This window comes from Cupressus sempervirens, chromosome 5 (assembly GCF_028749045.1).
Source record: "Cupressus sempervirens isolate cs-2001-9-10 chromosome 5, ASM2874904v1, whole genome shotgun sequence".
Classification (NCBI taxonomy): Eukaryota; Viridiplantae; Streptophyta; class Pinopsida; order Cupressales; family Cupressaceae; genus Cupressus; species Cupressus sempervirens.
In genome coordinates, this window is record NC_143122.1 from 863,651,114 (window position 1) to 863,795,292 (window position 144,179).

General features: G+C 36.0%; 1 protein-coding gene and 2 non-coding genes across 7 annotated transcripts; 2 read left to right on the plus strand and 1 right to left on the minus strand.

Moving 5' to 3' along the window:
- The first annotated feature begins 8,153 nt into the window (after positions 1 to 8,153).
- On the plus strand, positions 8,154 to 111,697 carry LOC149558648 (histidinol-phosphate aminotransferase, chloroplastic-like). 5 transcript variants are annotated; one of them, XR_016365052.1, is made up of 11 exons: positions 8,154 to 8,373; positions 9,359 to 9,673; positions 9,965 to 10,048; positions 48,320 to 48,474; positions 48,894 to 48,991; positions 49,228 to 49,336; positions 49,552 to 49,709; positions 95,091 to 95,233; positions 95,500 to 95,640; positions 111,037 to 111,342; positions 111,524 to 111,697. XR_016365052.1 is itself a non-coding variant. In XM_089832778.1 (10 exons), the coding sequence occupies exons 2-10, from the start codon at positions 9,365 to 9,367 to the stop codon at positions 111,166 to 111,168; spliced, it is 1,329 nt and encodes a 442-aa protein (XP_089688904.1). In that variant the 5' UTR covers positions 8,154 to 8,373; positions 9,359 to 9,364; the 3' UTR covers positions 111,169 to 111,697. The 5 variants fall into 5 exon arrangements, 4 of the variants coding, with proteins under 4 accessions (XP_089688904.1, XP_089688906.1, XP_089688905.1 ...); XM_089832778.1 differs by having other exon boundaries at positions 111,037 to 111,697; XM_089832780.1 differs by having other exon boundaries at positions 8,174 to 8,373; positions 9,387 to 9,673; positions 111,037 to 111,570.
- Positions 111,698 to 140,452: 28,755 nt separating this feature from the next.
- TRNAM-CAU (transfer RNA methionine (anticodon CAU)) lies at positions 140,453 to 140,540 on the minus strand. Its single transcript is given in 2 exon segments — positions 140,453 to 140,488; positions 140,503 to 140,540. It is a non-coding gene; the product is annotated as a tRNA-Met (tRNA).
- Positions 140,541 to 141,210: 670 nt separating this feature from the next.
- On the plus strand, positions 141,211 to 141,282 carry TRNAG-UCC (transfer RNA glycine (anticodon UCC)). Its single transcript has one exon. It is a non-coding gene; the product is annotated as a tRNA-Gly (tRNA).
- Positions 141,283 to 144,179: the final 2,897 nt, after the last annotated feature.

The following is a 144,179-nucleotide window of genomic DNA, read 5'->3' on the forward strand; positions in this document are numbered from 1 at the left end:
TTAAGGATGTTTTTAGGATTTTTATATATTTTATTAAATGATTTATTTAATAAAAAGGGGATGTGGGATTAAATTAAATAGATTTGAGAATTCATTTAATTTAATAGAGGAATAGGGATTTAATTGATAAATTGATTTTGGGTTATCATTAAATTTTATCAATTGGACTATAGCAAATTAAATAAATAAATTAACTAGGAGATGATAATTAATTAATTAAATAATAAATAATTAATCAATAATGTCCTAGGAGATGACTAAATATGATTACCTATTTGTGTAATCAGGTTTAGGTGTCTACACTTAGTAGACACTAACTTGGAAGTGATTTTCCTGTGTTAACCAAGTGAACTCGGTTAACACTGCATATTCATAGAGTTCCTTTCATAATTGAGTGAACTCGGTTAACACTGGTTCCATCCAACATTTCCTTTATTAACCGAGTGAGCTTGATTAACACTCAACTTCTGCAAACTTTCCTTTGTCACTCGAGTGAAATCGGTAGACACTATCTTCTAAACTAGGCAAAGTCTAGAATGCTTGGCAGACACAGGAAATTGTCTTCAATGCCCAAATGAGCTCAATGTACACTAATTGGCAATGATATGACATTTTGTGTAACACCAAAGACAATACACAATCAATCAATTGTTTCCAACATCCTTAAGATCACATATCTTGTTGAGAAGGATAATTAGGTCTTTGTATTCTGACTTGAAAGTAAACTTGTAAATGGTTTTTGGCCATCTTGAGAAGTTGTTTCTCTTGGAATCTAACCAATATATATTATCATACTTATGATAATTTCCCTTATTCACATTCTATATCTCCAAAGATGACTCTTTGGTGAAATCAACACACTCTACACTCTGTGACACTTTGAAAATATGCTCAATAACCTCTAGATCAAGGCCTATAATTACATTACCATCAACATCCTTGATGGTTTCTGACTTTGGAATGAAACACTTTACACATCCAAGAACAAATTTAGATGCCAGGGTAGCCATGAGAAATGTGGACACCAAATGAGTATAGCTCCTTTTGATGCATTTTATTTCATGACTAACATGAGCTTCTACCCTTCACAGGAAATCAATCATATCCACATGCTTGATCTTTGTATTTGGCACACTATCAAGAATAGATGTAACCTAAGATGGAGTTGCGTGAGCTAACTCCTTATCATATTGATATTTCATTTTGCCTTTTGATTTTGCAGATGGGGCATCTCTTGTGTTTGTGTTGCAGTATGAAAATTCCAAAATGTGAACACATCATTAGAGGATATGGCTTTCATAAAAGTGTCAATTTTTTATCAACAATAAAGCTTCAGAGAATGGATTGGATACTTCAAATATCCAATGTGATGATCTTGAAAAGAGATAACATGCATATGCAAAGGATGAAAAATGGCTTGAGAGAATGAAGATATGAGATGGAAGTGAGCATTTATGAATATGCTTTAAGACATGGAAATGAAATGCATGGGAATGCATGCAAATGAATAATTTTGACTTTTAAAAAGTGACTTTAAGTCAAAAATGGGTTTTCAAGATGTCATTGCACAAAAAGTGAATTACATGTATATGTAACATTCAATTAGGAATGAAAAGTGAGATTGCATGTAAATGTAGATGAAAAGTGAGTTTACATGTAATTGCATGCAAATGATGAGATGCAATGTGTTGTGACATAAAATGAGAAATTACATGTAATTGCTCATGAAATGTAATGATGGATATAGAATAAAATAATGCAATGTGCCTTGGCATGTAATGATGGAGATGGAATGAATAGATGCACTTACATTCGTTGATGGAAGATGGAGTGAAATGAAATGTGATCAAGCTCTTGGGGAAAGAACTTGCAACTCCTTCAAAATGAAGAAAAGTGGAAACACAAAAGAAAAATGTACCTTTGACATTATACTCAAACATGTCAACAACACAAGCTACTTCAATATGAAAAATTGAATTTGGAATTTGGGAAAAAACCAAAAACTAGAAATGACACTTTTCATCATTTTTTAAGGGAAAATGCACTTTTCATGATATCTATATCAATAAGTGTGAAGCATAAAGCTAAAACATGCATAAAATCAACAAGATAAGCATGAATTAATTAGCAAGAAGGAAAATGTCCACTTACTTGATGATTATATGCCAAAAATGAAGGAGAAAGATACTCCAACTTTTAAAATCTTCAAACAAAATTGGAATTCTTCAACTTTGCAATGATGAATTAGTAATGAGCATACAATGAGGCATTTTTGAATGAGAATACCCAAAATGTGCCTTAGAATCTCTCCCAACTCTAATGTTTTTCATGAATGCAAGGTAATGGGACGTTTTTGAAGAAAAAAAAGTGATTCAAATATGCTATTAAATGAGTCATTTTTGTAAATGGGATGCAAAAATGTGCTTCCCAATAGCAAAGATATGTATTGAAACTCCAAAATGCCTCTCCTTGGCCCCAAAACATGATAACAAATTCCTCCAAAATTGACATTTTCTTCAAAAATGTGGGTCCAAAAGGGCATGAAAAATAACATTTTTTGCAAGGAGATTCAACATTTTTGGCATGGGAAAGCTTATATTTGCAAAAACATTCCTACAAGAGAAGATTTGAAGACATTTCATGGAGAAATCTAAAAAAATGTGTTCTTGGGAAAAACATACATGGATGTTTTTGCTCTTGGAATGCAAAAATAGGTTTTTGGGATGCAATTGCATGTGTTATGAGCAAAGCACACTTTAGAGATGCATATACATGTTTTAAAAAATATGTCTTGAGATTCCTTTTAGCCAAACACATGTTTTGGATGCATTGACATGTTTTAAAAATATGCATTTTGGTCAAAAATGGGTTTCCAAGATGCATATGCATGTCTCCTAAGCAAAACACACCCTTTTGGTGCCATTGCACATTTTAAAACTTTCAAAAATAACCTCTAAGGAAAAACACACCTTTTTGTGTCATTGACGTGTTTTAAAATATGCATGCAATGAAAAACACATGTTTTTGGTGTCTTTGCATAATATGCATGTCTCGCCTTTTTTGTGTGATTGCATATTTTTGCAATATGCATTTGCACATTCTTTTATGCACTTACATGCATTTCTATTCAAAATTGCACCTTTTGGGTGCAATTGCATATTTTTGAAGAAATGTGCTTGTGGACATGTGTTGCACAACTTAAGTGATGAATTAAGCACATGCCAATTTAATTTTTGATGAAATATTACTTAAATAGGTCATAAATAACATTAACACTATCATATTTAAAATATAATTTGTAAATATCATTTAAAAAGTAATATTTATTAGAGCATTTCATTTAAAAATAAAAAATAAAATAAAACTATATAGTTAATATAATCATTTAAGTGAAAAATAAAAAAGTAACTCAACTTAAAAATATAATATAAAGTGCACTATAGTTACTTTAAGTGAAAAATAAAAAACATAAAGTAACTTAAAAATATAACATAAAGTGAATTTATGCTATATTTTTCAAAAAGTGAACGTCAACTTAAAAAATATAACATGATTATTTTAATTCATGCAGTTGCATCAAAAAGGTCCATGTTTTGGGCACTAAATTGGTCATATATTTTGATTGCCAACTCTGATCAAATCGAAGGGAAAAATGAAAACAATGACTTGAACAAAACCAAAGGACCAAAAGCCAACAAACAAACATTCAAAACTGAGAAAAATGATGTTGAAGGCTTCATAAATCAAGCATAGGCTTGAAAAATAGAGAAACTAAAAAGACTTGATGAAAGTTTTCAAAAAAAGGATTCATTATATTAATCGAAGTCAATTGGTTGATCAATACTAACCAATTACATAACGAACTAAACTCAAAGAAATGCAAAACTAAGTTGAAAAAGTTTTGTACTATTACCTACATTTTGTGGTGACAAAATGTAGGACAACAAAATGTATGCATTGCCAACAATACAACTTTGCAGTTCTCTATCTTCAATCTGGTACTTAGTCTATATCTTCAACAACAACAATTTCTCCAATATTTCCCCCCTTACTATATGATCTCTTAGTTTAGGTTTAGTCTCCAATCTCATCTTCATCTATCCTCTTTTTTCGTTATGTTCTCTCCCTCTTTTTACAATCTTTATTCTTACTCATTCTCTCCTTTTTTTAGTTAGTCTCCCCCCTTCGATATCAATGCCAAAGGTCATTATAAATTTCAACATGAAACTGATGAAACCTTGTAGTTATCCTTATACCTTGCATGTATTATTTACATTAGTTTCATCACAATCAACTTTCACAACTTCAAAAATGCTCCTCAAGTGTGAATATTTACGCATCAACTCCATAAAGATATTACAATTCAATCATGAATTCATGCAACATGCATCTTCACCTAGTGAATTTTGAATAGGGGCACGACCCCCAATTTACCTCTTAGATACCAAAAAACATCCTAAGGTAATGGCTTAGTAAACATATCAACAATTGGTTCCTTAGACTTCACATATTCAAGCCTTACTTGTTTCTCTTGTACTTTCTACCTCAAATAATGATATTTGATTGATATGTGTTTTTTATGCATGCATCACTAGATTCTCTAAGATATTTATGGAACTAGTATTATCACAATAAATAGTAATAGGCTTAGTTACGTCTTCTTGCATTCCTTCCAACTATTGCTTAATCCATACAATATTTGAACAATTAATTATAGTAGCAACATATTCAATTTCATAAATAGATTGTGAAATACAACTCTATTTCTTGCTTATCCATGTTATCAATCTTTCTCCTAAAAAGAAATCTCCACCACTTGTGCTTTTTCTATCATCAACATTACTAGCCCAATCAACATCTGTGTAGACTTTAAGATTGAGTCATCCTTTTGTCTATACCATAGACCATAATCTCTAGTTCCTTTGAGATATTTGAATATCCTTTTCACAATAGTCATATGTGTCTCCTTTGGATTAGATGAAAACCTTGCAACAATTCCAACAACTAGTGTAGTATTCAGTCTACATTGTACAACATACTATAGCTTCCCAATCATAGATCTGTATAGTGTTTTATTTACTTTACTAGTAGTGTCTTCTTTTGATAATTTTACTCTAGTCACCATAGGTGTACCGATTAGTTTCAACTCATCCATCCCAAATATCTTAAATATTTCTTTCACATACTTAGACTAAGTTACATAGATACCTTTCTTTATTTGGTAGACTTGCAATCCAATAATATTTTTTTTATCTCACCAAACATTGACATTTCAAATTCAGTACTCATTTTTTCAACAAATGTCTTACTCAACATGTCATTTCCACCAAATAATATGTTGTCAACAAATATTTAGCAATCAACACCATATCTTCATAATTATTTTTCAAATATAGATTATAGTTTTCACTTGTTCTAGCAAATCCAATCTTAATTAGATAAGAGTGTAAGCTTTCATACCATGTTCTTGGGACTTCTTTTAGTCCATATAATGCCTTGTTCAACTTGCAGACCATGTCCTTCTTTTCAAGTTATTCAATATAGACTTCCTCCTCAAGTATTCCACTCAAAAATGCAGATTTTATATCCATTTTATATACTTTGAACTTTACGTATGTATTATACACTAAAAACGTTCTCACTCCTTCCAATTTTGCCATAGGTGCAAAAGTCTGACCATAGTCTATTCCTTCTTCTTGTGTATATCCTTTGCAAACTAATTTTGCCTTATTTCTTTATCACATCTCCATTCTCATTGAACTTATTTCTGAAAATCCATTTGGTTCCAATCACATTTTTATTAGAAGGTCTTGGTACCAGTGTCTAGGATTTTGTTCTTCTCAATCTGATCAATCTCTTCATGCATAACATTAACCCAAAATTCATCATTCATTGCAAATTTTATAGTTCTTAGCTCAAAATTAGCTATCAAACATGTACTATGCCTTAACTTGCTTCTAGTTTGTACACCAACACTTCTATCTCCAATTATATGTTCGAGTGAATGATTCTTCCTCACATATTTAGCCAATATAGGTTTAGTTCTTTGGTTTTCTTCATTTCTAGCATTCAGTAGAGGTTCAACTTCCTGCTCATGTTGAATTGTCTGGTGCTCAGGTAAAGCATTCTATAACTCGTTTCTATCTATTTGGTTCTCGATAGCTCTGTGTTTTAACTTAGGTAGAGTATCAGGTGTCTCTTCATAGACATATACAAACTTGTTGTAGTCTCTAGGTTCCTTCTTGCTTTCCACATCATTCCTTTATGCAAACTCATCAAATCTTACATTTGCACTTTCAATCATCTTGTTAGTAGCCTTGTTCAAACATTTATAAGCTTTACTCTTAGATGAATAACCAATGAATATACATGTATCTTCTTTAACATCAAGTTTACCATTCCTTGTATCTTTGTGAATGTAACACCCACTTCCAAAGATTTTAAAATAAAATCAAACCCAACATCTGGTTCAAAGCGCTTATGTAGCGAACGCCAGTTCATCTACCAATAATGCACCTTGACTTAGTGTCCACTGTAAAATTGTTGATAGATTCAAAGGCATTTGAGAGGTGGAAAACCAAAAATAGGAAAGACAAAAATCATCATTCAACGAGACACAAGAAATAGCACAAAAAACCCTAGATAACCCACTTTGCCAAAGTCTCATTTCTACCCCTACAAAAAAAAGCTTATTTATCGTCGACTTTTAGTGCAAAAAGCGTGGACCAATTCATCAATCATTGGTACAAATTTATTGCAAAGAAGAGACAATTTTTTTTCCACCAAAGAGCCTAAAAAAAGAAAAAAGAAGACACAAATAAAAATCACTACCTTATAATAAATGTCCTTGCTTGTATGGGTGCAATGAACATGGAGCAGAAATGAGAATCATAGAGAAGTTTCGTCTACAAATACCCTATGACATTCCATTTCAGTCACTAATCCAACAATCGATTATATAAAATTATACAGACAAAGAATTAAGGAAAATGCGACAATTATATAACAGTATAGAGGGAAAAGATTTACTTGATACAACCACGAATCCTCACAGAATTAGGTAATGCAACCAAGATGTACAAGACTATACTCAAGAAGAAGACGAGGATGAAGAATATGACAACTACATTACACCTAATTAATTTAACGCTTCCATAATTTTCACATTTGATGTCCTTAATTACACAGGACAAACACTCTAGAAATTATTATTTTTAATTTTTTATTATTATTGTAAGTGCTTACTTGCCAATTGTAGTTTTTATGTTTATTTATTTATTATGCGACCTTAATTTTCCTAATAAGAAAGGCAAAGTTTTTTTTAGCAATTTAAAGTATTAGAAATTCTTTTTTTTTGCCTTACCTAAATTTCTAACAACCAATTGGAACATGGATAAATAATATTATTATGAAATAATAAATGTATCATAATTATCTAACTTTAGAATAAATTAATTGTCTTGAGAAATACTTTAGATCAAAATTACTAATTGCATCTAATAGATGCAATATTATTGTGCTATGCATGACATGAATTAATTAAATTTATCATTCTCTCATTGTAGTTAAAGCTTTAAAAAAAAGTTATCATTCTTAGAAGCAACTTCAATTAGAGTTTTCTGTGATCTGCTCTTCTTACCTTTGTAATTTGCATTATTTCAATAAAAATAAAAAATAAAAATTTGATTAGGGTTAGAATGTAGGTAAATAGTTGGTCAATTCATAATACGGAAAATTATATAAAATTTTGTTTTCTCAGCTATTGTGAGACACATTATTTTCTTAACATTCTAAATCCTAACCCTAGAATCTAATTCTAAAAGTTAATTTAATTCCTAACAATGTACTTTATATGTTCTTATAACTTGACTATAATTTACTATCGACTTAACTTTTGCACCTCCTTTTGATACAAATGCTAGTATAATTAATATTATTATTTTCTAGTAAAATAGGCTTTTCAGTCCCTGCCTTACCATTAATTTAATTCCTAACAATGTACTTTATATTTTCTTATAATTTACTATCGACTTAACTTTTGCACCTAGTTTTGATACATATGCTAGTATAATTAGTATAATTATTTTGTAGTAAAATAGGCTTTTTAATTAGAATTGTAACTTGCAAAATGTGATGTCTACTCATAAAAATGAATCATTATGAGATTTCTCGTAGTGATAGTCCATCCCAATGTTTCGAAGCCCCCGTCAAATTTGATGAGCACGTCGCCCAGTCGAAACATTCCATAAAAAGTGCGAAAAACTCGACAGTGCTCTGGACCCTGTTAACACTGAATATAACTGCAGTGTTAACATAACTGCAGCTGTAAGTGGTACAGCTAGTTGACGTTTGGTGTTCGTCAAGAAACTTCTGGTAAACATTGCTTTCCTTTTTTTGTTTTGAATGTTTGTACGGCTTCAAGTATTCCAATAGGTTTGAGCCTGGCTGCTTTGTGGAAGAAATATTCTAGGCAGCTGAAACATAAAACTAAAACCAAATTCACGAATGTCGTTCAATGTTGGAGAAAATTTGTTGGGTTGCTTCTTTTTAGGTGGTCCTTTAATTAAGCTACCTTACCTTTTATATTTTCTTTTGGCTCCTGTATTTTTGTGATTTAACTAAGATGCAGCTATTTGAACAGCTTCTTATATTAGGGCTGTCTGTCTCTGTCATGAATTCCGTGTACCCAATACCACTTTGTACCCCAAATGATGACGGGATGTTTTATTATTGCACTGTTACACTGTTTATTCAGTTCTGTATAACTTTTTAGAGCAACTTAGCTGCAGCGGCATACACTCAATGGCAGTTGAATTCCTACTTCAAATAGGCATTGTGAATAACGTTCCTATGGTCTCTACACACGATGTTTGCAGACACCCATTATTTTGTTCTGTCGTAACACTGTGATGCTTATAGTCACCATTACGCCGTTTCTTGTAATACCGTTCATCTGGGGTATCTTTTTGGCTTTCATTGGCTGCATTGTAAGCGGGGAAGCTAATCCAGTGGGATTTGAATTTGAATCATCGTCAGAGCAATCGGTCCTTCTTCACCACTAGTCTACCTAAGTTCATTGGATGATTATTATTATCAATCAGATGAACAGTGCATGAACTGTGGAACTGTGAGCAATTTAGTTGCCCAATTCTATCTTTTGTAACGTGTGTAGGTTTTAATTTTTCTAGCCTTTATAGGTTGCAATTTCTCACAAAATCTTGCCATTCAGCTGGTGTCATGTGTTTATGTTCTTTGGTGTAATATGAGATAATTTCCTTCAAATACAAAAATAAAAAAGCATACGCAAGATTCTTTGTTGTCCGCATGTTTAATTTCCATTTGTGTTGTCAATATGCAGTCCTTGATGGCTATTCTTCGAGGTGCAGGGTGCCCTTCAGCTATTGCTTTGGAGCAGACCAAACCGGAATTCGGTTTCACAGCCCAAAACTCTAGTAGTTTTCAAACATCTCCAACAAACATTAGCAGGCTTTTTTGGGTCTCAAGGAAGCCCAAAGTTTTGGGGAACAAGTCGACTAGCATGTCCTCCATAAATTGCACGGCACCAATCTCACCTGTAACCCCTGCAACAGATGCGAAGCCGCTGACCGGTGATTCATTTATCCGCCCTCACTTGAGGGTACTGGCTCCTTATCAACCTATACTTCCATTTGAGGTATAATATATTATTTTTTCCTCATCCCAGTAGGCTTTGGTAGAATTTAGTACCTACTTATGTTTAAAGAATGGAGCGAACCATATTATGTTCTTAAGAGCATCAGAAGAGTAGGACTTATTCTGATTTATTTTTTTCCTTTTTGGGGTGGGGAAGGTGCTGATAATGCCAGAGGAAACGACACTCTAGTGCACAATATGTTGTTATTCTTGGGATATGCTTTAGTTTTGACTTATTGTAGTGTACCGTGGCAGTTCATCTTATGGTGCTTAATTCTTATGTGTGTTACAGGTCTTGTCAGCAAGGCTCGGAAGAAAACCTCAAGATATAATCAAGCTTGATGCAAATGAAAATCCTTATGGCCCCCCGCCAGAGGCAAGTAGTCTTCTCATTCTAGAATACTATTGTGAGGTGGAATAAATTGGTCTTGCTAAATATATTTAATCATTGTAGATAATGATTTTCATCCATGTCTAAAAATGCAAACAATTAAAGCATGTTTAAATGACAGAAACAAGCTAGCTGCATTCCATGGTGAATCTTGATGTAGAGACATTTTTCTTTTGTTAATGGAAATACCTGAAAACTGCAAACCTTTTTACATGCATGAGTGAGCATCACATGTGTGATTACCTAAGTCACGTATGAACATAGGCTCCATTTGCAAATTTATTCACAGCTGGTAATACGTTAATATTGAGAGAGAATCCAAACACATTAGCCAAGATGTAGGCAAAAGGAGACATGTTACAGAAGTAGCAAGCAAATAGACAGATGATGTAGAATACCAATAACAGCTATTCCAACATTAAGGACGGAAAGGCACAGTGACAAAGAATTGCTTACAAATATATTGACCTCTTGGATGCATGACTCAAAAAGATGACATTTCCAAAAGTTCACAAGTTTAATAATGTAATTCACAATCACTTTCAATCGAGTGGCGAATTAATTTAGTTTAACCAAGATGTTAAGAGTTTAGTTGTCAACTAATGGATCGGTTAACTAACATGACATAGACAGGTGGCAGTTGTTAATGTGAGGTTTGTTGCACTACAACATACAAAATCGAGTACTTGGTATTCTAGGATGAAACACCAAATCTCCAAGTCTCTCTTGAATAAGGATCCTCATATGCTAAACAATATTGATGAATTGTGTGATCAAATGAGACAACCTCAAGGTTTCTTCTTTCTTGTGGACTTCACTTAGTTTTATAACGTGATATGCTTGTTATCACAAAGAGACTTACGCTGTTCATTCAATGGACATCAACTTGATTTTAACTTCTTCAATTACTTCCAACCAAATAACTTGCGAAGGAAACAAAAGCTATCTAATTCCAGGAATGTAGGATAATGCTGATGATGGGGTGAGCTTCTAACCAATCCTTGATTTGTCAAACCAATTAGGCATAGGAGGGCGTTATCTTCTATCGATGTAGGCATGATTTTCACACTAGTAATGCGCATCCAAATACCCTATAAAGGTGCAATCTAAATGAACATCTCCAATAGAAGTTAAACACTTGCACTTTAGGCCCAAACTAACCTTACACCTTTACTTACAAGTTACAACCAACAACAAAAGATATGGACACTAATTTCACCATTAATCACCATTCAACAATATCTTCCATCCATCTATTTCTACTTCTAATTAACATAAAATAAATCCTAAATGAGGAATTTGAAGAAACCATGCAACACTTCAAAGGAACATTAAGTAATCCACTATGAAAACTAACAATGGATCATCAATCGCTTTATAGCAACAATTTGATCAAGTTTCCTCCTACTCTACTTTTACCACTAGCTTCTCTCTAATCTTCTTTAATCTTCTACCATCTTTCAAGTGAGAAGAGCTTGGCCTTTTATAGTTGTTCAATTACAATGAAGGGACAAGATCGATGCAAGATCAAGGGCTAGGGTTAATCCCTGCTAATCCTAATTAAGGTTTCCACCCTATCAACCAGCTACATGAAGGCATTACCCTGTGGGCCAATAAAAAATTACAATACTTTGAGAGCCAATGAGAAAATTGTACACTTAACTCAATATGATTGAAACATGTGCTTGTAACTTGAATCTTTTGATTGGTAGAAGACAAGTGGGCACCACCTTAGCATCTATATCTTGTAGACTTGAGCAATCCTTTTGGCGATGAGAAAATATCTCTTGATACTCAACAATATCTGATTGTGATGGCATATTCCCAAATCGTTTCATCTTCCAGTTTTTCTCCATTTTTTTTCCGAATTTTTCTATTTAACATGACTTGAACTTGCAAACTTGAATCTTGAACTTCTTGAAGTGATGAATTCTTTGTGTGGTTGGATTCCCTCAAAGAAAACTTGGATTTCTGAAGGAAATTCAAGCTTGTATAATTTCTCACTTGTAGATTTTGACTTCTTGAATCCCATCTTGATCTTGATCTTGATTTTGGATTCGCCTTTCGACAATCTGATTTTTAACTTCCTTCTTGTTTGAAGTCCTCAAGCATCCTCTTGCTTGAAGGCTTGAGTTTGAGCTTGTAGTGTCATATCCATCTTTCACCCTCCAAGTCTCTTGTTGCTCCATTCTTACCTTGCAAAACCAAGAGAGAAATTACATTAAGCTCACAAAATTAACGAGAAAACATGAAGATATCTTAAATTTTTTGTGAAATTGGATTGCATCAACATCAAAACAAGGGAGCTATTTTGAGCATAGAATTTGTTTGTTCAAGACCCAACTTGTTTTGAATGATTTTCTCCAAGTTTTGAACTAATAAGACTTGGTGTTGATTGGAATATTCCACACTTTCTCACAGATACAAGAATAATCCAATTGATACATATGAAGTGAAACTTAGAACATAACATTCATACCATAATACCTAAATACTTGTAGGCAAGGAAATGATTTCTTCATTAATACCAAAAACCAACTTCTGTACAACGCCAATGTTCCAAACATTTATAGAAGGGTCGGTTGGTTGGAAACCAATCGACACATTTCCTTACCACCTAACTACCCAACTTGACTAGCTTAAACAAGTGCTAACATAATAGTTACTTTATTCCGACTACATCTATCACCCTCAAAATAAAGAAGTCGTCTTCCATACGACTGTAGAACATGAAACCAACAAAAACAACTTTGACTTCAAGAGAAAGGATGGGAGGACATCCTTGTGCTTGGAGTTCCCCTTAGCCGTTGTAGGTCTCACTTAGCTGTCTTCTGCTTTGTCTAAACGTCTTGCAATACCCGTAGAATGTCCATCTTTTTAGCTTTTGCCATGGCAACCTTGTTCTCCAATTCAGCTTTTTCTTTGTTCCAGGTGTCATGCATAGCAACTTTCTCCGTTGCCCACTGCTGTTGAAGACTCTTTCTTTCTAGCCCCCAGACTTTAGATAGGTTTTTCTCCTTTTGAAGTTTCAAAAAGGTTCCCTGAAAGGCAACCTCCATTGCTGTTAGCGCCTCTAGGAGAGGTGATTGTTCCTGTCCCATGGAAATGAGAGAGCTGCCCGTCCATGTTATAGCCATGTTCTCCTTTGAATAGCCACCCTGTTCTAGTAGTCCCCAATCTGTTTGGCACTCAATCTGCATAAAGGCGGCCAACGGCTCTACTGCAGTGATGATGGTTTCTAGTTTCTAAGCCCTGGCCTACTCCATGATCTTCCTAGTAGAATGCTTCATGGCTTGAAGCTCAGTGAGGAACAATTCATCATTGGCTGCAAAAGAGGTTGTGTTTGGTGGTTGCTCGCAGTCACTTTGTATCTCTACCTGTTCCTCAACAACTGTCTCTATGCGTAAAGACACCATGCCTTCTTCCTCGAGTAACCTGTTCGCTTCCTCCAGGACGGTATCTGTCTTGGCCACATCCGTACTAGCTATTGTCGTCATGCTACCTTGGGTAAGAAATTTTCCCAGTTTTCTCCTCTCCTCCTATTGCGTGTACCACAAGAGCAATCGGATGGACTATTTCTGGTCCAAGAGGTGTTTGTAACCTCACTTTATGGGCACACTTTGTTTGGCACCTCAAATCGATGACTTTAGTATGGGATGACTGTTTTGGAAAGAGAAGTGGCGCCATCTTCGGAATTGATATTCGGGAAGCCCCCCATGTTGGAATTTATTGCTGACCACTTGTTCCTTCCTTGACTCCTGCTTGATTTGGATTGGAAGTATTTGCTGCCTCAATTCTGTCGGGATCACTAGGCGGTTTCTGGTAAAGTTCAGGAGGTTCTGCTACCCGTGCTGGAAGTGGCCCCTCTGTAGGTGGTAAAAACGTCACCGCTTGTGGAGTCCCCTATAGATGACTCAAGCGGATCTCCGCCTCCTGTGAGTTCGAGGATGAATCCATATCGTTGCCTTCTTCTGAACTTTCATCATCCTCCTCCTCTTCCACTTCTTCGATCACTACAGTTTGTTTCAGTTTCTTTTTCTTAGGTTCTCTTTCATTTGAGATCTCATGGTATCCATATGCAGCCAATATGTCATAGCCATCTTGTAGGGCTCCACCCGACTAGTCGGTACCAAGATGCCTCGGTGCTCACTGCTCGCCTGAGTGCGTACTGCTTCTAAGAACAAGGCCACCGTATGATGAGGCATATAAAAGGTTTTATGTTTCAGCTCCATGAATTCTCCCAGTCTATCAGAAAGAAATTTAGCCCAATTATATACCTATCCTTTATACAATTCCTCTACTACAGGTAACATCCATAGGGCAATGTTAGAAGTGCAGCTGCCCACAGTGAGCTTGCTTTTAACCAAATCTACCACACAACGTCATTCATCATTTGTTATGAAAATTTTCTTTAGACCTCGACTATTCTTCAAGATTCCTTCCCATTCCAGACTTGTAAGATTTTTCCAACACAGTAATTTCAACCATTTTTTTCTTGCCTTCTACTGTCATAGAATTATTTTCTATTTCTTGCCCTCTATTAGGAATTTTGAAAACCCTACTTATTTCTTCTGCTGCATAAGAAACTGTCGGTAGTTGCTGGAAACACTGTACTACAGATTTATGACCTGATTTCTCATACCCTGTGATTACATTCCGCAGTATAGACTTAAACTCTTTTAATTCAAAAATCGGCATGAAAATGATTTTATCTACCTCTGCTGTACATAACGCTTTCTTCAGGGGATGGTCTACCTCTACTTTTTCCCACCAAGTCCTACACTCACTTCCCATCACACTTTTGAATGTAATATTCTCGGCAGTGATGGTGATTTTTTGTACCATTTTCCCTTTACTTTTTGTCATCTTCCTTACCTCCTTTGCTTGCAATACGACATATTTCTTCTTTTTGGAATCAATAATGTTTCCCTTGCTTGGATTCCCAATATTGAGTTTCACCATTATGTGTCCCTGTGTTAGTTCCAAGAGCATTGAACTAATTGTATATGCCACCTGTACCAACCGTCCTTCCAAAGTGATTGCTTGTAACCAACTTTCATATGATGTACGGATACTAGGAATGCCTGTTTTTATTGTACCTTTGTCTGTCGTATCCTTGTAGATTGCTTCCTTACCTCTGTTTGCCGTACTGCAGACTGTTTCCGTACGGGTATCTCTACATGCCGTATGGAATTACTTCTTATGCCCCCTTGCTGTATGGTTGCTAGTACGGATGATAATCTTTGTCTTTGATGCCATACGAATGTGAATACTGGATGCCGTACGGACGTGGATGGAAGTTGTATGAAGTTTACTTGTTGCCGTATGCTGCCATGTTCAGAGGAAATTTGGAAATGCCATACGTCTGCGATTTGGAAATGCTGTACTTTGCCTTGTTCCTATACAGATGTGTATGTTTGCCATATGAATGGACTTTCTTGCTGTACGGATGCTGGTGCAAACGTTGATCTTTGCTTTCGTACGGATGTAGTTGGCTGCTGTACGAATGGAATTATTTGCCATACGAATGAGAATGTCTGCCATACTAATGGAATTACCAAATGTACGAGTGGATGTGGCTATCGTACGGATGAGAATGTCTTTTTTCCGTACCTTATTCCTTTGTACCTTGCTTTTTCGTACGTTGTTCCCTATGGTTTGACCTAGTACAGCCAATCTTCTCCCTCGTATGGATATTTTTTGAACCGCTCCTTCCACCCTTCCTTCGTGTATAGATATCCGTACGGTTGGCTGAGCTGCTTTTCCCTGTCCTCTTTCTTTGCCAATTATCGTGATGTTTTGTGACTCTCTATAAGGACTCGGTTTCTTTTCTCCTTCTTGGTTACTTCCATTTTTTGCTTTTCGTATTTTTCCCTCTTTTGTGTTTATAAAATAGCTACTTGCCAAATTATTTGTTTTCTCATACGCTTTTAGCTTAGACCCATTTACTAGGTCTTTGATAGGTTTGTTATTCAAAGTAGATAACTTTACTACCCCATTCTCTTTATGCTCTGTGTACTCCTCTGGGTACCTTCCTTCCGATTGAGAATCTTGTATTTGTAACATATTATATTCTACGTGGAAAACTTCACAGTCTCCCATTTGCCAGTGGAATAATCCATTCAGGGAATTTGTGTTGTCGTTTGAGCATTCCCCTAGTCTGAGCACCCCTTCCTCATCGGGTTCCATCCCTTCATAGTTTTCTCCTTCAGAATCTGATGCCAAGTCTTGACTTACTGACTGATTCTTGAGATCTATGATGTACTTTCTTCCTTCAGTCTCAATATATAGCATGTTTTGTTTCCAGTTATGGGTAGCTTTTGCTGCGACCGACCATCCCCTGCCTAATAAAGAATTGTACCCTTTCTTTTCTAAAGGGATAACCATAAAATCAATAAAAAATTGTTGCGTACCAACGATGACTTTTTGTCCCATCAGCATTCCTATACTCTTGATTCCATGTTGGTCCGCTCCTGCTAGTTGAAATGTCGGGCGCTAAAGTGTAGTTGTCCCTAATTCTTTCCATGTTTCTTTGGATAAGACATTTACACTAGAACCTTCATCCACAATAGTATTTGAAAGCTTACACCCTAATATCTCCATCTCTACTACCGCTGGTGTTCTCCCCATTCCTATGGTGAATAGGGTATTGTCTTCTGCGTGTACTTCTCCTTCTTCCCTTCTCCTTCCTTCTCTTTCTTTGAGGTTGTCCCTTTCAGGTTTGTCCCCTGTGTTAGTGCTACCTGCAATTGGGGTAATGTTTCTAATAAATCACTTAATTTTACTGGAATAGTAGTTTCCAGTACTTGTCTCACAATATTCGTTACACCTCTACTGGAAGTAGGTTTTTCCGACATTGTCTTTCCTCCTTCCCTCATGCTATCTTGAATGTCTTTCTTTGCTTCCTGAAATCTTTTCGTCTTCATACTAGCATTTGGGTAGGTTAATTTTCTAGCTTGCATCCTGGTGACTGCGTGAATTTCCTCTTCTACATCTTCAATGTCTAGCATATTTACTCCCTTCTGTCTCGAGCAATTTGCATCTTCATGATTGCCTGGCCCACACTATTTACAGAGCATCCCTCCATTTTGTTATACATGTTTTACAATGGCGAGTAGGGTCCTCCAAGTCGTACCTTGTGAACCTTGGTAATTTTTGTTTGTCTATTGCCATTATGTGAACACCTCCCGATGGAACACCTCTTGATGGAACACCCCTCGATGGAACACTTCCCAATGGAAGACTTTCGGATAGAACACTTCCTCCCGATTGGAAGTTCGTTCTCGATGAGGAACTCCTGAAAGTATCCTTTTCTTGACTTTGCTCTTGTCGGAAGTCTCTTCCTATCGGTGTCTCTGGTTTTTGTATCCCAACTTCCTTGTTGGTGTCTCAGAGATGACCAAATTTGCTATACCTTCAATTGTGTTCTCGATCAACCCTTCCTGGATTCTTGTGGAATCCCCTTGTCATCCTCTCTAGTTATGACGTCTCTCTTCTTGTTGTTGGAGACGTAGTATCCTCAAGGCGACTTCTTCCTCAGTTTCTTCTCCCTGTGCCTGCTTGGGATATATATTAGGAATTAGGGGCATGAATCGTTTCTATCGTCTTTCTCTTTTACTCATAACAAATTGCTTGCTAATAGGCAAGGAAACTCTCACAGGAGATTGTACACCGCTAGTGGCACTGGAAGTTCGTCACGTACTGTACCTTTAGTTCTCTCACTGGCTTCCCTTCATACGTACTGACTACAACTTCCCACGCCGCCACTAGATCACGTGTCAACTAATCCTCGCTGGTTATTTCCTCCTCTTCCTGTCACTATTTGTTGCTTGATAAGTGGTACAAATGCTCTTCCCCTTACTCCATCCTGTCGACCTCTAGGTTCGGACTTAGGCAACGACGCCAAAAATGTAGATTGGAATATCCCACACTTTCTCATAGATACAAGAATAATCCAATTGATACATATGAAGTGAAACTTAGAACATACCATTCATACCATAATACCTAAATACTAGTAGGCAAGGAAATGATTTGTTTATTAATACCAAAAACCAATGTCAGTACAATACCAATGTTCTAGACATTTATAGAAGGGTTGGTTAGTTGGAAACCAACCGACACATTTCTTTACCACCTAACTACCCAACCTGACTAGCTTAAACAAGTGCTAACATAATAGTTACTTTATTCCGACTACACTTGGAATGAATTCACTCTCAAATCTGGAAAAGAAATAATTTTCAATGAATGTTGTGCCCAGATTTCCCTTTTCTGATCACTCCCATACTCTGATTTTGCAAGAAATCTGCCATACTTGCCTAAAATTTCAAGAGATTCTAGTCTCTCCTAATGTTGATCTACCAATTGCTATGTCACTCCAGCATTTTGGAAATAATTTGGTGCCCTTTAGAGATGAAATTTGTTGCCTTCTAAAAGACAATTGCTGCAGAGGCAAAGTTGTTTTCGTTTTGTTGTTAAAATGAATTTGTTTTGCCTCTCCATATATACCCGATTTTCATTTTGAAGAGGCACACCTCCCGACATGGGCTGACTTGGCCTCAATTAGCCAATGAAATCATCTCAAACAATTTTCTTTTCAGCCCCTCTGACTGACTTTATTAAGGAAAGAAGTTGATTTTTAAAAATGTTTAACATTCCTTGACAAAATTGCTGCCCTTATATCTGTTTGTCGAAGCCTCAGTCTTGGGGCAGAAATTCACCATGAGCGAGGATTTTGTCCTTTGGTGATGGCGGAATCCACCATCCCTCAAGGAATTCTTCTTTGTCCAGACTTCAACTTCATCTTTTAGCTGTCTACCGCTCCCTTTCATGATCTCATGCCATTGTTTTAGAAACAGATTTTAGCATCCAGCCTAAAGCAATAATTGGAAGGGTCTACGGATTCTCATTCATGCTAGGTAGAGATTTAGGTGCCTTAGAGGATTGCTCCCTCTTTTGTGGAATTCATAAGCACTCAAGGATTTTTGATTGCTTCCTCAATCCTTCACCTCATGTTTGCATTATTTCTGAATCGATTTCACATCATTTCGACTTCCTTGTCTATTGTTTGGCATCTTGAAAGGCTAAGTTGGTGTTTTACTATCACCATGGCAAGGCGGAAATCTTACTAGGGAGAAGATTTTATCCTTGGGGGATGGCGTAATGTGCCGTCCCTCAAGAAATCTACAACTTTGACTGCAACCTTCCAATGTTGATCATTTCTTCATAGTTTCACTAAGACTTGATTATATCCTTATGCTTGTGATGTTCATTTAGTTGCAATTGCGCAAAGAGGAGCCTCTCAACTCAAGGCGGAATTTATGACAGCTTGAAGATTCCAATCCTATGAGGGTGGCAGAATCCACCACTCCTCAAGGATTCTTTTGTTTTGCTCTTAAAACTTGTCCCCCTCTACTCATCTAACTTTGCATCATACCCCTCGTGCCAAATAGTCTATGTTTGAAGGGGCGGCAATTGGGGATGTTGAACACTTGATATATGCCTGATATACTGAGAGGGGAGGGTTGAATCAATATATCCTTGAAAAATTTAAAGCAGCTAAATAATTTACCATATAACATATTTCACTTTCAAAGGAGGAAATAATAAAAAGCAAAAAACCACAACAAACAACACCAGAATTTTTTTCATGGAAACCCAAGATGTGAAAAACCATGCGAGAGGGTTAGCTCTCAAGTATTGTGTAACCGGTTAAATAATACAGTTGGTGGCTCATTGTCGAAATACAAAATTAGCATTGATTGCTAGATATACAAAGGTTGAACCGTTGAGCATGCATCAACATAGGCATAGGTCACAGTATGTAGTGTATTACAATCTGCCTACCTTTAACCAATACAATATCTCATGTACATAGCTTACAGTAGTTTGCAAACACACCACATCATCATAATAATACAAAGATTGCATGTGTCTAAGTATGTACATTTACTTCTGCATATATACCATATTAGAATATTGTAATGTTTCTTTAATGGTCATCTTAGTCTTCACAATCGTTTCTTTCAGAACATCATCTTTGTAAATCTATATAAGGAGCTTTCATCTCCTTTTTTAATATAACCACAACAACATCGATTTACCATAACATGCTTTAGAGTAGGTTGATGGGATTTCATAAAATTTGGTGGATTTTTTAAGAAAAATTCGAGCCTCGTTTGATCTAGAATTTTTTTTCAAAAATTTGCTTTTTGATTTTTAGAGGCATTTTATGAAACTTTTGTGGTTCGTCTTTGATGATTTTTGCTTGAAATTGCAAACCTGGTTAAGGAATATGATCTTGTGATTTCTTGGTTGCAACAAAAGTTTTTGTTTTTTGAGGTTGTGCTGGTTTACCCTGCGAAATATCGTGTTTTGCTACCCTTCAAAAATTTCTTATGGGTTTTCATAAATTTTTCCCTTAAAAATGTTCTTATGGGTTTCTATAATTTTTCCCTTAAAATTTTTTGACTCTGTCTTTCGCACAATTGTGTGGGATTCCTTTGGGGTTTATAATGTTTTCCTCAAAAATTATCTGGTGGGTATAACCATTTATCCTAAAAAAACGAAGCTTTGTGTACTCTTATCCATGTCTCAGATTTTGTTTGGTTTTGATTGATTTTTCACCTCAAAACTCATGCTAGGTTTTGATCAAATTTTCCCCTCAAAATTTGTGTTGGGTTTTCGTCGATTTTTCTCTTAAAAAATCATGGGTTTTTGTAGTTTGTTTTGGGGTATTGCGCTCACTTGCAAAGTTTGGAGGATTTGCCAATTTTTCCGCAAAATCATGCTAGTTCTCAGTTCTTGCCTCTATCTCTAGGGAAGAGCAGCTTCGTGATCCAACATTAGGTTGGATGTTTTTGTGATAATTTCTAGTCAGATGTTTTGCTGATTCTGGGAGAGTTAGTGACAGACTTATCTTTGTGGTAGAGTCAGTGGTAGGCTCTTATCTCTTGTTGTAGAGTATTCCAAAGAAAAGGGCAACCTTTTCTGTCTCAATTTTTTAGATGGAGTTTGGCTTCTTGGCCAATCAACATTTTGCAGATCCAGGGAGGGTCTCAACAACAACAAAATGTTTTGTAGAATTTGTGACCAAAAGACAACTCTTAGACAATGACCATTAAGGGAGGGAATTAGAATATCATAATGTTTATTTAATGGTCATCTTAGTTAGTTTTTAGTTATTAAGTAGTTTCTATTTTTGTCTATAGTTCACGATTGTTTCTTTTAGAAACATCATCTTTGTAAATCTATATAAGGAGCTTTCATCTCCTTTGTTTAATGCAACTACAATAACATTGATTTTCCATAACCATAGTTTAAAAATTCGGTATCGGCAATATCTCGGCTGACCCAAAATTTTTGAAAATATCCGAATCGGCAAAAACTCGGCAATAAATTGACACTTTTATCGAACATTTGAAAATATATAATTTCTTAAAATATTCTTAAAAATGCATACATATACACTAAATTTGTAGAACATATAATGATTTGAGATATCTACCATATATGAAGCAAAGTTTTGAGTTAAACGACAATTCATAATTTCATAGCAATTAAAACTTAGTAGATTAACATAGTAATAGAAATTAGAATCATTAATTGAAAAACAAGTATAACATCAAAATATAAATAAGTTCAATACATATAGCAATCAAACTCCATGAAAGTTTGAAACTACAACTTCTAAATACATATTAAGTTCAAGTTTCAGTATCAATGAAAACTAAAAGTAGCAACCGGTAATTGCGTCTACGAGTAAAACTCAAAAAAGATCGCTGCTGCTGGGTGAGTGGTGTTGAAGTGCTTGCCGTAGCAACATCCTCAACAGGTGCCTTAGTAGGTGCCTCACGCTCCACAGAAGCCTCTGATGGATGACCAAGCTTAGGTTCCACCTCACGTGCTGCCACATCTGCATCCCAGTCATCTGCCTCCATCTCAAACTTAGCTAGCTGCTCATCTGTCAATAAAGGTTCGCCCACATTCTCATCTGCACTCTCACCATCAAGAGTAGCAATTCAATCTGCTGAATATGGATCAATGTCATCCAAGTCTAGTGCTGCGTATGAAGCTTGCCCTTTCACCTTCTTCTTGTGCAAGAGAAGGTTGTACTTCACATAGACCAAGTCATTTAGGCATTTTTCAGTCAACCTATTACGTTTCTTTGTGTGTATGTTTTGAAAAGTACTCCAATCTCTTGCAGCCAGAAGCACTACAAGGCTGCGATAAAATTCGGATGGCAAGCTGTCGAAGATTATGCGTTGTGGCACCATAATCTTCCCACCACAGATCTGCAAGGCTTAAAAAAATTATTTATGATGTGGTAAAAATTCCAATAAACTTCACAAGCAAAATAAATGGTATGATAAAAGTAAACGCAAGTTCTTTTTTACCTGGCTGCAAAGTGTATCTCCTACGCTTGCAATCAGGAGAAGAAAATAATGGCCCCTCTTCCCTCTTGTAGCTCTGCAACTCATCAAGTATGACATCTCGGAGGTCCGTATCAGCAACCAATCTTCGGATACATGTGTCGAAGCCAATTTGAACCTCTGCATTTGCTTTAAAAGTGTTGGAGAAATAGTACTTGGGGTTCAAGAAGTAGGCAGCTGCATGAATGTGTTGGTGTAGTTGTCGGTTCCACCTACGATCAATGATGTTCCATATGGGTCTATGGTCTCATTTGACCTATACAAGTGCTGAATGGCCTCTTTTGTGCTATCCATATCCTTATATAGAAACCCCATGGGGTTTTTATCCCCATCCACAATTCGTAGAACCTTCACCAACGACTTGCTCTGATACCTGGACATAATAAAACATACAAAATCAGCCAATGAAGATATTTCAAAATTAAATTCTAAATCATCAATTAAGATTTGAAAACTTACTTTTAAGGTCTCCTCCATTAGCTTTTTAAAGCTACCATCAAACACAATCCTCACAATCTTCTCTGCTTCAGGCTTCTTGGCATAAGGACTCTCTAACCATTTCTTATCAAGAAACATGTGCCTGAGGTCTAACAATGTTTTTGATATGCTTTGCAAATTTAGAAAATTAGTAGCAAAGCGTGTGACTCCTGCTCGTACAAGATCCTTATCCTTACCACTAGTGTGCTGTCTCATAAGACTCAAGACCCATGTATGATTGTAGATGTACTCCGCAATATTCCTTCCATCTTCAACCACCTCCACCTAGCTCAGTTTCCCTAGATCCTCAAGAAGCAAGTCGAGACAATGGGCAGCACAAGGGCTCCAAAACAATGTGGGATGTCTCTCCATCAGAAGTCTACCAGCTGCCACATACGCAGTTGCATTATCAGTCACAATCTGGATGACATTAGCTACTCCCACTTCTATTACCACCTCATCCAACATGTTACACAAATTTTCTGCATTTTTCACTTGATTAGAGGCATCAACTGATTTTAGGAATACCAACTGCCCTCCTGAAGCAACTAGAAAGTTGATGAGTGTCCTATTCCTGCCATCAATCTGCCCATCAGAGATAATAGTGCAACCTTTCTGTTCCCAAACTCTTCTTTGCTCTTCCACAAGCTGGTGAATGTTTCTTACTTCGTCATCTAACAACGGCCCACTCACTTCATAGGGAGTTGGGGACTTAAACCCCTTACCAGAGAAAGAAATGGAAGTTACCACTTGATCCCAATATGGACTACATAAAGCATTGAAGGAAAGATCATTCCGGACCCAAAATCTCATAATGGCCACCTTTGTCTTTTTGTGCATCTCTTTGTTCCATGCAGTACCTAGTAAGCTGGGTTGAGCACTAGGAGTGTTATGTGGAACCCAAAAATCTGCTAAAGACCCACTCACACTTCCCGATCCTTGTATCCGAGGCCCAATAGAAGAAGAACTTTCTCCACCTGTTTGTGATCCTGTAGAACTAAAAGTCCCCATTGGGGCTGCCATGGCCTCGAATATTTTCTTTTTTGTTGCCTTACTTTGTGCATATTGTTGAAGGCTTCTCATAGCCTCTCTTGTAGCCTCTTTTGGACACTTGTCACACGGTGTAATATCATTGCATGGAATCTTTGCAAGATGATATTTCAATCGGCCTATGCCTGAAGTTATCCATTTAAAGCAATGGATACATTGGATATCTCCTCTGTTTGCTCCTGGGATACCATGTTTTCATAAAGGGTCCTTTGCTCTGCCACCACCAGTCATCCTGTTACAAGAATGAAAAATCAAATATTAGATTAGTTTGAGATCAAACACAATTTGTAGCAATTTCTAAAATAGTATGAATCTATAAAGCATAAATCACATTTAAATAATATCCTTACTTAAATTTAGATTTAATATTTTATCTTGTATCTGCTAATTTTTTAAAAATTTAATAGTTTAAAATTTTACATTACAGCTATTAATATTTAATATTTAGTAAAATAGTGAAATAGTAAAATATAGTATATAGTAAATACTAAAGTCGAATACTTATATAATAATAAAACAATATTACTATAAAAGTTAAATTTATAGTAATATTCTTTTATTACTATATATAAGTTATTGTTTTATAATTTTATTATAATATATTATTATTATATATAAGTATAAGTTTTATAATTTTATTATTATATATAAGTTATTGTTTTATAATTTTATTATTAATTTATTAATTTGTAATCTATTTGTAATACATTTAGTGCAAATAAAAAACTTCATATTTTGCACAGTACAACCTAAATGACTTTTTTATAATAATATAATATGAAGTTTTTAATTTTAATCTGTTTGTAATACAGCTATGACTTATCACATATTTAACTATACATATTACATAGATTGTAACATAATATATATTAATATATATTAAAATTTAATATAAACTATGAAAAACAACAAAAATACAAATATAAAATCAGAAAAGAAAAAAAAGAACCCTACCTGGCAACCTGCAACCCGACCTGGTCAGCACTTCACGCCGTGGGCAGAGATAGATGTGATTCACGCCAATATGAAACCCCAAAATGCAACTCTAAACGCTGCTATGGAAGAACGAATCACAGCTCACGGATTCAGCTCACTGCTATCATGGTGACGGTTCCAAACATCTACAGCGAAGAAACAATGTCGAGTCGTCGACCTTTTTTTTTGCATATGTAAAGCTGCGGCGAAAACCTAATTTTTATTTTTTCCCTGTTGACTGCAGTCAATGATTTAATAGGTGGGTTTTTCGTTTTATACGTGATATTTAATGATAAAAATCGCTGCAATTTTAATAAAAAACCATGCCCGATTTTTTCCGTGTTTAATTCGGATGTGTTTTTAACCCGCGATAACCCGCGATATTGGCGATATATTGCCGGATTTATAAACTATGACCATAACATAACAATCATTGGTATAATCATCTTAGTTGTTGGCTGAGCATCGAACATGTAGACAGGTCTTACTTTAATTACTTGTCAGCTGATCAAAATGAATTAGAGTTAATCGTGTCAAGTACTGACCGATTTAGAAATCTTGCTGATAATTATGTGATGCATAGCTTTTGGTGATTACAAATGACGTGCATTGTCTATGACCAACAACACCGATATTGAAAGGAGTAGCACTATAACCGATACAAACAGGATCACACCGATATTGAAACATCCATAGTAGTGCCATCAATGACAACCAAAATCAAGAAGGCTAACAATCTCTTGCTTTGTAATTGATGGCGAACCAAAAAATTTATTCTCAAATAACTATCGAAGTTATAGCCGTGATAGAGATCAGTTCGTCAAGTTTTCATTACCTGTTCTCATCCTTTGCTCATCTTCAGTTGTCAGTAGTATTGGCATATTTTGTTTTGGCTCTTGATTGGTCCATTTCTCTGTTCGTGGTATTTTATCTGCCTCATTATTATACTATCACTGAACAAATCCCTGTAAAATTGTTTCTCAGCACTGTTATGGTCTACACTTGTCCTTGTGCAACTTCAATGGCTGGATTATATTCATGTGTTTTTTATTCATGCTGACGAAGCATCTGTGTGATGCTGGTAATTCATAATTACATTCGTTAATATTGAAAGTTGCGCATTTTATTAACATGCATTGTCTTCTGTTCATTATCGTTGGTTCTCTTTATTTATTGACGTCCTCATTATGTCATATCGGTTCACATTCTATAACCATTGTGCGTCTGCCTTCACAAAGCTATTCACTATGCATGCATGGCCTTGTGCGCTTAAAAGTGTTTTTTAAAAGGTTGAGATTTGTAGAGATGACTTTAGAATGTTCAGTGATTTTCTTTTGTTCAAAAGATCTGCGATCTAATTCTGATTATAATTCTGCATTCCATATTTGATAAATACTGTATTTTACTTCTAGTATTTCATAGGTGAAATACAACTCTTGTTTTATTCTGAACTACGTGCATCAGTTGCAGAATATATTCTAAGTCTACATATATTTGTATCGTGGTTATATTTTAGACATTCTCAATTGATATTATCTTGATCTATATTCGATCAGTTTGAGCGAAAGATATTAAAGGATGTAGAGTTTTGTAATTGTTTTTTTTGGCAATTCTAATAAAGGAACTATTTCTGGTGGGATGGGTTGTTTCCCTCAGTGAGGAGGGTTTTTCCCAAGATAAAGTTCTTGGTGTTAGTTGTTTTCCAAGTTTTAGACTTCCATTGTTGCTTTCACATGTATTTCTGGTTCATAATTTAACATGGTATCAGAGCGGGTTTGAGAAATTTGATCCGGAACCAGAAGTATCTTGTTATTTGTGTTATTTGATTCTCTTTTAGTTGTTCATTTTCAGCGTTTGAAAATGGTGAATGGTTTGAAAGATGAAGATAGATTAGACGACTCCTCAAATTTCTCTTCATAGAAGCATTGAGTTCTTATTGCACTTGAAGAGAATGACCTTCTAGATTATGTTAATTCTGATGTCGCAGAGACATCTGAAGAAGCTGTTAGAATGCAATGAAAAAAAGAATAAGATCATGGATAAGGGATAAGAAGACTATGATCGATTCTGTTAAGGATCATGTGATTCCCATTATCTCCAAACTGCAGTCAACCAAGGAGATGTTTCAAGCTCTCAAGAACTTGTATGGATTCAACAATACCAATAGAGCTCTAGCCCTGAGACATCAATTGCTGCATGTGAAAATGACCAGAGGTGAATCTGTAGTTTGATATTTTACAAAGATTATTGAGTTGAAGGACCAACTTAGTGCAATTGGAGAGTCTTTTGCAGATAAGGATTTAGTTATGCTTGCTATCAATGGACTTCCCCATTCTTGGGAGTCTTTCATTCAAGGTGTAAGTGGAAGAGATGAGCTTCCAAAATTTGAAAGACTAAGAGCTGATTGTATTCAAGAAGAATGCAGAGTAAAAGCACAAGGAAATGGACGTAAAAGTCATCATGAAGATGATCTTGTACTTGCAACTCATGCTTCAAAAGGAAAAGGGAAGAAAAGACACTTCAAAAGATTCAAAGACAAAAGCCTTGAGTCAACCCTTGACTCCAAGAAATGGAAAAAGCTTAGTTACCGATTCGGGATACGAATCCGATTCGGGCACGTGAATCGGATCCGTGGATTCGTGATTTTTTTTTTCCCGATTAAGATTCGTGGAGGATTCGTGAATATATATATATATATATATTACTGATCTTGCCCAAGCCCCAACTAGTAACATATATATATATATATATATATATATATATATATATATATATATATATATATATATATATTTGTTTCTCTCATTTATTAGTATGTATAATGCATAAAAAGGTCATTTTAGCACTAGAAAGCAAAAAAATATATTTAAAAAAGTCATATTAAATAACTTAGACTCACTTAAACCTGTCGATCCTTGAGGATTCATGCTGGATCCTTGAGGATTCGTGCCTGGATTCATGCAGATCCTGGCAGGATCCTTGTTTTACACAGTGGATTCGTCAGGATTCGTGGGCCATGAATCCGGACGAATCCACTGTGTAAAACAAGGATCCTGCCCGGATCTGCACGAATCCAGGCACGAATCTGGATCCGGATCGGACCCGAATCCAGATCCGGCCTCTAGGGCATGAATCCGGTAACTAAGGGAAAAAGGGATCTTTCTAGGATCCATTGCTCTAGAGGGGACAATTATGGGCACTTTGCTAGAGATTGTAACTTTAGACTAAAGCCTCAGGCTGCTGCTGCAAATGTAGAAAATTCTTGTCCTCAAAAAGAGTCAAGTGAAAACTTTGAGGGATTTTTATTTATTTCTGCACTCTCTAGCAATGTTCCTACAAACACCGATACATGGCCGATTGACAGTGGAACATAAGTGTTTAGGATGGTAGATGTTAATGCAAGCAAGAACCCTAAGGGAACAAATACTAAGAAAGACAAAGAGGATATGATGCCTAAAACAACTTTCTTCTCGAAAATGAGGTGAATAAAAGATACCAATGTCAGTACAGTAAACCTGATACAAGTAAATGACAGACTAAAGGAAGGACAATTCCCCATGGCAAAGATCTACAAAAGCAGATTTGGCTGCACGAGGGAAAGAAAGGAGTCACCAAATCATCGAGACTCACAGTGGCAGACTTCAAATTAGAATATAGTGATCTCATGGCGCTTGTCATTTGGATCATGGGCCTAGCTCAAGGTATGCAATCTGAAAACTAGATGTACTTCTTTATTGATGAAATTGCAAATGGAAGGGGCAAATTTGATTGGGCTAGAATTATAAGTGAAAATCTAGAATTACAACTTAGGGTAGTGCACAACTAGAAACAATTCCACATGGGGTCCTAGCCCTTATAGTTGATTGCAAGCTGGCAAAGGTTGAAGTGCGAGCTTTGGTGAAGAATGAAATCGGGTGAAGGGCGAATTTGATTGAAGATTAAGATTCAAGAAGCCCCGCAATTTCAAGGAAGAGCAAATTTGGAGGAAGTGGTTTGAAAATATTTGAGGCTAGGCAAGGTTTGGCTATTCATGCAAACCAAATTCGAATAGGAAGGTAAAGAAAGACCAGGAAGGCTAAGGAAGGCAAGGATAATGGGGGAGATTAAGTTCGATTTCAATGTAGTGACCAAGAGCAAAGCTCTCAAGTTGCAAAGAAGTTCAGATCCAGGGAAGCCATCAAGGCCAAGACAAGATTACCCCAAGTGCATGAAGACCTCATCCTTTCAGGGTCAAGACATCAAGTACAAGCAAGTTCGAGTGGTTGATGAGAAAGTTTCTAAGGACAAGCTCAAGTATCCAAGGCTTCACCTTATCTCAAGGATTGAATAGAGTTATAAGATAAGGTTGATGAGGTGGCACTTTCTTGTGCATGCAATCAAATCATGCCAAGTGTCCTATGTTCTCATTGGTTGACAAATTATTGTAATTTTCTCATTGACCCACAAAGTTGGTGTCCTCATGTAATTGGTTGAATAATGGTAACCCTTATTAGGGTTTGTAAGATATAATCTTGGCCCTTGATTTTGCCTCTTAATCTTAGGCATTCATTGCAATTTGGAGCCTCTATATAAGGCCATTTTGCTCTCATTTGTGAGAAAGTTACGTTGGAGAATTGTTGCCAAAATACTATCAAAACTGTTCTCTATTCATTGTTGTGGCTTGCATGGTGGATATGCATGATCATTTTGGTGTATTGCATGGTTCTTCTCATCTCTCAAATTAAAAGTAGGATTTCATTTCATGTTGCTAGAGTAGAAGTAGATGGTGAATTGTATGGTGATATTAGTAGATGTTAGATAGGGATCTATAACTAGGCCACTAGCATCCTTGCAGCTTGTTGGGAAGCCTTGTGTGGTAAATTAGTTCTTTTTCCTTTGAATCATTGCATCTATGAGGCTGGAGCTGTTGGTAAACATTCATTAGATTTGATCCCCGTCCATTTGCTAATCTTTCCATTCATAGGAGTAGGAGTAGAATAGCGAGTAGTTGATTAGTCGAGGTTTTGAAGAAGGTTAAGAAAGTATAAGCCATTTGAACACTCACCCTCCATCACCATCAACATCATCTGGCACTCGTACCGAATCACCATTACCATCATCCCAAAATCCAAGTTGTCCTTGAAGGAATAACGTAAGCCTGCCTACGTGATTACCAACAAATCACATTGATAGACTGAGTTAGTATCCATAGGTGTAAGTAACATTGGAGTTATTCTCATGTCCTATGAGTATTAACTTTTTAAGAGAGGAATTGTGTGTTTGATACTCCATATCAGATATTTGATTGCTAATATGTTATGTGGTATAAAAACTGACATCAACAATATTAAGGTATCTTCAAGGCAATATTGGGTATGAACTTAAATATGAGAATACCAGCTTGGAGTTATATGGATATACTGATTCTAATTGGGCCAAAAGTGTAAAAGACTGGAAGGAGCACATCAGGATGTTGTTTCAGCTATGATCTCTTGGATCTGCAGAAAGCAAGCTTTAATTGCTCAGAGTTCTACTGAGGCAGAGTATATTGTTGTAGTAATGGGAGCTAGAGAAGTAGTATGGCTTCAAAATTTGCTTTCTAACTTATTCTGCGAGCCTATGAAACCTACCAATACTCACTGTGATAACCAAAGTTGTATCAAGTTATCTGTGAATTCGATATTTCATGATAGATCCAAACATATAGAAATTCCTTACCACTATGTAAGAGATATGGTGGAAAGAAGAGCTATTTAGTTGGAATATATTAATACAGGTGATCAAACACCTGACATTCTCACCAAGGCTCTTCCTAAAGTGAAGGTTGATCATTTCAGAAAGAAACTTGGTATGGTTGAAATGTAAGTTTATGAGATTGAGTCTCAACTTTGTAAATTTGTATCATTTTAATAAAGATGTTTAAAGTGTAAACTCTTTTGTCATATGTGTGACACTATGACTTATGAGCCTACCCTATGTACATTATCAAAGGTGACAATCTTTTATAATGAAATGTTGATTCTAATAATATAAGGTGACAACTTTATAATTATTAGATTACTATCATGATGAATATCATGTGACTTGATATTCATGGACAAATCATGATACTTAAAAGAGCATGTTGATAGATATTATGTGACTTGATATCTATTGAAGATAATTATGTTCAAACTCATGGTGGATACTATGTGACATAATAGCTATGGATATACCATGATCTCTTATGGTAGATATCATGAGACTTGATATCTTTGTATACACCGTAACTAGAAAGAGTATCAGGAGACTTGATTTTCTTAAGTATATCTCGATGATATCAATTTTCAAATAAGGAGAACTTATATATATATATATATATATATATATATATATATATATATATATATATATATGCACTTTGTCTTCCCTAGCTAAGAGGGAGTGTTAAAGCATGTAACTTCAGTCTGACAATAACTATGATCAACATATATATATACATATGTATATATGTATACCAGTATGATGCACATATTATTATATATATTTGCATATGTATAATAGCAGTATATGAAACAATGCACAGTTGAAATCGATGATCATATATATATTGTTTGAGATTATTTAAGGCATGATCGAAACTTATTTTGATTCCTTTGATTTTAGATCAGTATCGATCTATATTATATCGGGCTGCAGTTCATAGTGATCGGTAATACATTATTAAGACTTATGTTAAGTCTGTAACAAATTGGGCATGGTTAATTAACACTGAATCGGTGTGATGGTGAATGTTCATTTCTCCATTCGAAGACATACCCATTCACCCTCACACCACTTCGTGTGATATGTATACTTGATCCACCCGAATAACAAGGCATCAAAATCAATTAATGCAAGTACATCAAAGGATCGAAGTATATTTCAAGTTCTAGAACATTTTATTATCTCTGTTATTTCTGTACTAACATATACAGATTATGGAGCAAATCTATTCTTTGTCATCAATGTTCATACCTGTAATGCCCCGCCATGTGACCCAAAAGAAGTTAACCTAAGGTTTTACTAAAGTTTGTCAAACATTTTTTCGTTTAAAGATAATAACTTAACAACAACAAAATAATATAGCAGAAGCAGTTAACATACACTCATACATCAACAACACATAAATAGGGTACAATTCTTAAGGGTCCCATGATGTTGAATCACATTCAAGTTTAATTAATAATAAATATAATATATAATAAATCCACATCAAATAATAATATACCAGTATGAATCCATTTAAATAATATACAATTATATATGATGCCACTTGGCAATAAACAAAATGCATAATCATCCATTGTACAGGGCATAGGGTATGAAAGGCTGAAATAGTATACATCATGAAATAAATTACATCATCTCTTAAGATCTTATGAAATCAAATACAATACAATAGTACAACCATCCATCATAGAAATACAAGAATAGATAGAAAGAACATCTGCACAAACACATCCAGCAGCGACATCTAACGGTCGGATCTCAATAGTATAAGAAAAAGCACTACCACCCAACCTGGTGGAACCTAAATGATCCACTCCCACTGCGCATAGGAGATAGTCGCAAGTCCCAAACGGATAACAAACTCAAAAGTCAAAACCAACATCTAGGTTCAAGGAATCACTTGAAAGAAAACTATTTCAAAGGGTACCAAGACACAAGTATCAATTAATCCTAGAGGCAACACAGATACGTAGGAAATCAACTATGCAAGTGGGCAAGTGTCATCGCACAAACCAACTCTAGGGTTACCCGATTAGTTTTTTAATCCTCCGGCCCCCGAGTGACTCTATGTAGCACTACTATCCTTTTGTACTAACAAGACATACTAACGAGTCAAAAACTAAGTTTACTCGGCTAGTCTTTTAATCCTCCAGCCCCTTAGTGACTTTCTGTGGTACCAATATCTTGTTAATTCATTTTAAACCCATTTAATGAAATGTTATCACTTATTAAATAACCTACAATGAGTTACCCTGGCAGTCACTTTGGGCCCCAACCTCTATTGCAAGCCACTTCCCAACTTAACATACAGATAACCTACCCTGAGCTCAGTAAAATCAAAAGATCACAAAAGACCACATACCATACATCAATTCTTAAACAAGCAACTGACAAGTATTGAAAAACACTGATCATAATCACGAATTCCACCAATACGATCATCTTAACAAGATTGATCCCAAAATCAAGTATACATAAACCAATCCATGCCATAACATGACATCATCAAGAACAAGTCATACAAACACCTCAATCCTATAAAAGCGACTGGAAAGCAAACCAAATACAACTGATTGAAGACTCAAAGGTTATATTAGATAGGTCACACCATTCACCTCAGTTTGACACAAGAACACTGGAAAGCAATAACAATCAATGCATCAAAACATCTCATAGAGCATACCAAACACATTACTGTGGTTGAGTATAAAAGATCGTATACAAACATCATCATGACATCACAAAACAAACCCCCAAGCCTCTGGTAAACATCTTGACTGGCCAAAGCTAAGACAAACCCAAAAACTCCAACACCAGTATATCACACATCACATAAAGTGCATACAAAAATGAATTTCATAATTCATTAGGTTTTGAAAACTCTAAAGTTCAATATTTACTAAAAGTTTTCAAATTAAATCACAGACAATTTTATAATGGAAATCAATTTTCTCAAACAAGAGTTTCAACCTAGAGAACTTCTGAAAACATAATTACAACAGACACGAAGAAGACAAGAATTCGAAGGACGAGCAACTATTGCACAAATCCACAAGATCGTACCTGGATCTAATGCTAAAACAATGAACGCACAAACACACAAAATTGGCTCCTCCAAACCTGTGTATCTAAAAATGAGCTCTAATTTCCTTAATAAAGAGTTTTTCCCCCAAATCAAGGCTTTGATCATGCAATTATGCGAAAACCCTTTGTCTTTAACTACTATATTTTAATTTTTATGCACACACTTTATGCAATTTAATTAAAATAAACTTTATTAAAATAAAGCTTTCTCTCCTTTATTAATTCATGCGACGTTTTAATATAATATTTATTAATTTAACTAATAATATTATTTAGAGTTTATTAAAAATAAAATTTCTAAATAAATTATTATTAAATTAAATAAATATAAATACGCCTAAATTAGAACTTTAATCAAATCTTTTAAATTTAATTCTTTTATTTAATTAATTCACGAGATGTTTTAATAATATATTTATTAATTCAACTAGTAATATTATTTAGAGTTTATTATTTAAAATAGAACTCCTAAGTAATTATCATTAAATTAAATAAATATAAATACGTGAAAAATAGAACTTCAATAAAATCTTTATATTTAATTCTTTTATTTAATTAATTTCTCGATTAATTAAATATGATTAAATGTCAAATTTCTTTATAAATTTTTCATTAAATTAAATCATTAAATTGTCTTTTAATTTGATTTAATTATAACAGAATATCATCACATACTCACAAAACTAAAAATGACAACTCAACTGAAGACACAAGACAAAAATTAAATTCTAGGGTTAAAATCACGAATTCATGTCACTTGACGAATTCGGATGGATAAACTAACTCAGATACTTGTCCTACTTTCTAGGACAATTGGCTTAGGGTTTAGGATTTGGACTCAAGAGTTATCTCCCCACTTATACCATTGAAATATTGTGATAAGGTACGCTCATCGTGGCAATTCAGGGAAGTCAATACCCGGTACCTGCGATTTGCATAAAATTTATGCATGTACAAACACAATATTCTAAACTAAACAGGCAATGGCAAGAAGTGGTTCATTGTGTAGATCTCGACTAACAGGTGACTACGACTTCCTTCCTTAACCACATCAGAAATATCAAACATAAAGAAAATATACACGCACACCATACACATGCAAGTATGAGGTAAGTATCCATAGAAACCGCATAAAATCATTCGTTTAACTAACATCATTCATTAACTGAAAGTCAATACATGAACATATCTATCATCATTGAACATAATCATAGCACATGCCTAAAAGTATCCGGTCAAGACAAATCAGAAAAGTCAAGTAGGGGTAGGCATTACAATACCTGCAATAAAAGTTGTGCATCAGTCAGCCTCAAATTTGAAATTTGGTAAGAAACTTTACAAAGGTCATCCTAGAATGGCCTACCTCAAGGTCCGCCATTGAGGTGAGGTCTTTCCATGATTTGGCTAATTTCTATAGGAAGTTCATTAGAAATTGTGATAGTATTTGTGCATCCCTTACTGAAACAATAAGGGGGGATAGAAAGGAGTTCAAGTGGACTACAAGAGCTACAAGGAGTTTTCAGTTGCTCAAGGAGAAGGTGACAGAGCAACTTGTGTTAGCACTCTCTGATTTCAACAAGATGTTCCAGGTGGATTATGATACTAGTGATAGTGCCATCGGAGCCGAGCCAAAAAGGTAAGCCTATTGCATATTTTAGTGCGGAAATTAAATGATGTAAAGAAGTAGTATTTTGTTTATGATCAAGAGTTCTATGCAACAGTTCAGGCATTATAGAAATGGAGGCATTATTTGTTGCCAAAAGAATTTGTTTTGTATGCTGATCATCATGCATTACAGTACCTAAATAGCCAGGGTAAATTGAATCGAAGGCACTTGCAATGGGTAGAGTTCTTACAGAGCTATACATTTATATTAAAACATAGAAGTGGACGATCTAATAGGGTTGCAAATGCATTAAGTGGGAGACAAATATTACTCGAAGAAATGCAGGTTGAGATGGTTGGGTTTAATGAACTCAAGACTTTGCACCCTGAGGATCTTGAATTTGCAGGGTCTTGGAAGGCTTGCAAGGAACCTATTACTCTAGATAGGACAAGGTGACTAAACTACATGTTTTAAGATGGTGTGTTACCCAAAGGGAGTCAATTGTGCATTGTAAGGAGTTACATGAGGAAGAACTTGATCAAAGAGAAACATAGTGGAGGATTGGCAAAACACTTTGGTCGAGATAAGAGCATTGCCATTATTAGCGAACTTTATTTTTGGCCTTTAGTTGTCATAGGATGCAAAGAAGTTTGTGCAAAGTTGTTGAGTGTCTCAGACAACTAAAGCAGTCAATTAGAATACGAGACTCTATTGGCCATTGCCTGTTCCATCAAGGCCTTGGTGTTGGTTCCCAAAACTGCAAATTGGAAATCCAAGAGCCTGTCACTTCTCCAATAGTATTCCACAATCAATTTTGGCCAATGAACAAGAATCACCTTGATTCCCTTGCACTTTAGGCATCGCTACACCTAGGTGGGTAGACCTTCACCCCAAATGCTGATTGCTTGGTTCAAGGCTCTATAGTGAATTTACGCTTTGGAGTTCTCCGGTTGGCAAGGTCTTTGAATTCGATTAATATGAAATTGAATGCTGAGTGTTTGGGTTGAATAAATTGTATAAGGTTTTAACAATGGATTTGAGATTTGTAAGAATAAAGTTATAAATTTTCAGACTTCAAATATGAATCCAATACTTCAATGATAAAAAGACTAGTGCTTTAACTTATTTGGGCAATAGAGTCAACTACAATGAAGATTATAACGTACAACTTTATAATGTTCTATGCACATAAACTGTGAACAATTTAATAATCAAGACGTAACGAATCAAATATATATACGCAATTCTAAACTAGTCTAGATTGCACTTTAACTCCTAAGGTCGAGGAGATAGACTAGACACAAATTTGGAAACAATTAAATATTTCACAATATTTGCAATGATCGAGTTTAAAATGCCATAGATAATCTCGTCCACTTATCTGACATTAATTGTTTACACTATTTTAAAAAATGATTATAAAGGACAAATCAACTGCAGTTTAAATCTCCATGCCTTTAATAAAAAATAAACAAAGGGCCTTTTATTTATTATTAAAATAAAATATCTAAATATATATTACAAAGCCATATTTAATTCTCCTTATTCCTCCTTGCAAATAAATATATGAATCTTTTTTCTTTTTTTATATGTTTTTCAAATATGTATTGTCTTTTCAAATAGTGTGTGTGTGTGTGTGTGTCTATATATATATATATATATATATATGTAGTGAATAAGAGTTACGTGTCTATGAAAAGACACATCCCTTAACTACGCATCTCTTCATTTCAATTTACCTTAATATATGAAATTTTAACTATATTTTCATATCTTTAAAATGGATGCATCCTTAGAAATAAATTCATTTCTCCTTAGTCGTATTTGGAATTGGAACTTTATCATGATGCTTAATCTTTCTTCAATTTTATGTCTTTGATTACTGTAGACTTTGGTCCTGCGATGAATATCTTTTCTCTACGCATCTCTTCATTTCAATCTACCTTAATATATGAAATTTTAACTATATTTTTATATCTTTAAAATGGATGCATCCTTAGAAATAAATTCATTTTTCCTTAATCGTATTTGGAATTGGAACTTTATCATGATGCTTAATTTTTCTTCAATTTTATGTCTTTGACTACTGTAGACTTTGGTCCTGTGATGAATATCTTTTCTCTGCCACGATACAATGATTGTTCAATCACAAATTTAACCTCCATCGAGCCTTAAACAAAGATAAGGGATTGTTTGCTCTATTTTCGAATCAGGTTCTCCCACAATATTAAGCATGCCATTTTTACCCTTGCAGTGCATCCTCTTCAGGTCTCATTTCTTGTACGTTTCAAATGCATATGCATCTTGCGGGTCCTTCAAACATCCTCTTTTCTCATTGTCAAATGATGCAATGGACGTGAGTCCTCCCATTGCTTGCCATTGATTCACAAGGTCAAACTTAAGAAACTTCAATGCATGTCTTTAGGCTTGACAAAAATGACGAGGATGTTTTTATTTCTCCATCATTACTAGTTTTGAGTCTGGATATCTGCCTTTCCTATTATGGTGTAACGTCATTGACTCTAATTTCGATTTTCTTCAAAACTCTATTGCCGGTGATATGATTGCATTTCCTGTTCAATTTTTAATCATGACCAATGAGCATGAGGATTGTTGTGTATGCATTCACTAGTCAAACTCCAAGGCAATGTTGATGGTGTCATGAGCAGAAAGCCAGCCACAAAGTTGGCTGATAAGATCCTTCACAAATGTTCCTTCAGATTCAATCTTTGTCGTTGTCTAAGAAAAGACCTTGTTCAACTCCGACAGACACATGCAAAAGATAAAGCTTTGATTTGAATAGGTGAATTCGACCCATGCTTCCAGGTGATACTAGAAAAGTATTGCTAAGTTTCCAGTGACTATTTGTGTTTCACGGGAATAGGAACATGATATATATGTATATTTTTCAATTTTGTAACTCCAATTCATGTGGCTTAGTCGCTACTACTGAGGCTGAGGGTGGATTATCAAATATGCTTGTTCTATATATGATAATACTCCATATATAACATTGCAATTGTAGACACCACTCAAACCCAATCTTAGCAAAAATAAAATATTTCTTGTGTTGATTCTAATGACCCCTCCTATATTCATCTACAACTTTCTCTAGAGAAAAATACGAGTATTCCGTCCTACAAGCTACTCCAATGTTTCAAATATCATATGTACTTTCTTCTTGTTGTTCACTACCTTAAAGAATAATGATTCGTGTAAGACTTTTGATGAAGATGTAACTCAAAGGCATGAGAAGAGATATAATCTTAATATGTGATAAGATATAGGATAGCAAGTCTTTAGAAAGGATGCTTAAGTGGATGCCCAAATTTAGAAATTAGGGCTCCATCACCTGGTGGCCACGGACACAAAGGGTAATGATTTAGTATTTGTGGTGGTTGATAGGTTTTCGAAGATGGCTCATTTCATTCCTTGCCACAAGACCCGTGATGCGATTCACATTGTAGATTTGTTTTTTAGTGAGGTGGTGAGGTTACATGGTCTTCCAAATAGTATAGTTCCAGACCGAGATACAAAGTTTGTTTGGTATTTTTGGAGAACCTTGTGGAAGAAGTTGAAGACAGAGTTGAAGTTCAGTTCTATAGATCACCCACAAACTGAAGTGGTGAATAGAAGTTTGGGTGATTTGTTGAGGTGTTTAGTAGGTGATAAGCTCAAGGGATGGGACATGCGATTTTATTCTCCTATTTGCTTACAATAATTCTGTAAATAGGAGTATTGGCAAGTCACCATTCAAATTGTGTATGGGAGTAGTCCAAGAACTGCATTAGAATCGAGGGAGATGGAGCAAGGAGGCAAAATTAGTGTTGAGGCAGAGAACGTTGATGAACATGTCAAGAACCTACATGAGGAAGTGCGTGAGCATATCACCATGATGAACATGCAGTATAAGGCTAGGGAAGATCAAAAGAAGAGGCATACAAAGTTCCAAGTTGGGGATCAGGTTATGGTGTACTTGAGAAAAAAACGGTTTCCAGTGGGCACCTATAACAGGTTGAAGATGAAGAAATTTGGTCCCTATAAGATTTTGAAGAAACATGACTCAAGGAATGCATATGAGGTGGAGTTGCCAGATGGAATCCATATTTCTCCAGTTTTCAATGTTGTAGATTTAACAGAGTATTATGAAGATGGTATAGAGGAGGAACCAATACTTGAGCCATGTCCAATTCCTACATCTAAGAAGCAGGAGATTGAAGAAATCTTGAATAGCCGTGTCAGAAGGAGTACTAGAAATAGGTAGTATGAGGAGTATTTTGTGAAGTGGAAATATTGACTTGTGGAAGACTCAACTTGGTTATTTAAAGTGGAGGTTGATTGTTTGGGTTTTCCTTAACCAGTTGACACGTGACAGGGTCACTTCTCAAATTACACTAGTTGTTTGATGTAGGAGCATCCAATGGTGTAAGGGCAATCTTGTATCATCCAAAGAATGTTTAGTGATAGTTTTGGTTTGATGTGTTTGCATTTATAGATACCCATTTGGGCAAAATAGAAAGTTCAACTCTCAGATTTCCATTGTTACTTTTCTGGGTTAGTATTTTGGTGCACCTCGCGATACATACAAATGCGTTATTTTGTTGAACCATAATTATGAAGAATTAGAGGGTGTCAGTTGGAGGGAAAGTTGTAATTGAAATTTCAAGTGCTCCATAAAACGAATCAGGTCAAAAAGTTTCATGGTTTGAAAGTTATGACAGTTTTAAGTTGGTTGGAGACCAAAAAATGATTTAGAGTCAGGTTTGAGGCACTAAACTGCTTTGTACGACTTTAAAAAATGGGGGACAGTCATTAGTAGTCATAGGGCTATAGAGTGTTTAGAGAGCTTTTGGGAAATGTAGACAGTTCGTCAGTTGAAGTCCCAGATCAAAAGTATGCCTCCCGGGAGTTGGACTACTATTTCTGGAACCTTCTATTTTTGCATTGACTTCTAATTTGAATTCTAGAACCTCTGTATTGGCATCCACTGCCAATTATTAAAATGTAAATTGTATTTCTAACCCTAAACCTAAGACAAGCTACCTAAGGTCCATTCTTGAGGTGTAAAGGCTGTTTTTGGTGGAGTTTGGGAGAAGGCACTATGAGAAGGGTTTTCTCTAGAATCTAATAATATTGTAGCCCATAGGGCATGTAGCTGAGTTTTTCTTGTTTGTAATGCATGTAGAAGCTCCTTATTTCAGATAATAGAGATTTCCCTTTTTTGTTGTATTCATCTTTGTCTTAAGTTGTGCCCTCATCAACATCCATAGCATGTTCCCACTCTAGAATCCCTTTTGCCTCTTTAAATGTTTGAGGCTTATAAATGTTATGAGGGTTGACCATGAGAGAAAAGTTAACTGTATCTGGGTGCTTGCTCTTATTTCAAGAAGATCTACCCTCCCATTAGGAGGAAGATTGCTGATGGTCTTAGCCCATCATTGAGGCCAGAAGTAGATGTGCTAACGATGGAGTAATAGTTGGAGGTGGAAGAGGATCTCCAACATGTGGAAGATTAGCATCATCCAAAGAAAAGTCAGGTAGTGCATCGTCAAATTCAGATTTTGCATCTAGTGCATCATCAAATTCAGATTCTACATCATCCCTCCTAGTAGGTGGACCTAACAAAAGACGTACACCCAAACTAGAAGCCTTCAAAGGTTGATCCTTAGAATTTTGCTCAAACAAGGAAGAGAGAAATGACCCTTGTTCTTAATCAAAGACAACATCTCGACTAAAGATAAGACGATCAGTAGCCACACCAATCAATCGGTAAGCCTTATGGTTGTCATTGTATCTTGGAAATGTATGCTTCTGACTCATGGAATCCACTTGGAGTGCTACGCATCTAGAATCCAAACATATGCTAAAGAGCCAAAAACTTTTAGATGGTTGATCCTAGGCATAGATTAAAATATCACTGTTTTATCGCTGATAAGTAAACTTCTCGTGAGAAGTTTCAGGCGGCGAGAAAACTCTAGTTTTTATCACCAGATTAGGGTGCCGAGATTTTCAACTTATCGCCGTGAGAAGTTGGCGATATATCACCAATTTCTTGCGATAACTTGGACTTTTCTTGCGGGCGGCGTCTAGCATAAACCTGCGGTTACAAAAAACAACATTTCTTTGTTTCATTTGTTGCGTTTGGCGTCTTAGGTGGAGAAGGGTTTTGGAACAGCACCAAGTGTTTGGCATTGATTTGTAGCCATTTCCAACGGATTAGGAGCGGATTCGAACCGGATTCAAAGCTCTTTCCAAGCAAATGACCCCCTCCCTCTCCCATAGTTTTTACTAGAACTATTGGGATGGGGAAGAGGAAGATGTAGAGTCAGAATAGTTTCATATTGAACTTGACATTTGTATTTGCTTATATTTTGACAAAGACAATTCGGTATTTACTATTTGTAGCTTGTTTCAGAGTTCAGAGTCTATGACTACATCGGCATTCCACATGAGGATGCGATTTTGTTACTTATTACATTTATATATATCTAGATCATCTTGTTTGGTTTGTTTACTCATTTACTGACTCAATACATGCATCTACTTATTGAATTTTGTGAAAAAAGGCATTTTTAATTAAATAAAAGTCATTTTTTATATTCTCGATATTTTCCCGAGAAGTTGCCGACTTCTCTCTGATATTTGCTGAGAATTTTTTTTTTGGCCTCGTCGAGAAGTGGTAGAGAATGAGAAGTTGAACTATGATCCTAGGTTTTTGACCAATCTAGGCTTCCTCAGGAGTTTTTCCCTTAACAACATGTATGGGAGACCAATTAAGGAGATAAACCACAGTAATCACTGCTTCTACCCAATACTTATTAGGAACATTTTTGTGTTCCATCATAGACTTGGCCATTTCTGTAATGGTGTAGTAGCAAAACTCTACAACATTGTTTTGTTAAGGGGTGTATGCTGTGGTTAATTGATGTTTTATGTGGTGTGTATCACAAAAAGTGGAGAAAGCATTGGAACACCCCCCCCCCCCCCCCCCAACAATTATCAAACCTAGGAGATATAATCAAACAACCAAGCCTTTTTTCTACTAGGGGCTTAAATTTCGGAAATATAATAAACACGAAAGTACACCCACTTTTTTCTATTGAAACCATCAACAAAAAGTAAGAAATATTTGCACCCAGTAATAAATGGAGTATTCATTGGATCACATACATCAGCCTGGACCAATTAGTACCTTAGAGGTGTGCAATGAGTCACCATCCTTGAACAATGTCTCGTATTGCTTTCTAGCTTGACAAGCTCCATAAACTCGCTGATTCTGAGTTTGAATTTCAGGTAGGACAAGTACTAAATTATCTCGAACAAGTTGAGCAAGATAGTGAATGTTTAGGTGACCATATCGTTGATGCTAGAGACTATTGATAGAAGATGATTTTGCTGCGAAGGCATGCTCAAGAGAATCACTAGTATCTACAAGTTTGTATAGACCACGATCCTTAATGCCATCAGATATAGTAGTGCATGTTGTATGATCAACAATTGAACACTTGTGAATACTAAATACCACATCTAGTTGAGGAGAATGCCGCATAATCTGATTCATAGAGAGTAGGTTTAGTTCCATGCTAGGAACATAGTATACATTAAGGAAAATGAGTTACCTCCCACCAAACTATATCTAAATGTTGCCCTTGTCGACAATAGTAAAAATTTCACCTCCAAAATATAACCAAATCAGTAAATGGAGAATATTTTTACACCAATTACGCCCATGAGTGAAATGTCGAGAAGAATCTGTATAACAAACAAAAGATTTCACATGGCCTGCAAGTCTTTTAGCCATGAAGGTCTAAAAGACATTTTTTTTGCTCTGTGTGCTCAACAACATTGCAAGCAAAAGATTTCACATGGTCTACAAGTCTTTTAGCCATGAAGGTGTAAAAGGTAGACTCTTTTTGCTCTATATGCTCAACAACATTGGCTTTAGGTTGAGACCCTCCTTGCTTTTGTTGTTTAAAATCCAACTGATTGCGACAATCTTTGAGCAAATGGCCACATTTGTGATAGTAGTTACATCACACCTTTGAACCATGTTGTGACTTAGTGGATCCCTTCTGCTAAGATGACGAAGGGTGCTGAGATTTTCTTTTATCTTTGTGAAAAGATTTCGTTGCAAAAACTTGCTATGAGGAGGATAAGGTGACATTGCTACAAAACTATCTTTCCAATGATCCTGTTGCAAAAGTTTGGTGCACAACTCTAGAAATTTCAGATCAAGATTAGTGGAAGTAATGTTGAGAGTCTCTATAAAATGCTCATAAGCTTTAGGTAGACTCTTCAAGGTTTTGATGACCAGATCTTCTTCCTCCATTTTTCTGACCAATAACATTGAGATGATCTTGAGTGTCCTTAACCTTTGTGAGATGCTCTTGTAAGGACATGTGTTTATCTATAGTGATGGAGAACAATTGGTTCTTTAGAAAGAACGCTTGACTCTTGTCGGATGTCTCATGCAACTTCTTTAGATGCTTCCTTATGTTTGTTGCAGACTTGGCAGAATGAATTTGAGGCAACTGATTATCTGTAATAGAGAGCTTGTGTAATTCCCTCATTTTTAGTAGGTTCCTGTAATTGGCTTGGTCAATTCACCATCGCGACCCTCGTGAGCTGACATTGGGATTTGAGGGTCTCAGTTGTGGGGTTATAGGCTTTTCAACAGCCTATGGTGTGTTTTGGCTCCTTTTGAGAGACTTACTATTTATAGCAAGTCAAGCTGTTGATTTTGATGAGCTGTGATGTTGGTGATCTGGGTGTTACAACGAGGTTACTAGATGTGGGTTCATGTTCTAGTATTATTGATTCACAACCTGACGTTGAGTTGTGTTAGTTGTTGATGCTTTATTGGGAGATGTGGATGCAAATAGTATGGAGACATCTGATGATCTATTCGATGATGCTATGAGCTGCACTGGGTATGACACACCTTGTCAGATATTGGGTGATGACTTTGAGGAGTTTTTGGATGGATCCCAGGATCGATGTTTACAGGATCTTACTATTGAGGTGGAAGTTGACACATGCAAGGAGATTGATATTGGAAGGGCTTCCATTTCTTCGGATGTGGAGTTGGTTGAGGTACATGGTAGTTGTATCTTAGATGCAAAATTGTGCGAGGACGATAGCACATGTAGGAGCGATCTTGTGGTGGACATTTCTGATTTAGTTTCCTATCACAATGCAGTTAGTGAGACAAAGAGCTTGCATAGGAGTCAGGGGTTATAGAGGCATTATGTGACTTGTCAGTTAAAGGTGAGTGATAGTGACATTCCTTCAGCTCTTGAGCATTATGATGCTATCCGTTAGATGCTAGCTACATCCGGTTGGGGTGCTTCTATGTCAGATAAGCATAGTGATAGTAGTCTTTCCCTAGCAAAGATCTATGCGCTTTGAGAGGTTGTTAGGATCTTGAAGCATAGTTACTCTCAGTTAATTGTTGATAGGAATTACCTTCTGGAGTGGGGTAGCACCTGTTATGAGACATTGTTAGAGAAATAGGAGGTGGCTGAGCTCACCCAAGAGCTTGAGGTGACTGTGGACTCTCTTTAGTATACTTAGTTGGCTCTTCAGGAGTCACAGTCATAGTTGGATGAGGTTATCGTGGAGTTAGAGTGGGTACAATTGACACCAGCCCCAGACACTGTTCAGCTACATATTGTGGTTGGTGGTGAGTTTGCTTCCAAGTTTGGGGATGAGGGATTTGATTATGTGGTCGACATTTTTCTAAGATATGGGTGCAGTAGGTATGGATGAGATAACAGTATCAGTGAAGTCAAACTCTCATGATGATTTGCTTCCTTTTGTTGGAAGTGAATCTATTTCTTCATCTCATACAGTTGATAGCATTGGACAGTTGGCGGTACCACATTTTCAGAGGGATCAATTATGGGTTGCAAGGGAGCAGGTTGATGCTTCCACATATAATTTCTATTGCACAAAGTCTTTCATGGAGTATCTTTTGGAGAGTTCGGATGTGCAAGAGGATTCATACAGTGTCTGAGGGTACTCTCATTCGAGGCTCTCGTGCTATTCAGAGGTTGGTGGGAAAGATTGTAGAGAGACTGTCTACTATGCTTCCCCACAGGGATTTCGAGGTTGGGTTTACTGAGAGGATTGGTTAGGATCCTGCCGGACCGATAGTTTGGAGTTAGAGATTGGAGCCATCTTATGATTCCTAGATTGATATTGATGAGCCCTTGACAGAGATTGGGAGTTTTTATCGACATTACACTGTGAGGAGCGCTCATCACGATTTTTTTGACCCATAGGTAGAGGATTTGATTTCACATTGGTGTGGGTTGGCTCCAGTTTCATACCATCTATTATGGGATAGGTTAGCACCATCTTCTGCGGATGGGATCAACAGCTGCAAGTCAGACCACTGGCAAGATCCACACACCCACGACACTTTGTCAGTGGTTGGAGTTGATGATAGTGATTCAGGTACCTATGGTTGTTATCGTCTCCACAGTGTATTTGGATGTGAGTTTCAGTTTGATGGGGACTTAGGTGTGGATAGAGTTGGTATTTCAGTTGGGTTGAGTCCCAATGAGTTATTGCCTTCATTAGTGCCTAGGGTTAGTTTTCAAATGATTTTGATGGTGATGTTCGTTATTTGGTGTTGGTGCTACAGGAGTTACTTGTGCACAGCATAGATAGTACGTAGTTTTGCCCATGGGATCTAGGTGGACTGTGATGTTCATTTGCTTTGGGATTGCTTGGGGACGAGCAATCTTAGGTAGGGAGGACTGTCAGTTCACCATTGCGACCCTCATGAGCTGACACTGGGATTTGAGGGTCTCAATTGTGGGGTTATAGGCTTTTCAACAACTTATGGTGTGTTTTGGCTCCATTTGAGGGACTTACTATTTATAGTAAGTCAAATTGTTGGTTTTGATGAGCTCAATTGAGTTAGAGTAGTGTGATGCTCTTGGTTTTTATTTCAAGCTTCCAATTTGGGCTCCAAGGATCTTGGAGGGAGCATCTATTTATAGTAAGTCACCTCATCAGGTTCATTCATCGTCTTTCATCATCAAGATCACTTTGGCGTTGTCAGATTTCGATTCTGATGCTTCTTCAGTTGTTTTCGCAAGACGGGTGAATTATTATTATTATTCATCTAAATACGCAGAGGTTTCTATTTTTGTTGGTGTTGTTTGTTGGTCACCTTAGTATCATAGCTCGTTGGAATCGGGACAAAAAAATTTAAATCGTGGAAACAAGAAACAATGGCCTTCTGTGTCAAAATATTTAAGTTATGGTGGTAAAGGTCATTTTTGGAGCCAAAAGCAATAAATATATTATTATATTAATGACATTTCATTATATTTTAATGTTGTGTAAGTGGAGTTCTTTTGGGAAACTGGTGCCATTTGGAGATTATAAATATGAGGGCATTTGATTATCTTATTTGCTCTTGTTGTCTTTGTGACATTTTTGAGTCTGGAGTTTGCACCCTTGCTGAAGTATAAGGGTTTGGATTGCTTGGAAATTCATAGCTGAAGTATTGTGAATTACTTTGAGGATTAATCTTGCAAATTGTGCTGAGGTAAACAATCTCCCATTCCTCCTATAGTTTTTGCTGTGGCTAAGGAGAGATTGGGGTTTGACTGATTTGTGAAGGGATTCACGGGAATTATTATATTAAATTGTGTGCTGGTTAATTTGGAGTTGGTTGAGCCCATATTTAGATTTGCTGCTAGGCATTATTTTCTTCTTGCACTTTGGGAGCAACGTTTTTCATATCTGTAGTTGCATTTGTTGGTTGAAGAAGTAATTTGCTGCTGCTAGTCTTCATTTCAGAGGGTTTCAAGGCATGTCTTACTTTTAAGTTCATGGATGGTAACTTCTAATTTTTTTGGATATTGTTAATTTAGATAACAGGGGATATTTTATCAATTGGGTTGTTGGTATTTTGTGAAAATACTTAGTATATGTTGATATTGAAATTTGGAATTTTTCAATTGTATATTCTCTATGTAATATCCAAATATTTGAGTTGAAATTATTATTGCAATATCTTCTATTTTGCTTATTTAGTGGTATTGGAACTTGCTTGTAAAGTGTTTGATGAAATGTCACACAACTGAATTAGAAAATAATTTGGTGTTTGGCGAAGTTATAATCGGCTGGGGTTAATACAGCTTGAGAAGCATGACAACTTCTTGATTTCAGTCATCACTCTCGCATCCCTTGAAGATAGCACCCTCCTATGTCTAGTTGATTTTGCGAAACAAGGATTGATTAGAGGCTCACCCCATCATCAACATTGTCTGTCATTCTTAGAATTAGTTAGCTTTTATCTCTTTACAAGTAATTTGATTGGAAGTGATTGAAGTCATTAAAGTCAAGTTGATATCCATTAAAGCAACAACATAAGTCCCTTTGTGATAACCAACATATCACATCACAAAACTGAGTGTAGTCCACGATTAAGAACGAGCCTTGAGGTTCTCTCATTTTATCACACAAGTCATCTACATTGTTTTGCATATGAGCATCCTTATTCAAGAGAGAGTTGGAATTTGAGAATTCCTCTTGAAATACAAGTATTCAATTCTGTATGTTGTAGTGGAACAAAACTCACATTAACAACACTTAATTGTCATCAAAGATTTATGAGGTAGTGGTGGCAATGGTGTACCTTTTGATGAATGCATGTTTTTATCATCTACCTAGGTGAGAGTACCTAAATATTTCTAATATCCTAAGTACACTTTTTAATAGGTGCAATGTCATGCAGACGATTTCTTAAGTGTGTTGGTGGAAATAATATGGTTAGTAACTAGTGTTCTACCACATATGATTTAAGAATATATAAATTTATGCCACATGATTTCTTTTGGTTATCTTAACAGCAAATTTGTATTTGTTCTTTGAATACAGGTAATGGAAGCATTGGGAAAAATGGAATTTCCTTACATATACCCCGATCCGGAGAGTCGGCGTTTACGGGCAGCACTTGCTGATGATTCAGGTCTTGATGCAGCTTATTTGCTCGCTGGATGTGGAGCAGATGAACTTATTGATCTTATCATGCGGTAATTAGCTCTGTCTTCGTGTTTAATTCTTTTTGTTTTGCTGCCACATTCTGTATTTAACTTTGAAATTCAAGTATGAATTCTATTAAATATTAGAGTGGATATAGGTCCTTCTATTTGGGTCGTTTGTATGGTCCTTAATTGATGGATTATATTGGTATTTATGATGTCCCTGAATGCTCAAATCTGTGGGATGTTAACATGTCGGTATTTCAAGAGTTTAAGCCCAGTCATTTGTCAAATGTTATTGTATTCGACTTAGTACATTTATTCATTTATGTAGAGCATATTGGGATGCTCAAATCCTTTATATTTCTCTTAACAATTTCTCTATCATTTTTGTTGTTCCTTGCACATTGGAAATATTCTGTCTGCATAATTTGGAACATTATACTTACTACTAATAGAAACTCTTGCAGATGCGTACTGGATCCTGGTGACAAGATAGTGGATTGCCCACCTACATTTACCATGTATGAGTTTGATGCTTGTGTGAATGGGGCTACTGTGATAAAGGGTAACCAAGTAGAAGCAGTAATGGAAGCCTTGTACTTTTGTGTCTCTGGCGTCATTCCTTTTAGTTTTCAGAATGCTATTGGAAGTTCAAAGTGGACAGAATGACAATTATGGAATTTTTGTTTGAAGTTTGCATGCAAACCATTTGTATCTTGTAGCACAATATCAGGTGGAAAAAAATCTGTGTTAACTTGGTAGATGCACATTCCCTCATTTGACACTGTACTCCTTTTGTAGTTCCCAGGCTGCCTAATTTCAGTTTGGATGTTTCTGGTATTATTGAAGTTGTGAAGAAAGAGAATCCAAAGTGCATCTTCTTAACTTCTCCAAACAATCCAGATGGCAGGTTGTTTTCAAAAAAGTTTATTCATATTGTTTTTTTTTGCAATTTTTCTTTTTCACCTTTCTTTTCATATAATGATTTTACTGTCAGCTCTACGGTGGTCTTCTTAGTATATTTCTAAGTGTAAATATTGAAAATCTTAGGTTCAATAAAAAATGTTGACAACTTAAGCTTTGCGGTTTATCTTGCCAATCACTTTACTTTCTGCCTGTCACCAGCATTATTACTGATGATGACCTTCTGGAAATTCTTCTTCTACCCATCTTAGTTGTGTTGGATGAGGCATACATTGAATTTTCCGGGAAAGAATCCAGGATGGCCTGGGTAAAGAATCATGAAAATTTGATTGTTTTACGTACATTCAGCAAAAGAGCAGGTAACTAAATCATATCTGTTGTGTCCATGCATATTTAACAGAGTGTGAAATGTACAGATTTTAATTCTGCATCTCTTGACACAAAACTTATAGTTGAAAAAATGGCTAATGTTGTTCACTGTGCATTCATTGTTAGTGTCTGTACTATTTAAACGTTTACTCTTTGCAAGATTCTTTTTGATGTCCAATAGAAGTAGAACATGAACTCTCAAGAGTTCTTTGAACCTATTAAAGGTAAAAATGTTTTGGCTAACATTGTTGGTATTAAATAAACCATTTATTTATTGCCGTTTTCCATTTTCCCGAAGGGTTGTTTGGACAACTAAATTTCAAGGTTACATTTGTTGCAGATTGTTACATTCTTTATTTAAAAAGAATTCTGTGGGGCCTTATAGGGGGATTGGCCTAGCCACCTAAGAAGTACAAAAATTGAGTTACAAAAGCTGTGAAATACTATAGAAAAAGACAAGAACCAGACTCACACAATGGTGCCAAGACACATTAAGCAGCCCACCAGAAAATGAAGACCAACAACAACCAGTTGCTGCAAATGCTAACAAACCACCCCCTAGTCACTAAGACCACAGCAATGTTACTCATTCACCTGCTGCGACCATTCTAGCATCCTTACCAGATCCACTTCAAACACCAAAACCACTCGTACAGGGCAAATGAGAATTTTGGTACCACTATTCACTGTGGCTGAGAGCTGGAAACCACAGATAAGTTTGTCATGCTGCTGTGTATAAAGCAGCTTATGTCCATTGATGAATGGCAAGCTGAAAGAACCAGTCATCTCCAGCACCCCTTTGGAATGGGCTACTAAGGGATGTTTAAACACCAAATACAAATCAAGGAAAACTTGAATTTTCCACATTGTAGTGTGTTGATGTGAGTTTTGCGACCACTCCAACATGTTGAATAAAATTCTATCCTATTTTCTCTTGAACAAGAAAACCTCATATGCCATAAAATATGGTGATTGTGCGATCAAATAAGACAACTCCAAGGTTTACGCTGCGAACTAGTGACTTTGTGTTGGATATAACTTGATGAATTTGATGTGATTTGTTGGTAATCGCTCACGGACTTATGTTATTCATTCAATGGAATATCAACTTTCTAAATGCAAAGGGTTTGGCAATGTGAGTGCTCCAGTTACTTCTAATGAAATAAAATGCAAAATGAATTCGGGTTAGGAATCTAAGCTAATTCTATCTATAACTCTACCCATGCAAGACATTATTGATGATGTGGTGAAACTAAACCAGTCCTTGCTTTGCCAACTTAGACAAATACGTAAGAGAAGGTGCAATCTTCTAAGGGTGTGTGGACAATTTTCAAATTGTTGGCATATGTTCAAATACCCAATTCTTATGCAATCCTAATGATGAATTCCCAATTGAAGTTAAGTATCTGCAATGAGTTCAGCCTAACCTTGCACTATTGCTTGCAATCAAAAAGTACCAAAAGGTTTGAACTTGAGGTTTTATCATGAATCAACAATAATATCTTTCATTCATCCACTTAAACAACTTCTACTTAACATAGGTAAATTCTATTTTAAGTGAAGAATTGGAAACAATGCCACACTCCAAAATAACACAAGTTTTTCACCATGAAATGGACAGTGAATCTGCAATTGCTTTGGTAGCATTTTAGCCACAATTTCTACAAATCTCCCCTTTACTAATGAGAGGAGCAAGCCTTATATGGAGGCCTCAAGTACAATAGATTGCTTAGATTGATTTAAGATCAATGACCAAGATTATATAAACTAACCCTAATTAGGGTTAGTTACAACTACCTTTTACAAGCATTAAATGTTGACGAATGAGAAATTTACATTGCATTTAGTACATATCCTCTTGAGGATGGACTGTTGAGAAAATTCAATGGGGGAGTACATTAGTTGCATTCCACATGTCCACTCGGAATACCATCGATTGGATGAACTTGGACATGTCAAGTTGGGATCTTCTAATTTGTTGAAGATGAGTGGCCGCTGCCTTAACTTTTTAATCTTGCAATCTCTGTTTCAACCCCACTTCTCCATCCTCATTTTTGGAGTCTTCTTATTGACATGTTCTTGAAATTGTTCTTGTCTTTGTATCTTGGCCTTGATTCTTCTTTTGACTTGAACTTGTTGACCTTCATCTTCCCTTGCTTGGGATTAATCATGATGCTATCACTTACATTGTTTGTTCACCAACATCTCCATGCAATCACGTTGTCTTTGAACTTGATTGGATTATGTCTTTCCTTATTCCTTGAGATGTGTATATTTAAAATTCAGTCATCGCTCTTGGTTGAGGTTCCTATTGAGATGAGTTTTGTTCAACACATGAAATCGTATACTTAGTATTCCGAGATGAAACACCAAATCTCCAGCTCTCTCTTGAATACAGATGCTTATATGCTTAACAATATATACAAATTGTGTGATCAAATGTGACAACCTCAATGTTTCTTCTTTTTGTGGACTTTCGCTTGATTATGTGATGTGATAAGCTGGTTATCACAAAGGGACTTGTGCTATTCATCCATTGGATATCAACTTGACCTTAACTTCTTCAAATCACTTTCGACCAAATTAATTGCAAGGATAAGGGTTTAGAGAATTTAATCTAGCTCTAAGAGTGTAAGATAATATTGATGATGGGGTGAACCTCTAACCAAACTTTGCCTTGTCATGTCAACTAGGCATAGGAGGGTGCTATCTTCTATGGATGTGGGAATGGTTTTCATATTGTCAATATTTATCCAAATAACCTATGAAGGTGCAATCTGTTGGAGATTCACACCACAAATGAAGATATACAACAAACAAACTAAATGAACAAAAGACACAACAAATTATCTTGGGAAAACCCTCCAACTTGAGGGAGAAAAACCTAGCCACAAATATGCTAGCTATATATTAATGAAAGAGCAGAAGACTAGTTTATAATGCCCAAAACTAGGTAAATCTGAAGCAGTGATCATCACTCCTATGATCTATAGACAATAAATGAATATCCATTTGATACAATCACTCAACAAAGAATTTTGAAACAACTTGAGTACTACATATAGATCACTATCCAATAGGGAATATCGATCTATGTCTATATATGAATTCCTTGTGGAAGAATACATAAAATTGCCTTGACTATTCAATTGTCTTGCCTTTACAAAGTGAAGACCCTTCGTTGTCTTAATCCTTCATTGTCCTGACTCTTCAATGTCTTGTCCCCTTAAAATCAATCCTTTGACAACTTAAATAAAATATAGATTATTTATATATTTTAAATCTAGGAATGAATGATGGCTTCGGACACTATAACATCAACACTCCCTCTTAGCTAGCGAGGTGTCTTTCTTGATATCCTTGTCATAGAATCTATCAACACGACACCTACAATGGTTAAACTCATTTGTGGAAAAGCGTTTATCATGGAATCTCTCAACGTGATAACATCATGGAATCACTCCCATGATGTCCACCATGACTACTCCAATGTATGGAAAGAAGCGTATACACAACTGCCCATCACAGAATCACTCAATGTGATGTTTGTAAGGAAATTAACAAGCATAGGAAATTACAAAGAGAAAAATCACGTAACACAATTTTACATTGAAAAACTTGGTAAAATATACCAATAAAAAACCATGGGCAAATATCTCTTCATATTATTTCTCTGGAATTTTCACAGTTACAACAATGTTCAAAATGTTTGAGCAAACATGACTTAGTCACATATAACAACTAAGCTGTAGATTTTTGATAGAGGCCACTTACTAAATTCAACAAGACTTGTACAACTGATTCTTACAACTACGTGTACAACACTTGTTGAAGTTACTATTTTTGTCAAGTCATCAAAATGTCATGGTCAATTTCAGACTCAACCAAAGCTAGTGGTTATCCATGATGAATCAACCATCAATTATGGACTCAACCAAAGCTAGTAGTTCTCCATGACGACTTCACATTCCAACAATGTCATCATGGTATCTCTTAGCATCAGGTCCACCATGGCTATTCCCATGTGTGGAAAGAAGCATATGCACAAGCACCCATCACGGAATCACTCCATGTAATGTTGTCATGGAATCTCTCAACATGACATCCACCTTGACAACTTCCATGTGAGGAAAGAAGCATATACATAAGTGCCCATCACAAAATCACTCAATATGATGTCATGAAATCTCTCAACATGACGTACACCATGGCTATTCCCATGTGTGGAAAGAAACACATCTCTCAAGGGCTTTCACCTCATATTTATCCATCTCAAAGATATATACATTTTAGACCAACATCATCTCTCAAGAGCTTTTACCTCATATTTCTCCATTTCAAATAAATATAGTGTTACACCGGTGTAGGGTGCGGGGGGACGAGTTTCAGGTGCGGGAAAAAAAGGGCCTCAATTTGGGGACGACAGGGGTGCGGCAATAGGGTGCAAAGGCAGGTGAGGTTGCATAGTATACATATATGACTGAAAATGCTAATTATGAAATGATACTTCAGTATAACATACCAAATATAGTTGAATATAGAAAATTGAAATGCGATTCATGGATCATAAGTTGAAACTTGAAAGTTGAAACTTCATCGTCACTACCAATGACCATTGAACTTAGTAAAATTATAAATACTAAAACTTTTAAACATAATAGCAAAAACTATATTTTTCTTTTACTTTTCTAGCTAGTCATTGGCCACACCCAGCGCGCACCCTTGGACGCACCTCGCGTAGACCCCCGCACTTGGGACTCACCTGCATCCCCGTGTCCCGTCCGGGTGCACTGACTAGTGTGGCCATGGTGCGGCCACATTTTGGCCACGGTTGGGGTACTTGGGTGTGCGAGGTACCCGCACCTAAGATGTACGCACACCCAGTGCAAGGGTGGGGGGGGCAGGCAGGGGTTTAGGGCGGGTGCGTGCACACGGGTTACACTGGTTAAATATGTATTTTAGCATATGGTAAGGGTAACTGATGTTGAGACTCCCTCTCAACAAGGGAAACATCTCACACTGGAATGACAAGGAACTTCACACAACTTTCATTATCACAATAAATCACAATTGGCTCCAATGTTTGACCAAGCAAGGAGCTTTTGAAGCCACATTGCTTCTTGAGCTTGCTGATCCTTTGCAAAGAACTTGGCACCCTCAACCTGCTACTCAAGCTCCCTCTGAATCTCTAACTTGAAATGAAGGCAAAGTCGTTGCAAAGTAATTGTACACTCAAACAAGACAATATATTGGACATGCTTTTCTCAATGCAAAGAAAGAACCCAGGGATTGCAGTCACATCCAAATACAAGCCCACTATCTGTAAATTCTTGCCTAGAACTCACGCAAGATGAACATTCAGTGCCTTTGTTGATGAGATCTACTTCCATCTTCAACAAACACAACACAAATGCCCAATGTGATGGCTCTCTTGATTCTGCCAATGTTTCCTTAATAATGTTGGTTCAATAAATTTGGAATTATAACACTGTCTCTGCATGCATATATTTTCCAATTGCCAACATTAGAAAGTCAGGGCAATAAATATCAACCCTAATAATAGGAGGCAACAACTATAAGAATATTTAGGCAAAACAACAATTAATAATCTTGTCACAGATCTATCCATAAACATATAATAAATAAAATATCTCAGTTTAAAATCCAAGCAGTCACAATATTAGATTTGATAATAGACTTTATTACAAATTTGTTCATATTGATGTTATGTTCCCCGACCTAGTCTAGTCAGCGCTCCCATGGCGCTTAGCCTGTTGCAACATCCCAATAGGCTATAGTAGTGAATTAAAATATGTCATGGTGGACCAAGTTTACAAACCTTTTTACTTGTCCACGTTGTCAAATACTTGGCACTACGTATGATGATCCACTTCAATGTTTGAGATGAGTTGGAAGGTGTGATGTTCCCGACCTCTAGATACTATTCTGATCAGTAATTCCAGTCTGACCTCCTCAAATAGAATGTACGAAATGCATAAAAGGGACTGAGTGTACGGTATGCAAGATGTACTATGACCATACGAAAATGAATGGGGGTCTATACGCTACAAGAGAGGAAACTGGCAGTCCATATGGTAGTCAAAATAGGAGGCAATGTGTTTGTACGGTAAGCAATGTCTGGCCATACGATAGTGCAGTTTATGGTCCATACAATGATGAAGAGTGTAGGAGTGAGGCCATACGGTGGAGAAGTGAGGCGGTACAGAGAACACAAGGCCGTATGGATGGTAAATGTGGGGTAGCCATACGGTGGAAGATTGAAGGCCGTACAATGGAGAAATGGAGGTTGTATGGTAGGGAATGAGGATGCCATACTGTTGAAGATTATGTTGTTCGCTAAATGGAGGAGGGCACTGGGTGATGTACAGAGTTTGGAGTGTATGGTAATGCATGCAATTGAATGTATAAAATATGCAAATAAAACACACAAAACGTTTGCCACATATTTCATTCACTTAACACCAAGAGAGTTTGATCACATCAAAGACAATGATTTCTCCAATTCGCAATATGATGGTGCTTCAATTTGCCAGATCCAAGCGAAGTATTGTAGGTGACGGAATAGGGTGAGGGTTGAATCCCATCGAAACTGGACAAACCAAATAGGGAAGGTCTTTCACTTCCGAAATGGCGACCAATAGAGAACTCCAGCAGGAATTCACAGTACAGAGATAATAATCCAAATTGTATACCTACTACTACCTACAAGCCATGCTTAAATATCTGTTGGGAAAACTTTTCGAGGGTGTATAGAGATAGCCGACAACCAAACTACCTACGGAAACAATTAAAAATGGGTTTGAGATATATTAAATCAATTGGCCCAATAACAAGGTATAATTAATTACATTTATTTTATGATGGGGATATAGTCCTCTAGTCCCAAAATTTGCTTGTCCTCAAGCAAATGCAAATCTGGCTAGAGGAAACCTTCTGCAATCAGCTTCTTCAATCCTAAGTCAGATACCAAGTAGATCTTCTTGCTGAAGTAAATGATGTCATCAATAATTTTGTATATTTCATTGCATACGTAGCCATCCATCAACTAACATGCAAAAGTGTTCTTGGAGTACTCGACCAATAGATGGGTCCACCAATTATCCAAGGAATGGGGTAAAGTGTTGATTGTCATGTTTTTTCTTGCAGTGTCTGGGATCAAATCATGTTTAAAAATGACCATCTTCTTGATTGTGACTTCCCTCGATCCTTTATTTGACATTCCTCTTAGCAACACCTTCTTGCCATCCGTCTCGAATGAAAAGTCCACCCTTTTGAAACTTTGGCTGTATTGGTCAAGAGTTTCCAACCACTGGATGCCCAAAATTATATCAGTATCAACCAAATCTATGACAAAGAATTCATTGGTCATGGTATAGTTTCCCATGCAAATTTGTAGCTGTGGGATCACATGAGTGTCAGGTAACAAGGTTCCTCCTACAACCTTAACCTCCAATCCTCCATGCTCAATTGTGCGCAAGCTTTTACTAGTGACCAAAGATGAATTGATAAAATTGAGTGTGGCGCCACTATCAATCATGATTGGGACTCCTTTTTCGTTAAGTGTGCCACGAACCCTGAAGATACCACCTCCACTTGCTGTAGTGAGGGTAGCAATGGAACCCCCTTTTTGTATCAGGGCATTTATTCTTTCTTGCTGGGTGATTTCTTCATCAGTTGCTGCAGGTATTTGTCCTTTGTCGTCATCAGGAATCACCTCGATGTAATGAATCTTTCCCTTCCCAAGGTAGCGATGGCCTGGTCCCCATGGTCCTTTGCTCGTGAAACAAAGCTTTTTCCTTAGGAACTCTTGTCAAGAATCTTCATCAATTTGAGGTTTTTTCTGAATTGGCTCCTTGTCTTTGTCTTCTTGTGGTAATGGTGTTGGTGTAGCTGCGTGAGTCTTGGAGGAAGATGTGGCCATGTTACACACCTTCTTGATAGCTTTGTTGAGTGCATACGGATTGAACCCTTTGATCCAGCCTCTCAAAGGCTCTCTCAGCCCATCCATAAATAACACAATTCAACGTCTTTCAAAGAGGTCTGTGACTAATACTGACAGCCTTTGGAACTCCGTGATGTTGTTGTCTACCATGCCCATTTGCTTTAGCTGAGCTAGATCTTTGAGGTTTAGCTCAGGTTCCTTCCCATTGAAACAATTAATGAGTCTCTTAGTGAACTCAACATAAGAGGTTACTTGGTTGTGTCCGAGAGTGACCAATCCATGATGCCACCACTCATGCGCCACTCCTTCGATATGAAGTGCTCCGAATTTGATTGCTTCCTCTTCGGGCATTGGATTGAGTTGGAAATAGGTATCTACCTTCAGAATCCATGAGTGTTCGGTAATGGCTCCAGATCAATTGAAGGACGTAGCCCCTTTAGTTGGATTCTACAATGGCTTAGACGTCCATCTAGTTGCTACTCATAACAAAGGATTTTTGAGCATTGTACAGTAGCCTAGAAGTTAAAACCAATCCTTGAATCGATAGCTACTAGGAGAGACACAAAACATGGAGGTTGGAAGGAATACAAATATCAATCTAGTAGAAGATTCATTGTGTAGAAGCTATCTACCCCAACAAAACAACATAGAGGCCTGCACAAATTATCACACAGCTAAGGGAGAGGAATACTGGTCCAAAGACCATAAACAAGGCCACGCCTATTGGGGTAGGAACCACAACGTTAATCTGCACAACCATTAAATCTTTCCAAGTTTATTTTGAGGGACGACAACTGCAGGATTCTCGACAAATCAAGAGTGCGAAGGATATTGTATCTTGTTTATTCTAGTTAGCGAGTATTGGTGATTGCTTGTGAGGGGAAAGATAAAGCAGTGGAGATATTTGTTGCTTGCTAGAAATTGGTAGCAAATCACATTAGGGAAGTGTGGTTATATTGGGTTCTCATTCTTGCACATATTGCATGTTTTAATTTGTAAATTTCAAGTCTTTATTACTGTACTCATCTTCGGTGGTTTGCTAATAAATTGATAGTTTCTGATTATAATTACCTTAAATTAAATGCAAGCTCATTGTTGAACTTTGATATTAAACTATGAGAACTTTGATGAACTACACTGTTGTTCCATAAGACATCGTATGGTTTATATTAGACGGTGTGATAGTGTTTCATTTTAATATTCCCTTTTTTGCTAAATGGTTGTGACTTTTCAATCAAACAAAGGAATCATCTTTCTCTGCAAATAATAAAGGTGGTATCAGAACAATGAACCTACTACTTAGGGGACGTTCGCTATGAATGTATCTATATAACAGAGAACTGCGTAGAGTTTGGAGAACCCCACAAACTCCGGAAGGCAAAATAGTATCACAGGAGTATATTTGATGATTGAAAGAGTCCCAAATCTGACTGAAGAAGCAAACATAGAAGCAAGGGTTGATAGTTCTTAGAGAAGGACAAAACCATGGTGTTGATGTATTGCAACAACTTACACAAGCAATACAACAAATGAATACCAGGCCTAGAAGATCTCAGAGCCATTACATTGAGGGTGGTAGTGTAGTAGGAACAACATGAGGCATGGGAGCACCCACTTGTACCACATATACACCTTTAATGCTCATATTTGCTGAACATAATGAAGACGTCGAGGTTATTGATGTTGGAGCAGTTGGGATATTCTGGAGGATTTCACGACCATGTATGTTGAATGGGATTTGTTTTTGGATAATGTTAAGACAGTTTTAAGCTTTGTTCAGTATATAGGACAGCGAAGGGAAATGGTGAGAGCAAGATAGGATAAGAGGCCAAGGGGCCCAAATAGGGAATTGAAGCATGCTATGAACAAGCCTATCTTACCAGTATTTGATGATAGTGGAAAAACTACGGCCAAGGCATGTATACATAAGTTGGATATGTTTCTCGCGCTAAAACCAATGTTTGAAGCTGAAGCAATTAAGTTTGCTACTATGCATTTGGATGGACCAGCTTATGATTGGAGGCACCATGACTTAGTTACTCAAGACCATGGCATGATTTACTCATATGAGGAGTTTAGTAACAAGTTGATAACTAGATTTGACAGGAAGGATATAGAAGTTTACTACAGGCTGCTAGCTCAGCTCAAGTAGAGTGGTGATTTGGACACCTATATTCACGAATTCCAACGGATATCTATCATGGTTCCTAATATGTTTGGAAACAGGGTGATGATGTTGTTTGTGGAAGGTTTGAGTGAGAGACTCAAGGGATTTATCAAAGTGTTGAAACCAAGTACTCTCCAAGATGCAATCAATATCACACTTGATCTAGACAACTTTTCATCAGCGGTTCAGCCCCCCAAAAAGCCTTTCAAGGGACTAAAGACCAATCTGAAATTTTTAAGTCAGAATAAGGTACTCCACCAAAGGCAAATTTTGAGTCAAGGAATGAGTTACGAAGGAAGCATTTATGCTTCACATGCAAGGAACCTTGGTCACTGGATCATAGATGCCTTGTGAAGGGTAAAGTCCACTATCTTGAAGTGGTTTCAGATGATGAAAATGAAGCAATAAACTTGATGAGAATAATGGAGACAATATTCACAAGCAGCCCCAAATGGAGAAGGTTGAGAGACAAGTTTCAAATTAGCCTTCTACGATTGCCACCCTATTAGGAGTTCGTATAGGCAATCTTATCCATCTTAAGGGAGTAGTTAAGGGGTAGCAAATGGTTTGCTTAGTGGATGCAGGGGCTACACATAATTTCATTGGTTCCTCTATAGCAGTGAAGAGGAAGCTATAGGTAAGTGCAGTCCCACAGTTCGATGTTAAGGTTATTGGTGGAGATCTTCTTGATTGTTTAGGGATGGTTTATCAACTTGAGATTCAACTAGGTTGTTACACTCTTACTGCAAATTTTTATGTGATTGAGTTAGGAGGGATGAATGCTATTTTGGGTCTTCAGTGGCTCCAAACTCTAGTCAAATACACTATCAATCATGATCAGAGATGGATTGGGTTTATGAGAGGAGACTAGTAGATCATACTCATAGCTATGATTCACAAGAGTCCTAGAATCGTTTCAGCTCATAGGATGGAGTCCATTTTGAGACATGATTATACAGAGTGGGCAACACATCGCTTTATCTCCACTAAATCTGTTTCAGATTTAGGACAACAACATCATATCGATATTGTGTTTATGCTAAACAAACACAAAGGAGTTTATAGTGATATCCCTCTGCGTATACCTCCTGACTGTGGGTTTGAGCATGTGATAGAGTTGGAAGAGGGTGTGAAGCCAGCTGTTATGATGCCTTATTGTCACCCTATGTCATTTAGAAGGAGGAGATAGAGAGGACCATGCAAGAGTTGTTTGATATGGGACACATTAGGCCGAGCTTGAGTTCGTTTGCTTCATCAATGGTTTTGGTTAAGAAGAAGGATGAGATTCTACAGATGTGTATTGATTACAGGGCCCTAAACAAGAGGACTATTAAGAACATGTATCCCAAACCCCATATTAATGAGTTATTTGATAAGTTACATGGGCTGCCTACTTTTCAAAGATTGATCTTTGTTTAGGGTACTGTCAGATTAGGGTCTGTGAGGAGGATGTACATAAGATAGCTTTCAGATGCTATTATGGACACGAGTTTTTGGTGATGCCCTTTGGACTCACCAATGCACCTGCTACATTCCAATCATGCAATTGTGTAAGTTTGTGTTGGTATTCTTTGATGGCATTTTGATTTTCAGCAGGACATGGGAGGAACATTTACAACATTTGGAGAAGCTTATGAGTATCATGGAGCAACATTCATTGTTTGCTAAAAAATTCCAAATGTGAGTTTGGTTTGATTGAGATCCTAATCCTCGGGAACATTACTGGAGCTAATGGGGTTAGGGATCATCAGGAAAAGATACAGGCTATACTAGACTAGCTGCCATAGAAGAATGTTTCAGATTTGAGGGGATTCTTTGGGTTATGTTCCTATTATAGGAGGTTTTTGAAGGGGTTCTCTCAACTTGCGGCTTGGCTTATTGTTCTGAATAAGGTAGGGGCTTTTAGAGGTTCTACAAATATGGAGATGATATTTGATAGGGTCAAGCAGTTGATGAACATGTGCTTGGTGTTAGCATTACCAGATTGCACTATGCCATTTTTGTTGGAGTGTGATGCCTCAGGTGACAAAATAAGGGCGATACTTATGTAGGATAGTCATCTCATTACATATGAGAGCAAGAAATTGAGAGATCATGAAAAGTTGAACTCCACCACCTACGATAAGGAGATGCTAGCTATTATGCACGCTCTAGCTTAATTTAGACAACACTTTGGTGGGTGGTTTTTTTGTAGTAAGAATTGATCATAATAGCTTGCTCTTTTTCTTAACAGAGGAGCTAAATGAGAGACAACAAAACTGGATCAACAAGATTCAAGCTTATGATTTTGACATTGAGCACATCAAGGGGAAGAATAATGTGGTTGCGGATGCACTTTCCAAGATGCCAGCTAGCGCTACTTGTTGTTCTATGTCAGAAATTTTAGTTGATCGGAAGTCTCAACTATTTATTGAGTACTCTAAACACATTTTCTTGTGAGATCATGGATGGACAAATTCAAGACGATGGATACAAGGTTATTGATGAAGTTATTTATTATGAAAAACAAGATATTTTTGGTCCTTGAATCCAAATTTAAGTAGAAAATTATGCAAGCCATTCATGATAACCCTACAATAGAAAATTTGGGATACTTTAAGACCTACAGGCAGATTAGAGAGTGGTTCTCATAGAAGGGCCTCAAGGACGATGTTCTCCAGCACGTAAGGACATGAACAAGTCAGAACATGTGTATCTAGCAGGTTCGTTGCAGCGATTTCCAATCCTTGAGCATAAATGGGAGAGTATCTCTTTGGATTTTATCATAGAACTTCCAAAGGTGCAGGGTAAGGACAACATATTCGTGGTGGAGGACATATTGATTAAGTATGCTCATTTCTTTGTTGTAGAGACTGATTGGACGACTTCACAGGTGGCAGCGTTGTTCTTTAGGGAGATTTTAGATTGCATAGCCTACCTAAGACCATTGTGAGCGATAGGGACAACAAATTTCTTAGCACTTTCTAGCAGGAATTATTTAGTTACCACCCCCAAGCAGATGGGCAGACGGAGATGGTGAATAAATGGATAGAAGGGTATCTTTTCAAGTACATTTCGGGACAACAACGGGCTTGGGTTAAGTAGCTACATTTGGGCAAGTATAGTTATAACTCAACTTATCGTATGTCCGTTGGCATGTTCGCTATCAAAGCACTTTATGACTATAATCCATTATCTCTCGTGGATTTGGCCTTGTTAGATAGCAGGACAAGGCTGGCCAAAGATTGGCTATAGAACAACAAGAAATCCTTGCATCCCTTAGTAAGAATATGTAGCGCGTCTAGAACCAACAAAAGGTCTATGCTGACTGCAATAGGACAGGGAGATAATTTCAGGTAGGGGACATGTTATTTTTATGCCTCCAACCCTACTGGTAGAGTTTAGTTAAGAAGAGCGTATTGGAAAAACTGAGACCTCAATTTTATGGTCCCTACAAGGTGTTGAGAAGGGTTGGATAGGTAGCTTATGAATTAGAGTTACCAAGGAACAACAAGATCCAGAACATTTTTCACGTTTCATGCCTCAATAAGGCCCTTGGACAATATGTTGCGAGTTTGCCCGAATTACCCTCGCTAGACAAAGAGGGGCACCTAGAATTGGTTCCCATAGGGATATTGGATATGAGAGAAAAAGGATTGCGAAACAAGAACATTAAGGAGTACTTGGTGAATTGGAGAGACTTACCTATTGAGGATGCAATGTGGAAAAATTAACATATTTTGCACCACCTAGCATTGCAATTGCTTAAGGGCAAGCAATTCTGGGGAGGGAGGACTCTCATGTCATCTAACCCAGTCTAGTCAACTCTCTGATGACACATCGCCTATTGCAACATCCCAATAGGCTATAGTAGTGAATTAAGAGATGTTGTGGTGGACTAGGGAACAAACCTTTTACTTGTCCACATTGTTACATACTTGACACCACGTATGATGATCCAATTCAGTGTCTAAAATGAGTTGGATGGCAATTGGCATGGCCCCTAAATGCTATGGTGGATGACATGCTTTGTAGTAACGACTTCTGCTAGGTAGTAGTAATTACATAATGCCACCCTTTTTATTTTATGCATGTTCGATAGCATCTGTAATGGTTCAACTCTCTTGCTACGGGAATCTCGTATGTAGCGTTGAACATTGAGGAGAAGTACACAGAGAATTGAAAGAAGAAAAAAATTAACATCTGGACAAAAGCAAACGATTGGTTCTAAGATTATGAACTGAAAAATGTAGCCCCTTCAGTTGGATTCGACAGTGGCATGGATGTCTATCGAGTTGCTACTCATAACAAATGATTTGTGAGCACTGCACAGCAGCCTAGAAGTTAAAACCAATCCTTGAATTGATAACTGCAAGGAGAGGCACAAAACATATAGGTTGGAAGGAATACAAATATCAATCCAGGTAGATAAGATAAGATAAAAGTATTAATGTCTAAGAAAAGACCACAAAAGGTCTATGGGATAGAGAGTTTACAATCAGACAACTGAGAACAGTAGGAGCACCAAACGGTGTCCGAGAAAAACGAACAACAAGAAACAAGAGAGAGGCCAAGGCAAAGACTAGGAGTCCTTCCTTGGCAAAAAGAAATTAGTCACAGAAGGATAAGACTGTGAGTGGATAGGAGCCTTGAACTGTCTCTGTGAACTCGTGGAGGAGTGTTGCTGACACAAGAAACTGTTGCGAGGTCTGACAGATCTAGAATGGCCAGTAGAGCTAGTAAAATTAGACGACCTTTTCACACCCTGCAAAGGAGATCAGGGCTTGAAAAAGGCAGTAATAAGATGATGAGAGGTATGTTGGTGAGGAAGTAGTGATTGTGAAGTACTATCATGGAGCAGAGTGGCCTCTTGAAGATAGAGCATTAGACACCATTGGTCACAATAACTGAAAAAAGCTGAAAGATAAAAGTAGTCTTGGAACAGACAATAAAATCTCCCTCTGATCTCATAAAAGATAGGGCAACGAAAAATAAAGTGAGTCTCTGTCTTAACCTCAACTAAAGTACATAGCTTACAATCCGTTCTCCTCTGTCAATGTGATGGTCGGTTTGAGCTCAAAGATGATGAGAACCAACTTTAAAAGACCCCAAAGAGATACGAAAGGCATGACTCCATCGTCGAGAGAGGTAACTAGGACGGACAATAATCCCATCTCTAATCTCCAGAAAGTGCTTTGCATAGAAGGCCATCCTCGAACGTGTTGGTTATCAAAATTGCTGGTCAGAAACCTACGAGCCTTGCCTGCTCGATGCTAGGTATCTAACTGATTTTGGTCAACTTGATAGGATTGAATCAAATCCTCTGCGCTTTTGGTTCTGCTGGACCAAGGCCTGTTTACCTAAATCCTGGACGACAAAACTCGGATCCAAGATGATTTATAGCGGATTATAAAAATAAAACAAACTCCTTAACTGACAAGTATCAAGGAGACTTTCTGGATTGTAGTTAATAATTATTATCTTCAAACTTTGATTACTTTTTAAAGATTTATGTGTTGCTGAAAGAAAGAGTTAAAACGAGTTATTAAATAAAATCAAAATCCTTAAAGAAAGAAGATAGAGAAATGGCAGCATTCGATTCAATATTTATAAGCAGATTTATGATCAGTGTCAAATTCTAATTGGGTAATAGAGTCAAACATATATTTTTTTACATACAACTTTATGACATTTATGATGTAACTTTTGCTAAAAATTCACTAATTATGATGCCACAAATTGTTATATTTTAGCGTATTCAGATTAGTCTATTATGCTTTAACCATTATGCGGACACAATAGATACAAATAATAGGAAAGAACTTATATCCTGCACTTATTTGTATTTGTCAAATCTGAATAGCAATAAACAATTTAGTGTACCTATCAAATCAGTAAATGATAAACAAATAGACAATCAACACCACAAAGGACGAATTACATATATTCCAACTCTAAAACAATTAAAATCCTTACTGATTTTATTGCTGGATAGACTGTATTGAAGACACCCAACCTTCTGATGCTCTATTCAGCACAGTTCGATCCATACAATGCCAGAATTAGTGCTAAAAAAATTATAATCTTCTTTGCTTAGTTCAAAACTCCAACTCCTCCTTTAAAGAGATAAAAACTTCAAGAGTACTAATGGTGAACGGTGACAAACTTTTTTTAAAGATAATCCAATGTCTCTTTGTTTGATTTACATCTCATATTATATACGATATGAAGAGTCATGATCTGAATAGTTGCGTCTTTATGAAAAATCATATTTTTAATGACACAACTTTTCATAACTAATGACATATCGCTAACTCTTATGAAATACTTAAAATATTAACTTCTGACAGTAACCGACTGCTCATTGAATGATAAAAGTCGAACAGGGGCATCTCGTCCATGCTAGTAAACTCCAGGGTTTGCTTTTTACTCATGGACGTGTCTTTGTGGGTATTGATGTCTACCTAGCTTCTGAATCATCTATCATTTCGCCCTTTGAATACATCTGTTCGGGTATATACTTGGCGGCTTGTTTGACCCGTGCCTCTATCTCCATGAAGTTGGGTTTGTCTCTTCATTCCACGCATGCATCTTCAAACCTGACGGCATCACAAAATGAAGACGCATTGCTCATTTTCTTGCACATTGATTGAATATTGTATTCTCGCGCGTGAAGAGTTCTAGGCCCAAAAGCATTTAGCCGACATTGTTCTTTTTCACACATTCATCCATACCTACAAAATAGTGATGCGAGATACCATTAGATGCAGATCATCAAACATTCAGAATAATAATCATCTCGCTAGTTTCCTTAATGCACAACCATCAGGATCTTCTCTTGACAGTGATTGGAAAACTTCCAACGATTCATCCTATTGTGCAATCTCCAGACTTCGTTTGCTTCATTTTTTTTTTTGTGTGCTGTGATTTTCTCCAACATTCTTTCCCTCGTCGTATCCCACACATAAGGATTCAATGGAACATAACTCTCCAAATCAACGACACAGAAAACATCTTCAATAGATTTTTGTTCTGTCGAAATCCTTGCATGCTTCACACTTATCCCCATTTCATTAAATGTTGTTGTAATGTCGGGCAGAAGCATGTCCTGATCAGGCCCCTCGAGTGTAATTTCAGTATGTAAAGTTTCATTTTTGAAATGAACTGTAAAACCATTTGTGCCGTGACTTTCTTCTGTCTCTAGTTTAGGTTTGGATAAATTAAGTATTGGATCTTCAGCATAGTTGTTGGAAGAATATTGGCAATATCTTGCATCATTGATATCATCGCTATTTTGAAAAGGGGACACTAAAAGAAAAGCTTCCTCAGAGACATCATATTCCTCACAATTCACTAAATTTTGCACTAGAGTGTCCTCCGGAGAATAGTTTAACTTGATACGGACAATAGAAGAAAATGATCTATCTGACAAGACTACCTTCTCAGAGCTACAGAAACCATCGGCTTCATCGTTTTCTTGTCCAAATTCACAACAGAAGATTCGCATTGAGTTGAATTCATTCCATGACCATATTTTTGTAACTCCAAAGCCTCTTCCAATTGGCAAGGTTGAAGAATATATTCCACGTACATGCTTTATATACTCATCTAGTGTTTCTTCAAATGCATTTTCCGCTACAACAGTTGCTTCAGGTTTCAGCCTCAAAAGATCAAATAATTCAACACAACATCTTGGATCTAAGAAAAAAGCAAAAGCGACCCCATCGTATTGAGATATCACGTTTCTTGGTTCATCTGTGATAAATTTTACATATTTTGCTAAATCGAGATATTGTACATATTTGTCCATAAGATCCTATTTTTCTGGGAAGACTCCATGGGCTTTCCTTTTAAACTTCTACATTTGTATACTGCTCCGCACCACCATTGATTTGCGTGATTTGAAGAATTGTTAATATATGAATCCGTGACATGTTTCTGTGTTCCTTGTGAATTTATTATGACTGGATCATTAGCAGGCTTGTCTAACTCCTTTGGCACACCAGCAGCTTCTGATAGCTCACTCAAACCTTTCACAGTGCTCCCTCCCTCATATAATTTGATCTCTTATAATCATCAGCATATGGCAAGAGAACTCTTGTCATTGCTATACAACATAAAAAATGAAAAGATATGAAAATGTACAAGAATGGAGCTTCTAAAATTTGAGTTCCATCAGAATGTAAACCACCATGAGGGTTAGTCCAGGTGGTAATAATATACTGTTTGTAGATATCATGTCTAACATGCTCATTTACTTCCTGTCGGGAGGGGAGGAGATGAGTAGGGACATTCAATGAGAATTGATAAGAAGGGAGACGATCAATATCAATCCCAATTGAGCTCAATAAAGAAGATGCCTGTGCATACCGACAACAAGCATGAGAGCTAGTATCAAATCTCACAATAGCAGCAGAAGAACAATAAGCCAGGTAGGAATATCTATCACGTTCACCAACCAAATCCGCAAAACCACGCAGGCAATGAAGGAACCAAATCAGATAAAAATTTGCCACAAGACTGAAGGGATGAGCACCAAACTCAGCAAGAATAGTACTATGAGTGAACTTGTGACATCTAATGATGCACAGTAAAAGCAATGTTTGAACTTGCTCGATTGAGGCCCAGTCAGAACCAAGGAGAGAAGGCCCCCAAACGATTGAGCCATAAAGAACAGTCGGTCAAACAAGGGAGTCCAAGAGGGATAACTTGGATGAGGTATCCTGGAAATGGTGTCTGAAACATTGTTTCTCAAGCATAGCAAGAGAACCCATACCCTTACTAACTCTGGACTGTATCTCCGGTCTCATACTAAAGTGGGCCCCAGAAAACTTCACTCCTAGATACATATAAGAAGTGATCTCAATCTCTTGTCCCTAAAAAAACAAGTGAAGATGAGAAGTCTTTAAGAAATTAAAGATCATAACCCTAGTCTTACCCAGATTAACCGCCAACTGTCTCTAAACACAAAAGGAAGCCAAACCATCGAGAAGTCTCTATAAACTCTCAAGAGAAGAAGCAAGAAGAACCACATCATCCGCGAAAAGAAGAATGGAGATCAAAACTTGGTGTAAGTAACAACCGTCACCTGGGAGCGAAGACTTCAAAAGGAAATCCTCAAGCTCATCAATATACAAATCGAACAAAGTGGGAGAGAGAGGACAGCCTTGTTTAACCCCAATGGTGCTATGGATCAGAACTGAGAAACCATTAGGAGTCCTGAATCTACCTACCACAGTTTCATATAATCTCATGATAGCCGTTAGTAACATCTCTGAAATCCCAATCTCTCGAAGCCTCTGAAATAAAGCCATCCTAGGAATATAATCAAAAGCCTTGCTAAAATGACCAAAGCAGTTGTAAACCTTCTCTGATCTATGTTGAGCCTCTTTAATAATAGCCTGCAAAGTGAAAATGTGAGCCATGGTCTGGTAGTCAGCTCAGAAACCAGCCTGTCCTCTAGCTCTACAACCTTTCCTGTCAAGCTCTTTAGATAACATCGCATTGAGTGCTGTAGCATACAGTTTGGAAAATGTGTGCCCGATCATAAGTCTATAATTCCTAGGATCAGAGATAGGACCGGTCTTATGGATTGAGTAAATCAGATGTCTGTACCAAAAAACAGGAAACCTAGTACAAACCACCCTATTAAAAAGTATAGAGAGATAGGGGCCCATAATGGAGGCACCAAACTTGAAGAGTTCAGCCTGAAACCCTTCTTCATTTGCTGCTTTGTTGCATCTCATGAATCTGATGGCCTTGTAAATGTAAGATAGGGTGAACAAAACAATTCTCAGGGCCATAAATAAAACAATAGAGACGCCTGCACACATTATTGCACGACTAAGGGAGAGGAATACTAGTCTTAGGGCCATAAACAAGGCCATGCTTAGTGGGGGTAGAAACCACAATGTTAATCTACACAACCGTTAAATCTTTCCAAGTTTATTCTAAGGGACGACAACTACAAGATTCATGACAAATCAAGAGTGCAAATGATATTGTATCTAGCTTATTTCCAGCTAGCGAGTATTGGTGATTGCTTGTGAGGAAAGGGATAAAGCAATGGAGCTATTCGTTGCCTACTAGAAGTTAGTAGCAAGTTACGTCAGGGAAGCATGGTTATACCAGATTCTCACTCTTGGACATATTGTATGTTTTAATTTGCAAATTTCAGGTCTTCATTATTGTACTCATCTTTGATGGTTTGCTAATAAAATGACAACTTCTTATTACAATTACCTTAAATTAAATGCAAGCTCATTGTTGAACTTTGATATTAAACTGTGAGAAATTTGATGATCTGCTTTGTTGTTTTGTAAGACATCGTGTGGTTTATATTAGACTGTGTGATATTGTTTCATTTTAATACTCCCTTTTATGCTAAACAGTGTTGACTTCTCAATCAAACAATGGAAGGAATCATCTTTCTTTGCAAATAATAGAGGTGGTATATAACAACTAAATAGTTCTAGAAGACTTCCCCTACAACCTACCCATGTCACATAACCATCAACGATATACCTGTGTTGAAGGCTTTATGGATTGATCCCGAATGATCTTTGTATGTTTACAACAGTATTGAATAATCTATTCTGACATAGTCACAATTTGAATTATCCAGCTTTGCTAAATGTCATGTCTTGTGGGTGACCTGTGACCACTTCGGAACTTTCCACATTCTTCTAACTTCTTGTTCTGAATTTGGAATGCCCATTGTCAAGTAACGTAGTTAGAATCATAGTTCCAAGAATTTGCGAGTTAGATCAAGACTCGTCGAGTTCGAGCCAAAGTTCATCAAAATGAGGCAGGACTCGACAGAGTCCTAGTAGAGTCACCATGGATTCGGCGAGTCTCAAGTTCTGGACTCTCATTGGCACTAGGACTCATAAAGTGCAAAAAATAATAAAATAAAAGGGTTAAGTGAATTGTAATTGCTTTGTATAACATCTATTTGACCTAAAAAGATCATTCCATTCTTTCCTAATGCTTGTGATAGAGAGAAGAGAGTCAGAGAAGAGTATTGGGGTTTTGAGAGAGAAATTAGCAAACTGGTTGGCTCTTTCGTATCAATTGCTGATTGTTTGTGCAACTTTGTAGCTTGCACTTAAGCATTGAGAGGAGCTAAATGAGGCATTTGGAGGAGGCTTCTACAAACTTACTTGCATTTCCATTGTTTGTGCAAATTTGAAGAGGTAAGTTACAAGTTGCATTTCTTTGTGTTGTTTTATATTCATTTTTTAAATTTCCATTTTGTTTACATTTGTTTTAGTCTCTACTATTTAGATTTATTCAAATTTATCTTGATGACAAACTTGATAAGTACTAAGAAGGCCCTAAAGTTTAATAATCTGATTTGATGCTAATTTTTTTCTATTTATAATTTTATAATATATTCATATTGCAGCAGCAAGCACATTGATATCACGTCTTAGGGTGAGGCTTCTGGAAGTGGAATTAAGGCTCCATATAACCCTGATGCAGACCCAGTTGTAGTAGCAAAGGATAGGGGTTGGAAACATACCATCCTGGGCCACAAAAAAGGAGTTGTTACATGTTGGCTTGCGGTGTAACATAGACCAGGGGAGGCATAAATAGATTGAAGTATCACCTAGCACATATACCTAGGTGTAATGCTAAAAAATGCAAAGAAGTACCCCAAGATGTTATGCAAGTCATGCAAGCTCTTCTAGGAGAAAAAATGGACAAAAAAGAATTGAAAAAGAAGCAACAAGAAGATGTTGGTATTTTAAAACTACTAGATTGCTCTAAATCCAATACAAGGATGCAGAAGATAAAAACAAGCCTAAGGACTAGCTAGATCCCATATTTAGTAGGATTAATCTCAGATTTGGACCAACTTCAACAGAGTACAAAGACTTTCTACACTTTAGGCTCTATAGGGCCAATGCTGGTGTACCTTAGGGATTTGGAAATGATGGGTTTTCTTCTTCAAGTATTTGCTAACTAATATTCTTCTTTCAGATCTATCCCCTATAGGAGATAATGGTCAATATTCTTCTTGGACTTGCAATAAACTCCTTGATTACAGTAGCTAACTATAACTCAGAGGAAAGCTATTACAAATAAGTAATGACCAACAATTTGATTCTTCATTACATAATGGAAAATTGGTTTTGATTGATATACATATTGTGCAACTAGATGAACATATCAACTTGCAATTGAATTAATTGATCAGTGCCTTATCCATTGTTATACAGAGTCAAACTAGTTAACTCTATACATATTTAATTGACTTGCAATTAAATTTGTCAGCAGTTAACCCTTAATTTCATTCTTATGATATCCCTCCCATATACCTAAAAACCCTATCAATTCTTGAAAGCATTTACTTAACTCTTTGAATTAAAAGCAATCAATGAAAAGATATACAACCCATCCAAGCTGCATTAAAGTGAAAGAATTTTGTTCATTTCAATCCCAAAATTATAGATATACGAAAATGGAGATAAAACTCAGACACACAAATATGCAGAACTTTCCTTTGTATTAATCTTCTTTGAAAAACAATATAGTACTGGTATGAAGCTCAAAATATAAGTCAAGACATGACAAAACCTGTCATTCAAGATTCAATGTATTCCTAGATTTGCAAAAGATTGAATACACCATATAATTGACACAAAAAACTGGACCGATTGTGAATAGCATAAACACTAAAAATTCTACAGACTTCGGACCCTAACTCCACATCTTGGAAATCCTTATATAGAAGGATTGCAACAAGCTTTAGATGGGAGGACACATGTCAAAATCTTACTGGAAGAACGAGTGGCTAGATATTTTTGAAACTTGTTGCAGTTAAAACATTCTCTGCATTCGAACAAAAATAGGAAAGTAGTTGTGAAATCGGCAGGTGACACTTATTGCATCAGTCTTTAAATTAATTCCTTTTGTCTTCTGCTGCCTTTAATCGTGTAAAACTTTGACTATTTCCTGTCGGCAGAGCCTTAGTCTCTCCAACCGCCTCCTAGACATATATCTCCCTTTTTGTGGGCCATTTAGTTGCCGTAACTTCATGTAAGTCTTTTGTTGCTTTACTCCACTTGGCATCGGTTATGTTCGTTGATTCTAATCAATTAGGTTACTAAAAGGGATATCACTACCATCTTCAAAAATTGATGCTGTGCCTACTTGAGTTAGCTTTAAATCAAAAGAATCTGACCACTCTTGTAGTCCTTTAGTTTATTGTCAGCATCCAAAATTGGAGGAATGTAGGGCTCAATCCCATGTGATCAGATTTTCATCTTACCTTGTATAATTTGCAACTTTCCAGTAAAGAAGTCTATTTCTATCTCCAGGCCCTCCTTTACTGTGATGATATTATCTGGTAAATCTGGCTTCTTTGCCATTAACATGATCAACCTTTCCAGAAATTGAATGTATGGCCCCCATAGATTAAAAGTGGGTGATAGCCATGCAAGTGCTTCATTGCAAACATGCTCAATATCTTGTAAAGAAATATAGATAGCATGAGCCTGTTGAGAAATCTTCTTCAAAGTCTCCACTCTGTGGCCTATCATGCTTTTCAGGACAAATGTCCTTACCTTACCACCCTGCTGTGGAGATGGAGCATCAATGCTCATCCTTTTGGGCTCTGTTTCCTTTGCCTCTACTTCTGCAATCCAAGTGGACATTTCCACTGTGACCATGGCTGGCTGCTCTTGGATGCCTTGTACCTTGTTTTGCTTTGTATTAGTTAGTTGCTCTTTCAAAGATGCAACTTCTGCCTCTAACCCTTGAGCTTTGGCTTCCAGTGCCTCTATTCTTTGTTTATAGACATGGCTCTTCTTGAGCTCTTCCTCATAAAGTTTCCTGACATCTATATAGTTATAGAAAGATCTAGCCAGTATTGTCTCTATTTCCTCCACTTTGGCCTCATTCATGAATGAGAAGTGTTTCATTGCCTTAGAGATTTCTGTACTTGAGGTACCCTGAATGGTCCAGACTATCATATTTCCTTGCTTTGTGTTCTGCACATCCATTAACTTAGGCTTATTAGTTGCAGGAGCCATGCTCCACACTGCTAGAGACTTGGAATGAATGTTAAATCCTGATCTCCTCTGAAGTCCATCAGCTCCATATGCTTCATAAGATATAGCATTCTCCTGCCTTCTTATTTGGTCAAGCATGAAAGATTGTTCCAGATCCTAGCTAGGTACTAGAAGCATACCACTTCTCTATACTAGGTCTTTAGCCTCTTTAGGAGTCATCACCTCACTCTTTGGATCATAGGCATGAAGCTTGTCAACCAATTCTTGCTTCTCCTCATATGATTCTCTTAGCTTCATTTTCAAAACCATTTCACTCTCTTTTATTTTGTAGAGGAAGCTTTTAAACTCAGTGGATTTGATCAATTCATCATCCTCTATAAATTGTTGAGCTTGGATGATCCTGTCATCCAATCTTGCTACTGCCAGCTCAGTCAGAGAATTCTTTGCTGCATTGATCCTATCTTGTATATAGTTCTGCTTCAGATCAGCAAAATATTGATTTGCTTCAGGTAGGATCTGCAATGTCCTTTGTTTTACCTTTTCAGATATGTGGATCACTTTCTGTCTCTTGTTACCCTTGGTAACCCATAATGCTTCAGTAGTGTCATCCTCTTGAATTTCCAAAGTTACATTTGGCTCTGGGCTATCAGGATTTATCCTTTCCTCTTCTCCAATGGTCCCTTCTGGCATTTGTGCCATGATCTCATCATGATCATTCACCATCTTCTTTATTCTTTGTGGATAAGGGATATCCATATAAACCTTTAAAGGTTGGATCTACCCTTTTTAGCTCCCTTTCCACCCTCAAAACATCATCAAATTTTTCTAACTTGTCAACAGCCTCCCCTTCAGCTACAATGTTGGGAATCAGGTCCTCATGTGGTAATTCTTTGGTATTTGGCAACACAATTCCTAATTTCTTTCAAGGTGTTTTTCATCCAATTGTCTGGGTCATAGATTCTATAGGGAGCAGTTGACAAATTAAAGTGGTGGAGGAAAGAATGGATTTGATCCAAGTATTTTTTTCCAATTGAAAAATCTCCTATTCTAAAACATCTACGCAAAAATGTGCCTCTATGCACTTTAGGCCCTAGGTATTCTCTGTTAACCATGAACAATTGCCACATGAATTCAATGATGGCTACTCTAGGAGGGATATATTTGGGCAATATGTGGGGCAGTTGAGGACAACCATAGACTCTCATGAGGGGAAAAGCTGGGAACAAGAAAATGTCTCCCCAATTGTGATCTAATCTCTTATTTTTAGGGAGGAGGGCTGGTCTCAAAAGACTTTTCAATATCTCAGGAGCCCTAAAGTAACTAGGGTCTAACATCTTCATAATAACATAACTAAAATTATTGAAAAAGGAAACATAGTCAGAGTAGTGAGAGAATCTGTCCCATACTTGTGTCCACAGTTGAACTGACAACTCTCCATTAGCATCAGATGTTTGATCGATAAAGTCTGGGCTAGCATACCCCACATTCTTGTATAAGATCAAGTGCATCAATAATGAGTAATGATGGAATTTGAAATTTCCCATCTCTCCACTCTGTGCCAGCCCAATGTTTTCTTTCATCTTTTTTAGAATATAGTCCACATAGTCACACACTCCACCATGATATGAGTCCTGTACATCTCTGGCCACAATGTACTCTGCCGCATACACCATATCAGATTCATCTTTGCCTATCACTTTGTCGACACCATACACTGTCTTCACAAAATAATTCTTGAACTTATTCAGGGGCATCATCTTCACTACTTTCTTTGGATAGTCCCCAACCTTCTTGAGGTCCATTGGGATGTGTTGCATCATGGATTGCCTTGTATAAGCTTTGGTTTTCCTTTCACACTTTTCTTGAAGGTCAACCAGGTCCAATGGTTCACTCATTGCACCATCTAATCCAAAGTCTTCAATGAAAGAAGCACGGTCCAATGTGCATAGAATGGTGCCATTATGTCTATGGAATGATTTGGTAGCTGGATTATATGACCTAATAAGGTTATTACCAAATCAACGACCACAAATACTTTTGGAAAGATGAGCTTCGCTAGATTCTTCCTCCATTGATTGTAGACAGGGATTTTATCCATTCTATTGTGATAGAAATTGTAATAACCCTCCTCAAATCTGCCCTCAAAAAAAAACTGATGAAAGCTCAAGGAATTTCATCAAACAATTCACATGCAAGGGACGTATGACTGATATAGTATTTCAGCTAGCTTTAAATGACTTTTTCTTCAATTTGCATCAATGAGAATCTTGTGCTAGAAGACTACAATGGACTACACAATGACCTAACATGGGTGTGCTACTAATTTTGACAATATTCAGTGCATATATATGATCTAAGCATGAGAAATGAACACCTACAACCAACTGACATTTTTACAAACAGTTGGTATGCAAACTAACTAGCTGATAAATAATGATATTAAATTGTTTAAATGACACCAGCAACTATTATCTTCTTAATTGCAATGAAAATTACAATGCTCATGAAATATGGCCAAGACTTTGGCATTTACATGGATTACAAAATGATAATGCTGGTATAATGCACACTTACAGCTGAAAGCTTATAACACCCTAAAAAGCAATACAAACAAAGAACCTGGTTGTAGATGGCTGTAATAATTTCCTTCAATGCTGCCCCTTCTGCTTTGCTTTTTTTCGAACTGCTTTTTCGGTTCTGCTTTTTCGGGCTGCTTTCTTCGTACCCGCTTTTTCAGCCTGCTTTTTCGGTTCCGCTTTTTTGGACTACTTTTTCGTATCTGCTTTTTCGGATTGCTACTATGTTGAATCTCAAGACCATATCTTTCAATGGCGTCAAGATTTCCAGCTTGAAGGGATTTCGTCCTTCAAACTATAGAGACATAATCTCCAGAAAATTTTTCAATTTCTTTGATATTTTCAAGCATCCTTAAAAGAAGCTCTTTCATTTCTTTTATAGTGTTCTCACAAGGGCTCCATCCTTCGTTTTCTCAATGTGGGATAAAACATAACTCCCTTTATATAACTTATGTCTCCAATGTGTTATAAAATAAATGGGACTCTTTTAATTTAAATATTTCTCACAAACTATAGTCTATGCATTAATAAAGTTAAATATTTAAATTTAACTTTATCAAATAGCTTTATCAATGCATAACAAATCTTATTAGTGATAAACAAGTCTTCTTGTCGATTTTAAACAATTACCATTGACATATCGTTGCCACTGGATGTCCGCCCATGCCCAAGATGACTTACTATAAATAGTAAGTATGCCCAACGTTGCCTCAAAACCCCTCAGAAAAACCTGCAACTGAAACTATCTAGGCCAAATGGCCTCTAAGTCCCATTAATGTCTTGGTTAGTCTACGGGACCCTGGGGAAATAGGCTAATGACAACATCATGCTATGAATGCTAAAAAGGGGACATTACAGAAATACTTGAATAACTTATACCCATTGTTATTAGGGCATATAACATCTTTGTAGAATGCATAAGGGCCTTGGAAATCATGATCATTTGTAGAGATGGCGTTGCAAGGAAATTATGACAACTTGATCCATTCATTTGCAAATCTGTTTGGTTTTCTCTGCCTAGTATTCCCTCCTTTGGAAGTAGAAGTCTCTGTAATCTCCATGTCTGCAGCTTGGATTTCTTCCACCTCTTTATTCAACATTCTGACTGAGACTTATGAATCTGAAAACTCTGTAATTGTTGCTGAAAACTATAAGTCGCTCACACTGAAAACTCTGCAACTACTGGAAATTCTCTCTTTCTACAAATGGTAACCTGTAATTGGCCTCTAAGAGTGTCTTTACGCTGTGCATACTTCATCAACCTTCTCTATGCATTGATTTCTTGCATGTACGAGCTATAAATTTAGTGTTCTCTGCCACCTCAATGGAGCGTCGACATAACTATCTAGCTCATAATTCTATGTACTTTACTCAAACTTCATTGGCCGAGGGCTTCTTGTTGTTTTTCAGCTCAGCAAAAAACGCTTTTTCATGTCAAACTCAGGGTTTATGATCTTACGATCCACTTTGAAATTTAAATCCTTCGTATCATCTTAGGCAAGGAACTTGGCCTTTATGATCTTACGATCACTTGGAATTCAAACCCTTATTGCATTCTCATAAGTCTAGAATATGGCCTTTATGATCTTACAAGCCACAACTTATTGTAATAGCGAAACACTGGAAACAATGTCTTTTTCTAGAGCCGCGAACTTATGTTGAACAATTTATAAACCTTTTCATAGCATCGCCAACATGTATCTTAGCCCTTACGATCTTACAATTATAGCTTTGCGCAACATTGGACTTCAACTTCTCTTACCTTACAATCTCTCAATTGCAGTCAACTAATTCTTGTTGTGACTTCAGAAGCTACCTCTTAACTACTGCCTCTGACTCCCGACCATACGCTGGCTGTTAACTTTCTTCATCGTAGCTCCGAAAGCTTTAACTTTTACCTTTATGATCTTATGCCTAGCATTGCTTCATAGCTTTGAAAAGCTCATGATTTGCCCTTGCGATCTTATGATCTACTGTTCTTTCGTATCTTCGGAAGATTAAAATGCCAGGTGCTTCAAAATCTTTATGCTCATGCGCTTGGCCCCATTTTATCCACGTGTCATCACGTTGCTTTCTCGTTTTGGCTAATCTTCAAGATCTGATGGTGTCAAGAAAATGATGGTCATTTGTTAGAAACTGTGTCTACAACCAATAAAAACGTGCCATTTGGACCCTATTCTGACACATTTCCTTGCTTACGATCTTACGATCCCCTCACTTTCGTAGCTTCAAAAGTCTCTCTAGGAACACTTACGCTTACACGATCTTCCATTTGTTGTAAGATCGGGACCTTCATAACAAACCTTCACGATGTTATGATTACATTGTCTACCGTAACATCGCGAGACCCATAATTCACCTTTACAATCCTTCGCTAGCCTTCACTTTGTAACATCAGGAGAGGGAAAACTTAGGCTTATGACTAGACGCTTGAAACCTCGATCGTAAGATCGTAATGAAAGATGGAAAACATGAAAATGACATATGATCTCCCGCTTGAACACAAAACCTAGGGTAAAGGTTAAAATTGATTGCGAATTTAAGAGATTTCTCCATGACAAGGTAGAGACATAATCCTAAGGACATCACAATATCCTACTAGAGCAAAATTTCAAACTGGGCTAGAGCAATGATCAGGTTAGGGTTGTTTCCTGGTAAACTAATAACAAATAAAGAACAAACCCTAACAATACAACACATTTCAAAATATTTTCACAATAAAAATCCAAAATTTTGGCACAGTGAAAATAAGGGCTATCAGAAGAAATGACACATCTAGCTCAAAAGGGATCTTCTAGTTTTCGCTCTCTATTATCTCCCACTCGACCTACTACTACTATTGCTTCTATAAGAGTGACCATTGGGACTCGCATTCATAAGAAAAGATCGACACTTGATTCCATCTTTGTTCCACGCATGACTCTAGGTGCACAACCATCGCTTGAGAGCATGGGTTGGAACAAAGAGAAGCATGATAATGCAAAATTGACACTTGGAGACTTTTTCATCTACACCAACATTTCATTCAATGCAGCAAGGTACTTATTTATTTAATTTATATGTCTTAGTTCTCTTTCTTTCAAGAGACAATAATATGTTTATTTTAATTTATTTACAAATTTAATAGTAGTATACTAATTTGTTTAAATTTTATTTAATTTGTTTTAGGTCCCCATATTGGCAAATTGCAATAGGGGGTTCAAAGACCCTAACGCTGACAAGCTAGGAGGCCTTATTTTGACCCAAAGCATGGCTGATGTAGAAGGTACAATTCAGGAGCAGCGTGAGGTGTGGAAGACGAAAGGGTTGCATCATCATGATTGATGGTTGGACTGATAGGAGTAGAGCACTGCTCAACATTCTTGTCTCCTCATCTGGTAATTGTAGATATTAGAAATTTAGAAGTAGAAATTGTACTTAGAAATTTAGAATCTTCATTAAGTGATTAAGTTTCTAAATTATGAAATTATGATTGAGCATTGATCATTATACTAATTTGTTTCTTTTTCCCTAGGTGTCACATTTTTTTTGAAATCAATTGATGCCTTGGGAAAACAAAGAATGTTGAATATCTTTGTGAGGTAATGGATGAAGTGATAAAGGATGTGGGTGAGGAGAGTGTGCTACGGATAGTTACAGACAATGTCGCAAATTATGTTGCTGTAGGTAAGCTTCTTATGGAGAGACACCCTTACTTATTTTGGACCCCTTGTGTTGCTCACTGCATTAACCTCATGTTAGAGGATCTTGGTAAACTCCCTTGGATATAAACAATTGTAGAGCAAGGAAGGAGTGTATATAAATTCATATATAATCATTCATGGGTCCTCAACCTTATGAGGAAATATACAAATAAAAAGAGAGTTTTTGCGTCCAGTGTTTACTAGATTTGCAACCAATTTTCTCACGTTGCAATCCTTGCTCAAGTCAAAGGGAGGTTTAAGACACATGTTTGTAAGTGAGGAGTGGATCTCATCATATGCAAAGACTGTTGCAGGGATTGATACAACTGATCACAGTTTTTATGAGGCTTCCTTTTGGATACCGCTCGTTGAGATTGTGATGGTAATTTTCTTTTTTGTCCTCATTTCAACTTTTTTGCTTGTGAAATTATGTTATAAATTATTGTTCATTTTTTAAAGAAAACCTTAAAGCTGATTGTTTCTCTTTCAACTTTCATAATGAATGCTATTCATAGAGTCGCTTGTTGGTGTCGTACGAATTGCTGATGGAGAAAAGCCCTTAATGGCCTACATTTATGAGGGCATGGATAGGGTGAAGGATACCATTCGCTCTTTTTTTTGCAAGAAACCGAGATAGGTATGGGCCTACAGGGGAGGTCAGTGCTAGGCGATGACACAATCTACTTCACAAGCCTATACATGTAGCTGCCTACTTCTTTAATCCGGCATTCCAATTCCGCCCACATTTCAAGGTTGATGATGAGGTGTAGAGTGGCCTCTATGATGTTGTAGAGAGAATGTTACTTGATGCAAGAGTTAGAACAATTGTAGTCCATGAGATTGAGATGTTTAAGAAAGCTCAAGGGGACTTATTTGCACAAGAGTTGTGCAAGAAAAACATGACATAACTGATGCCTGGTAAAAATCTATGATTCTACTTTCTAATTTATAATTCTATTACCATTTTAAATTGACAAAGTCAAAGTTATTGAATTGATTTAAAATTTTCTTGTTTCAGATGCATGGTGCGAGATGTTTGGCACTAAGGTGCCAAATTTATAGGTGATTGCGATTCACATCTTGAGCCAGCCATCTAGTGCATCAGGATGTGAGCGCAATTGGAGTCTATTCAAGCATATACACTCGAGGAAGTGCAATAGGTTGGTAGTGTGAACATTGAATGATTTTGTCTTTGTTCACTACAACCTTTGCCTTTGCCATAGACAGATCCAGGGTACCAATACATCACTGATTATTTTAGAGACTTTTTATTTTGTTGTGCCTTCTATTCATTTATTTTGTTTGTTGTTTATCTTGATTTTTCGTATGAATCGCCAATATGGTAACATATTCTTGTTTTTATTGTATCTTTCTCTCATTCTTGGGGAGAAATCTGCTTTAAATACTCAAACTTGATGCCTTTTGAAGTCTCCAAATTGCCCACAAAGGTAAAATTGCTGCCTTCATAAGATCTTTTGATGTCTCCTTGAGATGATTTACTCCTTGATGATAGTGCATTGCCTATTGAAGATATCTCACTGCTAATTAGAAGAAAGTTAGTGCTACAGCAGAGGCAAATGTGCTGCTTGTTGATTGTGAAAATGTCCCCTCTCCTTTCTTAAATAGGCAATTTGATGTTTTGAAGGGATGTTTCCTTTTCGAGGTCGATTTGTTTCTTTTGAGCAATTAAAACATTTTAAGTAATCATTGTTGTGTTCTCTTGTAGGCCGACTTGTTAGAGGGTGGCAATTGTATGTTTCAAATCATCAATTATCAATAAAATCTCACACTTTTGTCTTGCCACCAATTCTACTTTAACTATATGCGAAATTCAAGCATGGTAGAGGATTAAGTATCCTTCAAGGATTTTTCGTTACTTGGTCAAATTCACTCAATTTCCCAATGTTGTTTACTCTTCCTCTTAAGGTCTTCTCTTCCATTTGGTCTTGGATACTTGATGCATGTTCCAACCTTTATGAATGGAATGGCAGAAATCAAGAAGGCTCGTGGATTCTTTTCATTAGCCAGACAGAATTTAAGTAGATCAGAGGATAATGTTGTTGGCGTATTTTAGTATTACATTAATAAATAAGTTTTATTTTTGTTAATAAAACTATTGTTTCGTTTGTGTGGTTATGCAATTATACATCTGCTTCTATTTGTAAAGACTATTTAGAGGCATTATCTCACATCAAATATATGTTGCAATGCATAATGCTCTTCTCCCTCTTTGACGCAGTGCAAGGAAAGAAAGTCTTCAAAGGAGATGTCCTAACCCCCAACAATTAACCACACAACGGAATATACACATTAACACAAAGATATAGATCCAAACAACACCCATTCTCATAATAGAATCATAAGATTTTCATCCAACATACCCAGCTGGAAGGCCATCCAAGTTACGGCCAAATATATCAGCAATTACAACAATTTTACAAGACTTTGCAAGATCCCAACTCTAGCTAGCCTAGACCCACAATTTGTTAAGAAATCCCAAGAAGAATCTAAACTTGTGCTCGCAAGTCACCAAGCCCACACTTAGCTACTAGCTCTGCTAAACTTCGCTCCTTTCAACTACTTCATGCTGAAAATGAATGTGACTTAAGACATCACAAGACCCTCTACTTATACCAAACCAAGCCACAAGTCGGCCTAACAACTTACATTAAATAAGCACTAACATTAAATAAACCCTCAAGCCACCAGTTAGCTTGGCAACAAACATTAAATACAGGAAATAAGTAAATGCTTAAGACAAGCCCCAAGTTTACAAAACATAACTAACTCAGAGAACAACATGAAAGTATGCACCCTTAGGCATAGGTCCACATGCCATCCTATCCAAATCTAAGAGCGCACATGCCAAATCCCTTAGATCAAAGCTTGCTAAGACAATCTCCAAAGTTTTCCAGTAAATCAGGAACATGTTACCAACAACTACCAAAATGATTACTCCAAACTTGATGCGCCCTTATGACAAGTTTCTCCTATATGTCTCCAACATAACCCTAACCGCACAAACCATAAGTCTACAAATTTGAGCTCAATGCTCCTACATACAAGATTGGTAACTACCCCAGGATGCTCCTGCATCACTCTTTTGGGATGATATGTGGTATCGGAGAAAGGTGTAATCAGTTTGTTATGTGCGTAAGACTTTCGCTTGAGGGGAGAGTAATAGTGATTTTGAGACCATTGTTGATAGTTGAAAACAAAGGTAACACACCTGTGAAGAATGTGGTGAAGAAACTTTGCATTACTTGCTGAGATTTGGTGTGGAGTGTTAGCAAAATGCAAAAGTTGCATGCATTGATACAATTTTGGCATTAAGTTTTCAGTAGGTGGTGGATATTTGGAAGATATTAAACTTTGCATCGTCTCCTCACAAAGTATAAGCCTCTTCTCCATGAGTTACATTATATCTTACTTCTAATGCTTCCTCTGACACTCGAATCCGAACAATGCAATGAATGACTAGGCATATGAGGCTTGTCACCTCTACGTGTAACACGATGATGAAGGTGGCAGCAAATAATTGATAACCAAGTTGTTTGCAATGGTATGCATGAGGGGAGTATACAAGTCCACTGCGTTGTGTGTGATAGTGATTGTAGAACATGTGAAAGAGGTACATGTCAACCTATTTTGGTGTTAGAGATTCTTTTTATATAGCCAATCTATTGAGTAAATAAGGATAATGTATAAAATAACTACTATTGCCAAATTTGAATGATATGAGTTTCATACTTGGCAAATTAAAATACAATTGCTTTTGATTGAAAAAGATTTATGGGATATTGTTATTGGAATCATTAGAAAACCCCAAGATGTAGATGAAGCAACAAAGTGAATGGATAAAGATCGTAGGGCCACAACACTAATTGGTCTTGGTTTATTCGATACATACGTGTGTGATTGATTTATCAAAGATGACAAAAGAATTATGGGATGGGCTCAATATTTTGTTTGGTTCACAAGATTCTAGTGCCAAAATGTCCATAATGCAAAAATTATTCAGATTAAAGATGAATGAAGGTGATAATTTTGTTCAACATATACGCTCTTTTCATTCTCTTAATCAACTTGCATAAGTGAACTCTAAAGTTGATGATGATGATGCCAAGGCAATCTTACTAAGCAATATGTCATCAAACTTTAACCATATTGTTTTCTCTTTGAACAAAACGAATCCTAGGTTAGAACCTATAATTTCTTCTCTAATTGATGATGTAGAGCTAAGAAGGGTCATCAAATTGCCGAGGAATGTGATTTGGTTGCTTACAAAAATCTAACATGTCCACTGAAGAGAATTCAAATGTTATTATTTTCAGAAAAATGGACATGTAAAGGTGAATTGCATTCAACGGGTCAAAGATCTCATTGATGAAAAGGTGAAGAAAAATACAACTTGTATTATGATTGAAGGTAGGACACTTTTGTGGCAATGCAATACATACAAATGACTCATCTGATGATAACAACCCACCTCATGGCACAAGAATTTATGAAAGATCTGTGCTTTAAAGGATAGAAAAGATCATATGACGCTGCAAACAATAGAGGGAGGAGTTTTTCTATCATCTTGAGCTGGCTTCTTGCTCAGAGATTATTCATTGCTTGAGAAGCAACCTATTTATGTTCTTGAAAAGCCGAGTCTTTGTAGATTTGTCCTTGAAGAAAAGAGGGGGCTTGACATACTTGTGTCCTTGAAGAGAAGAGGTGGCTTGGTATCACGATTGTCCCTTTAAGGAGCGAGGGGGACAAGCTTTGAATATGATTTGTCGAGCACTTGAGGAGGCATTAGACACACTTGGAGGAAATGTGGACTTTTGGAGGAAAGATGTCTCATGTGCAAGCATATCTGTGATGATTGTCTCCACAACACTTGAGGAGGTGTTATACACCCTCAGAGGAGATATGGACTTCCAAAGGAAAGGTGTCTCATGTGCAACACTGGAGGAGGCATTAGACGCACTTAGAGGAGATGTGGAATTTCAGAGGAAAATGTGTCTCAGTGTGTAGGAAAGGTGGGAACACTCATGTTGTGCAGATAACTTCAGGTTTTGTAGTTAGGAGATCCACTGTGTAGTATCACCATCAAAATAAGATCTATATAATTAAAATATACATGAATATTTAACGATATCATAAACAAAATAATTATAATTTATAATCATATTATAATATTGCATAATATGTTACATTAATGTTAAAGTAGGATAATTAGATATTATTATATAAAAGGTTAAAATATAATATTATATAATGATTAGATTAATAATCAAAATATATCAATTGAAATGTATATAGTATGCATTATATATATAATAATATTAATATTAATAGTAAATAATAACATAATAATATTATTATAAATAAATAGTATAAGTAATTAAATGAAAAGACACATCTTTTCTCATATCAAACTTTTGAAGTATATGAAGAAATACTTAAACACCGAAAAAGACATAAGAGAAAACTAGATATATGGAATTTGTCTCCAAAAGTTCAACTTAGGTATTTAAGCTAAATTCTGTAAGGTCCTAACAATGGAAATTACACATTGATGCTGTCAGTTTGGTGTTTCTTGAGTGATCAAGGAGGATTGGTGAAGGCACTTCATCAAAGTCTCCAAAAATGGTTGGGTTAAAACCGTTGCAACTTCCACTCTTCTTCGAATTAATGTAAGGAGGGAATGTCGGCGTATTTCAGTATACATTAGTAAATAAGTTTCATTTTTGACATTTGTTAATAAAACTACTGCTTTATTTGTGTAATTATGCAGTTATACAATTGCATTTATTTGTAAAGCCTATTTAGAGGCATCATCTCACATCAAATAGATATTGTATTGAATTATGCTCTTCTCTCTCTTTTGTGATGATAAATTTATCCATAGAGGATGACGGAATCTGCCATCCTTCAAGGAATTTTGTTTATCACTTAGTCAATCTCATTGTCAATTCTCATGTTAATTCCTCATTTTGTCCTCTGGTCTGATTTTCATCTTCTTGTCAACATTTATCATTCCATTTCACTTCATTTTCTCATTGTGCAACTTAGAAACAATAGAGAAGCCACTTAGTCTAAGGCAAAATTTAGAGTTGTTTGAGGATTTTCACTTTCCCAACCTTGGTTTTATTCCTTTACTCTTAACCCTTTATGTTTTCATTCCTCATAACACATTTGGAGGTCTTAGTGGATGTTTTCACCACCTTCCCTACAAGGTGGAATTTAGAGGTGTTCTAGGATTTTGAATCCTTGTAGGATGGCAGATTCCACCATCCTTCAAGGAATTTTTCCTTTACTTTGAATCAAACTTGCCAACTTATTTTCAATTCCTATCTTCTTCATGTTTCACCTTGTTTTCACTATGCAAGTCTTGGAGGGTGACGAAACCTGCCACCCCTCAAGGATGTTTCCACATCCAAATCCATGTTTATATGATGCCCGTCTTATTACACGTCATTCCTCACTTGTTCCTTCACCTCTCCCATTTAGTGTGCTAGTGTATTCCAATAAACTATGGATTGGATCCAAGGTGGAATTGGGAGGTGAGCAAGGATTATGAATCTTTGGAGGGTGGCGGAATCTGCCACCTTCCAATGAATTTTCTTGTTTGATTTTGCAACTATCCAATGAATTTTCTTGTTTCAAACTTCATCTTTTCACACTTTTTTCAGTCCTAAAATTTCCATTACCTCTCTCCTCTTCTAGGACCGGAGACCTAGGAAGTAGGCAAACTCCACCTCTTGAAAATTCTTCTTTGATTCACAACTTCGTCTCAAAAAACAACATTTTAGCATTTTCTTTCAAAATTTTCAACAATTCACAATTGAAACTCGTAACTTGCCTTTACAAGGGGTGGAATTTTGGGGGTCGCTAGGATTATGAATTGTAGGACATGGTTGAATCCCAACCTACTGCCAAGCTTTTTCATTTGCAAGTTAACTCCCAAATTCTGTAAGTCAATTTGTTCAGTTTAGAGGGTGAGAAGATTTATAGAAAACATAAGTTAAAAGTTATATTTTTATATAAATACTATGAGAATGTTTGAGATAGTTTTCAACTCCACAGGAGTTATAATAAAGATTCTAGTTTTAGAAGATTATAAAAAATTCTAGACTAGCCAAATTTCAGGATTATCACTAATTGAAGAATGTTACCTTCCATAATCTTTCTTGACTTTCTAAGGTAAAATTGAAACTAGAACAAGGAATTTCTAATGATTCTAACTCATTTCATCAAAACCACTTGGGTTCAACTTCATATCCTTGACTAGCTTAGCCCAATTCTCATCCACATCCCAAACATTCTTGACTTTCCAGCAGTCCAAAACCAATTAAGACCATCTATGACCACCTAAAAGCATCTAAGACCATTACTTCTAAAGAATAAAAAGGGGACCACCTTTTGCAATGGGGTGATGGCGTGAAAACCTCACAATAGGTCCCAACAAAGTTAGATATACAACATTGATCATTACATCAATGATGCCTTTTTCTTTCATGCTGCTTTGATGTTTCCATGATTTCTCTCTCAGGCCTTGTTGACTTAGGCCATTTCTCTTGGACCTTGATTTTCATTTTGATTTCCAACCTTATGTTGCTCCTAAGTGATTAAATTATTGAGAGGTGGTGCGAATCAGTAATCAACCAAACACACAACTTTTTCACCTTTTAAATCTCTAACTGATTATTAACTTAAAGCATCAAATGAAGCATCCATCACAAGAAATCATTCACACATTTGATATATATATTTTGGTTACACAAAAACCCAACTTGGATCAAAACTGCAATGGGGATTAGTACCCACAAATAATTTATACTGTTTAGAAGTACACCTTGTTAGAAGCTTAACCTTGTTAATAGTTTACAAAGACATTGTTAGGTTCCACCTTGTTGGGGAATATACCTCTATCCTTGTTAGGAGCTTTACCCTGTTCAGAGTGTTAGAAATAGGGAATACTGAGAGGTGGTTTGTGAATTGGTATTTCATAATAAAATTGCTCAAACCTAGATATCTTTAATAACTTTATAACTTGCATATGAAAGTAAACTATGTAAAACAATAAACACAACCATAAAATAAAGTAACTCATAACACCATATTTTGTTAACTAGGGAAACCCTGGCTAAGGGAAAACCTTGGTGGGGATGGTACCCACAAATGGTCCACTAGTCAAAAGTATCTGGTTAAAGATATTGACCCTATTAGGAGTTTGTTACATCGGTATAGTGTCTCGGTCCTTGCTAGAGGATTTAGGTGTTGTTAGAAGCCTCAACCCTGTTAGGAGTTGATATTACAATTTACAAATGTATGCAAGATGAACCCATTGCCCAAATGTGCAATATACAATGAAATTCTTCAATACAAAAGATAGATCCAAAAACTTGTGCTGATATCTTCAATATCTAATATATGCCTTTTCTGCTCTTCACAAAACTTGATCTTCACTCCAATCCTCAATCAGAATTCACATCACATAACATAGCATATTCATATTACAAAAATGTGCACACCCAACTTTGCATTCACAACTTTCCTTTTTACCTCGTTTCTTTGGTTGTCAGCCTTCATCTCTTCACATGCTTGGCAAAATACAAAATTGAATCTTGCTAACCTAGGGTTAACATCTAGGATGTCGTCCCTAATTAGTTGAGTAATTATTTTGGGAAACAAAATAATTCCTCAATCCAAAATACTTAACTCTTTATCTTTACTCTGTTATGTCTACTCAACCCTGTCGTTGTAAAACCAAAATATCTTAGTCTGTACTGTCCTACGTACTTGCATATGTCATCCTTATAGTTAGTGCTAGCTGTACCTAACTGCACACATGTCAATATTGCTTCTGCGAACTGGGCTGATAAAAAAGGTTCCTGTGCTGTTAGATGTATTTTGTGACACTTAGACAATTTTCTGAGTTTACATCCCAAAACATTATCTCCAAGATCTGTTGATTTGATCTAAGCTATATGTTGCCATAAATGACAACATCATATCCTGTTAACCTAGCAAAATTGCCAATACTGAGTAGCCTTGTTAAAGGACTTTGAACACTTGTTAAAATGTCATGTTGTTAAAGGATTTATAAAAAGGACCAGTTAGAATGCACCCGGTTAAGGGATTTCACCTGTTGCAACTATTAGGGAACAACATAAAGATTGATATGTAGAACAACACTACCTCTGCTTGATTAGATGTACTTAAGTTCTCTTTCTCTTCTCAACTCACTTCTCTTTGTGGATGGATTGCACTTTCCAATTCTTCACTTACACAAATTGGATCATGATCACCAACATCAACTTTGTCCTTCATTCGCCTGTTTATACCGGTTTTGCCTCTTCCACCGACTTAACACAACACTAAACCTATTACTATTGGAAAGTTCAAGTATCTTGTTTAGATCCAATTGCCATAAGATGATATATTATGTTGCAAACCACTATTCACGTCCACTTCAACTAATTCATAGTATTTTGTGCTAGAGGTCAACATGTTTTGACCTGTCATGAGCTTCCGCTAGAATCTTCTCCACAAACTCAATCTTGATCTTTGTGATGCCAGATCATCATCTCAATGTGTACATCCATGCCACTAGATTATGGCCGACTCATCTAGATTCATCACAACTTCAACAATTGTCACTAATGACTAGATCATTGATCATCACTTAAGAACTTGTTCTTTGTTAATCTATTTGTTCACGGCTTCATCTGTCTGTTACAGCTTCAGTAGTGACCTCCAACTTGAAATCGTCTCACCTATCACCTTTCCATCCTTGAAATGGTTTACTTTTCATACAAATGAGTTTCTATGATAATTATATCAGCTTCCTTGTCTAGTGAATATCATCATGTGATCACTTTACTCCATTCACCATCGATTTGATAAACCAATCAAACCACATATCATTTGTCACTAACTGTTCTAGTAGTTGCACACATCACCGATCATCTTACCTTCTCTTCACTAGCAGCAATCAACATATGCGTCTCAAGATATAGTCATAATGATCTCTTGACAATACACAACTCATTTTTACTACAACCTTCAATTCTCCATAATTATGCTTGGCAACATACTATGAACACTAGGTTAGTAGTTGATATCAATGACAACACAATGACTGATCATCACACAATCAATCATCACTCTTCTTACCATCATCACATCATCAGTTATGCCAACACCTTAAGCCTCTTCTTTTGCTTGGCATGCCACTTGAAATTGCCCTTGGATTCAAGCTTTCATGTTGATTCTTGAACTTGCAAGCGTCTTTAATGTTGATATTGGGCCTTCCTTGTATTGATCTTGGAATCCCTTGCTTCTGTGACTTGACTTTGGTATTCACAATCTTAACTCTCCTTTTTACTTTCATCTTTCTTGAAGTTGTCTTGAAGTCATGATGTCCTTCGTTTTTCCATGTTACCTTTGATATTGCAATGGCTCCTCATCTTGGAGTCTCCATACACTTGCTTGATTATCATCGTGTAATCAATCCTCTTTACTCCATGAATAGATCCTTGCAATGCAAGATGAAGATAATCATTATTACTTTCAATCAGAATTTGAGGAAATTAACTTATGAAAACATCTTGGACATGATTCGCAAACCTTCAACCTTATGCATCTTATGAAATCAATTTCTGATTTTTAATCTAAGTCTCAATTTCTTGAGTTCGAAATACTAGACTTCCCCTTGAATACGCCCAACAAATCATTAGTTCAATTAGGGCTTCACTTTATACTTTTCAGCAAGGTTGATCTCCTTTGACGAGATTTAGCACTCAACTTCAACCTCTACTATTTTCACTTGCTCTTATGTCTGCTCTGCATTTATGCTATTTGTTTGGGGATTGCATTGAACTGAATTGAGATGAGGTGCTCAACCTTTCTTTTATATGTCTCCTAGTAGTTATGGCCGTTGGGCTTAAGGAGGCCAACCTATCGTTGGGTATTTTGAATTTGATTCAACTATCACTCTTTCCATAGAAATCTAACTTGATCACATTTAGCTTTATTTCAAACGCCCTTTTCCATGGCCAACTTGGTTAACATTTTCAAGTTTTTCCTTTAGGGAGGGGCAAATATCTTGAAAGGGCATTCAATTTGGAGCCCAAGCAAGGTTGGATTTCTGACCTTTCTTGGGCTCTTGCATGAATAATATTGAAAGCCCGAGTATGTGTTATGCTAAATTGATGTTGCTGCAGTTGTATTAAACAAAGGAGATTCAAGCTCCTTTATAGATTTACAAAGACGATGTTTCTAAAAGAAGCAATCATGAACTAAAGACGAAATTTGAAACTACTTAATAAACTAAAGAGTAACTAAGATGACCATTAAAGGAACATTACAATTTTCTAATACAGTCCCTTAATGGTCATTGTCTAGTAGTTGTCTTTTGTTGAAAAATTCTAAAAACCATTTTGGTGATGCTGAGACCCTCCCTGGATCTGCAAAATGTTCATGACCAAGAAACCAAAATCTATCTATAAAAGAACAGAGAAGGGTGCCCTTTCTTCAGAGTGCCCTACAAAAAGAGACAAGACCTTACCACAGACTTTGCCAACAAGATGAGTTTGTCACTAATCCTCCCAGAGATATTTGACCAACAATCATCACAAAACATCCAACTTGATGTTGGATAATGAAGTTGCTCTTCCTTGGAGATAGAGACAAACAGTGAGAATAAGTAGCACAATTTTGAGGAAAAATCAGTAAACCCTCTAAACTTTGTAGATGAGCACGACACCGCAAAATAGACTGCAAAAAGCTATAATTTTTTAAAGGAAATAAATCAGAAAAATCAGACACAAACTTTCAGATGAAAAATCGATCAAAACCAAACTTACATAATCCGAGACATGGATCAAAGAATACAAAGCTTCGTTCTTTAGGAAAAATGGTAGAACTTAACAAATAATTTTTGAGGAAAAAATTATAAACCCACAAAGGAATCCCACACAACATTGCAAATTACAAAATCAGAATTTTTTTGAGGGAAAATATTATGAAAATCAATTAAATTTTTTATAAGGTAAAAATTTATGAAAACCCATCAGATAAATTTTTAATGGAAAAAATTATAAAAATCCATCAAAATTTTTGTAAGGGCAAGAATTATGAAAACCCATCAAAGAAACCTTTGTGTGGCAAAATAAGAGACTTCGCATGGTAAAACAACACATGCAACTCACATGCAACTCACATGCAAATACACACCTTTGAGAATCAGAGACTTTTACCCTAACCAAGAAATCACGCAATGAAAACCCTCAACCAATCTTTCGATTTTCAGCAAAAATCTTTGAAGCTGAACTACAAAAATTTCATAAAATATCTATAGCGATTTTTATTTCAAAAAATTGAAAAAACAAATTTCTGGAAAGTATTCTAGATTAAATGAGTCTCAAATTTTTATTTAAAAATTCGCCAAATTTTCTGAAATCCCATTGATCCACACCATAATCGATGTTGTTGTAGTTGTATTAAACAAAGGAGATGAAAGCTCCTTTATATATTTACAAAGATGATGTTTCTAAAAGAAACAATCGTAAACTAAAGACGAAAGAGACTAACTAAGATGGTCATTAAAGAAACATTACAATCTTCTAATAGTTTGTTCCATAACATCCAGATTTTTCTCTTCATCCTTTGAATTTTCACCTTGGTAGAGTCAGATTTTTGTTTTTATTGTTGGAGTTTTCACCTTATTGTAAATGGCATCTTATTTTGCATTTTAGAATTTGCCCCAATTATTGGGCAAAAATCACTATGGAGTTGGGCTTGGAGCCCCAAGGAAGGCGAGGTCGTAATTTTGACCTTGCATGGGCTTGGAGTCCCAAGTGTTGATAATATTTGTTGACATGATATTTGAATTTGCGAAGTCTTTTGGATTTCTTTTTCAAATGTCAATCAGATTTTCATTCCCAACTCAAATTCTTGCAAATGCTTTTTGAGAGTTAAAAAGTTTGATCACCAAATTTACGGTGAAAAGATTGGGTAGTTTGAATACTTGGAAATTTCATAGACAATAACTTGATCACACCTCTTCCTCCAGTCTCTTCCTTGATTGCAAGTTAAACTTCAGCATAGGTTTAGAAACATGAGCCCCGATAGCTGAGCTGAAATCATCATGCCTTTGGGTTTGGAGTCCCAAGGAGACATCAGAAGTGTGACCTTGCTTGGGCTCCTACATTAAGCTCAACTTCAAGATTTTACTAAGTGTTGGGCAGTTTTCATGCAACTCCCAAATTTTCATCTTGTCTCCAGGCCTTCATTTGTGCACTGAAATCTAAATCTGTATCTCGTGATTGAAATTTGCGTAAGGGCTGTTTGAAAGTTGGATATTTTGTCATGGCAATGAAGTTGAGTTTGAACAATGATGCTTGGTTTCACCCTCTTTCTCTTAAGCATTTTCATTGATCCGTAGGTCGGTTTCCACCCCTAATTGGGCTTCAAGCCCCAATTATTGGGCAGAAATATGGCTTTCTGTGGGCCCCGTGCCCCAAACAAAGGTTGGAGTGTTGACATGGCTTGGGCTATTTCACAAAGATTGTTTTCACTAATTCTCAGGAATAGCAATCAGATTCCACCTTTGTTTTCTTTGGTTCCCATCAATATTCAGATTGAATTCCTAAAGTTTGCCTAGTTTTCTCTTAAGAATGAGATTGAATTCGAGTCAAGTGTTGAGAATTTTCATTATGTTCAAATCAGAATTAGGGGCTTGCTTGATTAAATTGCCCCATCCAAGTTGGAAATCAGGTAGTTTTTAGGATTCTTGCGTGGGCTTGAACTAAACATCTGGCTAAGCATATGGATCATGACTTGACACTTGAAACTCATCATCCACTACAAGATCCTAACTTACAACTAAAACCTGACTTGCATCTCAATCTTGCCCAAGTTCTCTACCTTATCAACATCTGGGACTTCAAAATTGTTGGCAAACTAAGACTAAACCAAGAAAACCAAAACTAAGACTAAACCAAGAAAACCACTAAACTGCCAAGCAAAAAAGTGGGAGTCCCCATTTGCATTGGGGTGTGTGTGTTTTCAACACAACACTGTGTATAGCCAAAATTTTCTCTGGGTCGAGTTTAATCTCCACAATAAATAATTTGTATTTTTTCAACCAGTGAAGTCTTCTTGTAGGGAGTCTGGCTTAGATGCCAGGGGTATGTCTTCCATAAATTCAACTTGGATGTGTATCTGGGCATGTTTGTTGGGATCTGCCACAGGTCCACAGCTATAATTGGATATTAAGGTGAAAAGTGTGATACATAACCATTTTATGTGGCAACATGAAAACAGCCAATTTAATAGCTTTTTCTCTTGGTAGCCTTAAGGAAAGGAAAGGAAAGAGCTTTTAAAGTCCACAATATTATAGCCATCTGTTTGTGGGTCTACATATGGGACGGTAATATGGGATTGCCCTGTAGTCCTTGCAGGGGACACCTACATTTTGCTACAACCAAGGTGTACATAGCCTACTCAACAACCTCTCTTTTAAGAGGGTAAGTTCTCCAGCACCAGGCCAACAAAAGAGGCCAGAAAGACCGACCTTAAGGAGTACCTATTTTCTTTCTTGTTTAATGACTCGGGAAATGTGTCTCCTCCAAACACATGATGTAACTAGTTGTTTTTGTGATGTTCCCTGATTTCGTGCTGCTTTTCCCTGCTCTGCTGTTAGTTTCTACGCAGCTGCATTTGGGTTTCGCTCTTTGTAGCCTTCAGGCCTGCTTTGTAATAGTTTCCCAGTCTAATATTATAAAATTAGAATAGCTTTTGTACACGATTCAAACTTTACCCCTAATTAAAACTAATTATATTTTCATTATTGGGCACTGCATTAAAAAAAAACCTTTGTTTCAATGTTTTGCTTTACTAAATATCTCACTGTTAGGGGATTTCTTTAGGTCAACCAAGTGAAGAAATCAGTCAAGGGCTTACTTCTACAAATGGTGTTTACAGGTTTAGCAGGCCTTCGAGTTGGATATGGAGCTTTTCCATTGAGCCTCGTGGGATATTTCTGGAGAGCAAAGCAGCCATACAATGTTTCTGTTGCAGCAGAAGTCGCTGCATGTGCAGCACTTAAAAATCCAACTTATTTACAGGTGTGGGTTAGTTCATCTTCTGTTTATCCCATTGTTTGGAGAAAAAACAAGTTTTGATGCTAATGCTAACTCTGTTTAGTTGTTTTCTCCTTGATCTGCATGAGTGCCTTTGCCTGCTTTATTGTAAATTGAATGCATCAGACTTCCATGGTGGTAGACTTTCAGAATGTGTGCTTCTGAAATCACTATATGGGAACCTTTCAAATCACAATGTTTGAGTGCCTATTTTTAGTTGACAAATCAATTTTGTTTTGCAAATTTTGCAGAAGGTGAAAGATGCACTGTTGGCCGAAAAGGAGAGACTGTATTCGCTGCTGCAAGAAGTACCATTTTTGAATCCCTATCCAAGCTATTCAAATTTTATTCTTTGTGAAGTAACTCAAGGGAAGGATGCCAAAAAAATTAAGGTACATTTCTTTGTGCTTTTACGATTTTGCTAACTGAAACAATATAACATGCCGTATTCTCTCATTATTTAGCATCTACCTCCAAGATTTTGTTTTCTTTCTATGTTACATTTTTGGTAATGTCTATTCATCTTAGTTTGTTTATTCTTATGTTGCGCATAATTTGTTTTCCCATCATTAAAAATATAAAATGAGACTTTGTGACACCCAATTTACAGGTTACTGCCTGCCTGTTATAATTTTCTCATCATTTAGCATCTATCTGCAAGATTTTGTTTACTTCCTATCTTATATACATTTACAGTATAGATTACTCATCTCAATTTGTTCTTATGTTTGGGTAAACATATTTTTCCCATATTTCGCAAATTTGGCTTTGGAGAGTACCTGGCAAGCTCAAATGTTTTGATTCAGCAAAAGCTTGGTAACTTAAATTGTACTAAAATTTCTTATAAAGCACTTGAATTTTTTTAAAATTCAATTACAAAATGTATCATATAAATCTAGAAAACCCCGTGGAAGTGTTTTTCTACTAAATTTGATTCTTTAATAATTGTGGATTACAAAATGACATCATCATGTGAAGCCGCATAGTGGAACTAGATAAAATAGCTAGCTACAAACCAATAGTTATCATGAATTTATGATGATTGTATTTGAAAATCATCATCATAAATTTCATATCTAGGCAAGTTAAACATTACAACTTTTTTTGCATTTTCTTCTTCCCCACCTAAGTGAAAAATTGAGATGCAGAGAGAATGGTCCTTGCAATCGATTTTGGCTCCCTGCTTGGCATAGAAGATTTTGCCTGTGGCTCCACCTTGTTGGTAGATGGAAGTGGTCCCTCCATCGTATCAATGACATCCAATCCAATCTCCCTTGCTTCTGTTGCAGCCACATCTTCCATAACTTGCCTCTCTAAATCGGCAATCTCATCCTTTGTAAACAAGGGGGCCTCATTATCTTGCATGGTCCAATCACTTTAGGGATCAATCCAAATCAACAAGTTTGTTTGGATGGTCCTGCACCTTTCTCATGTGAACCTGAATGTTATATTCTGCAAAAATAAGATTATTGAAGCAGTCTTGAGTCAACTTATTATGCTTCTTTTATTTGTATGGCACCAAACAAACTCCAGTAGTGCTGACAGCTAGAAGCACTACAAGGTTGAGATAAGTAAGAGGGCTAGCCTTTGCAAATTTGCAATATTTCCACCCCAATCTTCCCCTCAAGAACATGCAAATAGGTTTTTGTAAGTAAACAATACTGTTAATAATTGTAATTTATAACTAGCAACATGTAATGTCCCCTAGTTGGCTAGCTTGAAATATCGGGATGATATTCTCAAAACTTTAAATTCAAGAGACTTCTTCCCAATAAATCTTAAAGATATGAATTTAGTTCTCTTAACAGTATGAGATATTTTTCTTATTGAGCAATTCTTATAAAGATAACATCTATTTGACTTAATACATCCTAATTTGGGGAGCTAATTTGCAGAGATGACTTATATCATGCCATTAGAGCCATCCCATGAGGTACATAACTTCAGCTGCTTAGTTAATGACGTGTTCAAAGTTGAAGGCACACATAATGATGGTCACCAGATAGTAAGTGATGATGGTTCAACTTCTTATCAGAGTGTTGATACAAATCATAAAACTAGTGTGGTAATGTTTTGTCACAGGGGCATCATCATTTGGTAGGGCAAACAACGGTTAATGACAGTATGATTGCATGACCTTAGAACATTTTGATGTTGCTTGATAGATGCTGGCAACTTATGGTTGGGGTAGTACTGAGACATGAATACTGTGAGAGTGGAATTTCCCTCATAGAGTTGCAATCACTTAGAGATGTCATTGGAGTAATGAAGAATTATTGCTCAATATCATTATCAGATAGAGATCATCTTCTTATGTTCAATGGTATCTATTACGATTCCTTGATGGGAAAGGAAGAGGAGGTAGATGAGATCACCCATGAGCTGGGAACGACTAGGGATTCATTGGAGAGTGTGCAACTGACTCTTCACGAGTCTCACTGATTGAGGAGCCTTTAGTGGAGTTTGAGTTTAACATAGCCAACTATAAATACAATATAGTCTTCTATAGTACGAGTTGGTGATGATCTTATATCCACGAGTTATGATTGTGAGGAGGTTGAGAATGTGGCCACATCTATTGTAGTTACCAATGCAATTGTTATGGATGGAATAAGTGCATCTATTGAGAGCAACTGAGAACCACATGTTGCATCAGGTTCTCCTCTCATTACATCTATTGCAGATACTGTAGGTGATGAGTTAGATGGTAGAGGTTATATTCTGAACTGACAGTCAATGCTTGACCAAGGTGAGAACTTTTTACTAGTGATTGCAAAGGGAGGACTACTCATCACTTCTTTTCTAATCCACACATAGAGGATTTGATGGTGCTTTGGTATGGATTGGCTTTGAGGTCGTAGGTTGTACCATCCTTTGTGGGATAGGGATTTTCCATCTCTAGTAGATAGAATTAGTAGCTGCACGTTGGATTTCTTGTTGAGTCAACACATCCATGGTAGTTTAGCAGAGGATGGAGATAGTTGTGGTGTTGTAGACACCTCTGATTTGTATATCCAAAGTACATATGAATGTGAGTTCAACGTGCTTGGAGACTCAAGTGATGACAAGATTAGTACTGCAATTTGGATTAATTGGCTTCATCACTTTGGGCACAATGAAGTTGAGTTCAAAGTCGAGCAACCAAAATCTGAGGATGTTCTTCTTGGCAGGCTTTTGTTCATAGTTTTCTATCCTTCCAAGTTTACATAGTGAGGAGTACTTATAGCTTTCTTTTCGACCCTTGCAGGCTTCTGTTCATAATCTTCTATCCTTCTAGTTGTTGATGCGAGTTTTGTATCACTTACATAACATATTAGTGATTGAATATTTGATACGGAGTATCAAACATACAATCCCTCTCTTGAAAAGTTATTGCTCATGGAATATGAGAATAACTCCAATTTTCCTTACACTTGTGGATACTCGCTCAGTTTTATCAATGTGATTTGCTGGTAATCACGTAGGCGGCCTTACGTTGTTCATTCAAGGATGACTTGGACTTTGGTGGAATGAAGGTGATGGAGATGGGTTTGTGAAATATGCGGGTGGCAGATAATGTTGATGGTGGCGATGATGGAGGATGTGTCTGCCAATGATGATGTTGATGGGAAAGCAATGGTGGTGGAGGGTGAATGGGTGTGTTCTAATACTTGACTTACTTTTCTAACTTCCTTCTCTAAACTTCAACTAGTCCACTACTCACTATTCTACTCCTCCTACCAATGGAAGGTTAGCAAATGGACGGGGATCAAACCTAATGAAAGTTGACCAGTGGCCTCACTTCCACAGGTGCGATGATTCAAAGGAATAATAAACTAGTTTACCACACAAGGCTTCCCAACCAGCCGCTAGGATGCTAGTGGTCTAGTATTGACCTCTATCAAACATCTACTAATGCTACCATGCAACTATCCATCTACTTTACTCTTGCTTAAACAACTTGAAATGAAATTTGCTTCAACAACTTGAAAAGAAATCTAACTATGTGGAAGTAGAAAACATGCAATAATACCCAATGTTCTTAATCACCATGCAAGTCACAACAATGAAGAAGAGAGCAATTTTGGTATTATCTTCACAACAATTTCTCCAACACTTTATAAATGAGAGTAAATGGCCTTATATAGGGGCCAAAAATACAATGGACGGTGGAGATCAAAACAAGATCAACGATCCAGATTGGATCCTCAAAAACCTAATTAGGTTTGCCACTTCATCGGCCAATGAGAAACTGCCATCTCATCAATGGACCAATGAAAAAAGTGCAAAGAGTGGCAACCAATGAGAAGGCACCAAAATGGTGGCCAATCAGAAATAGACACTTGTCCTATTCTAAAAGAAAGAGAAATTGCCACTTGGGCTTACATCAAATGATCTTCTAATATAAATCTTCCCTTTTCTTTCATTTTCTTAGCTAAGGCAATGAACTTAGCTAGCCTTTCGTTAACTTCTTCCATAGGAGGACAAGGTGTGTGCTTCACCCTGAGTTCCGCTGACTTCACCACACTACTTGCTGCTTGTAGTATCCTTTTATGGTCCTTCTCATATTCCTTCACAAATCCAATAAAAGATTGAGAGAGGAAAGGGTGCTCAAATGCCTCTTCTTGATTGCAACCTTTCTTAACTCATCCAACCTTGATCCAAAATCCGTCTCATTGATATCCTCTTCTCAGATATCCTCAAAATCAAGTTCCATCCCAACTTCGCTCATCATGGTTGAAATGGAAGTGTTGACACTTGGGCTGTAATGTGCAGCCGCCTTCTGTATTTCTTCTTTGCCAAAGGGGATTCTCCTTCCTTTAGTCTATCTTTCATCTGTATCTTGTCCACTGTAGCGATATTGACGTCGGTTATTCTCTTCATTTTCGAAAATGGTGTATTGGGCATCATATCCTTGTTGTCTTTCTTAGTGTTTGTCTGCTTGAGATTCTTACTTGCACTAACATCCTACATACTCGTCGCCCTATTACAGGATGGTAGAGTGGTGGACCAGAAGGCAAGTAGAACCAAGGGAAGCAATCCTTAGACTAGAATGAAAGAAGGATGTCCGCTTAACAACCCCTTGCAACTCTAAATGATGAAAATTCACCTTAACCAATAATCGTACGACAACTTTTCGGAATTAGGACTAGACCTCAAGAACTTCAAATCCACTTGCAAATCAAAAATTTATCATGTAATTCACCTCCAAATAAAATTACCCAACCAAGGGCAAAAATCGCAGCCCCTCTTGAAAATCAGAATTTTATCTCCCACAAAATTCGCCAAACAAGAAGAGTGCAGATTTGCTCTTGCAAAATCGCCAACACCTTGAGAAGGAGAAGTGAGAAGTGAGGAGGAAATGGGAGAGAGGCCTCCTCTTATACCCAACTTTCTTACTCCCCCCAAGCTAGCCGACTTGGACCTTGGGAGTAAGAAAAAGAATAATTAATGCAAAATTATGGACCACAATTAAATACTTAGCTAAATATTAATTTTGCCAAAATGAAAATTGCCAATTAGTTCTAAATTGATAAAAAGAAATTAAATGGTGCCTTGGAGATGTTAAATATTTCCATTTAATGAGGATTTAGTAATTAATATGTCATTAAAATTGGATTTTGGCTCACCAAAAGCCATTTTTCAATATTAAATTACCAATTTCATTAAGGGCAAAATTTTTTCAAGGAAATTGTAATCTATTAATGCCCATTTTTTTGCAGTTTTAATTCAAATCGATTTAGCTAAGCAAGTTTAGCTTTTTAACATAAATAAAATTATTTCTTTAGAGCCTAAAATCGGTTTTGCAATTTGCTTTCATCATTACAAAAATTAAAATTTTCACTAAAGAAAAATTTAAGATTTTCCAAAAGACCAAATTTAACAAAAAAATCATTTTTTGAAAATTATCCCAATTTATACAATTATATCCAAATTTCAAAAGAAAATGTCTAAGTGCAAAATTCACAATTTTATCCTGCCAAGTGTTGCCTGTTGAATTTTGTTCGGCCTAAGGACGAAATTGGTTGCTCTGGAAAATCAAACAAAACCGGGTGAAAAATAAGCTAAGTCTCTCCCATTGGCTTTAAGGTGTCTAAGACTCAAAATTCTCAAAGAAATCAAAATTGTTGGACAATCCAAAATTTTGCCAAGGCAATTAAAAAAAGGGGGGTCCCCAAAGTTTTGGGGCGATGGTGTGAAAACCTCACATCTAGCATCAACCCAAAGAAATGTTTCTAAACATTTCAAGAAATAAGTAACTTAGAACAAAAATCTTAGGATGAACTATCCGAAAATCTACTTAAGGACGAGCACTCAACAAGGGAAAGAACTCTCAAGTTGAACCTAAGCACTCTGACCATAAGTTACTCACGTGTGTGCAAATGATTTATTCCCGCTTGACAAGAACTTGATAATCTCTCTGATCCATTAAACTTAGCTATTATAATATCCTTACTTTAAAGCAACTTGGATAGAGCCCCGCTGCCAGTTAGGCGTCTATATCCCCGACGGAGTTATCGCTGTGGCACCACAATCATTGTTCTACCTTCAGTGATTATTTTTATAGCACCGGTAGAGATGATTGCACACCCTTGAACCAAATTTCATTTTTATTTTCACTTTGATACTGCCTTTTCTTTTGCATAAATTTTCACGATATTTTCTCTTTTTTTTTTTTTCTTTTCTATCTTTTGTTTGGTTTGCAGGCAATGAAGCTTGCAGAGAGTTTGGAAGACCACGGTGGCGCTGAAGCAGGTGTATGATTTTTACCAAGTCCATCTTCACTTCAAAACATCAAGAACTCAGAGCAATTAAATGTGAGTAGAATGTTGTAACCATGTAAGAGATAACTCAAGAGCCTCCATCAGGTCTAACCCAAATTTAGTACAAGTCCTACCATAGACCAATGACTAAACACACCCTTTAATCTCTGAACCTTGTTAAATGTATTCGAAAAATGAACAAAACAGACTCCGTTTTGTCACCAAAAATGTAAAATCTACACACCTCGCCCACGAGTGATAACATGGACCCCCCCCTTTGCGCTTGCAAAGACTCAAAACCAAAACACCCTCTAACTAAGGAAGCTAAAAGATCTCAAGTCAAATGCCTTGATACAAATCAAATTCGAGCTCCCTCACAACACCTAAACTAAGCAGCTGAAAGAAAACTACCCTAACCAAAACTAAACAACTAAAAGAAAACTATTCTAACCAATTGAAAGGGAAACTTTAATCTACCCAACTGAAAGGAAACTGAACTACTCTCCTGAACCAAATGGTCCAAGACAAACATACCCTAACTATGTACAAGACTCTAAAGGGACAATACTAACCGATCTAATATATACACTGGATCTAACATGGTTTCTCAAGATGTTCAAAAGTAACAAGGTTTGGGTGATAGTTCTCAATCTCGCAAACTCATCTTTATACTCTGAAAAAAATTTGGTCACCTCAAACTCAAACTCTAGAAAATTATCATGCAAGACTAACAATTGAGACAACTCATAGGGTCCATGATTAATCCAAATACAAGTTGTTTCTCCAGAATTTCCATAATCAAAATAAAGACTTTCAAACCTTTCATCTTTAAGAGCAGGGAAAGAAACAACTTGGTGTGCTTCAAATTCAAATGGAACTTGCAAATTCTCCACGGCTTCAAGAGGTCGAAGTTGGTGGTGAACCATCCCAATAGCATCAACACCAAACTCGTTGGTAGCCCAGGCAGGATCAATCTTGAAATCAAGCTCATGAAATGTCATTTTTGGGGGCTTGTCTCTGTGAATAGTGAGCCGTGAATCCTTGTGAATCTCCTCAAGTGTATCCCCAGAAATTGAGGATTTTTTGATATTTTCCTCATCAAACACCTCTCCAAGTTGCTTGGACACAATATCTGACTATAGCATCAACCCAAATTGTTCTTTGTTTTCCATTTTCATGGGAGCAACTTGATCACCACTCAACAATCCTTGCATATCCTTACCAATAGAAGCTACATCATCTAGCGTGTAATTTCCCTTTGAACCCTCTTCAAGAACATCTTGCCATTCTTTATATAGACTTTCACTGAACATAGCACCTTCAAGACTAATAGGAGAACCATCATACATCTTTGTGAGTGGCCCATCAACTTCCATTTCAAGAGGCCAAATTTCTGGAGGTTGAAGTTGATGGTGAATCATGCTACTTGTAACAACTTGATCACCTTGAAAGGCTTTAGGCAATGACTCCTTTTGTATTTCTTCCGTAGGATCTTCAAGCATCCCCCCAAAGAATGTGGTGGAGATAGCATCTTGTATTGGTTTATCAATATTTTCCTCATACTTGAACTCTCTTGTGATATTTTGTAATTCCTTGTTCAACTCACTCTCTTGATTATCCTCCTCTTTAAGGATATTTGAAACTTCTTGCAACCTATCCTCAAGAGTCACCCCTTGAATTATGCATGAAGGCTCACCAAAGATTTCCTCTTCATCCACCTTTTGATGTTCCATTTGTAGTTCTTCGTGTGCCCTCACATGTTGACCTTTGCTTACCATCCTTTCTCTCCCTTGGATAGATTCAATTGTTTCCTCGATTTTATTGTCAATCTCTCCACCTCGTGATATAATGGGTGCAGGTTCTTCCACTAGTTTATCTTGAACATTAGAATCAACCACATCATCTTGATATATCTCACTCTCTTCATTCTTTGGTGTCCAACTTGAAAGTTGAAAGAAATTCCTACCACCTCCTACTGATATTTCCTCATACCAACCCAATTGAAACTTGACCAAGTCAATGGTGTCTTGGCAAGATGGGCAAGTACACTCTAAATATATGAGATTATGTGCAAGGCACCAATAACGTTTTCCACATATGTTTTTTGGTTCCCTATTGATATCTTCTTTGGAAACAAGAAAATCTTCCTCCGAATTGACAAAGACCGCATGTTAATGTATTTGTGAAAAAGAAAATTTTCCTCTTAATGCCATGTCCACTTTTAAGAGAAACACCAAACAATCCATCTCCCCATCATGTATCCTACATTTCCTTGATGCTGCAAGTTGAGACAAATTCAATGGATGTAACCTTTTGTTCAAATCAAACCAAATGGGATGAACGTCCACTTGCCTATCCATTGAGAAACCTTGCTTCTTTTTTGAAAATTTTGAATTTTTTGAATTTTTGACTTTAAAAGAGATCTCTCATCTCAAATCTAGCTTTGAAATCTCATTCCTCGTCATGCTCTGCTTTTAATTTCCAAGTTGATCCAAGAATGAAAATTATTCAGCCCTCCTTCTAGTGCCAGATAATGTTGATGCGAGTTTTGTATCACTTACATAACATATTAGTGATTGAATATTTGATACGGAGTATCAAACATACAATCCCTCTCTTGAAAAGTTATTGCTCATGGGATATGGGAGTAACTCCAATGTTCCTTACACTTGTGGATACTCTCTCAGTTTTATCAATGTGATTTGTTGGTAATCACGTAGGCGGCCTTACGTTGTTCATTCAAGGATGACTTGGACTTTGGTGGAATGAAGGTGATGGAGATGGGTTTGTGAAATATGCGGGTGGCAGATAATGTTGATGGTGGCGATGATGGAGGATGTGTCTGCCAATGATGATGTTGATGGGAAAGCAATGGTGGTGGAGGGTGAAATGGTGTGTTCTAATACTTGACTTACTTTTCTAACTTCCTTCTCTAAACTTCAACTACACCACTACTCACTATTCTACTCCTACTCCTATGAATGGAAGGTTAGCAAATGGATGGGGATAGAACCTAATGAAAGCTGACCAACGGCCTCACTTCCACAGGTGCGATGATTCAAAGGAATAATAAACTAGTTTACCACACAAGGATTTCCAACCAGCCGCTAGGATGCTAGTGGTCTAGTATTGATCCCTATCAAACATCTACTAATGTTACCATGCAACTATCCATCTACTTTACTCTTGCTTAAACAACTTGAAAAGAAATCTAACTATGTGGAAGTAGAAAACATGCAATAATCCCCAATGTTCTTAATCACCATGCAAGTCACAACAATAAAGAAGAGAGCAATTTTGGTATTATCTTCACAACAATTTCTCCAACACTTTACAAATGAGAGCAAATAGCCTTATATAGGGGCCAAAAATACAATGGACGGTGGAGATCAAAACAAGATCAACGATCCAAATTGGATCCTCAAAACCCTAATTAGGGTTGCCACCTCATCGGCCAATGAGACGCTGCCACCTTGTCAATGGACCAATGAAAAAAGTGCAAAGAGCGGCAACCATTGAGAAGGCACCAAAATGGTGGCCAATCAGAAATAGACACTTGTCCTATTCTAAAAGAAAGAGAAATTGCCACTTGGGCTTACATCAAATGATCTTCTAATATAAATCTTTCCTTTCTTTCATTTTCTTAGCTAATGCAATGAACTTAGTTAGCCTTTCATTAACTTCTTCCATAGGAGGACAAGGTGTGTGCTTCGCCCTGAGTTCCGTTGACTTCACCACGCTGCTTGCTGCTTGTATCCTTTTATGGTCCTTCTCATATTCCTTCACAAATCCAATAAAAGCATCGAGAGAGAAAAGGGTGCCCAAATGCCTCTTCTTGATTGCAACCTTTCTTAACTCATCCAACCTTGATCCAAAATCTGTCTCATTGATATCCTCTTCTCGGATATCCTCAAAATCAAGTGCCATCCCAACGTTGCTCATCATGGTTGAAATGGAAGTGTCGACGCTTGGGCTGTGATGTGCAACCGCCTTCTGTATTTCTTCTTTGCCAAAGGAGATTGTCCTTCCTTTAGTTTGTCCATCCGTATTATGTCCACTGTAGCGATATTGGTGTCGGTTATTCTCTTCATTTTTGAGAAGAAGGGTGTTTTGGGCATCATATCCTCTTTGTCTTTCTTAGTGTTCGTTCGCTTGAGATTCTCACTTGCACTAACATTCTCCATACTCGTCGCCCTATTATGGGATGGTAGAGTGGTGGACCAGAAGGCAAGTAGAACCAAGGGAAGCAATCCTTAGACTAGAACGAAAAAAGGATGTCAGCTTAAGGGCCCCTTGCAACTCTAAATGATGAAAATTCACCTTAACCAATAATTGTACGACGACTTTTCAGAATTAGGACTAGATGTCAAGAACTTCAAATCCACTTGCAAATCAGAAATTTATCATGTAATTCACCTCCAAACAAATTACCCAACCTAGGGCAAAAATCGCAGCCCATCTTGAAAATCAGAATTTTATCTTCCACAAATTTAGGCTCCCACAAAATTCGCCAAGCAAGAAGAGTGCAGATTCGCTCTTGCAGAATTGCCAACACCTTGAGAAGGAGAAGTGAGAAGTGAAGAGGAAATGGGAGAGAGGCCTCCTCTTATACCCAACTTTTTTACTTCCCCCAAGCTAGCTGACTTGGACCTTGTGAGCAAGAAAAACAATAATTAATGCAAAATTATGGCCCACAATTAAATACTTAGCTAAATATTAATTTTGCCAAAATGAAAATTGTCAATTAGTTCCAAATTGCAAAAAAAAAAATTAAATGGTGCCCTAGAGATGTTAAATATTTCCATTTAATGAGGATTTAGTAATTAATACGTCATTAAAATTGGATTTTGGCTAACCAAAAGCCATTTTTCAATATTAAATTACTAATTTCATTAAAAGCAAAAAGTTTTCAACGCAATTTTAGTCTATTAAAGCCAATTTTTTTACAATTTTAATTCAAATCGATTTAGCTAAGCAAGTTTAGCTTTTTAACACAAATAAAATCATTTCTTTAGAGCCTAAAATCGATTTTGCAATTTGCTTTCATCATAACAAAAATTAAAATTTTCACCAAAGAAAAATTTAATATTTTCCAAAAGACCAAATTTAACAAAAAATTCATTTTTTGAAAATTATTCCGATTTATACAATTATATCCAAATTTTCAAAAGAAAATGTCTAAGTAGAAAATTCACAATTTTATCCTGCCAAGTGTTGCCTGTTGAATTTTGTCTGGCCTAAGGATGAAATTGGTTGCTCTAGAAAATCAAATGAAACCGGGTGAAAAATAAGCTAAGTCTCTCCCATTGGCTTGAAGGTGTCTAAGACTCAAAATTCTCAAAAAAATTAAAATTGTTGGACAATCCAAAATTTTGCCAAGGCAATTAAAAAAATGGGGGGTCCCAAAAGTTTTGGGGCGATGGTGTGAAAACCTCACAACACTAGTGCATTGAGATTTCAAAGATGGCTCATTGAGAATTTTTCAGGAGTTTACATAGTGAGGAGTGCTTATAGCTTTCTCTTGATCCTTCTGTGCATGACCCCTTTCAGATGCATAGTTTAGTTGTGCATGTGTTGCATAGTGTGTCTGATAGCTCACCTTGCGTAGTGTGGGATGCAAGCTTTGTCAGCCTTCTGAGTTGTTTCCCTATGAGGTGTTCACCCCTACAACATCTACAATCGAATTTGGTTCAATTTGCAGGTTCTGTAAATTATTATAGTGTTGGTGTTAGAGGAGCTAGTTGGTGATCACAAGGACATAGTTCTACCCATGGGATTCGAGTGGATGGGTTTTTTTGTTTTTGAGGGAAATGCAATTTTAGGAAGGGTGTATTGTAATGTCCAAAGAATTATGAAGTATGTACAATACTTCCCTGATTAGTCACCACAAACTAACAGTTTGGATTAGTTTTTCAGTGGCTGTTGTAAGCTAAGTCAATTGGTTGGAGGGTCTTAGTTGGCAGAGGCAGATGTCGACTCCTACTCCAGAGGTCAGGGATGTTCATGATTGCTCTTTGTTTGCATTAATTTGTCACACTTACTATTTATAGTGTCTAATTCAGGAAAGTCAGGGTTTGCATCTTTAGTAGGGTACTTGAATAGCTTGATGACAATGTTGAGATTCGGTATTGTTGATGGAGAAGTTATTCACAGACTTACTATCATTGTTGAGGGGTTGTTATACTTGATAGGGGAACCCAAACTCATGGTATGCACAGTGGTTGACTAATTCGTTAGTTGACTCATTTTGAGAGACTATTTACAATAAGTGGATGTTAGAGAGTGACCCTTTTAATGCATACAATGGTTAGTTCCTAGATTTAGATGAACACAAGAAATAATGATTATTTATGAAGTTATGCACTTTTAATTATTAATAAAGTAATACTTTATTCATAATTAATTATGAAGTGCAATTATAAAGTTGTATTTTCACTTTATATTTAATATTGTTGTGCACCAAAAGGAGGGGAAAAAGAAATTAAATTAAATTAAAGGAGATGAAGAAAATGCTCAGTAAACATTATAATAGAGATTTGGATTTCATTTCATTAATTCTTGAATCATTTAACACTCGTCTTTCTTGACGAAACTTTGGCTTTGAGGAAGAAACCTAAGGTTTCATTGTAATTTTCAAGTGCAAACACTTTCAAAGGTCATATTTGTGCTTAAAAGTGGTGTTTTATATCAGATTTTGCAAGGGTATTTTATGCAGATTGGAAGTTATTGAAAAAAGTTATTGGTTTGGGGACAGGTTTGGATACGAGAACCTGGTTCATGGGTACATGATTTTTTTCCCATTATGATTCATGTGTGTGTGTTTACAAAAAATAACAAAAATACGCACGATTGTAAAACTAAATCATTTCATAGTATGAATCTATGATGCTTGATCAATGCCAAATGCTAAAGATAAACTCTAGAACACGATTATAATGAAAATCATTACATTGAATTACTGAATTATAAAATGAAAATGTAGTCCATGAAAGTTTGCAAGTTGAAACATAATTCAATGTTTAATGTTCATTAATAATCAACATGAGAGCAAATGTAAGATAAAAGTGTGTTTGGAGGCTTCCTAATGGGGGTTTTAGGGTTAGAACCAAAAAATAATAGAAAAAAAAGTATTTTTTATGTTTTTGGACACACTTTATAAGCTGGACCTCATTGGTTCGCATGGGTCCATGTGGGTACCTGCTCTGTCCGCCCGGGTTTGGGCTGCATTCGGTCCACAGAACTGCAAGGGACCACAGGGCTGGGTGCGGACTTTGCACAAACCCAGTGTGAACACCGACGCGTACATGGACCTGGTCCATACCTGGACCCGGTTCGCGGGTCTAGGGTGTGAACTTGGTAACTTTGATTTTATTATTATTGAAAATCTTTATTGCCAGTGAGATATCTTCGTTGGCACATGGGAATCATATTGGTGCATATTTAGAGTGTTTATCTCCATAACTAGCAGGGGTTTTTAAATAGCTGATTGCAGACTTCATTTTCAGTGGCATAATGATTATTTTCTCTGCCGTGTAACTGCTGCAAACCTTATACTTAATTCTGGCATCCATTTTCAGAGAGTTTCAAGGCACATTTACCTGTGAGTTCATGAATTGTAACTCCTTGATTTTCTGGGTAATGTTGTTTTAGATAATAGGGGTTATTTTATAAACTAGGTTGTCAATATATTGAGGAAATACAGAGTTTTTCAGTTGGTATAGAAATCTGGAATGTTTAGCTGTGTATTCCCAATGCAATTTCATTGAGTTTAAATTTTTTTATTGTACCATCCCATGTTTTTTCTGCATTAAATTTTTGTGTCAAACATTGGCAATATACCACAGACATTTACCAAAACAAACCAAACAAGACAGAAAATGAGTTAGCAAGTGTCGACCTGGGATGGGACATTATATTGCAATTTTCATGACATCCACCAAACCCAAAAAACTCACCAACTGCTTGGTCACCTGCAAAGTACATGTAAAAGCAAATTTAAATTTCAACTTACAATTAAACAAAATGCTGTTGAAATTTAAAAATAAAGGATTCAATTTGAAAATTAAATTAAGATGAAGTTACCTTGACAATGTCTTATGCTCTTGTTGCAAAATCACCATAATTTTTTTTTTTTTTTTTTAAATCCTTCAATTTTCCTCCATCAACCTTCATTGAATAAGTTGAGTCTAGTCATGGTTGAGTCACACACATCCGATTCAAGGAAGTCAATAAACTATTGAAAATTAACATGGCTCATTGAAAAACTATTGCGGCTGTTAAGAAACTTTGAGTATGTGCTACTTCTGATTGTTAAACATTTCATTAAAATTCATCTGCAAGATTGTTTCAAGTGTAGTTGTTTCTTAGAAATGTGAACCGTTTCCATCATTTTAAACATAGACAATTTTTCTTGTGGACATTATTTTTTTAAAAACCAAATAAAAAATAGAAAACTGAATTTGAACTTATCTCTGTAAATTGTTGAAGTTGGGAAATTGTTGTGGTTTGTAAGTCAACTGCTGCAGTTTTTTTAAAGTGAAATAAACACATCAAATTCATGTTTTTCTGGGGTCTGAGTTTTCCCTTTCAGTTTTCCATGTCACGTTTTTGGTCGAGATGAGCTTTTTTTGCATTCCTGCTAGTTATCTGTGAGTTTAGGCAAGTTTTTTTGTGAGTTACCGACAAGTGCCCGACAGCATCTGCTTGGTAGTCAATCCACAAGTACTCGCTGAGGTTGTTATCTATGGTTTTTCTTCTAAATGGAAAAGGAGACATTGTGACACCAAAATTTGTAGTTGCAGGATACTGCCAGCCTGCTTGACATGTATCTATATCTTTTTTATTAATTACAGTAGGTGGTGTTTTCTTGCATCCTATGTAGAATAAACTATGAATTGTGTACAATCTTGTGTGTAAGTGCTGTCTAAAAGGAGCAACTTATTAGATCCTCTCTTATCACGATAATGTGACAATTATTCTGAGTATGAAGTTTAAATATGTGTTATTGCATCCACACGTTTATAATGGTTTATTGTTTATCTACAGGAGGAACTTTCGCAACTGGGAGTGATGATACGACATTACAATAACAAAGAATTGAAAGGCTATATTCGTATCTCAGTTGGAAAGCCAGAACATACAGATGCTTTAATGAACGCTCTGAGATTTGTTTCTTGACTAAAGTGAAATTCTTTCAGCAAACAAGTTTTATTGTCAATTTTTTGAGAGAACTGGCAAGGAAACTTGTATTGAAGTGTTCATGATTTACTACCTACATATATGTGAAAATCCTCATCAGTGGGAGCACTCCTTTTCATTTGCCACAGAATCCAAGAAATAGCATGTTGCAAGGTATCCTAATGGAATTTTAATTTATTCTTGTGATTCATCTTGTCAATTTTTGTAAAATTAGCTGACATTTCTTCCAAACCAGTGATTTGCAGTCTATCTCACCCACATAATTTTTTATTTTAAACTCGGAGGTTGACAAAATTTCCACTAAAAGGGTGTTTTTGTTGAATTGATGTAAAAGGAGTGCCATTGCAGAATTTGAAATGAAAAACCTCGTTAAGAAGAGTACCAGGCATCTCAGATTCCTCCAATCTGCCGGACATTTGTTCTTATCTGCGAAGAAAGTTCAGCAGTATATAACTTAAATGTTTGCTTCTGTACTTTTCTTACGGATAAATATAGGCAAGTTCTAATATTAGGAGCAGTTGTGAATGTTTTAGTTTTCTTCTGATCTCCAGTGGAGAATAGATATGCTATTCCTCAATATCTCAAGTTCAATTAGATTAGGATGTGGGTTGATATGATTAGCTGATTGTGTAGCATCGATGTTGTCCATTCAAGTTTTGATTATGCCAGTCGATTGTATTTGTCAACTATGATCTCGTCCCCCCACATACACTGACTATAGGTATACTTTTACAAATTTACAAGCCACTGAATGCTAAATGACTTTTGCTGGGAAGGCTTTTACTGATTCACTTGCATGTTTTGATATATATGCCGAAATCCAATAAAAATGATATTCATTGTCAGTTATTCGCAACTATGAACAATGAGAAGTCCATCGCAATATCCCATTTCGTAGTGCATTTTTTCACTCCCGTGCGCCATTGCATGCTATGCCTTTATCGCATAAAAGAAAGATCTTGCATGCATCATGTGTTTGAGCACAAGATGATACTGAATTATGATGGTATCCTTAAAATTTAATGTATTGTCTTCGCAGGAAATGAGAACACCTTGATATGTAAGGCCTTTCTAGTATTATTGATTATGTAATATTTAAACAAGGTGCTTGTACTCTCAATTTGTGCGATGAACTGAAGATTCTTGATCTTATAAAATAGTTGATGAGATTCTTAAACATCACATATTGGATGAATCTTTTCTAAATGACTTCACTTGCAATCTATCGACATGTAAGGGAATCGGCTAAACATCAAATTAAAACGCCAGTCATGTAAAGGCAAATATAAAGAAAAAACTCTCCCTCGGTAAGATTAGTGTTTTAGTTTGTTGTTTGGACGTTGCCGACATGTAAGTGCATATGTATGACTAGACATCAACAACTCAATATTAAGATGTCCCTTCTAACTGTCAAAATTAGGAGTCTCTTAATAAAAAATAAATATAGAATTTAAATGATCACTTCAAAATAACCATTTTAAATTACAATAATAACCTATCGAAAAAACACACGTAATATTTAATATAGTAATTTGTCCTTGATGAAAGATATACGTGAATAACCTATTTTTAACTCACTAGGGAAAAACTTATATATATTTTATTTTACTACAAGAATTTAATTATTAGTAATTTTTTTTCTTTAATATTAAGGTGACAGAATTTGCAAGCAAAACAGTCCAATACCTTATAGTTGAAAATTAAGCAAATTTATTATATATTAAAGTGAAACTAAGTTGAGGGTGGAAATTCTATTAACAAGTTATAGATGATGAGATAATGGTGAGTAGGATGTATTAATAATATAGGTTTATAGGAGTGTTGAATAAGATGTGGGTTTGGGAAATCATTGTCTTTTTGCCAAATCTTGGACAACCTCTTTTAATACTCTTATTTTATTTTATTTTTTGATAGAGGGTTCAAATTTGTGAGGCAATTCTGTGAGGCATGAGGCTTGCAAACTACCAATCAGTGAAGGCCACCACTGAAACGATTTAAGAATTTGATACAAACCCAGTTGTGCTTGAAACCTCTTCAGCTTAGAGCCAAAGATAGAGGGGCATCCAGGCCGTCGAAATCTCTTGGGGCACAATCCCAATCTCATCCTTATGATGTCGGATCCTTGCACTCAACAAGACTTGATCCTTGGTGGACTCTTTGTGAGCATTCAACTTCACTAGTAGACCAAGGGCCCATTGACTTAACACTCTTATTGAACCACTTCGTATGCACTCAATGTGGGTGGTTTTCAATCTTCCTCTCCATTTTTGAGAGTTCTCTTGCTTTGGAGCCATTGGGAATTATTTTGGTTGTTTCTTGAAGGTGGATGAAGCTATGACCATAATGAGACACTCTACTTTCACTGGCATTTTGGTTGAAGTGATATCTCCATGCCACTATTGGGGATATGCGATGTTCTTAGTTGTGGTCTTGGGTTCAAGCATTGGATTATTAGGGCCTTCCCTTTTGATGTTTGTGATGCTTCTTCGTCTACTTGGTAGAAGGATGTCAATGAGGTTTATTTCAATGCCCAAGTTTAGGATTCTCTCTCAAATTCTACTTGTGATGGCTTCTCATGAGTTGATGAGTATGAATCTCCTATTGCAAATCTCAGTATTTCTTTTGTTGCAAATCCTAGTCTATTTTTTTCTCTTAATCTAGGCCATGCTCCTGTTGCAAATATGGGTGATGCCCCTACTATTATTGGTGTGATCCCCTTTGGCCTTGTGGACCATTTCTCATCTTTCACTTTTGATTCTACTTAGCTACATGATTCTATTGCCAATAATGGCATTCTCAACACTCTAGCTATAGTGTCGACAACTGCCTTGATGACATCTCTTTTGTTGGGGACCCTAAGGATAAATATCACTTGGACAATTGTTTGATGTAGAAGGAATTATTCCTCAAATTCACACTCTTCTCCACTTGCGCTGTGAGTTTGGCCCTCCCACCCTTGTGGAAGGCTTTTTAGCCTTGATGCTAGGTGTTTTGTTAAGTTTATCTTTGATGATATTTGTTGTTGTTTAGCCATTGTTGGTTTATTGTCTTTCTGATATTGCTTTCTCTATGCTATGGTTTAGTAAGGCCCAACCCTTGTGTTAGGCTACTTTAATTTTCAAAAACATAAATATATAGGAAAATAGAAAATAGAGCAACATAAATAAATGCAGAGAAAAAAATTCCAACTTATCATGTCATTGAAGATTACAATATTCGCCTAACTAATTTAAATAAGATCTTATAATTATGCTAAGAGAAATGATATCGAAAACTATGATGTAACACTCTACTTGAGGCTCTTTATAGTTTAACTAAAACAAATATACAAATAATATTTGATTCCTAAACTAAAAAAAATCTTCAAATAATATTTGATTCCTATTCAAACTCTAATCGATGAAGCAATATATTCATTACCCCACTTAATGTTCAACATCAATTAACATATAACAAATCAGAATAGGAAATGCATTCTTTCCTTGGCATCATTTGGTGCTCTAGGAGCTAGCTATCTTTTATCTTATACGCTTTTCAGTCCCATAGACCCTTGTGGTCTCTTGTTGGACATTAATAAATTTATCTTATCTTATGCATGATATTAACTTTGAAAACTATTTTTGGATTAATAAGATTTTTTCAAGTTGCTCTTTACTATCAAAGTCATCCAGCCACCATCAAAGTTCATACATCATTGAGCACCATTTGGACACAAAGCATTTCATCACACTCATGTATAATGTTGAACTTCTACATTTTGGATCACCCAAAAACTACTCAACACAAAGCCTTACATGCATGCTTCATAACCCTAATGAGGTATATGCACCTTAGACTATTGAGCATTTGTCCATTCTCTTTTACATCCTTGTTTTCAAGGTGTTGGCCTCTTCAAAGTAGGACAAGTGCCTCATCCTCAACAAACCCATCAATATTTGGCGGTTCTTTTGCATACCTTATTTGATGACTTTTTCTCTTTTTTGATTCTTTTCTTCTTGTTTAAAAAGTTGCTCCTTTCTCTTCCACCGCCAATGACTGAAGTCGTATAGTCATCTAGCCACCATCAAAGTTCATAACATCATTGAGCACCATTTGGACACAAAGCATTTCATCACACTCATATGTATAATGTTGAACTTCTACATTTTAGATCACCCAAAAACTACTCAACACAAAGCCTTACATGCATGCTTCGTAACCCTAATGAGGTATATGCACCTTAGACTATTGAGCATTTGTCCATTCTCTTTTACATCCTTGTTTTCAAGGTGTTGGCCTCTTCAAAGTAGGACAAGTGCCTCATCCTCAACAAACCCATCAATATTTGGCGGTTCTTTTGCATACTTATTTGATGACTTTTTCTCTTTCTTGATTCTTTTCTTCTTGTTTAAAAAGTTGCTCCTTTCTCTTCCACCGCCAATGACCACAATAGTTACAATAAATTGAATTGCTTTATACCGTATAAAAACATAGATATGGAAGGAAAATAGAGAATGGAACAACAAAAGTAATTGCAAAGAAATAAGAACTCACAACTTATCTCTCACCATTGGAGAAGACACATATAGACTCAACAAGATCCTATAATAATGCAAATAGAAATTTCAACAGCCTTAAAATAGGGAGGTACAACTTAAATCAATCAATACTCACTTGAGAACTCTTAACAACTAATTGAAACAAATTTGTAATTATTATTTGATTCCTATTCAAACTAGTTGTTAGAGCATTATATTCTAATAGGGTAATGATACCAAAATGTGTTCTACTTGTGCATTTACTTATGTTAATCCCAAGAATTTAAAGTTAAGAAGCAAGAGTATTTTTTAACATCTAAACTGGTAAAGGTTGTTCATGTTTGGTAGCTTTAGTTGGATAAACCCGAAGACTAAAACTGAATATATATATATATATATATATATATATATATATATATATATATATATATATATATATATATATATATATATATATATATATATATATATATATATATATATATATATATATATATATATATATATATATATATATATACATACACTAAAATCGAATATATAATATTTTAATGAATAGACATGTCTGCTCTTGATTTATTCTCAATATAAATAAGAAATTGCTATCAATTAGAAAATATATACCTTAAAAATAACTGTGTAATTCATTTACATCGATCCTTCAAATTAACATAGTATCATAACAAATTGCAAATGTAAGATACAAGTATAAAGGAGTATTGGAAAGTTGGAAAGGGGCTATCAAAATAACTATAAGTCTGCAAGAATTATGGTTGCTACATGCCATAGCTCAAGGAATGGATTGTCTTGGCATGCACAATGTCTGAGATGCCAAGTCAAAATTATATGCTTGTGGAGGGGGCAATGTTTGAGACTCTAGGTCTGACAAAGATCATCGTGATGGGCTTGTTCATGTACATTGCTTGTCATAAATCACAAAAGATTTAAATGCTTGTGCTTGTGTGGCACTCCCATTGTAGATGTCAAATGCCCGCATGCTAGCTTAAACCTGATGTGATGATAATAGTGTACACAGATCCTTAGCACAATAGTGAATATATAACTGACAAATCCATCCTTAATACAAAGATGCGAAATGGTAAAATAATAACAAAATACAAATATCAAAGGTCATGTCAAAACAATGGTTATTAGAGAGACTTGAGATAATTACGAATTTGAATAACATAAATTGTAGAATTCATGAACTTTGGGCATTCTTATTGAGACACCAATAACCAATGACATGGGACTTCACTTATTTCTATAGTTTATGGAGGTACTATCTAAAGATCATAGTGATATTGGGCGTTGTTTATGGATGAGATTTCAATGGGTCTCAACGATTTCAATAGGTCTCAACAACTCTATAACATTGCAGATTGTGAAATGTCTACATGTTCATAATAAATGGGGAGAGAGAAAGCTGTCACTGCTTGACATGACACTTGAAATCATAAGTCTTAAATGCACAATAACACAAGGCATTAATAAGGACAAAAGAATAAATTCAAAGGGGCATACACTATAGTTCACATTGAACATTTCAGGAGAAACATTATACTATGTGAACTATAATTTCATTCCCTTTGAGTGATAGAGCAGTCTCCAATGTGGCAAAGGTGTATGAGTTAATAAAAGCTGTTTAAACAAGAGTTCTGGTAGAGCTAGAGTACCTGCCTATTGTTTTAGAAAAAATAAATTATTCACTTCAATTAATTTTTTTTGAATATATAAGACTATAATTTGTACCATAATAAAGAGAGACGCTATTGCTTTCTTGCAAATACATTATTTATTGTGCTCCAGAAGTCTCTTTCTTTCATATAAGAAGACCATATTCTATGGGGGGCTCGATTTAAACTGATGACTGCTAAAAAAGATTTGATCTAGAAAAACATAGGGGAAGACCTAACCTGACAGTGCCCAACATGAGCGTGGTGGCCTCAGGACTAGTTCCAGGCGAGGAAGATTGAGTGGATGCATCAACCACTCTCAAATTGTTATTTTGAATACCAAACACCTGGTATACTCTTTGATGACCAAATCAAAGCAACAACCACCATGGAAATGTCAAATGGTGGCCATTGTGCTCCTATGGAAATCTTAGAGCATTGTTTCATTGTCGGGGAGGGGGAGAGGTTGCTTCACATACGCGGATGACATGGCTTGTGTCCAACGAATTCGAGAAATAGTTGAACCTCACTATGGATTGTCTCAGAGATCTCTTGATTTTAGATAAAGCTCTTTGGTTGAGAGAGGGACTGACAACTTCTCAATGATGATTTCAAATTGTAAACTTTGTTCATGTAAATAGGCTTTATGTAAAGCTAAGTATCAAATGAAAAAAATAAACGTAAAATTATTTTTATAGTTTTTCTAAACTCTACTTCTCCACATTTGTCTTGATATATCCAAAATGATCAATAACACCAACAACACTATAAATTGACTTTATTTGTTGAAGTTCATAAACAATCTGCTAAAAAAATGTAATAAATTTTATAAATAAAATTTTTATAAATGATCTTAAAAAAATTTGGATAGAATTTTAAGTATATAAAGAATATTTTGAATTCAGATAGTAAAATTAACACATATCTACTATTCAAAAGTGTTGCTTGTTATTTATTGAGTTGACATCCATAAAACTTTTGAGCATAAATTAGAAACTATAAGGCTATAGTTTGTTTTTGCAAAACTTGAAGTGCAAATTGAACATCTCATATTCTATCAAATTTACTCAAAGATTCAAGTTAACATATAAGAAATTAAAAAATTCAAAAATAGTACAAATTGAGACAAATATAAAATTATTTATAAATTAATATTATTAATAACTCATATTCTCACAATTTATTTGATTTTATTGATATTGCGATTTGATTCTTTTATTAAATAATTATTTTAATTATTCTATTTTTCATTTTATAGTACTATTAATTTGTTGTCTTTCATAATTTATTACATGTATAATTTAATTTATTAATTTAATATTTTATACATTTTACAATTTTATTGTAAGGCTAAATTTACCTCAAAATCATTTGCCTATAGAATCTCTATTGTGAATTATTAAGTTGCAAATATTTGTGAAGGTTTGAAATAATTTAATAGTGCAGATGAAAGGATGTAAAGATAATCTTATAAAAAAATGGTGAATGAAAATTTACAATCTTGATGTAAAGATAATAATTTAATAGTGCAGATGAAAGGATGTAAAGATAATCTTATAAAAAAATGGTGAATGAAAATTTACAATCTTGATGTAAAGATAATTTTGAAAAAAAATGGTGAATGAAAATTCACAATCTTGTCCATAGTGACTTAAAATATTTGTCCGCCAGACTTTGAAAGTAACTTTTGCTCTAAAACTTTTTCTAGATTTTGAGGCACAATAATTATTTTAACGATTTCATTTTAAGTAATGCTAAAAGAAAACAGAACGTTGCCCTTGCAGAGTGGATCAATTTTCTACAAAATTGTGATCAACCGAGTTGTTTTGGTGGTGAATCAACCAAAGAGTTTGGCTGTTTGAGACCAATTCGGTATGTTTTAGTTTGAACCATGCTGCATTTCTTCCAACATGAGATCTCTGAGTTGCTTGTGCACCTCCGGCCGTCTGCCGGTAAAACAGTGAAAATTCCTTTCACATCGGCTTTCATTGACAGAGCTCCGTGAAGCTACCACAAGTCTCATGAAGAAGGCAAATGCTTGGGGGTCTCTATCGAATGGTTTGATCCATAGTCAATGGGGACTTGGAGAAAAGCGTGAGTAGAAGGCCACGCCTAAGGGTTGGAGCTGAGAAAGGCTCCACACCCACCACTCGCAGAGTGCTCTGTAATTCATGTCGGATGGAGGAAACTCTAGTTTAGTCCATAACCAGGTTATATTAGTGCTGAAAAAGTTTGTTTTTGGGGGATGCCTTTTACCTAGAATGGCGAAGGGAGATGGAGCAATGTAGCTGCCTTGTCTGTAACTCTGTTATTTTATAGTGCCCCTGTCAATCCACCACCTGAGACATTGAGAAATGGAGAGGAGAGAGATGTTGACCATCCCCTTCCCCACTCTGGGCAAATGCGACACTGGAGGAATGCCCATCTTCTCCAGATGATCCGCTGCTCCCCACTGCCCCTGCACTCGATATCAAGTCGCTGCACTTCCCACTGTTCACCTTCAATAGCCGTCCACAAATTCTACTCAACGAATGTGGGCTTCTTCAAATCTCTGCATTCGTGCTACAACCATGATTTGCATTCACGTATACCTTTTAAACAAATGTGGGAAAGAAATTTATATTTGAAGTTGAAGGAATGAAGCTCTGGGATAGTGAGGCAGGTAGTAGTAGTGGTGCAGAGGAGAAGACAGAGGTTGTGGAGATTAGCGGAAATGAGATCAACAAAAGGGTGTAGCCATCGAAAGGGATGACCCTCACTCCCACGTCAATCAGGCCCTCCATCACTGCGGATTGCCACTGTTTCAGTACGCGTGACGAGGATGGACTCAATCCAGACCATGGAGGGCATGTAAGGGAGGCTTGCTCTGCTGTATAAGCTGAAATTGATAGGGGCTCTGGTGCCGAGAATTCTCCCGCGGATTTAGAACTTATGAGACACTTCGAGAACCACACTGACCGTATTTTTTACCAATTTTCTGAGTTAAAAAATCAATTTAACTCTTGGGAAAATGTGAGCTGACCAATAAGAATTTATAATTTAATGAGAAAAAACATATTTTAAAAATAAATCATTCGAAACCTTAGGATATTACAGATGGATTTCTAAAAATTAATTGCCACGCGCTAGCGGGAACATTAGTTCCCTAACCATATAGGGACTAATAAAAAATGCAAACCCAAGTGATTAAGATATAATCGGTCTCCCATATAACTCATGAAGGAATTTAGTCATGGCAAAGTAAGACATAAAATGGTACGTGGAGTCTTGAATAAATAAATTTAAACAAATACCAACCGACTAGTCATAGGAAGGTGTGCATTCGAAGTGAAATGTTGCCATCAAAATGAGTATGCATATAAGGGGACATGTCTTTCGAAAAGGAAAAAAAATATTAAGGGGAAGCTACAATAAGAGGAGTAAACAGAAGGAGCACAATGATATTGAATAAAGAGGACCGACCATCATATATATTTATATATAGTGTTGGATTTGTTGGTGCTCCCACTTTCGTCATTTGGAATGCGTTAAGATCTTTGAAGCAATATTTGTAGGGGGTTGGATTCATAGTTTGGCTTTATGAATCTTATATATGCTTTAGCTAATATTGACTGTTATTAGTCAAATTTGACTTGATTCCCGACATGTTATTTTGGGAAATCAGAATGTTGACTAAATATCTTATAAAGTGGGCTGTTCTAATGTTGAAGTTTATGAGTGTCATCATGGGTCGGTGGATCGGGAAGTCAGTCTATATATATATATATATATATAAAAGTTAGAAGATATGAGATGAAAGGATAGAATAATTTAGAACAAAAGGTGAAGATATGGAAATATAAAATAAGAGGTCTTTTTATAAAGATATTTATCTTTATATAAAGAAGTTTAAATAAAGTGTCTATGAGAAGCCAAAGTATGAGTAATCCAAGTGCATCATTAGTGTAGGGCACTTCCTTAATTTTGGTTTTTGGAGTTGTTAGAGGTTAGTTAAGTGTGTGTGTGTGTGTGTGTGTGTGTGTGTGTGTGTGTGCTTAATAAGTTCCAAGAGTCCTTAGAGTGCAACTAGTCTAAATGTAAGAGCCAAGTTGCTCACTAGGTCCTAGGTTGCTCAAAAGTTGCTCATTGAGCCAAAACTTGCTCAATAGGTCAAATATGATTAGGGATGGGTAACTAAGATCTTTGATTGTCTAAGTAGGTCCTAGGTATCTTATCTAGGGTCCTAGAATGGTCATAGGTGGATCCATTTGACCAAAAGTTCTAAGGAGCAAAAATTGCTCAAAAGTTGCAAAGTTGCTTGAGCAACTTTTGCAATTTTTGCAAAAGATTGCAAATGACAGTTTTGGAGATTGTAACTACCCATGCTTAGGTATATGAGCATGGAAGATGATAATTTGAAAGGTCGGAAGACTTACCATCAAATTATGCACGTGTGGGACTACAGTATGTACAATTTTCTTGAGTTTTCTTTGTTTAATGGTGTAGTGCGGTTGTGTACGGATTGACACAAGAGATTAGGCTTATGATTTTTGTAGTTTATCTTTTCCTTGTTCTATTGCATACTCAAACTTGGGTTTAAGTTATAAGGTTTGCAAGTTGTAGCATTTTGTTGTTGACTGGACTAAGAACTTCCTTCATAGGGTTGTTTTCACAATAATGGCTCTAACCTAATCATCCAGGGTGGAAAATGCATGAAACCTAGTGGGATGATAGGTTAGACATTGTACATAACTTTTTTTTTTTTTTTTTTTGTATTTTAAAGGTTGGTTTTCAGGCTATGGTTTGATGCCCTAGGCTAACTGCTAGGAGTATGTGAGCCTGGACAATTTGTGGAAGTTGCTAAAGAGCACACCCATGATCAAAATGGGTCTAAAAAATGGTGTTCCTAGAATCCCTAGTAAGCTACCTCAAATGTGCAAGTGTAATGGAAGGTTGATTTACAGTTTGGAAGAAGTTGGAAGCTTTTTAGTGCTAATTGGTTTGGAAGCCTAAAGACTAGGCTAGAAACTATGGCTTTAGGAAGAACAGGGTTGTGGGTGTTTTGAAGCTTTGAAAATTTGTAATCTTCGAATACTAGGGAATATATTTCAGATTCCTAGGGTTTTTCATGGGGGGTTTGGAAGAATTTGAAGTATGGGTTCAAAACAAGGTTACTAAACCTAGAAGCCATTAGGCCTAATTAGCCTATGTAAAGAAAGTGAGTTTTCTTTGGTTTTGGTTGTGACTAGAAGTATTGAATAAGGTTAGGAAGGTTATGGAGGGTACCTACAACATTAGTATAATCCAAGGAAGTGAAAGAACAAGATCCTAAGCAGGGGTTAGGGTTCCAGTAGAGAGAAGGGCTAGTAGGACTAGTGCCTAAAGTGGGAGATTAAGTCTACATCAGACCAACTACACTTAGGAGGCAAGTTGGGGAAAGAGTATTGGAGGCTTGGACTAGTGGAAAGGACAAAGAACAAGAATCATTGGATGATTCGAGATTAGAACCCTTAAATAGGTGTTTATTTATTGGAACCCTAGACCCTTTGCATCAATCATGAAGAGGGGCCATTTCTAGAGAGAAGTATTTTTCAATTATTATATTTTGAGAACTACATTTATTTAATTTTGTAGTCTCTCTTTTATTTTTCTATAGATACTATTAGGGCTATTTTCCTTGATCTTTTCCTTTTGAGAGTGTCTTTGCAAGAAATGGAAGATTGATATCAGATTCAAAGGGAGTCATACATTTCTTCAAAAGGAAAAGAGCTCTAAAGATTGATGTTCAGAGAGAGTCTGACACATCCATCTGACATAGCGGATAGAGGATATGTTTCAGTTGATTTTTTGAAGATCTTGATGATATCAAAATAAGAGGGAGTTATTTGACTACATGTAAACTTTTGGTATCATGCGCGTGATTGCATGATTTAATGGGCCTATCCCCTATGTACATCATTAGGAAGTGATGACTTCCGAATGATTATCACTTGTATTTGTAGAAGTAATTGGAATGTGAAGATCTTATAATAACTCAAGTCATGATATACATTTTATGTAAATGTTGAAATACATCATTATGAATTATATCTTGTAAATCAACAACTAAGTGTTAACTATCATTCACTTGATGGTCTATGAGTTGTTTGTATAGATATATAACATGTATTTGGTGAATAACATATGTTGATAATCTGCAGAGTGAATATCACATGTTGACAATTTGGAGACCAATACTCATAATATCAGATGTGGTATCAAACCTTATTTAGTAATTGGTGAATAACATATGATGATATTTTGCAGACCATTACTTAGAGTATTTGGTGAATATCTTATGTTGTTAGTCTTGAGGCCAATACTCATAACATCAAATGTGATATCAAAATGGTGGATATATTATGATAAAAGATATCCTTAAATTTTGTCATTCCATATATTACCAATGGTGTAATATCTATGTGTTTATCCTCCCTAGCTAAGAGAGAGTGTTAATTTTAGGTAGTTTTAGCTGGATAAACCTTGAGACTAAATAATTAAAGTGTGTGTGTGTGTGTGTAATTATATGTATATAGTTATAGTGTTATTATTTTAATGAATAGACATGTCCTATGAAGGAACATGTTTCCCCTTGATTTATTCTCAATATAAATAATGAGGGAAAGCTTATCTTGATTCCTGAGGCTATACTTGACTCTAGGGAGAGGGTGCTTCGCAGGCGGACTATCAGGGAGTACCTAGTAAAGTGGAGGAACCTACCAGTTGAGGATGCGACATGGGAGGCAGAGGAGATTATTCAGCATCCTGAGTTGAGATTGCTTGGGGACAAGCAATTTCAAGAGGGGCAGACTGTAATGTCCCCCACTTAGCCAGTTTGGAGGTATGTTGTCATTAGCCCATTCTTGTATGGTCCCGAGGGCTAACCAGGACTTCAAAAGGGATCCTAAGGTTATTTGGCCTAGTCAAATTTAATTACAGGCCAAACGGAGTTCGTTTGTTGGGTTTTCAGAAAGACTTACTATTTTTAGTAAGCCAATAGGGGGATGCAATGCTTTCAATTTTCAGTGACAGGATGAGATGCGTTTTGTTGGGCTCTTTCTGATGAGCTATTATATGTGGGATTTCGAGTTTATTTGGTATATTATTTTAATGTTTGAAGTTACAACGGTAAAGTGACTATTTAAATTAAATATTATAATGTTTCATAAAGTCACTTTATAAAAATCAAGAGTCCCCATTTTGAGTACATACATGGACTTTGTAAAAAGAAAAAAAGAAGTAATATTAAAAGTCATGTATTATCCCACATTGGCAAGACAAAAGCATGGAGCAAGGGAGGAAGGGATTAAAATAAAGAGGATAGCTCTCATTTATTCATGCTTGGAAATATCAAAGAAATTGAATTTTTTTTTGGAGATTATGTCTCTATAGTTTGAAGGATGAAATCCCTTCAAGCTGGGAATCTTGACGCCATTGAAAGATATGGTCTTGAGATTCAACATAGTAGCAATCCAAAAAAGCAGATACAAAAAAGCAGTTGGAAAAAGTGGAACCAAAAAAGTAGGCTGAAAAAGCAGGTGCGAAAAAGTAGCTCGGAAAAGCAGAACTGAAGAAGCAGGCTGAAAAAGCAGTTCAAAAAAAGCAAAGTAGAAGGGGCAGCATTGAAGGAAATTATTACAGCCATCTACAACCAAGTTCTTTTGTTCGTATTGCTTTTTAGGGTGTTATAAGCTTTCAGCTGTAAGTGTGCATTATACCAGCATTATCATTTTGTAATCCATGTAAATGCCAAAGTCTTGGCCATATTTCATGAGCATTGTAATTTTCATTGCAATTAAGAAGATAATAGTTGCTGGTGTCATTTAAGCAATTTAATATCATTATTTATCAGCTAGTTAGTTTGCATACCAACTGTTTGTAAAAATGTCAGTTGGCTGTAAGTGTTCATTTCTCATGCTTAGATCATATATATGCACTGAATATTGTCAAAATTAGTAGCACACTCATGTTAGGTCATTGTGTAGTCCATTGTAGTCTTCTAGCACAAGATTCTCATTGATGCAAATTGAAGAAAAAGTCATTTGAAGCTAGCTGAAAAATACTATATCAATCATACGTCCCTTGCATGTGAATTGTTTGATTGAAATTCCTTGAGCTTTCATTAGTTTTTTTTGAGGGCAAATTTGAGGAAGGTTATTACATCTACGGAGTCCTTCAATAAAATCCCTATCTGGGTTCGGCTTCCATATCTCCCTATGCATCTCTAGCTGGATTCTATTTTGGAATCTATGGGGGGCACTATTAGAGATTTTTGTTTGTGGACTCGGCTACTTTTGATGTTCTCCATTCAACTTATGCACAGATCCTTGTGGAGATGGATGTCTCAAAGAATCTTCCTAAGAAGATTTTCTTGGCTTCTTAGTGGGGCTCTTGGACACAAATTTTGGATTTTGAAGGAATCTCCTTTTGCTACAAGAAATGTCACATGACAGGTCACTTGGCATCTCGATGCTCTATAATTAAGACTGTTTCAAAGCGATCACCTTCCTGGTGGTCTAAGGCCTCTTTTGAGCACTACACAATGCATAAGTCTCAGGATGTGGGTGAGGGGCCTGTGGTGGGCTCTTCTCTTGTGGCCACTATTTTTGTGGCTGCTAAGGATGTCTGACCTTCTAGTTAGGATCTTGTCCTTTTTGCTTGCTTTGATCCTATTGCTGTGGATGTTCGACATGCTGGTCTGGATCCTGTCCTCTTTGCCGGTGAGGATCCTATCCTTTCTCCTACCCCTAAGTCTGTTGTTCCTTCTAATCTAGTTGTGGGCCTACTTAATTTGGTTTCTCCTAGTGAGAAAGATGTGTTGGTTGCTTTTGCTCCTCCTGTTTCAGTGCCTTCGGGGCTTTGTCAATTAGAGGCCGCAAAGGTGGAGGATGGATGGACCACTGTAAAAGGAAAGAAATCTAAGCCCTCTGTTCCTCCTCCAGATATATATATCATGTCTTGCAAGGGAGGTTCTAAATCAAATAGTAAATTGTATGTTCCCTTGTTGCGATAGGCCTTTTTTAGTGGTTGATCCTGTAGTTGGGATCTAGGCGACCTAGTTGGTTTTTTGAGTTGGTTGGTGATTGTCTTTTCTCTCACCGGGGTTGCTCCTCTTCTGAGTTGGTGACCGGTTTCACCTAGGTCCATTGTTCCTTTTAAGATAATGCTTATTGAATATCTTTAGCTTTGTACATGGTTTCAGACACCCTTCAAAACCTACTTTCCTTAATAAAAAACAAAGGTAATACTTATAGTATGTGAGTAATAATGCATACAAAGTTGACTCAATATCAAGCTAACTATTAAATTATAATAAACAAAACCTTTTTTTTTTCACATAATCATAACAACTTTTGGAAGAAATTTTAATGCTAAATTAAGAAAAGGAAGATAAATAAATTAGAATTATCCACTTCCTCAAAGAATTCAATTTTATGCAAACATATAGGTATTAGTTCTTTTAGTCAATTATTTGTGTAGGTTAGGTAAACCTTGTTGGGCTTAAGGTATCACAACCTTTGTAGGTCATATATATATATTTTTATCAATTTATTTGTTTGATTATTAATTTTTTCCTAATTTTATTTACTTATTATGTCATGTCATTTTGTTCTGGGACCTATTGGTTAAGATGGAACTCTATGTGAATGTGATTAGGATTACCTTCATCTTATTTTATGGAAGTAGACACCTCTCTTGATAGATCTTGTTGAAGGATAATTTGATGAATTTTGTCTTAAACTATTAGTTCAAAGTATATCATGGACTATGACAACTTTCTATAGCAACTGACAACAATATGATTTATGATAGATTGTAGTGCCTCTCGCATTTGATTTTTGTATTCCATCTTGATGGATGCGACCTTGATGTTCTTTCTTTCTAAATGATCATGTTTGGACTGATGAGTGGTCTACACCCTTGAGGTGATTTGATTTATGTTGTGGTATCAGTAGACCACTTATGCCTTATGCCTATTTTTGAGACTTTTGATACATTCGATAGTTTTACGAAGGTATGTGCCAGCAGTTGTTTTGATTGGTATGGTATCACGATGTTATTCTACGAGAACCCTTGAGATATGAATCATGGTTGCCCTATGTGATGCTTTGGGTTACTGCACCTAATTTGGTTCTTGCCATAGTATTGACTCATGTGTTTGATCATGTTGTTAGTGGCATTCTGACCATATATGTATGATAGTGCTTTATGATGTTATATGGTGTAGTTTACACTTGAGGTTATTGGTGTTGCTTTAGGATGATTGTCTAGGATTGGTAAATTATTAGGCCATACATGCTGTTGAGTAATTTAGTTATTATTTTCATTATTATATGCTTAAAATAATTGAGAAATGATTTTTCTTTATTCAATTTTGGGATTATGGATTTTATTGCATGCGAAAGATGTTCATCTGGATTATGGATTATAATGCCTCTATGCTATGGATATTTTTCCTTCAATTTTAATTGATATATATATATATATATATATATATATATATATATATATGCCAAACGATTATAAATCATTGTTTAAATAATTTAATTGAAATGAAATATAATCTAATTATATGGTGTTACATTATATTGCACCATTACTATGCGTTGATTGCCCATTCGTGCTAGTATGAAGTGGGAACAAAGCCATAGTCGCTTGCAATATCTACATGGTGCCCCATCCTTCTTCATGTGATTATGTGTCTTTGTATGCTTTAGCTATTATATATTGCGTATATGCACTAGATGTTTGCTTGTTTAGTGAACATGTACTTGGTACATTCACCCCAAATTCAACATTTTAGTGTGTACTGATATCCTCGATTGTGGGCACCAAGAGATAGTAACTTTGACCTTTCATGTTGAGCCAATGTTATCCTTGTATGAGCGATTCATACCTATATTTGTTATTATTAACCCTCTAATAATTGTTAAATCTAGATTCAAAATGCATTGTGATTAGACCCATGCGTGTGTCTGTGCATTTAGGGTTCCGTAGTTGTCATGAAAATATTAATTAAACTGGTTATTTAATTGATTTAGGGGAGTTTATTTACTTAATTCAATTTATTTTCATTACCAGTAATTTGTGGTTGTTGAATTCCAAATATATGGAATAAATTTATTTAATTTGGAAAATTGGGAAATGATATATATTTTTGATCAATAAGAGGCCTATAATCACCCAAAAAAGGTCATCTAGGATGTGAGCCCCTTTTCTAGCAATTTTTCATAATTTACCTATCACTTATCTTTGATCAAATCATCACTTTTCTATTTATTTGATTTGGTTTGACCACTTTATCCTAAGTCTTTTATTTAATTAAAAGAACTTGCTCCCTTTTAATTAAATAAAATCCCTCAAAGTTCCACTTATCCTAAGTGTGCACATGAAAAACATTATTTCTATTTTAAAATTAAAATAAAAGACATTTTTGTCTCACATGAGGTGCACACTTTCCAAGGTGGGTTGAATCTTTATTATCCTCCACACATCTTTTGCCTCTTAAAAACTTCCATGGATTTTTCTTAGTTGAGATTCTTGTGCACAAAGTCAACTTGAGAATCATTCTCCACCCTTGATTTTGCCTCTTAACCTCTACCTCCCACTTTTCTTTAAAAGGAGACTCTCTCCTCATTCTCTCATCTCTTACATACTTATGCTATTGTTATGCTGTAGGTTTTCTTATAGCTTTTAGAGTACTTGAGCACCCACTTTGCATTCTCTTATGAATTTAGCATTAGCAATTTCTCTAGTTCATCTTTCACCAAGAGGGCAACATGTGGATTCATCTTTCTTAGTTTTTGCTTACCGATTTAACACTAGGAGCTATAGAGAGATGATGCATTCTCTTAGTTACATTTATCTTAGTTTTCTTTTATGCATAGCTTAACTAGGCGCCTTTGTAACTCTTCATACATATTAGCTTAATCCTTTATCTTGCATCTCATTCTAGCTTACTTGCATTTGCATTTCACTCTCTTGATTCTTATATATTACTACTCTTGCCTCTACTCTTTGAGTCTTCCATTCTATGGTTCTCCTTGCAAGGGTTCTTAATCTAGGTTCATTTGAGAGCCATCACCTCATAGTTCTTGTATGCCATAGATAACAAACTCTAAGTTGCCATTGAAGGTTCTTAATCTATTGGATTCCTTAGATAGAATGTCTTAGAGAAGTGTGACACTTTTTATGAACACATTTTTGGTGCCCATCGTAGGGTTGGAAATTCTTGTTTGGCTTCATTTTGCTGGTTTTCATCACTTTTTGCACTTGCAAGTTTAGATTTAGATTTTGCAGCGAGAAATATCGTACAATACTTTCTGCATTATCGTATAATACTTTCTGCATTTCCATACAATACATGACCATTTTATTCCATCGTATTGGTGTTTTGTATTACATCGTACTGCTTCCTAAGAACTATCATACTGTTATGACACAAAGTGTTGTATTGGGTAGGAGTATCGCTTGACTACACTAGGAAGTATTGTATGATACTGTATTAGCTAGAAGTATCATTCTGTCTATTTTATTTTCACAATTCAACTTTTATTTTTCACTTTGCACTTTCAAGCTTTCATTCTTGGGTCTATTGACTTTCTAATAGGTCCTTAAAATGGTTTTACAGGGTGGTTTTGACTTTCCATTGCTTATTTTTATGCTCTAACCTTGTTTGTTTTGTGGGGGCCTATTCGCTTGCTTGTGTTTCTATAAGGAAAAATTGGAAAAAAGGAGTAATAATATTTTATGTAGGACTCCTAAGAAAAAAACTTTTTTCTTAATGAGCCTTCATTTCATTTCAAGTGTTTGCATATACTAGTTGGTTTCATTTTCATAGGCAGATTAAAACCCATTAGTAAGGTTCCCTTGTTGATAGGAGAGTATGCTCTTCACCTTCTTGGTGAATCATAAATCTTGACTCAGTATTGGTTCAAGAAAGTGGGTGACAAATTCGACTTTTAAAGTGGTCTTAATTAATATACTTAGCGTTTGGGGAAACATTAGGGAATAAGAGAATATTCTCTTCACCTTCTTGGTGAATCAAAAACCTTGATCTCCTTAGTGTGGATCCATTTTGTTCAATCTCCTAGTGATATTTTACCTTTAGACGGCATGTTATTGGTTGAAAGATATCAATAGGAATGATCCAAAGTGGGAACAAGAAAAACATAGCTAATCTGGTCCACTATAATCACAAACTTCTTGACAAAGGAGGAAATCTTTGGGGGACATAACACTTGACTTCACTTGGTCATATTACTTGTGGGATTGTGACCATGAGGAAATTACTAGGTGGGTATGCTTAAGGTACTCTTGTGGTTGAGAGACCTTCATCCCATATCGGGTGCAAGACACCTTATGAATGTATTAGGTATTATGAATGTAACCCTTACTAGACACCTTAAAAGTTAGAGGCCGTCCTATTTTTTCGCTCGATATCTTGGTGCAAGGATTGATCCTAGTGGACTACCTAGATCACCCTAAAATTTTATGCTAACCATACGTGTTCCTTTAGATGTGGGTAATCGATCTATGATAACACCAATATCTATTGTGGGCAAACACTTTGTGTGAGGCAAGGGAGCATCAAGTGTGGCACAACAAACAAATTTTCTAAAATAAAAAGACAGAGCTATATTTTGAATTAAGAACATATATGAAAACAATACTTCAACTAATTTACCAAAGTGAACGTCTTTAATTCCATTTCATGTGAAACTAACTGAATTAACCACCAATTGAGATAACTCTACACAAATATTCCTTTCTTCTTAGTAAGAATCTATTGTGACTTGAAAGAAAATTCAATGGTAGCAGGTGTGTAGTTATCAAAATTAGACATCTCAAAAGAAGTAAGTCTACCAAATACACCTTATAATTAAGGTCAAATTGTTACCTGGTGTGCATCTGATGCAAGGAAGAAATAAATAACTAGGGCCAAAGGCATACCCAACTATGTAGGCCCCTATAAGAGTTAACACAATAGAAACAAAACACAAAGAACAACAACCAAAGGAGGAAGAAGAACAAACACTTTATTGATTCATCAAATAATCAACATACATGCCCAACTGTAAGGCCTTCTGGGTTATGACTAGATACAAAATACAATTCTAAGATCCATGATCATACATAAATTCACATTCCCAAGCACATATCCTTCTCTTTCCATAATCTCTAAGTTCTTTTTCCCCCAAACACCTTCTAAAACTCAATCCTAGGCCTCCTTAAATACTTGTGTGGCCACAAGTCAGCCTATCACAAAACTAAACCTTACATTAAATGCATGCACAACCAAAACTTGGCTCGCATCAAATATTAACTACTTATATCAAACTTAAATGTGAGCAAGGTCGTCCCAAACTAGAACCAGACACAAACTACTCGAAAAGTGAAGACTTTACAAAACACTGGTGCTCAGCATTCGAATGATCACTCGACAACCCAATGCGCTCGACATCCAAAGAGAACTCAACAACCATGGATAACTTGACAACCAAAAGATCACTTGGCAACCAAAGGAATCACTCGACAATAACTAAGAACTCGACAACAACAACTAAATGCTTGACAACTACTGAAAGCTCGACAATGCAAGACATTGCAACTCGACAGAAAGGGAAACTGAAATCATGTAGGATATGCAACCTAGGATGCTCCTACATCAACATCTTAGTTCTTGAATTGCAAAGACTCTAATGACATAGATAGGGAGTAGAGTCTTCCATACCTTGCGTATCACTATTTCATCTTCAATTGTTCCATTTGCTCGAATAACATTAACAACCTCTTTAACTCTTGTGCAGTATTGTACTATGTTCTCACCTTCCATCATTCTCATATCATCAAATTTACCTCTCAGGATTTCTGCTTTGGCTTTTAGTACATTTTCATCACCTCCATATATGGTTTTCAATCTGTCCCACATCTTCTTTCCAGTATTGCAATTTTTTAGGTCATCAATCTTGACATAGCTTAGGGCTGAGGCAATCTCCAACATTGCCTGTTTATGATCTAACTTATGTCTCAATTCTTCAGTAGTTAGAGGAGTAGTTGTTACACTTGAACTATTAAACATTAAACACTTCAATGTTCTGTTGATCCTGCTTAACTTGGTGTTGCTTGGTCTGTACCATAAAACTGTCATAAACTTAACTTGTATTGCATAATGAAAAACATCATCATATGTAAAACATTCATAAGACATTTATTATAGTTCGACACAAGAATTTTACGTGGAAACCCACTTTGGGAAAAGCCACTAGCAACATGTCACTCTTTTTCACTCTTTCGAAGTGAGCTCTATTAGGAGCCAATCCTATTAAAGATTTACAATACACATTGTTAAATGTCATCTGGTTAGAGGATTTAATCACCCTATTAGGAGTGGCCTTGTAAAAGGACTTTGATCATTTGGTAAAGAAGCAACCTATCAAAGCCTAGTTTCATGACACTTGGGCAATAATGGGTCCATGATAAATGTGGACATTTAAATTTTACTATACAAAGCGGAGATTTCCCTTTATAGAAATTTGATAAGTAAATGTATTCCTTCTAAACCATGACATTGATAATTAAACCTAAGTAAAATTTGAACTAGTATGAACAAATGTAAATGGTTAACCATATTAGATAACCCGGTCTTAATGACTTGAAAGGAATGTTTAGATGCAAGAATTTTATATTAAAGTATATTATGATCTCATTGAGAAATCAAAATTATATTGAACACAATCACCTTGAGGGAAAACTAAATTAAGAACCCTAAAACAACTTTGAATCATGAAAGTAGAAACGATCATATAACCTAGAAGTCAAAGAGAAAGTGTTTCTCAACATCACAGTGGAAGTTAGATTTTGTCTGACTCGGTCACTCGTGGAGGCATTGTAGTTATATCAAGTATGGAGGTGATCTGGTAAACTAGTATTGTTTTAAACTTTTCAAACATGAGTAAAAGAAACCTACGATCTTTGTAATCTAATTTTGTACCTTCGAATTAAAATATCAAATATATAAAATGAATAGTGAGTAAATAGGAAGGAAACACTTGAAGAGTATACCACATTACCAAGTTATTAGGGATACCTCTAACCTATTAAGAATTTAAAATGTATTGTTCCAGTAATTCTCAAAAAGAAAACAAGAGCTAAATTGGAATCTGCATGTAACCTTTGGAAACATCGAACAATAGGATTACTAATGCGAGAAGTTGTTCAACAAGAGAGAGTTAGTTAGGAATGTACAAAGAATATGAATATCTTAGGTTGCTATAGGAAATGGAACCCTAATTAGGTAATGAATCTATCTAAAATATATGGTGCTAAGAATGAAATTAAATGGTTATAAGTATGTAACATATAGTATTGAATCAGTAAGATGGGAAGATGCAAATTTCTGAGTTAGGGTTATGTGAGTCTATTATGTTGACAGGCTTATTCTATACACATGAGAAATACTAAATTTTAACTATCAAGTGAATGCTCATAGACTCGAGTGTTGAAATTATTGGATCAACTATAACCCTACAATTTATAGAAAGTAAACTCATGATGAGGTCATCAACCTAGTACGAACTAAAGGTTCAGGTACCTGAATTAAGTTATAAGAAGATTATAAGCCATGAGGCATGATAAGAACAATGATGATGACCTATATTGACAACAAGGAGATAGTTGTAAGAATGACTAAGTAAACATTGGCATTGTATAAGTAAACATTGGCGACATCCTAATAATGGTCTTATACCTAAGTAGTTTCGAACCTACAACCTAAAGAAGTATTCATAAGTCACTTATGACTAGGAAAATGTGAAGTATAGATTATGGATAAGAACAATAGCATTCAGTGCATTCTCAGATGATAATTAGAACATTAGTATTGGAATAATATAGACAATGATATTCATACATACATACATACATACATACATGTATGTATGTATAGAGGATCATACCAATTTGGTGAGATTGATAGCACAACTTCAACTAGTGTAGAGATGGTGAAATTGATTTAGGAAAGTTATGGGTAGATGACCTAATATGCAATTTTAGTGAATGAAGGATAAGAGATTTGGTTTTGTAATTACAACTCAGAGTATAACTCTATTGACATTGAGGTCCCCACATGTTAGAGTCTTCGAAAGGAAACCAATATAACAACAAGAGGATTGATGGAGACTCATTTTAGTATCCTCGCATTTGCACTTTTGAGTGAGTTATGATCAGGGCAAACCCCTTAGTACAACTAACCCTAATTATAGGGTGATGTCAATAAAGATAAGTATGTAGTTAGTATGTGGGATCAATCATAGGTTGAGCAACATGGTCTTTAGACCACCATCTAATTTTAATCCAAGATCCCTGCAATGTATTTGGAAGATCTAAGATTTCTCATTTTCCTCAGTGACCTTGGTACAACCACATTATGCTAGTAATTTAAACTTCTTAAGTAACTAGATTTATTTCCTTATTTGTTTGATTTCAAACTTTGGTATTTTAATGTTCTTCCTTTTTGCCAACAATGTGATGTGGGGTTGTTTAGCCAACCATATTATTGATGATTCTATTTTGCCTCTTAGTTATGTCTTTATTCTTGATTAAAATTTTACTATTGTGGCCACTCTTTATTTCTTTTATTTCAAACTTTTGCGTTGGATGTTTCATCTTTGATGTTGAATTTAAATTTTGAGGCACTTTCTTCTGAATTTTATTGTCAAAGTGACATATGATGGGCCTACCAAAGGGATTCCTAACAATTAAGTGGATGTTTAGCATTAGGGTATGGGGTTATTAGTGAGAGTATTCGTGCCCCACCGTCTCCCAAGAATTGGAGAATAGGAGTAGTGTTGTCCGTTGACTATTACGAGAAATGAAATTGCACCCCAACATAAATTTGGTTAAGATTATGAGCCAACCAAATGGACTTCTAGATGAAAAGGTGTAGGTGTAGCAATGGAATGTTTAGTATCCTATCAAGAAATTTGTATGTCGTGGAAACTCTAAAGAAAAAAAAGTGATTTAACCTTGAATAAAGATCCATTTTGCGTCATAAGAAACCTCGCTTGAGGGAATCTCATACAGCGGTTGACACATCCATGTTTAATACTCAGTGATTCAAGAACTACTACATTATCTCGACTGTTTAAATATTAAAATTTCACTAACAATGACACAAGACATTTTCACCTGATGATACGGGTGTTGATTTTGGTACCTCAATGATTAAGTTTTATGCTTTCAGATAGTTCAGTATTCCTTAATTAGTGATGTTTATGATGTTAGGTATATGCATGCCTAATGATAATTATTCTAGTATCTTAATCTAAATTAATGAATAAGTTATATGTTATATTTATTATGTGATTTCTGATGATTAAATGTGAGTAGAAATGAATTAACTAGTTAGTTATATGAAAGATTCATGTTTTAATGTATGTGAATTCCCTGATAAGTTTTATATATATATATATATATGCATGAGATTTTCTTGAGCTACTGATGTGTGCGATGAGTGTGCAGGGATATTTTAGTCGAAAAATCTAACAGAGAAACAAAACTGAACCCTATGTACCAATTGTGAAAACTAGGGTTGAGTCTAACAAAAGATGCAGACCATGTTGTTCATATTTTATTTGTATCGTGGATTGAATGAATGTATCATTTTGTAACCTTTAAATGTTAATATTTTGTAATAGTGACTTTATAGTGTTGCTTGACACTCATGAATTGTATATGCATTCCAGCATGATAGTTAGGGTTAACCAAGTAACCTAAAGATCTGAGTTGGATTAGGTTAGTGACCTTTTTGCTAATCGGTTAGTAATCAAGATTAATTACCCTAATCAAGATTAATGATTTAATTCGCATTTTCGAAGGGTGTTAGAAAGTCCTAATTTTTTAAAGCTTTTGATAGGTCCCTAATTAATCCTAAAGGCCTAAAATCATGAAATCTAAGTACTTGAGGGCTATGGGTATGGGTTGGGGGCATTTTCCACCCCCCAGCCCCTTTTGTTGACTTTTATGGTCACTCAAAAACTCCATTTTTGCTTTATTGCAAAAATTGATTGTTTTCATCATGGGTTGGATAACTTTAACTCCACCTTGAGGTCAGGCTTATGTCTAGTTGAGTTAGAAGCCTCTAGAACTTTAGGCAAGAAAGGGAGTTATTGCTTTTTAGAGTGGTTGAGTTTAGGATCTTATTTAGAGGCAATTTTGAGAGGGTTTTGAGTGTTCATCCAACCTCTAGTTTTAGAGTGCAATTCAGGATTGAAGGTGAAGGAGAAGGAAGGGAATGCTCATCTCAAATTTGATGGGAGTTATTTCTTTTTAGAGTGGTTGAGTTTAGGATCTTATTTAGAGGCAATTTTGAGAGGGTTTTGAGTGTTCACCCAACCTCTAGTTTTAGAGTGCAATTCAGGATTGAAGGAGAAGGAGAAGGAAGGGAATGCTCATCTCAAATTTGATCAATTTCCATAACCCAATTTTGAAGGTAGGAATACTTCACCTCATTTTGTTCATGTTGTGTTTCATGTTTTAGTTTTATTGTATATGTATGTTCTTGTGTGTGTTGAGTACATTTGGGAGGGATTGAAATAGGTTTTCTTGAATAGATTTTCTTTGAAATTTGTATTGATTTTTGAAGGGATTGTATGTGTTGTATTGGCATTACTCACCCTCGAATAGGGAAGAAGTGGTCATGTACGAGGGAAGGTCTTTAGTTGGACTTTGATAGTGTAGAGTCTCTTCTTAGGATGAGAAGAGGGAGAGAGGGTAGGGTGTTATGGGCCCCTACTCGTCAGCACAAACCATGTTTTGAGTTTTGAAATTCGAGAAGTGAAAGAACAAAAGTCCTTGTGATATCAGCCTCGAAAGGGCATCTATGGAAGAACGAAAGTTCTTGAGATTTTAGCCCTGAAAAGGCACATGTTATGGTGTTGTGGCCGACATCTCCTATTGGAAAAATCCACCTTCTCCCTAGTCTGGTTCAATGTTGAACCGTTGTGCAAACCCAAGATGGGAGTGAATGTCTAATTTTGTCTTCATGTTATGATTGGTTGTCTCTCAGTCAGTTTTTGTTCTCCCCATGATCACCATGATGTATTGCCGAATTCGTGATGGATCCCTTGTTAAGAACCAAGAAGGAAATTATAATTGTTATTGAAATTCACTTATGTTGGGAGATTTATCCTCGGGATTGAAATCCTGTGTAAATTTTTTATTTAAGCTTATTGTTGAAATGGCAACAATGTCGGGTTTTCTTCTTAGTTCTTTCCCAGCGGAGCCTTTGAATTAGGTGGTCAATAAAAAATAAAATGATTGAGTAATAACCTTGCTTATGATATTTCTATTCATTTCAGTTTTTGCATATGTACTTATAAATTAGTTGTGATGGTGTTTACATTACTTCGAAAATCTTATGTTTTCAAAATTTTACTCATTTGGTTAAAGGTTAAGTAGATAAAAATGATGAAGTAATAGAAGGATTTGATCATAAGTATGATGTGCAAAGATTTTCTACATGGGTTTAAGTGCAAATTTAATCAGGAATATAGTCCTTGGATTAATCTACATTAGATATGATAAAATTTCTTAATGTTCCACCTTAATTATTTAATAGATTTAACAAATACGCCATTGGTTTTGCAAGTCCATATAGAACTTTGAGAATATAGCTCCTAGGTGATATTATCATTTTGTTTAGTATGTCAAATTATGACCCAACCTAGAGAAAATAAATCCACCCTTTAAAAAGTTATCTCAAAAAAGAAAACATATACTTCCCAAGAGAAAAAAATAAATAAAGAGAAAGCAAGATGCTCAAAACATCCACCTACAAGATGCTGTATTTTGTATGGGGAAAAGTTCTTGAATTCTAAAAGTTTATAACAATCATAAAGGAAGAATTATGTGATTTTTTTGTTTTTGCCTCGGGTTAGTAAATCACCTAGCTAAGTTTAAAAAAACACTATTAAATAACCCTACTTTGCTTATACCTTGTCTCCCCCTTACCAATTTAACTTTTCCTCATAACTCCTCCATGATTAAATCAAATCAAAGGAACCTTTATCCTCTTCCCCCAAGATGATGTCACTCTCCTCCCTCTTAGATTTGGGCGCAGGTTTGAGAAGCAAGCCAACCATAATATCAATGGCATTGCTAGGCATCCTTATCATCTTACTTGGTTTTCCAAAACCCCAAGTTTCCTCACCATGTGAATTCTTCCTAGTAGCCTTGGTGTTGGGCAATGTGTTGTCATGAAAGGACAGTGGGGAGTCTCTTTTAATACCCCTCCACTTTTTTTTCTATGTAATAAACAAAGTCTATAACAAAGTCTTTTAAAAGAAACTTCCACCACATACCTTTTTAGAGTGCCTATTTTGGAGGCCTTGTCATGCGCAGAAAGGGGTACGCTTGGATAGCGTGGGGTCAATTTTTGGGCCATGTGCCCACATGGGTAGGATGGGGGGGAGGAAATTTAGTTAGTGTTTGGTTGTTCTTTTAAAAATTGTTAGTATGTTTTGTAAGTAGAAAGTTACTTGGAGTCATGGCACGTGGGTTAGGTTGGTAGAATGTTTAGGTTGTTTATTTTAGTCATAGTTATTAGTTTTTAATTTGTATTTCGAATAAAGTTTTAATTTTAGTTAGTTTATGATTATATAATTTAATTTTTATGTTTTAAATATTAGAATGTATTTTAAGTATTTGTTATTTTAGATTTTGTAATAATTAAGTGTAGTTAGATATTGGTTTAATTAATTTAGATTTTGTATTTAATTTAATTAAGTAATTAAATTAGTACTTTATACAGTTGAATCATTAGTGTTAATTTAAATACTATGAATTAGTATAAGTTAGTTTTAGTTGAAGTGATGTTATGAGGAGTTAAGTTAAATGTCAGAGGTGGGTTTGTTAGCTAGTAAAGGTTAATTGTTTGATAAGTGTTAAGATAATATTATATATTGGTTTTGAAATTAGTTTGTATTAAAGTGGTTAGCATGTTTAGAGTGTTAGGATTATAATTGGTAAATAGTGTTAATAAAGTTTAGTGATTTTATGAGATGTTAAGATTAGATAGTTATTGTTCTTGAAATAGATTTTAGTATTGGTTTAAGATTAATTTACTTTAAGTTATAGATATATTTTATCTTTGAAGGTTCAATTAAAGTTTATTTGTTTATAATATTATTGTAATTGCAATGAAGGCGTCTTAGGGTTAGTAAGTGTTATGTTATTGTGCAAAGGTTTTATAGGTTAGATTGCTTGAATAAACTAACATAACTTATGAAATTATATACACTTAATAATGTGTTATACAAAATGGTCAAAGTAAGGTTGACCCAGTGCTCAATTAGGGTTTAAACCCAAATGTACCTTGGTAAAGGGTGTAATCTTCGAGATTATGTCCGAACAAGATGTGTTTGTAGTATCTTGGCTGGAGTGTTTTGAATTTGTACAATTTGGTTGAAGGGTCAACCTTGCATCTAAATGAAATGAAATCAAACTCACTTAAAACCCTTGGTCAACCTTTTGTAACTTTCGAGGTATCATGTTTCAAACATAATGATTATTTAACATTAAAAAAAAAAAATTTGGTATGCTTTTACCCCGAATTTTAGGCATGACACAACCAACCAAAACATATAACAATTTGTTGATTGTTTAAGCATAGATCAGACAGTGGAATTGATTGCAAGCGTGGCATCACTTCTTACAAGTTCTTATTATATGAATGAAGCACCAAATGCATAGGAGAGAAAATCTGCTGACTTGGGCCTAAGATTATCTCTGTAAATAGTAGGTAATGCTTAACTACATCATATAAAAAAGATATAATGTGATTATGTCTGTAATCAAGGATAATTTTTAACTAGAATAGAATAAGAAGCCCGTTTACATAATTTGGCATCGCATGAAGTTTCATTTTCACAGAAATGCTAGCCACTCATATATTTATGAGGTTTTCTCTATAATTCTGCTTGGGATAAAATTGTAGTTCAATATTTATGAAGAAGAGCGTAAAGGAAAGGATCCTGGGAGAAAAAGAAGCTTTGGGGTGAGAGAGGCTCGAACTCTCGACCTCAGGATCACTCAGGTTTTGCTATGAGACCTACGCGCTAGCCAACTGCGCCACCACCCCTCTGTTTAGAATGATGTAATCTGATTAAATCTTTTCGCTTCTCAGATAACTCCAAACCAAGAAGATACAAGAAGCTTCCAGGCAGTGTAGCGGAGTTTGTCCTCGCAACCCCATAGTAATTATTTGAAATAGTAAACGTGCGAGAGTATTTCAAAATAACAAGTGGAAAAATGGTGGTCAGAAGCCTCAACTGATTACAATTATCAGAGATAGGTTTCGATCCTGAGACCTGAGGGTTATGGGCCCACCACGCTTCCGCTATTGTCTTACCTCTTTTTCGAAAGTTACACAACACCATTACACCTGTTGTCTTTGAAAATGATTGTGTAAGAAGTTTTCTGCACCAACACCAATCTGCTTTGCTAAAAGAAAAACGAAGCCAAGTTGTGTTTGATAAATGCCAGAAAAGCTAGTTTGTCTGAGCCCAGGTTCGAAGTGTGGACCTTTAGTGTGTGAGACTAACGTGATAACCAACTAAACCAACCAGACGTTTATGACACCTAACCAGTATACATTGTTCTCTCTTTTCTTGAGGAATGACTTCAATGCTTAACTAATTGAACATCATACTCGGTCTGCAATTGATTTAATGGAAAGCAACTTTTTCTCCAACAAGAGCGGGGTTGCGTATTGAAAAGAAGAAAAACAAAATCCAGCTCAGACCTCATATGCGTTTGTAGTCCAACGGTTAGGATAATTGCCTTCCAAGCAATAGACCCGGGTTCGACTCCCGGCAGACGCAGTTTTTAGATATTGCTCGGCATATTGATCACGAAAAAGTTTTAGCACCGTCTGTGATGTATTTCTGCAAGTTTTACAGCAAACTGCTCACTATCTGTGATGTATTTTTGGCAGTAAAAAATGTTGGATATGGGTATTAAGTTAATAACTTTAGGGTCTGTTTGGCGAGCGGAATAGGAATACGTATTCCAAAAAAATTAATTCTCTGTTTGGATGCATCAAATCGGAATAGGAATAGGAAAAAAATTGGAATACGTATTCTAATTTTGGCACAAAAATGAGCATTTGTTAATCCACCAAAATAGATGGAATAGGAATACGTATTCCTATTCCAATTTTTTAAATTTTAGAAAACATAAATTTTTGAGTCCGTGTATTCCACATCAGATTCTGGATGAACCAAACAAGAACAGGAATACGTAACCCCATTCTCTATTTGAGAATAAGTATTCCAGAATAGGTATTCCTATTCCCGTTTTTATATTCCCGCAAACAAACAGACCCTTAGGGACTTGGTCCTCTATGCTAGCTATAGTTTGACAAATAGGCACAATTGGTACCAATAGTGTTACACAATTGATCTAATGATTAACTCTTTCTATATAGGGTTCTATCGGCCCACTAAATAATTTTTTTGTAGGCTTTTAATTAGCAAAATCCAAAGACGATAGCATGGGTACTAGTGCTCTTCCCCTAACTACAAAAGAAACATGCAATCCAATTATAATTTGTACGATGAAAAAAATATACACTTGTATAAATATAACCAGATCATTAAACATCTCGAAGAAGTATTAAATACTAAAACTAATAAGAAAACACTTCTACCAAATGTGCAAAAAAACCATTGAATACTCTACATTCTTCTTAGAGTATAGAAACATGCAAGAAGACTGTAGATTAGTAAGCATGTTTAGTTATTAACACCATGTCTCTTTTATCATTTATATGTGTTGTTTTTTTTCTTTAAAGTTGATTTTGATTTTGTTGCTCAACATAAGGAATCAATCAAAAAATGTTTTGATCTTCCATGTATCTTAAACAATCAATATATTTTTTATACACTAGTTTATATGCATTTCATGGTTTAGCATTTTATCTTGACAAATGTCTCAAATAAGCATCAAACTAGTTTAACTAAAGAGAATCATGTCCCGTGTACCCATATCTTGTACTCATGCATTGATATCTTGATCGTCGTAATAGATCTTGTATGTGTAGTAGGTAGTGCTTGATCTAGTGATAGATTTTGGGACCAAAGATAAATTGGATGCTGTTGTAATTGTTTTTGTTTGCATATCCTCAAATTCACTATCTTGTGGAAATAAAACTCCAGGAATACCCTCCTATGTCAAACCAAGCCTAAAGTAAAGGAGATAGTATACACTCAAAACTGGAATGTCACTACACATTTTTTATTCTACCTTAATAAATGACATAACCTTAGACTTGAAGTAGTTTTACCCTTCTAAAAGTTTGAGTAGGATCCTTGGCTCTTGTGGGTCCTTCCGTGGATTCTCAAACTAAATTTGACATATAGATGACTACTATATATACATTAATCAAAAAAATTATAGAAATCCAATCACAAGTACCGAAAGTCATTATAGATTTTGTTTATCCTTGAAGAAATATTTAGGAACAATTATTAGTTGGATGGTAAAAAATATAGATTTGGGATATGCACATAAAAACCATAATGAGGATATTTTCAAATAATATGAGACAAAAATAATTTAGTGATAGGGCAAAATGTGTCACAATGCATATAGGGTTGAATATTACAATTGATAACATGGAGAAAATACAAAACAACATTAATACACTATGTTGATATTGTTTGAGCTGGTCCATCTCTGCAAAAGATTTAAAATTTTGGGTTTGATTAAGTAGAGACACAAACCACCTACTTCAAACTCATGTGATGCCATCAAAGACTTAGATGTGATCACCCCAAATTTTCCTCTTATATATTCATGAGAATCCTTAGGTAATGCCTTAGTGAAAATATCACTTTTTTTTTCTTTAGTGTTCACATACTCCATTCTCACTTCTTTATCTTGAACTAACTCTCTCAAGTAATGATACTTGATAACAATATGCTTTGTCTATCTGTGCATCACATGATTCTTTGATATGTTTATAGCACTAGTGTTGTCACAATAGATAACAACTGGATCAATGATCTCTTCCTTCATCTCTTTCAACATTTGCTTAATCCACACAATATTTGAATAATTTACTGTTGCTGCCACATATCCATCTTTAGCTGTTGATTGATAAATATAGTTATGCTTCTTGCTTGTCCATGAGATTAGTCTCTTTCCTAGAAACAAAGCTCCATCGCTTGTACTCTTTCTATCATCAACATTACCTATCCAATTTGAATCAATGAACAGTTTCAGTTCAAACTTGTCATTCTTCTTGTAATATAAGCTACAATCTTTTATTCCTTTTAGATATATCAATATCCTTTTTATCGCCATAATGTGATTATCCTTAAAATTTGCAGAAAATATTGCAACAATCCCAACTACCAATGCAATACTAGGTCTATTGTGAACAACATATTGTAGTTTCCCAATCATTGATCTATATAATATCTGGCTCACATCAGTAGAATCATCATTCTTAGATAGCCTATGTCATGTAGCCATGGGTGTACTAACTGGTCTTGAGTCTTCCATTTCAAAAGTTTTCGGTATCTCCTTGATGCATTTTGATTGAGTAGTGAAGATACCTTGCTTCATTTGACATATTTGTAAACCAAAAAAGAATTTGATCTCACCAAACATAGACATTTTAAATTCTTTATTTATCTCATCTGCAAATGATTTGCATAATGCATCCTTTCCTTCAAATATGATTTCATCAACAAAGATTTCAGATAACAATGTT

Bases quoted from the DNA above. Each gene is read 5' to 3' on its own strand.
- LOC149558648 (XM_089832777.1), top strand. The intron at 49,337-49,551 runs GTTGTTTTCAAA...GCCTGTCACCAG, and splicing joins CCAAACAATCCAGATGGCAG to CATTATTACTGATGATGACC. The intron at 95,641-111,036 runs GTACATTTCTTT...GTTTATCTACAG, and splicing joins AGGATGCCAAAAAAATTAAG to GAGGAACTTTCGCAACTGGG.